At 31.7% G+C, this 122,498-nt stretch overlaps 1 protein-coding gene across 1 annotated transcript; it reads left to right on the top strand.

Annotated features, from left to right (window-relative positions):
• The first annotated feature begins 12,385 nt into the window (after positions 1-12,385).
• LOC134694200 (collagen alpha-1(I) chain-like) lies at positions 12,386-111,055 on the top strand. Its single transcript, XM_063555196.1, has 32 exons — positions 12,386-12,519; positions 12,914-13,558; positions 35,311-35,418; positions 35,815-35,952; positions 62,988-63,538; positions 70,506-70,568; positions 71,701-71,766; positions 73,692-73,893; positions 76,140-76,291; positions 76,770-76,997; positions 77,327-77,492; positions 78,428-78,693; positions 87,439-87,501; positions 88,793-88,996; positions 90,339-90,515; positions 91,731-91,847; positions 92,627-92,800; positions 93,653-93,796; positions 94,665-94,814; positions 95,483-95,599; positions 96,201-96,353; positions 96,882-96,942; positions 97,839-97,873; positions 98,542-98,676; positions 99,246-99,377; positions 101,477-101,491; positions 103,437-103,478; positions 103,992-104,009; positions 106,455-106,520; positions 107,365-107,562; positions 108,103-108,218; positions 109,309-111,055. Exons 2-32 carry the CDS (start codon positions 12,979-12,981, stop codon positions 109,514-109,516), a joined length of 4,845 nt encoding a protein of 1,614 aa, XP_063411266.1. The 5' UTR covers positions 12,386-12,519; positions 12,914-12,978; the 3' UTR covers positions 109,517-111,055.
• The last annotated feature ends 11,443 nt before the right edge of the window (positions 111,056-122,498 follow it).

Consider the following 122,498-nt stretch of genomic DNA (forward strand, 5'->3'; position numbering starts at 1 on the left):
GTTCAAAATCATGCATTCTAGTAATGTCAGTTAGCAAATTCTTCTTTTGAATCCACTTAATATATGTGCAGTCTTTATACCATAAATATATATATTTGGGGTCCTAGTTCAAGGGTCAATTTGAAGATGTTTATGTATCAATTGGATTACTCAGTAAACTAATTAAGACTTCAAATCTAGTGGTAAATCGTGCTGGATTATAAATCTCTTATCATTAAGGTCTTTCCTCTCCGCGAGGAAAGACCTTATTGTTTTTCGCATGTTTTTTTTTTTTTTTTTTCATCCAGCATTTGTTTGACATGGCCTCCCCTTGTTTCTATTGGAGTTATCAAAACCAAATATGGACCATCGGTAGACCTCATTATGAAGTATTACCAGATGAGGCTGTGTAGGATTTCATCATCCCCTTTAGAAGTTATCTCCCTTTTATTGATTTTTTTCAACATGGCCCCCCCACGTTGTTTTTAAAGATATCATGATCTTATTTGGACAATAGGTACATCTCATCATGATGTATTACCATATGAGGCTGCATAGAATTTCATCATCCCCTTTGAGAGTTATTTCCCCTTGAAACAATTTCTTTCCTTTGCTCATTTCTCAAAAAATGTTAGAGATAGAATCGATTTGAAAACGGCAACATGTACAGGAACAGATGGCAATGTTAATGAACATATACAATCATTTTGTACTTAACCCTTATAAGGAGTTATTCCCCTTGAAAAATTGTATACAATTTTAGAAAAAATCTATTTCAAGAACTGGAAGTCGTAGAGACTTGGGACCTTCACCAATAATCTTTAATTCATGTGACCTTCAATATGCACCCAAGGTAAAAGGTCACAGAGTGCAAAAAAAAAATACGCTGCAATTTCAAGCTTACATATTAGGAAAACGATAAGACTTTGCTGCCTACATACAGCGTATAAAATGTTCCTCTCGACGAACTCTACATTTTATATAATAAGCCCAAAAATGTCCGACCGTCTGTTCAAAAGTTACAACGGGATGATTATTAAAAGTATAGTATTGTGTGTATATCTTTTTAAAGGTAACAGATATCAACCTACTATAAACTGCAAAGATGATCAGTAATTCAAGACCTTCAATTTGAGGTCAAAGTCAGGTCATGACGAAATTTCACCTTGACCTTCACAGTATACAATGACCTTGACCTTGTGATATTTGAAAGGTTAAGTGGTCCTGAGTTGATTGGTGATATTCCCATGTCTCTACGACTTCCGGTTCTTAAGTTTGGTATTGCATCATATATTTGATGATTAATTGTGACCTTGGTGAACTTTGAAATTGTCCCAATTCTTTTTCTATAATGTTGTCCTTCAACTGTAGATCATTTATAATTTAACAGATTTGAGATATCTGCTGTCGTTTTAGAGATAATGCAGTTTGAAGTTTTGCGAGCGGAGGCATGTATTTCTGAATCAACAAGAGCTTACTACTTAAAATGTTTTAGAAATTGAAGAGGTTAACATAGTTATATGTTTGACAAAATACCAAAAACATTTCATGGAAAAACAACACCAAAAAATCAATTTGAAATTTTCAAGTTTTGCATTGACTTTGTAAGTTTCATAACTTCTATTTATATAGTTGATATTGCATCATTATTTAGACTTTGTCAAATGGGGTCATCTGATATATCAAATTGAAGGTCTTAATAAACTCTACTTAAAAATGAAAATTTTAAACCCCTTTTTTTTATCCCAGGGGGACTGGTGGGGTCATTAAGTGCAAACATTCAAATTTATCAGATGGTAAGGTTGTCGCATATCAAATGAAAGAACATAAAGCGTACATTTTAAATTTCAAATTGACGTTTTCCAAAAATGGGTTGGATGGGGTTATTGAGTGCAAAAATAAATTTTCTTTTAAGATAGGGTTGTTGTATATCAAATGAAAGGTCATGATGTGTACATTTGAAATATCAAATTCCCAACCTCCAAAAATAAGTTGGATAGGGTTATTAAGTGCAAAAATCAAACTTTCTAGAACATGGCGTTGTCGCATATGAAATGAAAGCTCAACTGCTCTATGTTACATATATCATACTTCCAATCTCAAAAATGTAGGCGGATGAGGTCATTAAGTGTTAAAAGCGAAAATTTTGAGAAGGTATGCTTGTCGTATATCAAACGAAAGGTCGTACAAAGTACATTACGAAAATATCACTTTTACAGGAAAGACCTTTCAATTGTTTTACAAACAATTGAGATACTAGTTTATCATTTATCATTTTTCCCACAAATTGAAACAAAATAAAGTGAGGTTTCAATGCTAAATTTAAACTAAGTGTATTTTGATGGCCAATGATTTAGCAAACAATGGGGTTATTGTGTCCCGGTCACATTTGTACTATAATAACATACTAATAGTCCCTAATTATTTCAAATTATATATATTTGTATTGGTCATAATCAAAATCTTTCTGATAAAGGATTTATATTTGAATGTTTGTACTTTACGATAAAGTACACAATAAGTGCTTTGTAATTGGTTAACAATTCAAATTTACGAACAATTTAATATATTTAATTTCTGAGCATCAAACAAGAGTTTGTAATTTAATTCTAAATCTAAAATTGGTCTTAATGAAGGAAGATTATTAATTGTCAGTAACAGTCTGTTTAATTGTCATATTTATTGAGCATATGAATTAAAAAGATGTTAGTATAAGTCAATGAGACATTTACAATCCCAAAAGGGTAATGACACAAAAAACTGAAAAGACTTTGAGAATACAAATATGGTGTTCAACAATAGACATCTATATCATATGTCAAACTCTAAGTTAGTATAGTCATATTGAAGGCAGTTTAAAATAAGTTAGGACTAAATTTAGCTGAGACTATCAAAGATTTGTGATCGACAACAAAATACTATAGTAATGCATGTCACATTTTGCTTTTTTTACCAATTTTCACAAAAGCCAGTGAAAAAAATCATGATTCAAAGCTCGTTTTTAGTCTACAATTTTTGTGAGCACCATCTTTCTCTTTAGTAATTATTTGCGCATTTGTCCAGAGGTCAAGGATTTGCAACAATAAATGCATGTAGCTGTAAAGATGCACTGTATGTCTTTTTTATGACATGTTTTGAACATCATCAGTACAAGTCTCTAACGGTCTCTTTTTGGCTCTTAGCATTGTAACGCATGTTTTTAATCGTGTTTTTAATGATGTTTTTAATCGGAAATGTAACTGTCAACATCGGTGTAGTTGTATATATATGGTACTAATGGATAATTTAAATCAAAATAGACTTATAAGTTATATAAATATTATTTTTAAACCTGTTATGATCTAAATAAAGATTATTACCGCTAAAATAACACTTATGTTTAAATTTCTAATATGTACTTTATGAAGCAAATTTTGGCAATGTTTACAATATAAATATATTATAAATAGGGGAACAATGTCATAAATAGCTCGTAACCTGTCGGAAATATTATTACAATATAATTAGGTAACAATGAAACTGCTAATTGCATGTCGGTTTGTACATTTATGCATGTTTTTTTCTGACAGGTATTGCAAACATGTACACAGACCGCAGTACTTGAAACGAGAATACATAAGTCATGACATCGGTTTTCTTGTTTGAATCGTTTTGCATTTGGTCATGCTCATTTTTGAAGGCTGTTCAATGACCTATAGTTTGTTAACAATGGTCTCATGCAGATTGTTGTCTCATCAGCAATCACATCTCCCTTAACTCATAGATTATACCCTTTTATTCTTCTATTCTAAAATTTTATTCAGTTCCTTTGATGTATCAAGTTACTGTGCAGTGTGGATTAATTTATTTAAATGGGTACTTTTTTTCGTGGATTGAGGAAATCTTGCATTTTTTGCTGGTTTTGTCATCTAGGGCTTCATTCAACCCAATAGCAAACTTGTACTTGATTGACCATGTAAATTTGTAATTCACTAAAAATTTGTTCCAAAATCCACAAAAATAATTGAGTATTCCACAAAAAATAATGAATCCACAGTAAACGTTACATTCAATGACGATGTTTTTTCTCCAAAAAATTCTGATAAAGCAAATTCAAGCATTGAATAATTTCACAATTGCAACATATTCTGGTTTTCCCTTGTTTGCTTTAGATAACATTTATATAATATTTGTATATATGCATGTGCAAAATATATTATGACCCTTTGGTAAATGCTCTGGGACTTAGTACCTTATCTTAAGGATTTTGTTTGAGGGTGTTATGATGCTAATTTATTGGCAGAGTTAAACCTATCTGTGTTATTTGAAAACAGTAAAGTAAGCAATATTGGCAGAGGGCAAAGGCTGAGGTAGATATCGTTTATTTGTTGATAAAATAATCACATTGGAGGATAATACTGCACTTGTTTTATTACTGTTTAAATATGCAATATAAAAATAGTATAACTGCAACTGTGGAATTTGATTGGCTCATAGCCAGGTAAATAAGCATTTGAAAATATGCATTTCCTAATTTGTGTATTCAACTTATTTGCGTATGGCATGACCTGTAAGTCTTGAAATCTCAGGCATTAGATTGGTTTCTGGTATGAAGGGGACAATGTTCTGTTATCTCCTACAATTTTTTATTTACCATTAATGATCCCTAACAGCTACATGCATCAAATTTTTAGCCCTAATCTTTTAAAGGGTCTAATATCTGAGAACCATGATACATGAATGTTAAAGCTGTACAGTATTCCTAATATTAAATACTGTAATTTAGTAAACTGTAGATTTTTATCTCTAACTAGTTAGACTTAATGCATTTTCAATGTCATTATATTAACACCTCATTAGTAATAAATTTATGAATGGAAATGGGGAATGTGTCAAAGAGACAACAACCAGACCAAAGAGCAGAAAACAGCCCAAGGCCACCAATTGGTCCTCAACACAGCAACAAATTACTGCACCTGGAGATTGCTGGCCCCTTGAACAAATTTGTACTAGAACATTGAAAATGGGTGTCACACTAAACTCTGAAACATATAAATGAGCTTAAATAACAACAAAAAACATACTAGATTAAACAGAGGCAAGAGACAGGTGGCCTGACTGTATGGGTCAGGTGCAAAAATTTAGCTTTTTAAAGGGTTTTTATTAAATTAACAAAGTCTTACACTCATCCCTACACATCCTCATGCAATCAGAATTTGTTTAATTTTTCATAACCTTTCTGTAACATAAATCAACAAATCAGACATTATGTGCATGAGATCTGCTGATTCAAGAATTCTGTTTTACATCTAAGGAAAAAAACTAAAAGGTAAAGGATCAAGGGTCACATAGCTGCCTTTAATGTAGATTTTGGATATAAATAATCTGGTGTTTTCATCTTGTTTAAAGATATATGTTAATTGGATTTGACAAATGATACCTATATTGTACTGGTCAGTTTATAGTTGTCATTTGATGGTCAGTTTGTGACCACAGGGGTTGGAGAGCAATTAGGTGTGAAGTGTCATAGACTTGTATCAAAAATAAAATGACAGGTTAAATTAGCATAAAAAGGTCAGTGATTTGGAAATAGATACTGACAATATAAATTTTGGATGAAAAATATATGGGCCCATAGCCAAAGCCTTTCTTTGGGACGTAAAATCATATTACAGCTTTCATAGTCATTTTATTTTCTCAAAACTTTGATTTATAAATACTTACTGGTTATAAGGGTGGTGGGAATAATGCTCCCCTAGATTGAATGGGTCCCCTTTTTTTTGCTCCTAGGGTTCTGTACAGGAATGTATATCAAATTGTATGTAAAATTATTTGATAATTTCCTGATTTCGTTAACTCTTGATTGAATGATTGTTTTGCTTTCCCATTAACTTAATTAGACTCTGTCAAATCTCTTTAATAGTAATCAAAAGTACCAGGATTATAATTTTAAACGCCAGACGCGCGTTTCGTCTACATAAGACTCATCAGTGACGCTCAGATCAAAATAGTTAAAAAAGCCAAACAAATACAAAGTTATAGAGCATTGAGGACCCAAAATTCCAAAAAGTTGTGCCAAATACGGCTAAGGTAATCTACTCCTGGGGTAAGAAAATCCTTAGTTTTTCGAAAAATTTAAAGTTTTGGAAACAGAAAATTTATAAAATGACCATATAATTGATATTCATGTCAACACCGAAGTGCTGACTACTGGGCTGGTATAATGAAAGATTTTAACTAAAAATATATATTTTGAAAACAGTTATCTAGCCTGAAAAACAACCTAGAAAATACCCAATTGAAAATTAAAAATAAGGTTATTGATTTTTAAAAAATAATAATAACCATAAATTAACATTTATTTGGGCAGATCAGGAATCTGTCTTGAGTTATTCATATATGAGGGAGTGAAAATATTACCAAGTATTTGTGAAAGATTAGAAAAGATTTATGAGACAAAGTTATGATTTTAATGAAAGTGGGCAGAAAAAGTAAACCCTCACACATCACAGCATGTAAGTTTGAATACCATAGCAAAATAATGAAGTCTTATACCTCAATGTGTCAATTATTTCTAAATATACCTCATGATGCAATCAAATGAAGTTGTTCTTGCATTTATCATGCATTAAAGGTTAAATTTCTGAAATACCCCCTCCTAAATTTTGAATTTTATTATTATGGTACCATAACATGATGTGTAGATTAGATACTACAGTAAATACACCCCATACAGCTAACACCCTCTTTGGTGTTTAAAATACAAAATTTTTGTAAGATGAGAAAACAATAAAATTGTGGGTAGATATAATAAATTTCCAATTATTTAAAAAAATAAAATCTGAGTATTGAAATAGAAAACTAGAAAGATGCTGAACACATGTATACATTTTTGAAGATGAAAAACACAATAAAAATGTGGGTAATTACAATAAATTTCCCATTATTTAAAAAAAAAAAAGAAGAATCGACTACTGAAATAGAAATAGAAAGATGCAGAACACAGGTGTACGTTTTAAAGATGAGAAAACAATCAAAATGTAGGTAGATGAAGGGCAAACTTCATGTTATTTAAAAAAAGAAAAAAACAAATACTAAAATAGAAATTACAAAGTGGCAGAACATATGTATAAGCTTTTGATTTGGGCTAATTATAATGACTAAGATTCTGAATCAAAAAAGTACATGTAGTTATAAGTATGGGTGGAACATTTTATTCCTCAAAGTATTTTCCACTTATTAATTATTTTCAATTCTTTACAAGTGGAGAGCAGTATTAGGTTTCTTGACCTTGCTTGTTACATTGTCTACTACCCTTACAAATTGATATGAAAAATGAAAACAACACTACAATAATTTCTTAGGTCAATAGCGAGGTTTAAAGAAGGATATACCATAATGATAAATTTCAAATGACTTAATTACAGAGTAAACTGATAAATTGTATAAATTTTAGATTTCTACTGGTTATTTTTTTTTGTTGGGTTGCTGGCTCATATCCTTGCTGGTCTGATCAACAGTAGAGGATTATAGGATCTAAGCACAATGCATTGTGAGAGACAAAGTAGTTGCAAAATGATATACCGGTACATGTATGAGTTGTATGAAATGTACATGTAATCAAACATAATCATGGATATCTTTGATCAACTATAGTAATTATCACAGCATCTTCAGTCCACTAGATAGCTAATCAGTACAGTTCAAACCTGCATGGACGCACACATTATTTCTTGTTTGGCTTTTATTAAAATTCATGTTATCCCAGCAGCTAAATGAGAGTTATCTCCCATTATGAATATTTAAATTAATTTAGAATTGTCTCCCCTTATTTGGCTTATTCACTTCCAGTAGTAGATCTAGATTTGAGGCCAGTATACTATTTGAAAGAAGTGAAAGGTCAATAGCTGTCAACAGGTGTAGGTTAAGATGTAGATGTACAAATATTGCCTTTTGAAAAAAATGTAAAACCGTGGACAAAATTAATTTAAGAAATGAATGGTCTTGAAAAGACATTACTTAATTAAAAATACGTTGTTTTTTTTTGCCTGTTTTTTCTTCGATTTTGTTCTATTTCAAAAATGGGTAATTCTGTCAGTCTGCACTGGGTTGACATTTTTGTTATTCAAAAATCCAAGTTAATGGAAATAGCAGAGCTTTATACCCAAGTGATACCAATATCATCAAACAAATACAAAATGTGAATTTTAATTGAATGTCTGGGCGTTGATTGTTTTTTTGTTGGCAACTTTTCCAACAAATAACATACATTTAGTTGTCTTTAATAAAATCTTAATTTTCTCAAAGGCAAAAGATAACAATCCTAAAAATAAATGAAGAGTAACTTAGTTTTATTGGTGATATCTATAAGAAAAAAGGGGGGTTACATCATTGTTTAGCTACTCTGCCAATAAATTACTGGTCATCATTCTGCCCTCAAAGAAAATCCTTAGATAAGGCACAAGTCCCTTATCATTTACCTAAAGGTCATTATATATTTTGCAAATGCATTGTACAAACATTTTTACCTGAAGTGCTGGTAACAGACAAATCTTGAACCCAACCCCCGGAACCCACCTTCTGGATCCGTGCCTGAAATAGGAAAGGATTTAAATGACTGTAAGGGATCATCTGTATGCTTTCAGTTGTTTTGAAGTTTTATCAACCTTTGGCTAGATGATATTTATCATGCTAGATTATAGTGTGCTCACACCATTTTCTGAAGTGTTACGTGTTGCTATGATAATATGAAGAGCAGCAATTGTGTTAAGCGTGGAGTTCACTTACAGTCTTCATATTTTCTAAAGGAGACTGTAACTGGATTCTTTTTAATAGATTTGACCCTTCTTAAGTATTTGAGATCACTAGCACAAGTTTCAAATTTTTTAATTCCTTAAACAGTAACTGTATGTATGCTCCTTCTTAGCTATAGGAGCACCACCATTTCAAATGAAAGTTCTGAACCTAGATAAATGAAGTTGAAACACATAAAATGATAGGAATATGAAACATTAGTGTTAGGTATTTTAGTTTATCTTAAAATTTGTCAGAGATATTTAATCTTGAACAAATCTTAGTTATTCAATGTGTTGTCATGCATAGAAAAATAACTGTTGCCCATTTTGTTGCGTAATTCTAGTAATGCGTAATTTCCTCACCGAGCTAATAGGTATAACTCCCTTTGTTTGCTCAATAGAACCAGGAGCACTGTGCTGGGTATTGACATAAAAATCATTGGCAATTTTAGAAGTGCAGAAGCTCAGCCATTAAAACATCAGAATAAGCTTTAAAAAAATTCTACACCTGGAATTTCTTGTATCTGTTATGCCTGCAATGAAATGACTTTTTATTTGTTTTAATTGATAGCATAATTGAAACTTTTCAGTCTAGCAGTTACAGAAGTCTGATAAAGCTGTCAGCACTAAAGATAACCATTGATTCCCTATAGATACCTAGGGGATGGGGGCAAAGATAGCTCTTGTCAAGAAACATGATGTTTTACAGATAAACGAAAATCATTGAAATTCAAAACAATCATAAACAGAAATAAATCTTTTATTGATGTTGACTTTTGGATATCTTTATAGAGGTTTAGAAGAGGGCGGCTGTTTCGGGAAGTTGTAGGGTTTATGGAGGACAGACATGGATCCAGTCATTTTGAAAAGGGTTTTCCCCACAGGATAAATTTTCTTTTTGCCAAAACAATAGTTTTCTGCCACCTTTTTTTCCCTTACCAATAAACACAGGGACATTATATATTCCATGAACATTGAAAACAGGCTTGAATGGATAACATTTAAAAGAAGAAAAAAAACACCTTTTACTTGATTTAAGTTTTTCAAGCCTTCTTGGTCTCATATACTATGGTACTTGTGTCAGTCTTAATTTAAAGTAGATAGATTTGTTAACAGATTTCCTTCAAGGTTTAAAACACGACCAAAGAAAAAAAAATGATTACACAAGGTTTAGAATTTGGATGTGTTATATCATTTAAAATAAGTTTTGAATAAAATACAAATATCAATGTAGTTAGTGTTTGACATTTTAAAAGTAACATGAATAATACATGTATCTGCATCCCATGTCAAGGATTTACGTGAGGTGCTCCATGGGGGGAGAATACATTTTCAGATGTCTGGAGATTTATAAATGTATAGATCTGCTATAATGTTGGAATCTATCTGTTTCCTGCATCCCATGCAGGACCTCACAATGGAATACTATTGATTCCTTTATTTTTTTATGGTTTCAGAAAATTTGCATTGTCTGATCAGATATTTGTTTTCGTGGTTTTGCAAATCTCCTCATTAGAAGACTAAAAAAAGTAGTAATTTGTTTAACAATTTGTACCACCAAATCCATTGAAATGAATATCCAACAAATGATAACAAATCCACATTTCCACAGGATTGGAAAAAGTTACTGTCAATTCACTATTATTCGTTGGTTTCCATTTTGTTTTCAATAATTTCAGCCGTAAAGGTACATGTGAACTGCATTACGTATTGTTCAAGTAATAAAATAAAATTTGAATCCACAAATAGGGATGTGTCTTTTAATTGGACCATTTTGGCCCAAACTTATTGGACCATTGAAGAAAATTTTGTCACTTGTTACAAATATGTTAGGTCTTGATCAAGCATCAAGAACTCCAGATTTCTTTAGCTAGATCTTTTTGAAATTATAAATTCAACATATTGTCACAGGAGGGCTTCTTCAGTTTGAATTTCTTTAGTAAAATATCCCCACTGTAAAAAGGTACTATTACATAATAGACACTGATGTTATCTAATTTGCATAAATTATGTTAAGTCTGGGTGTGTATGTACATTGGCATCATGCCAGATCTGTTTTATTGTGGGACCAGTGCAAACTACTTGAAGATTTAATTCTGCACCAGTAAAAAAAATGAAAGTAACAAAGATAAGATTTTATTAAATAGTCTATTTGACACTGTTATTGAATATTATTTTTTCAACTGTCTGGTTAAAATATGGATCAGTGACAGATTTAATATCATAAAAATTATGCAACTTATAAAGCCTTTCACAAAACCAAATATAGCGTACTTTATTTGAAAAGAGTTGCGGTCAAAAATAGTTGTTCTGTAATAAGAAGATACACAGTGAACCAAGAATTACTTAGTTGTTATGTAACCTAAATGTCCTCTGTTCATCTGAGAATTACTTTCCTTGAGTTGTTGCTTTCTTTTATTTCTTCCTTTACTATCAACAAATTACTTCATCTGAATTGTTGCTTTCTTTTATTTCTTTCTCTACTATCAACAAATTACTTCATCTGAATTGTTGCCTTCTTTTTTTTTCTTTCTCTGTTCATCCACAAATTACTTCATCTGAGATGTTGCCTTCCTTAAGTCAGATGATTCTACCTCTGTTCATCAAAGAGTTACTTCCTTTGAATTGTTTCCTTCCTTCCACTGTTCATCAAAGAGTTACTTCCCTTGAATTTTTTCCTTCCTTCTTCCACTGTTCATCCAAGAGTTACTTCCCTTGAATTGTTTCCTTCCTACTTCCACTGTTCATCCAAGAGTTACTTCCCTTGAATTGTTTCCTGTTCAACTAAGAGTTACTTCCCTTGAATTGTTTCCTTCCTTCTTCCACTGTTCATCAAAGAGATTCTTCCCTTGAATTGTTTCCTTCCCTCTTCCACTGTTCATCCAAGAGTTACTTCCCTTGAATTGTTTCCTGTTCAACTAAGAGTTACTTCCCTTGAATTATTTCCTTCCTTCTTCCACTGTTCATCAAAGAGTTACTTCCCTTGAATTGTTTCCTTCCTTTTTCCACTGTTCATCAAAGAGTTACTTCCCTTGAATTGTTTCCTTCCTTCTTCCACTGTTCATCAAAGAGTTACTTCTATTGTGGTTGCTACCTTCATTGTCTGATGATGATTCTTTTTTTCATTCATTCAGAACATGAGTTGTTTCCCATTTTCAAGAGTTATCTCCCTTGTAAATGACATTCAATTGTCTTCTACATGCTTAAAATGATCATCATTTGAAGCCTTTAATTTGTAATAGAGACCAATCATGCTCAAATCTATTGGCTTGATTATTTTCATATTATTATTTCAAGAACCATAATTATTTGATTGTAGTTTTGATAAAGTTTTGATAATACGAAATTCCTTATCATGTAATTATAAGCTGCAATGGTAAGCAGTTTGTTTTCCTTAAGAAAACATATTAATTGTTAAGGGGTAAAGGTTAAGAAGGTCTTTTGATCTACCTACCACACTTGAAAATTAGATTTAACTGTCATAATTTGTTACAAATATAAATGTAAATGAAGTGCGGGCAAAATGTTTTCTGTATGCTTTTAATTGTCCTTGAAGAGGTGGCACTTGGATATTACACTAGGACACTAGTAGGAGTAAGCTGTACTTCGTAGATTAGCAACACACATGTAAGGATTTTTAACATGGCTATTGGAGTTGTAGGATAATTTTGAATTTTGTCATGTATTGCAGTTGGACCCTAAATTATGTGTGAACCTCATTATACTGCTTTTAAAAATACCATTGAAATACATTTTCTGATTCTGTGTATGTATTTTTCATTTACTGTGGATTCTATATTTTTCTTTGAGTGCCAATATTCATTGATTTTGTGGATACGGGTTTACAACCCATTTGTGTGTCCAATAAAATTTAAATTTCCAATAGACTTGTATGCTGACTTAAGCTAAATCATGAAATCAAGTATTCATGAAAGTACAAATTTTCCTCAATCAAGTAAAATTGGTACCTAAAAAAAAACTGGATTCCACAGTATTTTCATCCAGGTAAGTTGAAATCAATTCTCTGTCTCACAGTATTTTTGGTTTTAAATCAATTTCCACTCAAATATAAAATCTTTTTTTACGTTTTACACATGGCAAAAAGTATCAGATTAGAAAATGTTGTGTTTCAATGGTATTTTTAAATGTTTTGTAAACAGTTTTCATCAACAAGAGGGAGTGATACTAAGCTAATGTTATTTGATTGCCTAAACGAACTAGAGGAATGATGCCATCTCAACTCAAAGTGTTCCATTTTTGGACAGTTCTTGTTGTCACAACTTTTACAATGAACATCCGTGCTCAGCAGCACGGTAAATGTGAACCAATAGTTATACCTTTGTGTAAAGACATCCCATATAACAAGACGATAATGCCTAATGTATTCCACCACCAGTCACAAGTCGTAGCTGGTTCAGAGATTGAGCAGTTATCTCCCTTTCTGGATGCAAAATGTAGTCCCCATTTGAGACTTTTTTTGTGTTCGATGTATGTTCCAGTCTGCACGGTTTTGGAAGAACCTATTCAGCCATGTCGTTCATTGTGTGAAAAAGCACAAAATGGATGTAAAAATTTAATGGAGAAAATGGGATTTATTATGCCAGCGGCCTTTAACTGTGACAATTTTCAAACGAGTGGACTGTGTGTTCATGACGACAAAAATACGGAACTACTTGCAGAAAGATCACAGGCAATTTTCAGACGAACAACTCTTGACCCCTATCCTGGTTTCTTTCACACCAGAACAACCAGAGCCTGGCAGCAATCACTCACAAGTACCACAGCAAAAAACTTTATACCAGAAGGTAGTTTTAGTTAAGCTTATTTAAACTGTCATTTAGTTGAGTGTCAATACAATAGTTCTAGAGGTTGTTATTTAGATAACACACTATCTCACAAATTCTTTCTGAAAAAATTGCGCTTAACATTATTCAAATATTTTGTGTCAAAACATTCAAATACAAAGCAATTTATACCTAAGAATTTATTTCAAATCATAAAACAATTATGAAGTAGCCACACTGTTTTAGTGTTGTGTTGATCTAATTCAGGAGATAACAAGCTGCCTCTGACCACCCAACAGTGATTCAGGACAGTAGCAATCATAAAATACAAAGATCAACTCAGTATCCAGTAGTTATCACAGTGGTTCAAGTCATAAAATAATTACACTATGACTCGACCTTAACTGCACTCTAGGAATCATTATCATAAAACACATAAACCATTCAGTTACTATTACTTATTACATGTTTCACAAAGCATACCTGAGATACTAATGTCAGTGTTCTAGGCAATTAGCATAGGGATATTCTCAAAATGTATAGATAGTATGAAAGGTTTCTCAAAGTGTAAATGAACTTTTTGTCATATCATTGATAAGGTTTCATGTTCTTGAATTATTCATAGCATGAAGGTTTTTCTAACCCTAGGCATCATGGCTTGAGCTGTATTTGGCACAGTTTATCAAAATTTTAGGCATGCACTTCTCTTCAACTTCATGTTTGATTTGGCTTTCAACTTTTTGTATTGAGTGCCACTGATTAGTCTTATGCAGACAATTGGATGTCTTGATATATATAGCAAATTTTAAGTCTGTTTCATTGATGAGTTATTTATTCTTGTGCGTTGTAAGTTCTCAATTCAGAAGCTTTTGATTCAGGTTCTTTCCTGTTCCAATAAAGTTTTGCAAGATATAATGTTTGAATTTTTGCATTTCATTTTTCACATCTATAATGTCAAATATATCATTCACTGCTTTGACTAAATGTCTATCGATTTAAGGACATTCATGTACATTTTCTCTATCCCAATTCTTACTTCCCCTGAGTGTTCATTGATGTCATTTACGCTGATTGACCTCTAGTACTGTGGATTCATTATTATTCGTTGAATACAAATTTCTCAGGGATTTTGTGGGAATAGGTGAACCAAGAAATTAAATGTTCAAAGAATGACAAATGTTCTAAGGGTTTGTTATAATAAAGACACTTAGTAAAACAATAAAATTAAATGTCCATGAACAAGCAAGTTTGCCTTCATCCAAGAAAACTGGTGCCCACGAAAATAAATGAATCTACAGTAAACCTGCATTTAATATGCAATACAAATATAACGGACATCAATTTCTAAGCTCGTTTTTTTTGTAACATGTGAAAGAAAATAAAGCAAGAAATAGCTGTGTTGGCAGACTTGAACAGTTAACACCAGAAATAGCATTTTGTTGATTTAAACAGAACATGGCATTATAATTATGCAACCTGCAACTTTTTAACAGGAAGTTGAGACATTAATTGGGATATAAACAGCTATTGTTTATAATGCCAGGGTGTTTGTGGGTTAATTTATGTACATCTCTTCCCATTCTGATTCATCCAACGTTTTATTTGAAATTTTGTCTCTTTTTAAGTTACGGAAGCTCAATTTAGGCATGGATTTAAGAATTTGTTGTTACTTTGATAATTAATAACAAAGATTATGATACGCATGTTTATATTTTCGGCATTTAATATAGTACAAAAAATGTAGTATTTTTGAGATTTCTTTCATTTTGAAATTATCTATTTTCCCCCACCTTAGAAGCAATATACCAGCTTCACCTGCATATAGGATATAAGTTTCCAAACTTTTTCGTACTCAAGATCATGCAATTTACTTTATATGTAAAGGCACAACTTTTTATTTCCCACTTACCATAAATTTTGGTAGTTCCAGAGGTATTAGAAATTGTGTTATGAATATTCATTTTGTTAGGCAATGACCACAATAGTTTTTATATCTGCATAATTTAACAAAAACATATTGTGTAGTCCTGACCCCAATGATTTGTTACTATAATTAGAGAAATATTTGTGGCTAATTATTGGTAATTATTAAACCATCATATTTAATTTCTGAATTAAAAGTATTTAGTTTATTAATTAAGTTATTTACTTGTCCATTTATGAAGAGCATAATTTATCCAACTGACACAATTTTGAAAAGCGTGAAATAATAATAAAACTTTTTAAGGTTGAATCTTAAATAGAACAGAAAAATACTACATGAAAGTATTGAAAAGGGTGTCTTGTCCTTTTATGAATATGTAAATAAATACAAAACGTTAATATAAAATAATATAAAATAAAACGAAATGTTTTTATTATGACAACTTGACAGTATAGCAGCAATTCGGTCATCTTGAACTGTCGCGACATTTATAAACAGATTAATTCAGTACTTTTGTTTGAGTACCTTTTGATCAAGTAATACCCTCTTGAACTATGTCACCTTAACACTAGTTCATATGTAATGCTAAAGTGTCGCTGAAGAGCTAATCACAAAACTACGGGAAAAGCGAACTTCCTGCACATGACAGAAATTGAAAACTTCACTTTGGAACTCAGCATTGCTTTGATGTCATCTGTTTAATTGAGTTCTTTATAGTTGTTAATAATTCTGCCACCATATGTTTTTTGTCCATTTGTGACATTAAAACCTGTTTTCAATTACAAAATTTTACCAATTCCATATGTTTTACAATGTATTCTGAGTGACCTTATCATACTAATCAAAACTAAAAAAAGGGGGAGTAAAAAATTCAGAAAACCTATTAAAAATAAAAGTTTAGGACCATGTGGTCAGGTGGGACAGCAGAGGGGGAACAAGTCCTGAGTACCCCCAGATCCACTCTTTGTATTCATTTGAAGAGGTACCCGTTTAAGATTGTAATTCCCCTAGTTTAAATAAAAATTGGGAGGGGGAGGGGTGCTGCAATCATCGTGTCTGTTTGTTCATCCAATTATCTGTTAATCTGCTTGAGACACAGACACAACATATCTTAAAAGTAAGTCATCTTGAATAGATTGTAAAAAACTATGAGTATGGGCGAATATGAAAATGAGATGAAGGACATTAGTCATCCAGTTGTTAACTAGAGAAAGGAATGCTAACTGTATCTTCGTCTCAAGAAGTACAAATTATTATATTAGTCATAAAGGACAAGAATATTTTTGCAAAAGTAGACATATTAAAGACTGAAAAAAGTTAAGTTGTTCATTCTGTCTCTCTCAGTTAAGATCGTCAATTTTGCACATATATAACTTGCGTCACACAGCAAACACTTAATTCTGAGGCTGAAAGTTATTAAAACATTACTTTGCAAGCAAAATGACTTAAACATGATCTTCAATTGATATTATAATTTTAGGGCCATAATGACACAATATAAGAGAAAAAAATTATAAATACATTCAGATGCTTCAATTTTAAAAGTAAAAGAAGTAAATGTTAGTGTGTAGTATCCTTTGGCACTGAGAATACTATTTATAACACATATAGTAGTCTTAGCTTGGCTTTTTCATGTTATATGTTCATAGTATAGTCTTAGTTTGGCTTTTTCATGTTATATGACAAATTTAAGACGAAGTAAAAAAAAAAAAGAGATCAAAAGCCTCAATATTGATGCCAAGATTATGCTTGTCCCATGAAGATAAACCTGGGAAAAAATATATATGTTAGTGTTTACCTGTCACTTAACTGTCTTATCAATGATCGTCAAAAATATTTATGATCGCGTAGGGGTGGGCATTATGTTCACGGAGAGTTACGGTAGACAATCGTATCAACTATTTTCATCTGTAAATTATAATACCCTTATGTTTCATGTATCAGAAGGTAAAAATATGACTTTTCATAAAAATTAATTTCCGTAAGACAATTAGCGTGAATTTTGAGATTTGACGTTAAGATAGTTTTAGATTTGTGAGTGTTAATAGACTTTAAAGATCAGTATGAAATCATAAGGACATAAGGTGATTTATGACACTCGAAAATAAATCTCCGTCTGGCGATCAAGTTCAATGCTTTCTTAAGACCAGAGATATATTTATGTTTGTGTAACAAAATATATTGTCTGAATCTATGTACTTTGGGATTATATTGCATACTTCATTTTTTTTTTCGGTGTTCTTTTTGTAACTTCTCAAGTTTTTCTTATCTATATTTTAATATTTAGAATGAAGGTCTTAAATTATGTAAGTCAAGTTATATATATTAATTTCCATAAGTGTTTGTCACTGTGACATTTTGTATGGTACATTCAGATCATAATGGCTTTAAAATCGTGATTGTAAATTTTCAGTCCATTTATTATGTAATTGTACAAAAAATAAGGTTTTAAATCACAGAGGTTCACCTTGACAAATTCTAAGGGCAAAAAGGGTGCTACTATAAGTTTTAATTGGAATGACTCAAAATTGATATTCCAATATTGGATTCACTCAAAATTGATATTCCAATATTGGACTCACTCAAAATTGATATTCCAATATTGGACTCACTTAAAACTGATATTCCAAAATTCCAACAAGGGCAAAAAGGGAAGGTGGAAAAATCAATGGCTAATGATAGAAGCCAGTTTTTGAAATGGAAGTTGTAGGAGGAAACGATTTATCTATGGCAGAAAATTGACAAATGATTCAAACGCATCTTCCTATGAGCAGTGAATATTTTGGGTAGTGCCATACAGTCAGCAATGGTTGCCATATGTCTATGCATAATGCATTATAAATGAAAAATGTAAAGGGATTGGATTAATTAGGATAGTTGTTTGCTCTGAAGTGTATTTGATACTTTCACTTGTTAAATTTTTAAAGATTTTGATAAAATGGAAACCATGCTTAAATATTTTTAGAAATACATTGTTCATGAATCATTGTGTATATAACCAGTAAATTGGTTTCAATTGGTAAATCAATTATGCAAATATTCAGGTTTTCCCACCAATAGATTATTTTACAATCCAGTTCATGGATCCATTCCATGTTTCGGTACATTCCATTAAAGTTTATGATTATATCATATATGTTTAAGCATCAATTTTATGGTGATAGAAATTATCAGTATTAGAATCGTAATAATTAAAATTACAGATTTCAAATTGCAATGATTCAGTAAAAAGTGAAATGTTTGAAAGATGATGTAATTGTCGGAGCACGTCTATTATATAACAAGCAGGTGTAGAAACTATTATAATTTAATGCTGAAAAGTCTGCTTTTTAAAAAAAAACCATTGGCATGCAAGGTTACTTAGCTGCACCCATCACTAAATGTACCTTTGACTTTTTCCCCTGGGCTCCTTGGCAGAGTGGTCTTTTAAGTAGTAAAACATCTAAAGTTAATCAATCACCCAGTTCCTCAGGGGGCTGATGGCCGAATAAATTTAAAAATCAGTCAATCAATCACTTATTCCTCTTCAAAGTTCATGGGTACAACATTGTTTGATTTTAGGGTCAGGGGCGGATCCAGCCATTTTTTAAAGGGGAGGGGTATGTTAACAATATGTCCCTTATCAAATGCAATGATCGTCATAAAAAGGAGTTAATAAAGGACAAGAATACACTTACAGTTTGAGGCAAGAAGAAAAGAAAAACCCGCAAATTGCATAATCGCTCTGTGGTTATTTGTTTTATTTAACCACATTCTGTTAATTGCTTATCATATGCAATTGTAATCGGAGGTGCAGCGAAATTATGATTTAATTAGAATAAAGATAAATTGAGAATTCCATTTGTAGAAAAAAACTGACAATGATGTGAAATTTGATGAAATAACTGCTAAAGCATGTTTATTATACAGGTGTGGATGCCATTATAATTTTATGCTGAATAAGCTATAATTATTGTATATAATTAACATTTTGAACTGATGGAATTCGAGATAGATAAAAATGGAAAGTTATAGATAGAGATATTACAAGCCTTAAGGGAAATAACTCTTTGACCCTGTGTTTATGGAAATTGCTTTGGTGTCATTTTCATAAATATATCATTAGTTTTGAAAAAGCTTATTTTATTTTAATTCTGCTTGCCATCACACCAATGAGGGGCTTTTTTTGGTCCCAGTTGTCTTAGTTATGAGTTCATCTACTGTTTCATTATGAGGATGTATGAACACTGAGTGAGGTGCGCTCAACTCCAACCTTAATTGACTAGAATTGTCAGTTTTCCAGCCAAAGGTCTTTCCTCCCTCGGGGCATCCAATTTTTTCCTTGTCTGCCATGAAGAAGCCAAGAGTTCTGAAAATGGTGTTAAACACCAAAAGCAAACTCACTGTTTTAAGGAAATTGTATAAACTGGTTAAAATATTTATCTTCCTTAAACCAAGTCTACCTGTGTACTCAGGTTTTGATCTTTAAGTCTTCTTACGAAATTAAAAAGATAGTTACCGGTAAACATGGTAAAGGAAAGAAAGAAAAGGCATGAAAGAATAGATGGTTATAATCATGAATGAATGTAGAAATGTTTTGAGGTAAAAAATTATGATCAAATTTAAAGGATCAGATTAAAAGAATGATGAATGGGGGGTTGAAAAACATGAACGAATTGAAAAAATCAGATTTTAATGCAAATGATATAAGATTAAAACACATGAATGTTAGCAGGTGTTATAACGCCTCGGGTAAGGAGATACAGTTAAGAGATGTGGAATTTGATATCTGTGATCCATGTCAGGTACGATTGTCTACCTTCAAAAAATCTGGTTTAATAGATCTTGATAAAAGTGTTAAAACAGTTTGATATATTCAAAGTGACATTCTTTTTACCTGCTTTATTGGAATTTTTTAACTGTAAAATTTCAAGTATAACGGAAGGGTGGATCAGAATCATGCAAAAACAGGAATTTCTACATAAAAAGAAATTTGGTAAATGTTTGGTAATGTGGGGTCAGGATATGTTCATTTTATCTATCCTCTGAAAAAAGATTTCCTGTTACATGAAGCTCTCATTGAAAACTCTTTGTAAATATTATAGCAATTTAAACAGGAGAAAAATCATAGCTTATATTATTTAGATATGAAAAATTCCCATGAAACACTTGAACACAAACACAGCCTCACAGGTGAACAGGATACAGATGGAGGTGTTGACCTGTTGTCAATATTCTAGGATGAAGGTTGGGGTACCAGATCTATATAGACAAATTGTGCTTGAGACCTGGTTTCTGTTTCGTTGATCAGATGTTATACAGAGTGTATAACACCTTGCCTAATTATCAAAGGCATAATTACCTGGTTTTTGTTAATATGTGTAATGATTACGTTTAACCAAACTGACAGCTTGTGCGTTTTTTACATGAAAAAATCTCAGAAATTTGGGTTTTTGTTGTATTTGATTAATTATGCATACAGTAAGTCCTCCTACAAGAAATGTCTATTTCTATCAAGTAATAAAATGTCTGTTTCGTCATGTTTCATATCAGTGAATTCTCAATAAGTGTGAAAAAGGCTCAACGCTTATTAACAGGATGTGAGTTTTAAAAGTTACTCGCAACAGCAAATAACTATCTTCTCAAGACTGTAGCGGAAAGACTAACATATAAAACACAATATTAAAAACGCCTTTAAGTAACTTAGTCTATATATCTTAGAAATGATGGTTTAAGTACCATGCATTGGCAAGATTTCACTCTATGAGAATCTTGGTCAAGTTTTAAGTGTAGTGGATTTAAAGCAGCATCATTTATAAATTTTACTGTAGATTTTGAATGCCCTGAATGGAGGCTGCTTAAGAACTTGGTCAAGTTAAATGTGAAGATTCAAAGTTTAATTTATAGGATTTTACTGTAGAAATGACCTTAATGAAGGTTGCTTATGAAACTAATGGACAAGTTTAAATGTGTGGATAAAGCTCAATTTATCAGATTTTACTGTAGAAATGACTTTAATGAAGGCTGCTACAAACTTCGTCAAGTTAAATGTGTTACATGGATTCAAAGCATCGTTTATTAGATTTTACTGTAAAAATGACCTTCATGGAATGACCTTACTAAAAGTTGCCAAGAACTTGGTCAGTTCACCCTAACGTTTACTATAAATTATTGTTAGTATGACATCAGAGGGGCAATGTTTTATAGAGAATGTAAACACATTATATCAATTGTTGATAAGAAACAGATTCTGTTCTGCATATAATGTCATATTTTTACTCATCCTTAGTTTATTGAATGTTTGTTCATGTTTTTTTGCCATTTGTTCTGTATCTTTATTGTTCAAGGTTTTGAAATGCAGTCATCACTTAAGGGGGCTCCTGGGTATAAATGATTTTTTTTTCCTAATATAGGATTTCCCTATATTTTTTCATAAATGAGCTTTATCATATACTTAAAAGAAAAATGAAATAAAAAAATGGGGTCACCGTTCATTTAAGCTAAAATCTGCCTCTGGAAGAAGCATACATTTTTGTTAATTTCCTTTTTTTCTGTTGAACTAATAGGAGAAAAAGAGGAAATATCGAAATAAAAAAAGAACATAATATAAGAAATCGCTTAAATTTTACAATTATTTAGTTTATGTACAGTTTATTTGAAAACAATAATAAAAAATATAGGTCACCGATGAGTTAAAAAGATATTTCAAATTTAAGGCCAAAAAATGGCATTTTTGCACCAAAGGGAGATAATTTGGAGCGTTTTCAATTTTTAAAGTCATCTGGGGCCAAACCAAATCAATTTTTGGGGTTGTTTTTTGTACCATATCATAAAGTAACAACTAATAGTGTATAAAAAATAACTTTGTAATGAAAAGATAAAGGTTTAATTTTTTGCTAAAATTTTTGTACCCATGAGCCACCTTAATGCCAAAATTGTTTTTTTTAGATTCTCTTTGCAGGTGGTTAAGTGGCCTTGTATTTTGGTTTCATCCCCTTTCTTTAATGGTTCCAAAATACACTTTTTTTGGTTCTTTTTCTGTCTTGTTTGTTCTATATATATTGTAATTGCATGTAACACAGTTGTATTATTGCTGAGGGAAACAGAAACCATGTCCATTATTACCTGTCTTTATAAATCTGGTACCTGAGAGAAACAGAAACCAGGTCTTTAGACTTTTATCTCCTGTCTTTATAAATCTGGTACCCAATCCTTACATTCTAGAATACAGACAACAGGTGACATATATTACAAGTATAATTATCATCTTACAAGTTGACATTACTTTTCTTACAATACATGTACCTGAACTTTGAGGTGGAACATACATGTACCTGAACTTTGAGGTGGAACATTGAATTAGGTCTATACATTCTTGACAGCTGTTTCTAAACAAACCTCTGAACTTCTGGAAAACAAATGGTGTAATCTAAGGACCATAGAGACAATTTTCCTAGACATTAAAGAGAGGTGGTAAAGGGTTATTTTCTTGCAACATGTTTTGCCATTTTTTATTTCATGTGCAGCCATAAAAAATGTTCGTTATTCACTGTGTTTCGTGAAATCGGTAAAAAGAGGGAAATTTTTAATTGTTCGTTCATAGTGAAATGGCAATTTTATTTTGCATTCTTCCGTGCAGATACCCCTTTTTACACCCTCTTAAGAAATGGTTCAAATCAGGGGGAGGATTAGAAAGGCATGTAGACTTTAGATAAATGGACTATCACACGATGACATGCAGTTCTGTTGCCTGGCGCATTTTAATTAGGATGCCTCGTTAATAATTACGGATAATTAATTGTTTTATTATACTGATGAAGATGAGTCAACATGGAGAGGACTCCCACTGTGGATAAAATAGTCATTAAGTTCATAGTAATTATAATAAGTGAAATCACTTTGAATTATTTTTGTTAAATATGTTTACTAGAAGAAAATCGCTTCTAACTGGATTGAAGCTGTCTCATGCACAGTTTGGCTGCGGAGCCTCAAAATATCAAACTTTCAAAAATTATATTTGTTAAATAAAATTGTGTACTGGAAAAATGTTTCTTCTTAAACTGGAGTGAACCTCACAGTAATGTACTAGTCTTACAGTCTGACTGAAGTGCTGCAAAACATATCATACTTTAAAAAAATATTTTGTTTAATTTGTTTGCTGGAACATCGCCTCTTACTGGTAAATGAACCTCATGGGCAGATCAAGCCATTTTATAAAGAGGGGTTACCAACCCAGTTAAAAGGAGGGGGGGGGTACAACCATGTCCTTATTCAAATGCATTGATTGGCCCAAAAAAGGGGGTCCAAAGAACCCCCCCTTTTGGAAATTTTTGGCTAAGGGCCTGTGGTATAGTGGCATCAAAATATCAAAATAAGAGGTAGTGGGAGATAAATAGAGTATAGTTGGCCCTGAAGACGTTGCCTTTGAATATTAAATTTTGTTCTAATGTTGTGTTGTTATTGCTGTCCAGGTTAGAGGGAGGATTGAGTGCTCACAAACATTGTTAGACATTTAGCCTCATTATTTATTTGCCTGTCCAAAATCAGGAACTTTTGATTCAGTAGCTTTTGTTAGTTGCTGTTTTCCATATTTGTTTGTTTTGCATATCTCTTGCAGTGATCTTTTTGATTGGTTAACATCATTTCTTACATTTTGATGATATTGTTGAAGGTCGTAAGGTGACCTTGAGTACATTCTTTTGGTCCCTGGTGGATAGTTGTCTCATTGGCAATCACATACCACATCTCTTTTATCATTTTCATATACATATATTAGAAGAAAAAGATGTTTTGATAGTCTGATGAAAAAAAGAATATGAATTAAACAGAGACTGAAAGTTCTGCCATTAAAACCAAATTCAAAGAAATTGATGAGAAACATTTTGATATTACATAAGACAATTACCACTGATGAGAATTGAGTTATATAAGAATAAGTTCAAGATGTAGTAACAATTTTGATTACTAAGGATGTGAGTTATCAATCAGAGACCAAATAATGTACATGTAAGAAACCTACACTGGAACAGATGCAGGAATTTTAAAGGAGGGGGGCTTAAATGGCAGAAAACCAAATATATAGTAAAATTCAAAAAATCTGACATTTTATACTGTATACTGTTTTACCTCTGTCTGTCCATCAGTCCGTCGTACCGTCCGTCAGTCAGTCCGTCCGTCCGTCAGTCGTACCGTCCCACAAAACTTTAGTCACATTTTTCTCAGGAACTACACATCAACCCTTTCTGTAATTTGGTATCAACATTTATATAAGTCAGCCATACCGTGTGATGTGTTTTCAGATTCATCATTCATCGACTTCCTGTTTACCGAACACTTGTATGATTTTACACATGATATATATAGCCAAGTTGAAAATTTTCGTCACATTTTTCTCAGGAACTACAATACAAGGATTTCTGAAATTTGGTTTCAGGGTTTATCTAAGTCAGCTATACCGTGTGATGCATTTTCAGATTGATCACTTGACAACTTCCTGTTTACCGAACACTTGTATGATTTTACACTTGATAGCCAAGTTGAAAATTTTCGTCACATTTTTCTCAAGAACTACAATACAAGGATTTCTGAAATTTGGTTTCAGGGTTTATCTTAGTCAACTATACTGTGTGGTGGGTTTTCACATTGATCATTTGACAACTTCCTGTTTACCGAACACTTGTATGATTTTACACATGATAGCCAAGTTGAAAATTTTCGTCACATTTTTCTCAGGAACTTCAATACAAGGATTTCTGAAATTTGATTTCAGGATTTATATAAGTCAGCTATACCGTGTGATGCGTTTTCAGATTCATCACTGGACAACTTCCTGTTTACCGAACACTTGCATATTTTTACACTATTGATATTATCCACTCGCGGCGTGGGTATCATCAGTGAGCAGTAGCTCACTGTGAGTTTCACTTGTTTTTATTGGCAACCAGTGGGGAGTGTATGCTGTCTATCCCCCTCCCCTTTGATCTGCTTCATATAAGTCATCCTTAAGTAACCAAAGAATTAAAAGCTGGTTTTAAAAGTCATTTCACTTTTTTTTTAAATAGGCTTTATTTGTCATTTTTGGAACTTTTATAGCTTATTTTGTCATACCACATCTTTTTAATTTTATATTCAAAGTTTTACCTTTCTACGGTCATAAAAAAGCTTGTTTAACAGTTCTCAAAACACTTTGTTTACTCTAGAGGGCAAGGGTTGTGAGGTAATTTGTAATCATTGTGTTTACTTTGTTGAAAAGAATGTTTTTCCAAAGTAAGATGATCAGCATGTTAATCAGAACTGTCAGTATTCAATTGTGCCAAGTAATTATTCTACTTGTCAAGTTATGTTTTCTCTCTCATTTACAATGCATTCTGGGTTTTTTTTACTTCAAACTACCTAATGACCATACATCTAAATAACAACAAAGTGGTAGAGAAGGTACAAGAATAATAACACAGGTGCCAAATTGAACGATTGTTGATATATGGTTTCTTTAAATAAAATTCAAACAGTCTGTTTTTTGGTTTTTAAGCTGTTAAAGTAACATCAATGCTTGAAATAAATGTTAGAGGTAACAAATTTAGATTTTACCAGATTTTGTTTATTTCAAATACAAATTGATGTAAAATTTCATAATTAAAACTCAATTATTTGGAATTTTGAAGGTCATTGTTTTTGGCATAATATCTTTTATATTTATAAAAGGCAGATGACAGTTAACAGCTATTTATTTATATTCTATGTGTCCAACTCAAAAATGTACAGTTATATAATAAAAAAAAAGATGTGCTCATTTAAGCTTGTTTTAAATCTGAATTGATTTTGAGAAAGGTCCTCCACCTGTAAAACGTTTTAAAATGTATAAATATTTTTTCAACCATGAAATCATAAGGTTCCGTTGTAGTGTTCTATAAACTACCTAGTTTGTTAAGATCACCTTCGCATGTAAGTGGAATATAAGCTATAAAGTTTAACCGAATTTGTTTTAAAACTATAATCCCATGGATTTACGATTGAAGTTTAATTAAATTAAAGATACAGTCAGCCCCTCCTTCTAATCTGTGTATTTCAGTGCAGATTTAGATATAAGCAGCAAGGTGTTGATTTTGGAATTTAACTACATGTATGGGGTCAGTTGGAGAGCCTTAGTAACATGTTAATCATTGATGTAGGTACATGTAGACATGTTCTTGATTATTAGTGTGGCAGTCACTCAGATCGCGTACTATTTTATTCCAGCCACACTGATGAGTTATTTGTAGAAGAAACATGTTTCTGGTGTTCAAAATTTTAATATTGGTATCTATACAATACTATGAGATCGAGTTGTAAAGATGCTCAGCTGGCAGGCTATAGATTTGATATCAATATTGATAGAATAATAAACCATTTTCTTATAAAACAGGACATAAAATAAACTCATTTTAGAAATGCCATTATGTTGTAAAATGCCTACAAGTATCACTTTGATATTAATGACAGAAACTGAATTTTTATAAAAAAATGTCATAAGAATAAAATAGGTACATGTAGTTGCTATAAGTCAAGAATATTTTAAAATTTGAAAGGACCACTTTTGAATGGTCTGAAATTAACATTATGTTAATTTATAGGTTTCCTTTAGACCCTCAGATTACAGGTGATTTGTATAATTCTAATCTTTTAATCTCATGCCTTGAATAAATATTAAACAATTTATCAATCAGTTGATAAGTTTAATATTCCATTCATAGAATAAATATTGTGTTGTGATATTTTGCTTAACAGTACAAAGTAAAGATATAATATGTTGATGGTAGATTGAATAGGGGTGGGAATGGGGAGTGTACTGATTAAATTTGATTATTGTAAGTCAAACTTCAAAAGGCATTTTCTCTTCAAATGTGTACTTTATTTGGCCTTTTTAACTTTTTTGGATTCAAGCATCACTGATGAGTTTTTTGTAGTAGTTACTAAATACAAATGTTAATCCTGGTATCTATGATGAGTTTATTTAATGCAAAATTCAATAAGTCAAGAACCGTAAATGCTTTATGCTTTATGCACTGGTAGTTGATGTCATTTTCTCATGATTTTGTGATTTCTTGTCTCAGCATCAGCTAATTATGTGATTTATTATTTCAGTATCAGTTGATCATGTGATTACTTGTCTCTGTTTTAGTTGATCATGTGATTAATTTTCTCTAAGTATCTGTTTATCATGTGATTGGTTATCTCAGTATCAGTTGATCATGTGATTAGTTATCTCAGTATCAGTTTATCATGTGATTGGTTATCTCAGTATCAGTTGATCATGTGATTAGTTATCTCAGTATCAGCTTATCATGTGATTGGTTATCTCAGTATCAGTTGATCATGTGATTAGTTATCTCAGTATCAGTTTATCATGTGATTGGTTATCTCAGTATCAGTTGATCATGTGATTAGATATAGGAAGATGTGGTGTGAGTGCCAATGAGACAACTCTCCATCCAAATAACAATTTAAAAAGTAAACCATTATAGGTTCAAGTACGGCCTTCAACACGGAGCCTTGGCTCATCTTTACTTGTTTGATAATCAGTTGATCACGTGATAAATTATCTCAGTTTTAGTTGATCATGTGATTGATTACTTGTCTCACCATATGATTACATATTAGCAATAAAAGTGGCAAATTTATATAAGATTACTGACCATAGTATCTGATTAGTTTCTGATTGCTTATATCAGTATCATACGCTCATGTGATTACTACAAGTAGCAGCAGAAATATGTCTTCAGTTTATGTGATTACCTGATTTTTGGTGAAAGTTGATTTTGTGATGAACAATTTGTTTCTGAGATAATTATTATGTTAACAGATCTATTAAGTATCTATCATGATATGTAACTCTAAAAAATACTTATCTCAAAATTAGGTGATGAATTGATATCTTCTAGCTGCTAGCTATGTCAGGTTTCTGCTGATATGTCAAGCAGTTTCTAATCTCATCATAAGGTGATAATTTGATATCTTTTAGCTGCTGGATATGTCATGTTTCTGATGATATCTCATGCAATATCTTAATCTCATTGTTAAGTGATGATTTGATATCTTCTAGCTGCTGGCTTAGTGTCAGGTTTCTGCTGATATGTCAAGCAGTTTCTAATCTCATCATAAGGTGATGATTTGATATCATTTGGCTGCTGGCTGTCATTGTTTCTGATGATATCTCATGCAATATCTAATCTCAATAGTAGGTGACGATTTGATATTCTGATGATATATGATGCAATTTCTAATCTCATCATAAGGTGATGATTTGATATTATTTGGCTGCTGGCTATGTCATTGTTTCTGATGATATCTCATGCAATATCTAATCTCAATAGAAGGTGACTATTTGATATCCTGATGATATATCATGCAATTTCTAATCTCATCATAAGGTGATGATTTGATATCATTTGGCTGCTGGATATGTCATGTTTCTGATGATATCTCATGCAATATATGATATCAATATTAGGTGATGATTTCACTGCTGTTAAGTTGCTGAGATATTTATTAGTCTGTAGTCATTAAATTACTGATATTGAAATGGTACATGATCATTTTGATTTGAATAGTTGATGGTTATGGGATTACTGTTGACTGTTGACTGATGTAACTTTTTTTTATATATCAATTATTTCAAAGAAAACTTTCAAAAATGGAATCACACTCTGTTGATGCTTTTAAATATTTGGCATTTAACTCTAAATTGTAAAAAAATATTGAATTCACAATTGGAGCATGCTGTAAATAAAATTATAACAAATGTACCAAACAGAAATAACTTGATAACAGACTGATCGTATATAATGTCTTATTTAAAATAAATTTTTTAGATTAATGTGTCTAAGATGCTATTGAATTAGATATAATTATTGCAAAAATATGAAACTTGCAACTGGAGTATGTTGTCAATTAATACAAATGCACCAAGCATTGATCATAAATTATGTCATGCTATTTTAAAAAAAAATTAAATAATGTTCCAAAAACGTTATTAAATTAGATATATTGCATCAATTATAAACTCTTATTTAAATTTTATTGTACATAAATTTCATAATTTTTTTGCAATTGCATCTTATATAAGTGTTACATTTCTGCACACCATTAAATCAGATTGCAAATTCAAACAGAGCTGGGTAACATTCTGGAATTTAAAGTTACGGACTTGTAGTGGCAGGCGTGTTGGCAGGTCTCTGTGACTTAATATATCAGAATTTTATCACACTTCTTATCATCCTATTTGTACATTGTTAAAACTTTCTTCAGAAACTTGAACCCTAACATTAACTCATTTTGTGCATAACTTTTGTAACAAATGACATATTTTCTAAATTTAAAGTAAATCTTCACATATGTTAATGAGTTCTCAGTTGCTATAATACTGTGTTGACAGTTGTTATAAATGAGACAGGAGAATATGATACTGCTTCTTGGGTTGCAGCATATACTAAAATGTGGTCCTGTCTTTTAAAGTTTGGATGCAAAGTTAACTGTGCATCAATTTTGAATCAATTTTTTTTGGGGGAATACCTGAAAAGCAGCCTATTAGTCCTGGAATTGTTTGGCTCAACATAATCCTAAAAGAAAAGAAGACCTATCATTTTATCTGGTCATACATTATTATGCCTCCAAGCTCAGACCAGTTCTTACAACAAAGCATGCTTGGAGGAGCAGTGGCAAATGTTTATTTAGTCTATGTTGTGACTTGGCAGGATAATCAGTTCCTAAAACATCCTAGACTTTGTGGCCATCATGACTCATTTACGATAGTTTTTGTTCTCATAAATTGTCATGTTAAAGTTTAAAATAATGGAAAGTGTAGACTTTGTTTTAGAAGATTCCCTTGAAAAATGTGCTACTTTATCTGTCATTTCTCTGGAGTTTAAAAAAGGTGACTGTTGGGAGAATTTGATACATCTTGTTTAGTGTAGATGATTGTTCAAGGGCTAGAGTTCAGACAAATTATGAAATATAATCTTGAACATGATACTTTTGTCATGATAAAAAGTAATTGATTGATTGTGTCAACACCAATTCAACCAGTGACCAAGAGTTTGAGTGTATACTAATTATAATTTAATGAAAAGACGGAAAGTAAATAACTGCTGGTTGCTGTTTTTTTATTTCAAAATCTCAGTATGAACTCGAACACAAAGCAAAATATCATGCTCAGATTTACAAGAAAAAACAGACAGACTTCAGGCCTCCGAGTCACCCAGTGGTCTAAATATTGGAACTCATTATCACTATCCTGTAAGCACTATGGTTGTGAGTTTATGGTAGGTGAGTTCCACTCCAATCTTAATTGACTGAGATTGTCAGTTTTCCTACCAAAGGGGGATGGTTCTCTGTCCCGTCACCAGGCACTCTGGCATCCTCCACCATTTAAAAACTGACTACCACAAAACAGTTCAATAGTGCTGATAGTGGCGTTAAACTCCTATCAATTTGTCAATCAAGGCAGTCAAAAGTTAATATGAGAAAATTTCAATGGTATATTTAAGCATGGTGTGGTGACCCAGGGAATTTTTTATACAGCACTTGAAATTTTGCTGAATTTATTGCAGACCATTTTTCCCAACAGCAACCTCAAAACCAAGCTGTTTATTTTAGAAAATGGAAAAAAATTGGTAGACTTGCACTATTATAATAATAAAATATCAGAATGAGAAGAAATACATAGAAAAATGTTACATATTTTTGTATGTAAAAAATGTGTTTTTTTATCAGCAAAAGTTGAAGTATATGAATATTAAATGCTCAGTTTCATTAAGATATCGGCATGAATTTTATTAGTTAAATTTTGAAAGTACAAAAAATTGAATATTTGCCAATCCCTGTGCTGCACATGTTTTAACAAATTAGACGAGTTCAAATAACTGTTTATGTAAAGATAAATATGAAGTCATAAAAATACCATATTGTGAGATGCTGTGAATATGGAAAATTTAGATACCTAGCTTAATGAATGAAAATAATCTTTTTGGCCAGGGTATTTTAAAAGTTTAATTTTCATTTTTTTTTAAATGTAAAGAGCACCTATGACTGTATGTGGTCAATTCATTGAGTCTATAATGACATAATTAAAACAATGCACTAGTTAATATAATTAAATGAATCTTGCAGTTTAATGTCCTCAAGGTGGCTTTATGCCTTTTTAAATGACTGGAGTATTTAGAGTAAGGGAGGATACAGACTAGTGCAATGAAGTCTACTTTTAAGGAGTGCTTCTCCCTTTCCGCTTAATATGAAATCCTGTTGTCGCCCTAAGTTGATAGATTATCGGCATCGAAGACAAAATGATGGTCGCAGAAAAGGTTCAATTTCTAATTCAAAACGTTATTGTTTAAGATAATTCAGACTGACACTTTAGGAAACAGTTGAATTTTTATAGTTTTTTCGACTGAATGTAGCTCTTTTTATTAAACTTAGATAACTTACTTAACTTTTAATCCTTATTAAATTGCAAAAAAGTTTAAATATATTTTTTTTTTATATAACTTACATTTATTTTTAATGCAAGAAATTTAGAAAATGTGAATTACAGTAAACTGAATATGATTTATGGTAAATTAATGTTCTGGAAAATGTTTCAATTTAATATAATTGGTGCTAATTTCATGGTATATTGAGAAACGAATTTAGGATAATAAAAACATATAAATTCTGCTTCCAATAAAACTATACATATTCATCCATTTTTATGGCTTAGATTATAAGTTATATGCAAGACATATTTTAAATATAAAAATTTAAAATGATTGTCAATCACATGGACATTTTAACCCACAAAAGATCAAAGGACACAAAATAGTCCTCTTTACAAACAAATTGTAGGAATAAATTTTTCATGACTTGCAAGTATTTTTTCTGGTAAGATTTTTGTAAAAATAATTGCTGGGTGTAAACAATTTCAAGTTACCATTTAAATTTTTGCCTTCAACAATGAGAATCGTTTAACCTATAGAAAGCTGAATAAATAGGTCCAGAAAATTTCATGCAATTTAAAAGAGGGTTTCAACAGGCTTGCTTACATTAAAACAATAAATGAACACAAATTTGGCTTAGATACATAACATCCTACAACAATCACTGGACTGTATGCTCCTGAGCTTTAAGGACTGGCAAAAAGCATGTGGATGTGTTTATAAAAGAAGAGGGACGAAAGATACCAAAGGGACAGTCAAAACATGTTTCTGTGGGTTCAACCTGCTCTCACAATTTGGGACAGTGGTGCAACAGCACTTATTAAGAGAAAAGTGTAAAATTCAGTTTGAAATAAAGAAAATTTGGAAATATTCACCTTGTTTTGGGATGGTCAAGTAGCACTTTGAAAGTGCAATGGGTCTCAAAACTAGCTTAGTTTTTCAGAGACTTTTACATTTTATTGTGTAAACAAACAAAGGCTATGAGAGATATCTTACTAAAATTCTTTGAAGAAGCAGTGGCACAATAAAATTATAACTTCTGAACCACAAAGATGTGATCTTAATTGAATTTACCTTAGATTAAAGACCAAGGCAATAATCATGTCAGTACAGCTGCCCTCAGGGGTCATAGGTCAATGCAATAAAAGGTAAAATATCACACTGTTTCTCATATTTAGGGAAATTATACATTGTGGCTTAAATTACAGCCTTTGTTGAAGGTAATTTTGACCAGTTGAAAAGAACATAAAGAAGCCATCATTAAAATGGACACAATTGTGACGAAAAGTATTCAGTGTCTTTTGAAATTGACATCTACGATTAAGACTGAAACTATGTCTTTTTCTTTAGAATTTTAATAGGCTATTATTAGAAATTTGAATATGACTTGACTTAATCGACCCCAGGTCGTTTAAGGCTACTAGTTTTATAATGAGGTTTAAATGGACTGGTCTTATTTACCAAACGGGGGTTAATGTCTTAAAAATTGACTATTTTCATTGAGATGTGTAACTTCAGATCAATGATGAGAATTTTGTGTTATATAAATATTTATATAAACTTACTATCACAATGAGATATGTCAAGTAAAATGAAATTTGAATTTATTTAAAATGTTGGAATTTATTTAATTCATTTAGGATTTAAATCATCTGTCTCATTCAGTTCTGTTGCCCTTGAAGTATTCTGTTAAGATGTAATGTTTTTGGAAGTTTAAAAAAGAAAGATAAAAAACCATTTGAAAAAAAAATGAATTTTTCGTAACGTTGTCTTTACTAAATTTGGAGCAAAATTGATAATTTAAACCATTTAAAAACTGTTGCTGAATAATTGAGTCTGGATGGGGGTTTAAATGGTAGTGAGCTGAGGTACAAAACTATAAATGGGCCCAAAAAATGATTAAAGATGAGAGAAAAATGGGCATAAAAAAGGGAATTGAGACTCAATAATACTAAAATAATGTATTAAAAGGACAGCCCCTTAAATATTAGTAGAATATTGTCTAAAAAAAGAAATTGCAAAACAGAACTGTTGCGACCCTTAATCTGTGCAACAGTCATGTCTCAAATAATTATATTAATTTTCACCATATGTGGGAATGTCAATTTAAAGACTGACACACATGTTCGACATGTACCTGATCTTTACCCTTGCTTGGTTATAATCAGTTGAACTTTTAACCATTTCTCTTCTTGTTCAATCAAACAGAAATCGTTGATTTTAAGTTCTGTGGCAGGACACGAAATCCTCTTCCGGACGATTTGCTATAAACAGTTGGCATGTTTCAACACTTTAAACTAAAGTTGTTAAATATAATTATATAAAACTGTGTCTCTCATTATAGTATTACATGATTTTTGTCACTGCCTGTCATAAATAGGTATTTTTTTTGTCATAATGATATAATAAAGAGATAATCGGTAGTTGTATGATGAATGGAGATTCATGAGTTGCAAACTTGCCAAGATCGTAGAGCGTGGTTTTTTGTTAGGAATTATAGACTTGTTAATATTATGCAGCTTTAATGCTTCCCCGAAAATACATCTTTGCCAGAGTTTTTTCTCCTTTTTTCAGTTCGAGATCTGGTTGTCTGCCCTAATTTTGCACTTTTACAATTATTATGCTGCTTAATTCTTCCATGAAAATGCACATCTTGTTGCCAGAGTTTTATATGATTTTCTCTCCTTTTTTTCTGTTCTCAGATTGTCTACCCTATTTTTGCACTTTTCCAAAATTGAATTAGACCTGTATAAATGTCACACTTAATTTATTCCATTTTGTGATGAAATGATTAGGAAAGAAATTTCTCAGTACAGTATACGTATGTTTTGGACTTGATTTGTCAGATTATGGTAGTTTAAGAAAAAAAAATCTTCATTCTTGTCCTGCATATCTAAGGGCAGTGATTTTTTCAGAGCTCCCAAAAGAATTTAAAAGATGACAATAAATTGAACTGTAAAACAAAACAAATGTTAACATAACATTAAATAGTTACATTAATTAACAGCTAACTGCTACAATGAGGTTGCCAATCACATATCATGGCAATTATTGACACCAAAGGTTACTAATACACACTTTGTTGTTTGCATTAGTTGACTGGAAATTTTAAAAGGTATAGCTATTATCAATTGACAATTAAAATCTAATATAAGACTAACATTATTGTGATAATTAACTATTAATTTCCCTTCATGTTACTTGCTGTTATTGTACTGACAAGTCAGGCAATAACAACAGACAGGATGGTCAATGTCTTAATGTTTACACTATTTATGTTAATTGTCTGTTAATCAAACTGTTAACAAATATGGCTGCCTGAATCGGCCATTTGCATGAGTGTCAATGAGTGATATCATTTACAGTATGGAAAGATTATCTATGTTATGATATTTTATGTTAATTACCTGTTAACTACACTACAGGTTGCCAACCAGATGAGTGGCAATGTTTAAACAGACGGCAATGCATTCCAAAAGCAGCAAGATGTAATGACAATTTTGATTGTGGTGATCTCTCAGATGAACTGAATTGTAAGTTGTTGCCATAGCAACACCACAAATATGTGACCTGTGACGTCTATGAATGAAATGTTTATAAAAATATAAACTTTGAGAAATGTTTTGATTTATAATTTACTTGTTTGTTGCCAATAATTTCCTCAATATCTTGTATGGTTGAGGAATCTTAAAGGAAAATGCATGCAAGAGTTAAAAAGTTATGACCTTAATGTTAATGTTTTTCCTTTCAACAATGTGCAAGGTCATTGAAGTTAAATCAGCTTTTTACAGAATGAATCCTTTTCAAAGCTTATATATATGTCTGCGTTCAGTTTAAACTACATGATATTTATATAATGAAGAGTTATCTCCCATGAACAATTCTCTTTAGAGTTATCTTCCATCTACAATATTTTTATGCCATTTTAGGTATTGTTCAAACATTATGTCCAGAAGGATTATTTCGCTGTGGTGATGGTCAATGTATTAGTCAGTCCTTTAAATGCAATAAGAATAAGGATTGCCCAGACGGTTCTGATGAATCTATTGCCCTCTGTGGGCCAGTTGGTAAGAATCAGCACGAGTTATCTCCCTTATTTGAATGAGTTATTTCTCTTTATTTGGAATGACTTATATCCTATCATGGTTCATCAGCATTTTGGCTTTTGTCATGACTGATTGGCTTGAGATCATATGTATCTTCTTTATATCTTTGTTTATATGTTCAAAAATACTTAACAATTCAAACTCTTTAACTCTGCAATTAATGGTATTTTAACATCTCGCACTACCCAAAGCACCTCTTGAATACAGCACTTTACTTACATTGGTGGTCATTCTATTGTTTTATGGCATGTGTTTTTTGGGGTTCAGCAATTTTTTTGTTATAACCACATTGGTTTTTGTTTCATTGGACAGTTTATATGAATTATTTATTATATCTTTACTTATGTTTTTTGCCTTTTGGTGTATACACAAATACATTTGGTTTTTGTTCTAACTGTACTATTTGCCTATAATCACATATTTGATTTTATTGAGGATTAACTTTTAATGGCATGGGTGCAGAGAGTTTTGTTGATTCCATTACTGCTTTTGATGATTTTCACTATCATTTTAACTGGTTTTGATTTTTAGCATGTTCCTCCAAATTTTCATTTCATTAATCATTTTACTACATTTAAATGGAATATACCAAAATATGGGATGGTTGAACCAATGATAATTGAATAATTTAACATAACTTAATTTGTAACCTTTTATCTAATATTAAAAAACTAATGAATAATTATGTTACAAGAGTTTTTGGTCTTTTTTGACTGTTAACAATTTAGTTAAAAAAACTCTTGAAAAAAAAAATAATGTTTTAACAGCACTTGATCCAATGTTCATATTCCATGTTTTCTAATACCTTTTTACTTTAAATCTATTGACTCTTGTTTCTATCCATGTTTAATTTTCATTCGTCATATATTTTCATATTAAAATCAATATAACTTTAAGTAGTTCATATATATTAAGTATTGTACACTGTCTAATCAATGTAATCAAATATATCTTAGAATTGCATATCATGTAATTGAGAGGCTCCTCATGGGGGGGGGGGGGTCCTAGTAATCACATAATCACCATTTTTTTGCCAATATAATCACATAATCATTAAATATTTGCTTATCTTTAGTAATCAAATAATCATAAACTAAATTACAGTCCTAGGTAATCAAATAATCATGAAATATTTGGCTTAATAATCAAATAATCATTAAAAAAACGGCCAAGTAATCACATAATCAAAAACCACATGAGGGCCCTCAATTGAGAATAGAAATATGTAATGGTTGTCTAGTCATATTTACCATAGACAGTTTAATATAGATATTAGTATATGTCATAATCATATATAGTCACTATTTCAGTGATCAGAAAGAAAATACATTATGTGCATTTCATCATCATTTTTAAGATTCATAGTTCTCTATTCTAAGATTCTATATATTCATTCATGCTACTTCTACTGTCGATGATTTATTTTTTCCCCATTTCATGCATTCTTCTGTCAGACTTTCAGTTTACAGCCTGTCTTATATGACAAGTTCCTTTATCCTGCTTATACTGCTTTCTATTTCCATGATATATATTATATTTCATTTTCCCTGTTTCATTCCATTCCAAAATGTCATCCCTTATTTTCATTGATGCCATAAGACTCTAAAAATTCATCTTTTGTTTATTTTCTGTTTACATCATGTACTTTAATATGTCATCCTCAAGAGTTTGTCCTATTTTGGGCTTCATTTATTTAAATCATCATTCACTTTCTGTGAATTTGATGATTTAAACAATGTGTTTCCACAGCACTCAGTACACAAACTTGCAACACAACCAACACAATTTTATAATTGTTTACAATTGCATAAAATGTGTACTTTCAAATTTGGAAAAAGAAGGAGTTATTATACATGTATTATTTAATTGCTTTTGAGGTATTATAAGGTAGAAGAAACTTTCTTGGTATTCATTGACTTAGAAATCTTTAATGCTATTTTCAAAGTTGGTGTACCAAAAATAAATTCACAATAAATTTTGGTATACAGCAAAAGGGGAAACATAAGAGTTAAAGGAAAGGGATTTTCTTTTCTTGAAGGGAAACAATGCTTGTTGAAGATATTACAAGCATTGATACCAACAGGGGTGTCCCTTCAAACTAAATCCTTGACCAAAGTCTGTTTTGAATGTGTCTCAGAAGGGGGGTTAATTTTTCTTGTTTTTCTTTTTCCTTTCTTGAAAAAACAAATGAAGCTCGAATAAAAGAGGATACTATTAAAAGGGCATAAGATAGTATAATGAGCTTGAAAAAGATTTGTGAATGATTTGTCATGAGATTTAAAACCACGAATATTGAATAATGAAATTTTTGATTTTGAAAATAATGATTAAATAATGATTAAAAAAGTAGTGTACTAAATGTCTTGAGAGGAACTTCTTCCTCTCAGAGCTGGTGAAGATGTTTTTATAGAGAAGTTTAGTGAATATCAAGACAAGGTAAGTGTTTTTTATTTAACTAGTTGGTACTAACCAATGGCCCATAAGGCATAAAATGTGTTGACAAATTGAAGAATACAGTTAAATTTGGCATAGCAGAAAACATAGAATCGGAATTTGGACTGGAGTCATAGTTTCATAAAGAAGTAATATATGATTCCTTGCATTTGACTATTAGAAGTTGTGTGTTGCTTTATGTAAAGTTTATTAAACAAAATGGAGTCAACATTAAAAATTGCTTATACTGCATTGGCATAGCAGAAAGCATGGAATGGAAATTTGGACTGGAGTAACAGTAGTATCTTTGCTTTTAACTACCAGATGCAATGTTGCTTAATTATGTAAACTAAAAAATTGAAGTCTTCTGTTAAAATTCCATTGGCATTGCATAAAACATTGAATGGATAATTGAACTGGAGCTATAGTTGTCATGTCGTATATACATGTAGTTGCTGTTATCACAATAATGATAATAGCACTTAAGGTTTTTTTAAGCAAAGGCACTGATTCATATATAATAAAAGTTCTTTTTGTCATATTATTTAAAAAGTATTTATTCAACATTATGCATTTCAGCGCCGAACATTATCATCATCAGTGCATGTTTAAAGGAACATTTACTTTTTATAATTATCACAAACAAATCTGTTTAAGACTATTATGATTTATGAGGGGAAAAAAGCAGAAGATTCCTAGTGCAATTTGAGTCATGTATGTTTCAAATTTACTTTATACATATTGGATATCATTTTGTCATAATGTTTTATTGCAACTCAGACTACGTCTTCTTTTTATAATTTATTAATGAGTATCAAAGAAGATGGATGGATAGATTTTTAACATCCAGAAGCAAATATAACATGATATCAGGATGAATAATAAAGAAGCATTATTAGCTCTTGTCAGTTTTGAATTCTTCATGATAACAGATAATATGCAATATTTTAAAGTTTTTTAGATAATTTAAAAAAATTCATAAAATGTCAAATATTACATGTTTCTAATGCATTCTGCAATTTGAGGTAATAACCAGAGTCCTTGTGGATTTTGAAAGAGATAGACTAGAATTTATTGCATTGTAAATTTTAGCTTCTGCCATTATTTGAAAGGGATACAACACCATTATCTATATTTTACCCCACCCCTGTTCAAATAACTGATATAATATTATTTGATACCATCAGTATTATCCAAACATAAATGTAATAGACAATACTACATTGAAACATTAATGTATGAGACGTAACGACATAACTCAAAGACATTTTGACAGATCTCACTAAATCCCCGCCAAGGTACAATGTATCTTAATTAAACAAATTTGTAAGAATGTAACAGTTCTTTGGCGATTGGGAGGAAAATAATGTATTATTACCAAGAAGATTTAGGAGTTTTAGATTATTTTAGTATCATTTTATTGATATTACAGTGTGTTTTCTGTTAGGATAGAATTCACCTCCATTTTGAATAATGGTTTAAAAATTTCTGGTATATTGACTCAGAGAAGTGAGATTGAGTGCAGTATTTTTGATCAAATTACTTAAAGCTTAATGTTAGCTTGCTCCATTTTGAGAAATGCGTTTAAATATTCCAATAATATTTACATTCAGAAGTTCAGATTCAGTGCATTATTTTTTACCAGATTAGCTTGTTTTTGTTTGGAGATAAAGTAACTTTGATAGCATTAACATACAAATTACAACAAGGCGCTTAGGGTTCATTAATATCTTGTATGCATATCGCATGTTCATCAACATATATTTGCCACTGGACATTAAATCACCAATCTGAATCCTGTTTTTTACCACTAATTTATATCCGGATTTTGAATAAGAGTGGGCCCAAAACTAGGCAATGTTTATGCAGTTTAGCCACAAGCAAAAGGTTAATGCATTGACTTGGTTATATGTTGTTCCTTGAAGGGCCGGGTCCCCCTGGGTGACCCTAAATGGTCTTCTGATTAAGGGATTATAAATATATTGTGTCAACATCATAATGACCTTCAAGTGGAAACAGTAAAAATGTAAATTGTAAAATGTAAAATGGCAATTTCAGTTCATGAAACACATAGTCCTTATTCCTATATGTAACACAACCCAGAACAAATATTTGCTTGTCATTCTTTATCTTAACAAGCAGCAAAAGAAATTTTACCTCCTGTCACAGTCATTTCAAGATGTCTCTTTTTCTGGGGGTGACAATGTTCACAGCTGTTTTCACACATTCACATTTGAAACACAAGAAACAGTAGCATTTGATTTCGCAGACTGCGTTCACATAATGTGCAATCTCGGTCAACATTGATGCATTTGAAGTCTAATTTAAGATGATTAACATATTTTGGATTTTTGACGCATTCACCTATTTCTACTTCTGTTGCACTGGAATCCAGCTGTTATATAAAATATGTGTTAATAAAAACAAGATGAATGAAATTAAAGCAATTAGGTCATATTAGAATAAATATTTAAAGAGCTGATAATAAGGTCATTCATAAAGATATTTGTGATAGTGTAAAAACTTATGAGCATTTTTATGGGGTTAACAGAATGACCGAACATTATGGACCCAATACTGCTTAAAAATAGGCCAAAATAATGCCACTGGAAAATGACTTTGTTTGAAACGTGCAGAATCTTAAGTTTTCTTGCAACAATTGCCCCCTTTTGACCTTTAAAGAGTTGTTGCAAGAGTTCTTTGACCTTCAGAGAGAAATGACACCTATCCTGCAGAAGTCTTCAGATTTAAGGCTTGTGGCTGAGTTATAATGTACAGCTTTAAACAGCCTTCCGTCATCATAATAAAAGACATGAACCAACCAAAATGTTTCATTGGCCTTGAAATCAGACATTTTAAATTCTTATAACTTCTTAAATAAATACAAGACTTTTTATCTTATACTGGTTCCGTTATTCACACAATCCTTGTTAATAAAGTAGACCAAGATACAGTTAATGTCCAAAAGATATAAAGATAAAAATACTTGGTTTTTCAAAATTAATAAATCTGATTTACAGTGTTTGAACTAAAGAAACATAGGTCTTACATTAGTGTTTAAATAAAGCTCTTTTATTTATACAGAGAAAGCGCTTAAGAATGAATTGAAAAATCATTTTTTCCAGGTTTAGAAATACTATATAATTCTACTGCTTTTTTGGCATTTTCTTCTTATTAGTTGATTTTAATTCTTTTCATATGTATAAGAAAACTTGTGTCTTAATCAGAATGGAATTTGTAATGGAATATTTAAAGCATTATACTGCCCAAATTGATGGGAATTTGTTATTACTGACAAAAATAGTTTTGAACTAATATTTTACCCCCATTTAAACAAGGGTCGCTGCACCTTAAATTTTTCTAATAAATTTTATAAATTTAAAAGTTTAAATATAAACTGCCAATTTTGTGTCAAAATATTAGGCACCCCATTCCTTAATCTAAGATGAGCTCTTCTCCTCCCTTACATCAAATCCCGAAAATCCAAGCCTCAGAAAATAAAAATACAAGAAATAGATATAGGAAGATGTGGTGTGAGTGCCAATGAGACAACTCTCCATCCAAATAACAATTTAAAAATAAAACCATTATAGGTTAAAGTACGGCCTTCAACACAGAGCCTTGGCTCACACCGAACAACAAGCTATAAAGGGCCCCAAAATTACTAGTGTAAAACCATTCAAACGGGAAAACCAACGGTCTAATCTATATAAACAAAACGAGAAACGAGAAACACGTATATATTACATAAACAAACGACAACTACTAATTTAATTTAAACATATTTATTTATAGTGGATTGGGAAACAAGTTTTGCAACTTATATTAATCCCTTTCCACTTTGCGGGTGCGAGTGCTGCCTTGTAGCGGCATTAGCCTACTCTTTTTCGAAATCTACAAGGGTGTCTTTAACGTGCAAGAGATGTGGCTCTCTCTTAACACGGGCCAGCCATTTATCGTCCCCGTCCGACGGACTATCATCGTTTCCTCAAGACCATACTTGCAAATGGTGTCAAGGGAGAGCCGAAAATTGGGTTCCTGAAATTTTCATCCCAAACGGGAATCGAACCAGGAACCTTTGTGTTAGTAGTCCGATGCACTAACCACTACACCAAGACAACTACTGTACATCAGATTCCTGACTTAGGACAGGTGCAAACATTTGCAGCGGGATTAAACGTTTTAATGGGCCCAAACCTTCTCCCTTTTTCTGAAACAATAGCATAACATCACAACATAGAAAAACATACGATAAAATATCAATTGGCAGACTTAACTCAATCAAAATGTATGCATATGGTTCACTCTAACAAAATGTGACTTGGATGGAGAGTTAGTTGTCTCATTGGCACTCATACCACATCTTATTATATCTATATTTAACTGCTAAAACTAAAACTGGACAAAAAAAGAAATGTTAAACAGCTTTTTGAAATGATAGATTGGTATATTTTTTCACCTTGAAGGAATCATTTGGTTTTATTTCTGACCTTAAACGACCCACACCCCTGCAATATATTTTTTACCAGTTCACCTTCAGACAAGATTTTGGCACTTGTAACCTTTAACTTTTTCCAATTTATATTTCCAACAATTCAACCGTTAGTTATTCTATAAAGTATTTAATTTTTATGTATTTTTTGCTCATTATTGCATAACTTTAAATTTTAAATATTTATTACAAAGACAAGATAACCATATGAAAAGAAGTCTTTTCAAAGTTTTAATCGGCTATGATGGAATTTCGATTTATGTCTTCACGCTTCGATTCCTGGGAATAAAAAAAGCTCTATGCTCCTCTTTTTGCATAATTTCCATTTAAAAGACAAGATAAACTATTCTGTTTATATTAACTGGACCCATGTCAATATAGAAAGAATTTAAACTTTTATTTGATAGGCCAGACTTGTTTGTTTTTTTATTGACATTCAATGCTTTAAAATATATGAGTCAAGAAAATATTGATACAACACATGACATTTATTGTTTGTGAGATATATTTAACTTTTGAGATTTCACAGGAAAGTTGAGATGTAGGAGAACGTATTATGAAACACAGAAGGATTTTGAAAATGAACATTCTGGTCCACTAATAACTGAAAACAAATAATCTTGCTGAAAATGAATGCAGGAAATTCTGTACAAAATGAAAACAAATTGAAGCCACAAAAATAATTTACCATTTGTAGCAACAGATGAAATTGAATAGTGACAATCTGAAAAAAATCAGCCCCTCTCCCTAAACATAATTTTGATGATCAAATTGTCGTCCTTTAAAGTCACTTGTTGAAAAGTCTTGATCTCTAGATTTCTTATTTCATGTTGGGTTACTGTACGTATCATTGATATTTTGATCACATCCTATAATACTTTAACAATCAGGCTATTTTGCAAAGATATATAAAATAATAGGTAGTTTTGCTTTTGATACTGACTATATCATGTGGAATATCTAGAAGAGCTTGTTATGGTGAGTTAAAATATTCCACATGATATAGTCCATAGCCCCCCCCCCCCCCCCCCCCACCAACACACACCACCACCACGACCACCACAATGAGACCCCCATAAAGTTCATTTTCCCATTTTTAGCTTACTGTATAATGGTCAATATCTGCTTTAGGCCAGAATTTGCCTGTACAATGACTCATACATGTAAAAGGTTTCAGGTGTAAAGTGTTAGAGTCATGACATTCAAATAATCATCTTGTCCTGGCCTTAAGACCACAATTTTTAAACAAAACTCTTTATTAATGCAGAATAAGGCTCTTTAAAGTGTTGTATGTACTAAGTTTACCTTATAAGAAAATACCTGCATATATTATCCTGTCTGGGGTAGCTATGATTTATGGGGAAAATTGAGGCTCCCGGGGGAGTTGAAAAAAATCTGCATAAAAGTGCAGTATGTATTTAGAAATGATTTATGTGTAATTTAAGGACAAAAAATGGTGTTGAGTGTTAAATTTTGTCTGGTAATTTTTAATGAAATTCAAATTAGTCCCAAAACTGGGAAAGTGCACATTAATATTATAAATATAGTTAGTTGTGACAGCTGCAATTGAAATTTGAAAAGAGCGAAATCGGTGAGAATTGTACATTATGAATCGGCTTTTCATGTGGTTAAAGATGTTCTAAGTTGCATAGGAATTTCTCAATTCAATTTAAATGTGGAAGTTTAGCTCATTAATTGGTTGTCTGAAGGGATTGGCTTTCGTATGTAAAAATTCTTTAAATTACAAGACATGTTTGTCTGTTGAGCGCTGTTCAAATAAATTAAGATCAAGTTCAAAAACTTTCACTGAAGTGTGGACTCATAGTCATGTGGTTGTGGTTTGTGGCTTGTTATTCTTTTCAGTTCTCTTTGGGGGATCTGATACTGAATTCGGCTTATTGTTTGGTCAGATTCCGGTATCTCTAATATCATTGTAATTATCAGGCTTATAATTTGTATTTCAATATAATAATGTCCGGCCTGACTTGACATTTCTTTTTTACAAGCTTAATAATTTTTCACGTAAAAAATTACCAATCCCCCCTCATGCTTGGACCCCAAAGAGACCCACTCTTGTGGAATTTTTGAGGGTTGTCAAGAGAATATTGAAATTCAAATTATTTTATTTTTCCTTCATTTTGATTGGATGAAAAATTCTAATCATGGAACATGAATCATTTGTTTTATACTTGGATATACATATTTTAGAGAATGTTTAAATTTGAATTGACTCAATTTTCCTTCAATTTGATTGGATGAAAATTTATAATCAGAGTACATGAAACATTTGTTTTCTACTTGGAACTACTTATATTTCAGATTTTCTTTTTTAATTTTAAGTTTCATATTTCACAAATGAGTTTATTCCCTGTTAAAAGAAAATGTATCATTCGCAAATAGCTATTAACATCCTACACAGTAATTCAACTCTTCTAATGAATAAAGTATTCAATTATATTTGTGTCATTTTTTTTCAAAATCTGTCAAACTATGGCCCTTTACTGTCTTCCAAAGAAATTAGAATGTAAAAAATCCATAGGAAATATCATACAGTGCAAACTGCTTTAACTGAGCCATTTGGGACAGAAGATTATTGTATGAAGTTTAGACTTAGGTTAGGACAATGTCATATGGTGGGTCAATCATATTCATACGTTTGTCACAAAAAGTCATTCAAAATAATGTATAAAGACCTAGAGAAAAGAGACATTAATCTATCATTTTTAGCTTTGCTTATTTTGGGGCTAAAAAATGATAAATTTAATACCTTACAACATGCCTATTTTGGAACCTTTTATAGCTGACTTTGCAGTATGGGCTTAGCTCATTGTGCAAGACTATAAAGAGTCATTTGGTCTCTTCTGGAGAGTTGTGTCATTGGCAATCATACCACATCTTCCATTTTATATCTACAATATTTTCATTTTTTTTTTTACATAAATAAGGCCGTTAATTTTCTCATTTGAATTGTTTTACATTGTCTTATCGGGGCTCTTTCCTTCACATGCACTGCACTGTACAGTATTTGCAATGTTATTCTTTTAAATACTTTAAGTAATACAAAACATTAATGTTTTTTTAACCAAACATCTTCCACCCAGAAATGTTTGTCTGGGCCGTTTAAATTCTTTCATCTATAGTCCCTATTTTAACTCATGATAAGGCCAAATACAAAAATGTGTGTTACACAGTTTCCTATTTTCCTACCTACCTTAATTTTAAGCTTAGAAAAAGCCTACCTTAACAGAGGGGCAAAGATACCAGTGGGATAGTCATAGATAAAAAATCACTAACATCGTCATGGCTAAAGAAGAAGAAGATGATACAGACAAATAATAGTACACAAGACACCACATAGAAAACTAAAGACTTATTAGCAACACAACCCCCCCAAAAGGGTCATTTTTTTTTTTTATTAGTACTGTTGAATTGAATTTTTTTTCTCCCATAGACTCAATATTATAAGTCCTCCCTACCCTATTTTTTTTTAAGATGTAAAATGAAACACACATATTATTTTATAGGCCTTAATACAATTTTGAATACATTCAAGATGTCCTTGAATTTGTGAAGATGTGTTCTCTTAGATAATAGATATGTTATAAACATTTAACACTCCTATAGAACATAATACAGACGGGTAGTCTTGTGCTTGTCCCTCCCAGTTTTTGCTCACTCGTATTTTGATAAAATTCAATTACGATATTTAGAGAAGAAATTGACAATGACCTGTATTTATCTATTTTAGGCTCTCGTCACTTGAGTGTTTTCATACATTGACATTCACGGAAACAGAAGTTTCTTAAGTTGAGATGGTCCCATGTTAAATGTTTACTGTAATCGTAACCAGGAATTTCCATTACCGCTATGAGTTTATTGCATAATCGTATTCTTAAGATTTTACACTTGTTAGACATATACTTGAGTGGCTATAAGCAAAAGTATTTGTTTTTCCCCAATCTATTTTAGGTGTTGTTCCTTTGAGATTAAGAATTAAGCAATAAAAACACTTGTTCTTTAGTGTAGGTTTTTGGCAAGTGTGTGTAGTAATCTGATTCTACTGAAAGCTGCAACTGACATATTGATCCATATAACACTATCAAAGCTACACCATAACCGAAAATTGCTACCGTTATATAATGACCGACAAATTGCTACCATTATATAATGACCGACAAGGCAGGTTTTCCCATTGATAGAGTTGACCTTTTTACATTGTATAAGATTTGATTATATTTTGTTGGCTGCATCCTTCGTCTGTATACTACAACTATATATGTACACGGAGACATAAACTGCATGCAGTTTCTCTGTTTTAGCCTAGACATGCAATCCCTTGTACCAATAACCAAATAAGGTTGTACAATTTTCGATGATACATGTGCACGGAGAAATAAACTTCAATTGTTCTCTATTTTAGCCTAGACAATCCCTTGTACCAATAACCAAATAAGGTTGTACAATTTTCAATGATACATATGCACGAAGACATAAACTGCAATTGTTCTCTGTTAGCCTAGACAATCCCTTGTACCAATAACCAAATAAGGTTGTACAATTTTCAATGATACATATGCACGAAGACATAAACTGCAATTGTTCTCTGTTAGCCTAGACAATCCCTTGTACCAATAACCAAATAATGTTGTACAATTTTCGATGGTACATGTGCATCGTTTAAAAGTACGCTGCAAGCTCATTAACAGTTGTAATTAAACATGCACTATTAAAATATGTCATAGTTATATAGCTACATCTTGATTTATTGTACATGTTTCTATGTAGGGGGCACTCTAGGTTTTCCAACATTCTGTTCTCTCAGCTACATGCATTTACAATTAAAATGCAATAATTAAGTGATCGGTTGTTTATTATTCAAAGTAAACATTTAAAAGCAATTTATTTTGAGGTTAAAGTCGGGTGATCTGAAGTTATTCAAATTTTCGGTAAAGCCAGAGGTCTTTTTGCTGAATTATATTTTTTTAACAAGTTTAATTTTCAAAAATCTAATTTGCCTGTCATACATGTAGATATCATAATTAGGTTCGACTCTTAACTTAATTGATTAGGATTGCCTGAGTGTTCCCTCTGAATGTTAACTGGCTTGGTTGTTTCTATCCACAAAAAAATGGCTGCCATTGAAACAGCCAATTAGTGCTGAAATTGAAATTAAGCACTGAAAACTCAACTAAATTATTCTTCAGTATTTTAGGAACTTGAAATTTTAATGAAGAAACAAATGTTTTTCATTGATGGTCATGTCAATTTTAGCACTCAGGCCACTTCAAGCATATATTTTATCTGTACCAATTGTAGCAAAAATAATCCTAAATGGTCTGATTTCTGTGGTATGTACTCTCAGAAAACATGATATCTGAAATAAAATAAAAGTTTTAATATAGTCTGCTACTGATGTAACTAAGTCTGACAACTACCATATAAGAGGGTTTGTTTTTGCAGAGAATTTAATCAGGCTTACTGAAAAAATTATATTTAAATATCTTCACAATAGCTTAAATTTGATATAGCTGAAATTAATTAAAAAAAACCAGCAAAAAAATGTCTCTTAACTAAGACATTGAAAAATCATAAATGGTGTAAGTATCACAGCGTATAATTTAATTTACAAAAGTGTACTTATATTTAGTAAAAAAATATTAAATATTAAATTCATATAAAGACCCTTTTGTCTGATTTTTTAAAGGATTTTTTTGACCAAATTATTAACAGAGCACTAGCCTTTTTGTGCAGATTCAGCTAACACAGCAAACAGTTCAATCAATGCTCCAGATTTTAAACTAGTGAGTTACTGCCCTTTGCATTAAATAATGATATGCTTTTCAGATTTTGTTATTTTTCGCTGATATGCAAAAATTCTTTATTACTTAGATAATTTTGGGTGGAGGAAAAGGGGTGCATATTATACACAACTGCGTACTATACACAGCTAGATACGGTATTACAACATTTTGTTATAATTCTGAAATGATAAGTTGCACTGTCTGGAACAGCAGGAAGTATATTTATACAATTATCAATTTTGCCATAATTCTATATTTAACTGGTTAGAACTTAATTTCTCCCTCATTAAGGTAAGAAAGTGGATTTAGCCTGCACTCCCTTTCTATAGATTTACATTGATTCCATAAGAATTATTAGACCTCCAAGGTTGGTGAACAGACATGCTCTGTATGAATTCATTCGATTGAAGTCAAGCTTTCAGTCTAAAACAAGCAGTGTATCTTAAGGTATCAAGTCTATACCTGATGAAAGAGATTCCAATAAACTTATAATGTGAGAACTCAGTCTGAGGCCAGTCATGCTTGAAAGTATCATACATAACTCTCCATGACCCTTGTTCCACACTATGCAAGTAAAGCCAACACACCAATTCTTAGCTGGAATTGCCCTCTTTTTCCATAAAAAAACACAAATTACTCTTCGTTGAAACTGTTAGCTGTAAGGCAGGTCACAACCCTTTTTTGTCAAAATGTCACTCCTGTTTTACCCCCCTTTTTATCAGTTGAGTTATGTGCTTTCTATGTTTGAATTTCACTGCATTAAAAAGCAAAGCTTATAAATGTATAGTGAAACGACATTCTACCTCATGATGAATGTTGTTTTAATTAATTAAATCCATGTATGAATAATTAAATGAGGCGGAGTCCTTTTGTGCTGACATAGCAAAATGTATAATCACTACGAACTTCAGGTTTCTTATTACAAAACTTTGAATGAAAAAAGGTAGTCAGCATAATTTCCCTTCCCCCATTATATAATATTATGCGGATCTGTAGAAAAGGGAGATTTATCTGTTTGAAGCATCAAAAGGTTTTCATGAACAACATCCCCCTCCCTTCCCTATAAAGGTTTTCTTGAATAATCCTCCCCTCCCATTGAACTGGAAAGAAGTCAATTTTCTGTTTGAAGTGTAAATAAGTTTTCATGAATAACACCCTCCCTCCCATTGAACTGGAAAGAGGGAGATTCTGTTTGAATTCAAAAGATTTCCATGAACAACAACCCCCTCCCTTCCCAGTGGAACTTGAAAGAGGAAGATTTTGGCTTGAAGCATTAAAAGATTTTCATGAACAACTGAACCCCTCTCCCTTCCCAGTGAAATTTGAAAGGGGGCAATTTTCTGTTTGAAGCATCAAAAGGCATAGGAGGATCAAGGGGGGGGGGGCCCTGGGGGCCCAGCCCCCCTTTCATTGGAAAAAAATTTGGTTGATTATATAGGGAATCACTGAAGCATGACTGGAGTGGGCCCCCGCTTAGGTCAGTCAGTGGGCCCCCCCTTAGGAAAAGTTCTGGTTCCGCCACCAAAATGTTTTCATGAACAACGACCCCTCCCTTCTTAGTGGAACTTGAAAGTGGGAGAATTCTGTTTGAAGTGTCTAAAGGTTTTGAGTTATTGTCTCGATCATCAGAAACTTGCCATAAGTAGACAAATCTTAGCCAATGCAGTTTCAGACCCTCAAAAGAAAAAAACCTTACATTGTTTGTAAAACTAATTTACAAGACAAATTTCCTTTGAAGAAGTGAAAAAAGCTGATTACATAATACTCCTGTATATAGGTACAAAATCATTTATCTTTTAAGTGCAAGAAGTAATATGTATAACACCATTTAATCAGGTTATATGCTGAAATTTATGGGGAATTCCAAGCTTTTACAGGTCAAGAATAACTTCTGATTTTGGTGTTAAGTTAATGGGGAATTCTTAAGGCTAAAAGAAGGTCAAGAACATTTTCTGACTTACAATACAAATGGTGTTTTCTATAAATATAATCTAGGAGTTATTTCCCCTGGTTTGCTGCAGGTTTATACAGTTCAATTTTTACAGTGTGGATGTGTTTTACAAAAAGTACGAACTCTCTTTCTCAGAGATATTTGTGATTTGTTTCATTGTATTTTTCCAAAATGTTTGTAACCCCATTTTTCTTTCTCCATGATGATACATTTGCAGAAAGAATGGAAAAAGTTTGGATGTAAAATTGAAGATAATGAAATTAGTTTTTGAATTGATTATTACAGTCTTTAACCATTACTTACTGAAATGAATCAGCTATGTCATCACACAAAATTTTTAATTTATTTATTTGCATGCAAACAAAACTTTTTCTCAGTTTGATTGTCCTTTAATAATCCTATAATTTCAATTCAATGTTCATAAGGGATGACCTTTTCCACGGTACCCATAAGGGTATCATACGGTCGACATAAATAGTGTATTGTTTCTCTAGCGCTTTGACAACAGTATCTGAACATTTTTGTCACCCGACCTCGTAAGATTTCGATAGTCTGCATTGTTTGTAACAAACCAAATATCGTCTGAGGATTTATTAAAATCGTGAGATCACCTGAGGGTTTTTCTAAGTTCATGAATGGCCATTTAACACCTACTACATTTGCATATCCGTATTATTTATTCTCGGAACATTCTGATCTTAAAAGATCAATTGATATTAGGGTCAAACATCATATTATTTGTAAAGTATGTTTGAATAAATATTAAAAAAAATTAGGAAGTGCTTCAGACTCTTAAATTGTTAAATGCTGTGAATTTAAAATATTGAATTTTAAAGGTTTTATGTTTTAAATCCTATTTAAATGATTTTTGATTTGTCAACTGATTTTTTTTGCCAAAAGAACATGCTTTTTAATAGATGCAATAAAATGAACAGACAAAGCTAGTGTAAAAAATTACCATAAGTGTAAGAATGAAAAAGAAAATCTGTATTTATCCTTTATTTGTTTTCTCTGACCATTTCAAATAATGACTTGACAAATTGTATAGAGAGATGCTGCTGTGTTTTATTTAGAATTATATTATTACTGAAGAGATTATTTTACAAGTCTTTGAAAAAAAGAATAGAGAGATTTTAATTCACAGTCATGTTTGTTAAATTTTTGTTCAACAAAAGCCTCATATGAATTAGTAACACTAAAAAAAGACTTCATATTGAATTAATTGGCATATTTAAGCCATAAGACACTGTTAAACAGTAGAAAAAGCTTCAGCAGATAAAATTAAAGAGTGAAGACAGGGGGGATAATTCATAATTGGGCAGATGTTTTATTAAAGACCCCATGTATGGTCATTATTAGTAATGTCTTTATGATAACCATCTGGCTATTTTGAATCAAGATTTTGTATTAAAAATTTATTAGAAAAAAACGTGTCAAATGTGGACAGATGTCCCCTAAAACAATTTTCAAAAAAATATAATGAATTTATATTTTTTAGGAGATTATCTCCCTTAGCAACTACTGATAACTTTAACTTTTAATAGAGTTAAACTATTTGTATTTTTTATTTGAATTTAATAAACAAACATAAACAGATAAAAGAATTGAAAAGGAAAAAAATACATTAGCACATTCCACTTAATGTTATGACACTCAAATAATTTAACAAATATTTTAAAGGGAAATAACTCATGTATCAAACTAACTAACTCTTAAATCATAAACATTTTTATGTTTTGATTAATTAGGTTAATTAAGAGATGTAAACTTAAAATGCCAGACATTTTTGTTGTAATCTAAAGATGCAAATTTTTACTTGAGCTTAATTATTACATGTTGAATTCGAAATTAAAAAAAATAATGAGTTTTGAATGACGATATTTATAGGAGTTGCGTAACTCCTAGACATGACAAAATTTCTCAATGAGATAAAAATTTTAAGTAGTACGCTGCATACTGGTGTGAAAATCTTGAACATTCGTGAGGAGAGAATTAATATGATTTTGTCAAACGTTACTGCATACTTCGGTAGTCATTCAATGTGTACTTTGTGACCTCTCGGTGGTCCAGACTTAGATAGTGATGTATGACTTACGGTTTTTGTTTACGTTGCACAGTTATGCAAATATATCTGTCACAATTACAAATAAAAAAAAAGACTAATTGTTTGAATAGGAAAAATGATGTTTACCTAGACAGTCCTATATTTGAGCATGTAGGCCAATAAAAATTGTCTTTAAGTCTGGCAAGATTACGTTTGTAGATTGTTTACATTAAAGGTACAAAATGTTGGGTAATGAAAAAATGTTGTACATACTTTAAGCCGGACAATTTAAACATAAAATGAGTCTTTAACAGTGTTTAAGGAATGTTTGTTTTAACCCGGTGTACCATATATTGTTTAATCTGCTACTGTTAAGAAACTTATCAGACATATAATTTTTCTTGTAATAGAAGTAAGGTGGTCTGGATAGGGGTTTTGGTGGGGTGACATTCCTTTCTTTATTACGTTTTAAGCCATTTTTCTCTTAAGCTTTTTTTTATGTTGTTATTTTATTCTCTGTTCTTCAATATGTTTTCAAGCTCCATAACTCTTAATTAGTTTATACTAAAATTATTTTTATCTTATTTTTGTCTTCTTTATTTATTTTCATGCAGTATCCTATTTTTCGGGACCATTTTTCTCTATTCTGTTGAGCCCCACCCAGACCATCAGGTACAGGGGATCCGTCAATAGTGCATCCGAAAAAAACAGGAAGAAGAGACTTAAAATGTGGTGAAAAAATTAAGGAGGAAAGGAAATAAGAGTATTGAAATTTTATTTGTATAATTAATAACCACTTTTTCTGTCTAAGAATAATGGATCAAATGTATTAGATATTTCATGAATGAAGTAGGCAGATCACGGTTACGGAACCAAACTCTTAAGGGTCATTGGTACGTTTAATCAAACTACTTATAATACTATTCTTGTGTTTCAAAGGAAAACATAAAATTGAGAAAGGAAATGGGGAATGTGTCAAAGCAACAACAACCTGACCATAGAGCAGACAATAGCAGAAGGCGATGTAGCAAGAAACTCCCGCAGCGGGAGGCGTCTATTAATCTATTAACTCTGAAATCAATTGTAGAGTTTCAAGTGAAATGGCCATATTGACAGAGAAGGGAGATAATAAATCAGTTAGGGAAAGAGTTGTCTCCCTTAATTAACCTAGGTCTATACCATGAGTTAGACAGGAATGGGAAGGGAGATAATTAATGAGTTAAGAAAAGAGTTGTACCCCTTTATTACCATGGTCTACATCCTAAGTAAGGCAGATAGTGACAGAGAAGAGAGATAAAAAATTAGTCAGAGAAAGAGTTGTCTCCCTTAATCATGGTCTCTGCTTAATTAAGAAATTTGGATGCAAATGAAGTCGTCATCATTCAGATGATTTCAATATACTGAGTTGTAAAATACCATCACATTGATCAGCTTATGTTTGTATTTTGAGATATGTTGCCCTCTTTCTGAAATTATTATGCATTATTTGCTCTCATGAAATGAAATTATTTTAAAAAAAGTACTGCAAAACCACTTTAATTTGCAGTAAAGTTATATGCAGAAATTGTGTATTTATATATAATGTTAAATTACACAAATCACTTTATGCTGCAGCAGGCTTCTCTAAGTGGTGTGATTAAGGCAAAATGCATTACAATATTGATATACTGAGACATACTTAAAGCATTAGCTAAGATGCATTTCCTTTTTAAATCTTTTGATACTCAGGTAATTATCTAATTTCCATAAAATCCATGTAAACGATTAGTAATTAATTAACTTCAGAATGTTTTATTCACCTGTGGTTGTGACATATTTGAGTGCAGTTGTACCTAGTGTGTGCACAGAAATGCAGGTACAACATGAAACTGGCCTTGATTATAAACACTAAATAAAATTGTTTCCCTGACTATAATTTATTCTAATGTTTATTGAAATCCTTATTTATTTGGTTTCTTTTTTTTGGCCAAAGTTGTCAACGTTTACTTAATTTTCTATTGTCTGTGAGGTTAAATTCATTGACTCTTAAAGTTAGAGTGCAAGGCTGTACCTCACCAGAGGCTTGCTAAAAACTCTTTAATCAACCAAGGAGTTGCATAGTAAAATTTCACTTAGAACAACTTTTAATTATTGAGATAACAAATAAAAAAGAATTGTTCAATCTTAATTAGAGGATCAAAGCTCAATGAGACAAGTTTATCTTGGAATGTTGATATGTAATTAAATGATTAACTTTCAATGGTAAATTTAAACTAAGTGTAATTGGTGTTTTATGCAATTGTAATTGACCAGAGTTGACTTCTTGTTTTGAATACAATATATGTATATTGAAAAAAGTGTGGGAATTTGTTGAATGATGATTAACTTCTTCAGGTCACCACAACATTTTAGGGGTCAAAGCTTAGCAATGCATCATGGGACAGTTTTAATCCATAAAGATAATTTGTTAGGAGTCAGCTAATCCGTCACATAGTGAGCTAATTCATCAAACAATACAAGAAACAAAAGGGGGATTTTTTTTTTATCTGTGATACTGGTTGGGTGTAATTGATGGACAAATTGGTAATATTTTGGAGAAAAAGTGATGAAAAAATACAGATAAAAAATCTTAAGGTATTGTGTGAATGTTAATGGGTATTATAGACAGGGTTAAAAATTTGTAAAAAGCGTATTTTTTTCCTAGATTTTGTTACCCAAATATTTATTTCTTTGAAAAAGTGTTAAATTAAATAAAAAAATTGTGATTTTTTTTTTAATGAAAAACAAGTTTTCCTTGAATAATTAAGCATAAGAAGGAACAACTTAAAATCTACTCCTACTGATTCTGAGAACTTTGTAAGCATTACCAGTCCTTATTTGCTTTGCCAAAAGTTAAAACAAAAACACTGTCTTTCCTCAATGATAGAAAAACTTTATACCATGAAAATAAATAAATTCACAGTACTTTTGGTTATGATATAAATTAAGTCTTGAAAATGTCCTTTCATGTTAGTTAGATATAAAAGAAAGATCAGAATGAAAGGCAAGAAATATAGGGAAGTATGATATTGTAAATTGACTTTGCACTAGATATATCACAATATTTTAAACTACGCAAAAAAATATAAAAAAAAATTAACACTATAAGGTACTTTGTCTTAGGTTGTAAATCATCAATTCATAGATTGGAAGTAAATGTACTTGAAACTATTAAACACAGAAGTCTTCATTTTGAAGAGGGGGTACTTATGTCTTCTTTGATGCACCAATTACCCAAATTTATATGACTAGGGGGTCCATAAGGTTGATCTTCAAACACAAAAATCAGAACAATGTTTTCTGAGTTTTTAAGAGAGTAAAATATTCTCAGCTTGGTTTGATTTAGTTTTAAGACTTGTTTTTGTTGTTAAATACAGATTTTCACATTCTTTCAAATTTTGTACTTTTTTTTTTTTGGAATTTGAGATGTTTTAACCACTTTACAAGCTAAAGATCAGCTTTTATTTTTTTTTCATGCTGATTATGTTTTTTTGTCAGGGAATGTTGGAATTTTTGAAAATTAAAATAGGTTATAATATTTTCAAATATGAATTTGAACCCCAAATTATGATTTTTTAAGGGGACACTGGACTCTTAAGAACTGAATTGATAATTAAAGATATGTGTTGGTTTGAGTTTAATTTATTAAAAAAATGTTTAAAATATTTTCTCTGATATTTGAGAAATTTCTTAACTTAACTTTTAAAGAAATTTGGCTCTTGACTAAACATTTTTGTCAATATAATGTTCCCTAATATGTAAACAGATACTTAGCAAGGAAATTGAATAGAAAAATGAGTAAAAGAAGTGTAATGTCCCCTTTATGTGTACCTAGAAGTTCACTTAAGGTCACTTAACAAAATTATGTTGCATTAAATTTCAAAGACATTTCGAATTGCATTAATAATGCTCCTGAAATATTACATATAATAATTAAACCCAGTATCATAGTAGTACTCTCTTTGAAATTATGATATGTCTGGGAAACTCGGGTTCGTTAACTCAACATAGATAAGTTGTCATATAAAATTTGCAAAAAATTTTAATAGCCGAAACATAGATGCATGCGCTCTTGATTATAAATATATTAAAAATCGATTACACTTAAAATTTATTATTTTGCTAGGCATGTTATTGACGGTATTGGTTAGCGATGTTTTGATTTTCAAAGAAGGATTGCATAATTTTGATAAGATTTTTTCTAAAAATTCCTGTATCTTGCCGAGAATTGTCTAAGGGCAGTGCACTTTGCTTTTCATGTCTGAACAATTAGATGGTAATCAGTTAAAGGAAGGCGGTAATTGAGATTCCAGATGAGGAATAAAATTATACTGAATAAATATGAATGATTGTCAGATGGCGGGCACTTGTTAACACAGTATTTTGTGGTGTTGCAGGATTCCACAGTCTGCACCACATTTTGTTCTGACTTCCAGACTGAAGACCAATATTCCAACAGTTCTCTTATATGTCGAAACAAAGTTTTCTGAATACTTATAGATATTCAGAAATAGATATAAAAAGATGTAGTATATGAGTGCCGGTAATGAGACAACTCTCTCATTAAGTCACAATTTGTAAAAGCAATTAAACCATTATAGGTCAATTAGAACGGTCTTCAACACAGCCTTTACTCACACTGAACTGCAAGCTATAATAAGGTTCCCAAAAATTACTAGTCTGGGGCATTAGACTAGTGGCTTACGGTGTAGACTGATCCCAAACCCTTGGAAATAGGGTGTTGGTGGCTTGCAGAACCTGAGCATAATTAATGGTACTTGTCAGCTTCAGATTAGGCAGGGGTACAAATGTGCATCAGATGCTCACCTTCTCTAAAAATAAGACAAAATATATAAATGACAGCAGCCAATTTAGTGTCAAAATTAGGTCCTCTTATTCCTTATTGTCAAGAGGGCTCCCCACTAACATCAAATCTGGGAACCACACTTTCTTGGTATATGAAAATGTCATTGCCCTAAGAGTCAGATTGTCCCTGAATTAACCTTTTGCAGTTTGGGGGAAAACCAAATGGTACAAAAATGCTGCACACCCACATCTTTCCAATTTCTAAAACTGTTGGATTTAATGCACCACATGTTTTAAATTTTCAGTAAATGTTTATGTATTTTTCGTTGTTTGGCATTTTGAATGTTTTTAAGCTGCATCAGTTAATTAAGTTGGGTTTCTGTGGGTTTTTCCATGTGTTGAGTATATCTACATTTATTCTAAGACAGTTTTTTTTATGCCGGTGTGTTAAATGCTCTAAACATCCTAATTTCATCATATCAACATTGTTTATGTATTTTTCGTTGATTGACATTTTGAAGGTTTCTGCGTTGCATCAATTAAGTGGGTTTTCGTTGGGTTTTTCCAAGTGTTCAGTATACTTTTATGTAAAAACTTGCAATGTTTTTGTAATTAGATTTAGTGTCTTTGTAAATTGTTATATAATTTTACAATGGTATATGCAGTAAGGGTTTGGCTGATACCCAAAAATCTCATCCAGACAGGTGGAAATATAAAAATTAAATGATATGGGTGGAAACTTTTGTTTAGGAATGAAGCGGCTTTCTTATGAGTTTCATGATTCCTATACATACGTATAGAAATAAAGTTTTTGATATAAGATCTTTGATGATCTTCATTCAATAGACACAACTTTTCTAGACTCAGAGAGGATAATATTAACAATGACGTGCTATAGTGTGTTCTTTATTGCATAATATGTCACTAATTTGAAAGGACTGAACAGACATTTCATTCCTTCTAGTTCTATTATTTAGCCCACATGTTGTAGAGTGTTCCATCTCTACATGCTTTGCACTAAATATGCCTATTTCCACTATCTCTGAGCACAATATGAGAGGCCAAAATATCTACCCCTACCCCCTTTCCAAAAAAATATAAAAAAGAGAAAGTCTGAGAGAGAATATAAAAATATCATTCTTGAATTCCCTACTGAAATGAAATGCACTTCAAAGCATGCTCAAATAGAAGTTATAATTCATTATAAGTTACGAAATTTTTTTTTTTTGAAAATACATTAAGGAAATTCTTTTCCATAGTTGATGCCCAGACAAAATAATTTGTATGACACAAGACATTTTTGTGGGTTAGACTCCACGTGAACGAGGTGCATGTTGACATACCAAATGTCATTTAAATCAGCATACTAAATATATTTCAAGGAGATATGGATTTAAATTAGCATCATAAATGAATTTTAAGGAGAGGTGGTTTTTGTTGAAATATAGACGTTTAATTGTTAGTTGCAGCACATGAATCTTTTCTAAATTCAAAGCTTTTTTGCATTTGAATGATGTTGTTGATATTTCTGAATAATTACAGCCTTCAATAGTACAGATATAATATGTCTTGTAAAAAATGACATAAGGTTTTTGTATCTTTTTAACTTTGTCTAGATGCATAATATTAAGCAGTAAAAGGGTCATAAACACAGAGAAAGTTGCCAAATAAAGATTGAGCCTTGAAATTAAGATATTATGATGCTGCCTTCAAGTCCTGAGATCAGTCTTGTCCTACTATTTTAAATAGTCAATTTATTGCACCTAGTCCTTAAATACATTTGTGAAAATGCAGATCACTATACTGTAATACAATATGTGTTTTGCTCATTGTTGAAGGCTGTGGGGTGACCTTTTCATTGCTAATATATCTACCTCATTTGGACTGCTGAATTCATTTGCAATCATACCAAATCTTCATACTTTTGCACTACCTAAATTTGCTTATGGCTGAATTAAAGCAGGTGCAGCTTTTTTAAAGAGTTCCACCTTTTTGATTAACCAAAAAAAATAATCATATGTTTCAGTGGAAATAATGGTCCCAATTTTGCTTTAAACATATTATTTTGAAGTGCCAAATGATTAAGTTTATGAATCACACATTTGAGAATAGATTGTTTCAAATTTAAAAGGACCAATTTAAATTTGATTGAATTTCAGGGTTAAAGTGACAAATTTGACAGCTTTAAATACTATGTCCTACTTGAGTGTAAAGTCATACTCTCAGCAGAAAGGTGATTTACTTTCATAATTGTTTCTAAATTTTAACACCTTGCGTGTTTGATGAATTTACACAGTGGTCTGAACATACAAATCGGAGTTATCATGCAATCGTGGGATTAATTTTGATGTTTTTTTAAAGAGTCAAAATTTAAAATGTAGGTCGTTCATTTAATAATTAGGTCAGTTGTGATCAATATCTAAACATTGGAATTTCATTTTCTATTTTGAAAACTGAGACATAATAGCCTAATTTACAACCAAATCACTGACTTTGCATTTGTTTTGTAACACAGTAATATTTAGATTTTTAAAGAAAGTAAAAGTAAAACATTTTTAAAGAGCATATGTTATTGTGATATTGTAACATAGCATTGCAGTCCATTTTTTGACTTACAAGTTTAAATTTCCCTTTGGTATCTTTTGACTTACTGTTATACAAATTTTCTTAAACAAATAATCTTCGAGAAGTCACTGAGAGACAGAATAAAGTTCCATTGACACTCACAATAAAACATCTGAGTGCTACAACTTTTAGTTCAGTGCTTAGGCAGCAACCATTTGATTTTCTGGGGGGGGGCTATGAATTTTTTTTCTGTGCAAACTTATTTTTTCGCCTTCGGCAAAGAACAATCTATTTTTTTAGCGACAAATCGTAAACAAATTTTTCTTTCACTTTTAGCATTACATATAGTGGCAGCTGAGGGTGAAACAAACATTTTTTTTTTCTCAGGGTCCAAAACAAATTATTTTTTTCACCAAAAACTGGAAACAAACTTTTTTTTCCAAAAAAAACTATAGCCCCCCCCCCCAGAAAATCAAATGGTTGCTGCCTTAAATATAAAATGACATCCAAATGGACTATAATTGGAAACAAGTTTCCACTTTACAAAAATTTAATTGCAAAGCCAGACAGAGATTTTTATAAGATGGTGTCTTCCATGCAGTGAAAGTTTTTATACCACCTTCTGTTTTATAGAGACATAAATGTTTATGTCTTAGTACTTTAAGTATGGTTTATGTGCATACTATAGATGTACTATCAGTAAGCATGATGGATTTAATGGCTGCATATAACTGTCAATCTCATTCTTGTGGGGGCTAGTTATTTCTGCATCAGTCTACTGTTTTGTCATGGCTGTTTGGCTTAACCCTGTACAACCTTCTACTTATCTGTATCTTCCTCCTGATTAAATGAGGAGCACACACACAGTGCCAGGATAATATGGAATTAAAAAGAGTTATATTGATTCTCTATAAATTAGTTAAAGAATGATAACTAATAGATGTATATAAAAGTAACAAAAATATCATAGATTTAAAAGAAATATTTGAAGGGTTCAGATACTTGGCATGTTTTAGTAACTGTCTAACTGTTGGTGACTGATTCTGAAAGGCAACCTGCTTAAAAATGCCAGTCCTGTATTCAGAATTGCTTATAAGGATCTTTTGAAGCTCCCTTCCCACCACTTACTGTTTCACAATATTTTTATATGTCAATGAATTATATCTCCCGCCAAGTTTTTGAAGGGACATATTTTACATAAAAAATCCTTGGGGTTCCAAAAGAGTTCCTCACAATTAGATACAGTAAAACACGGCCTTTTCCCATCCAATGGATTCGCTTGAAAACACGCTCCATATTTAATCATGTGACCGAGAAAGATTCAATCATAGTGAAAACATGGAAAGTTTTTGAGTGCAAATATGAACAGTATCATTTTAACGAAAATTACTCATATTTCAAGAATGCAAGAATCGGTTGCACATCTTGCAAATGTAACATGCAGTTGTTTTAGTGCATACATGTTTTGCATTTAAGAAATGTTTTGATAAAGATCAATGTGCATTATGCAAATCTTAAGGATGGAAGTGCAGCAGAACATTAACTTTTGCACAAAATGCATCTGACCATGCATGTACAGATGCACTAACAATGTGATGGTGCACTTGATAAGGTAGATTGTAAAACATGGAAATATAAATTGGAATGGAATTAAAAGTTTTGAAATTATTAAGGTTTACAAAAATGTGTTCTTATTTATTGAAATGTTTATACATAAAATCATTAGAAGAAAATTAAGACTTTGAATTACTTATGGTGTTAGTATATGGACTATTGATAAGTCAGTTCCCTAAATGACTTACTAAATCATAAGAGTTTTTAAATGAAAAAAGGATGAATAAGGACTTTTACTGAGAGACTTAAAATAAATTTCTATGTCTTCCTGTATGAACACAGCTCTTGATTTACATATTCATCTAGTAAAAATCACAAGTAAAAATAAATCTGCAGCATGCAGTACTTTATAAATAAATATGTGCATGTTATTTTTTTTTTTGAAAAGAAATGATACACACTGTGTGATAATTTTACCTGTAGTCACTCAGTTGATTTGCATATATCACTTAAAATTGTAGTATCGAAATGATTTCAATTGGAAATATATTTTTTATAAACACTGCATGAGCATGCAAATTTCAGTTTGACTTGGAAAATGGTCCACATTTTAAGAATGCCCATATCAACCTGTGCAGTGTCTCAAGACCACCAACTGCAGCTGTCTACAGCAATTGCATGCTTATTTTGTTTTAATTGCTGCCAAAGTTTTATTGAAATCTGTTAAGTTTTTTGGTAAATTTATACAGATTATATGATGAAGGATTGTTTAGGGTTAAGTGTAAAAGGTATACATTTTATATCTGATTACTAATAAAGACCTGTTGTCTTAAAACAAATGTTTATTGCCATTAATAATGTGAGGGTGGAAATGGGATAAACATGAAGGTTTGAATGGGATAAACCTAGTTCGCTTTAAAAAAAATAATGCTGACATTAATAAAGCAAAAAAGATAAAATTCATATTTCGCTGTCATTAATGTATATATAATGGTCCAATGTTTAAAAAATGATTTCAATCAGATAAATGTTGAGGAACTGACATTGTTCAATAGTACATGTAATATGTTTTGACCCATTTTAGTGTAAGCTGTCTATCTCAAATCTGTATCAAACTAAATTCTATCATAAATCTTTTTGATACTTTGTATTTTGTGTGTGCCTATACACAATCCCACCGTAACTAAAGGGACATAACTTTATTTTGTCTATTATTTGTACAGATATAGTATTTGTGATCATTAATCACCAATCAATCAATCAATCAATCATCTGTGCCAGTACAATTAATTTATTTTCATTTTGATAAACCCAAATTTTTATATTTTTCAGAAACAGAGGTTGACCTCTTAGCAGCCCTTGGACTGCCAGACTCCAGCAAAGGAGTTACGTATGACATTGGACTGGAAGGTTTTCCAGCTTTTAAGTTAGACAAATCATCCTATATACGAAAAGCTGCTGAAACCTATTTTACTGACAAAATCGGCAAAATAAATGACTTTGCCATTGGAATTACTGTTAAAGTATTTTCGAGCGATGGAATTTTATTTGCTGTTAAAAATATTTATGAAACTGTGATAGCTTTTGGTGTTCGGATTACTGCTACCGGCAACGGAAAACATAATGTAGTTTTATATTATAAAGAGGATCATCAGTATGGTCAGATTTCAGTAGCTATTGCAAATTTTACCGTGGACAATATTGATAGAAATTCATTTACAAAATTAGCCATCAAAGTTCAAGGTGATACCGTAACGTTATTTGATAATTGTGAAGAAGTTGGACGCCAACAAGTTTTAAATCGTCAACCTTTACAGTTTATGACAGGATCACCTTTATATATAGGTCAAGGTGGACCCAATTTTGAGGATACATCATTTGAGGTAAGTTTCATTATTCAAAGATATTAAAGAAACTTAAAGATGGTACCTTTTAAGTTGCTCAGATACTTTAATGTTGGCCAAGCACAACATGACACATGTGGTCTTATATATAATCATTATTCACAACCATCAACAAAATATTTTTCTGAACTATAACTTATAAATCTTGACCTTTATCGTTATTAATTACAATCTTACGGTGACTTATAGCTATTAATTTCTGTGTCATTGGAGTAAATGTCTCATTTGCAATCATACCACAGATTTTTTTTTCATATTTGTTCTTTAATCAAGATAAGATAAACAGAACCACATCTTTCCTTTAAAGTTTGAAATTACAAGCAGCTTTAATATGTTAATTTACTTATCCAATATTATACATGTTCTGAAAACTCCATTTAGAATAACTTATTATTTTATTTAAGGAAAATTATCAAAGATAGATAACTCTGCATTAATATGGAATGCTGACTAGCACAATCACCTCCCTTTAAAAATGAAATTAAAAGTACTTTTACTACATACGTAAAACTTTTGAAAACAAAACAATTTTGAAATGTGCAATAAAAGAGTTAAAAATGTCAGAAAAAAAAGTTTTAATATTTGAAACGAGAAATAATTGCATTTTGCTAATTTGAAAGAAAAAAAATTTGGTGGCTTTAAAAAAATGGACATAATGAGAGTTCCAACATTATTCACGGAAGCTTAAATAATAAAAAACATGGTCTGAAAAAGTTACTGGAAGAATTTTTATGACAACATGCTAAGTACATAATAGTTATACATGTAGTGATTTGGCAAATCACATGCAGGGCTTTAATTAGATTTCCGCTTGATTTTACAGGGCTGTCAATGTGTTATTACCCATAGTTTTATATATACATGCTAATTACAGTTTGTTAGTCTTTAATGTTTGATGTTCTTGTAATTGAACATTGACACATTTTTTTTTATCAACATTCACAGACTTTCCATGACCTGATTTACCATCTTAGAATCGCCCACATAAATCTCAAATATAAACACAACAAAAAAATACATGTATATTGCTCATATCCAATTAAGAGGTCACATGATAGGTCAGGTGCTTAAACAAGAAAGGGACATGTTAGTTTATGTCATGGTGTCCCTAAAATGGAAAAGGGACATCATAAAATATGTCACTCTCCCCAATCTGTCTAGACTTCCCAATGTTTGGCACTAGATCAACATACTTTAGGTTAAGAATTAAATGAATAAATAATAAGCTTACTGTGCATTCTTAAATGTAATGTTTTCACATGTTAATTTGTTAGGTATCTGCTCATCAGGCCAAAGTGAAACAAAAATTGTTGTATTATGGGAATTTCTTGCATTTCACATGACCTTAATGCACCAGTGGTTTATACAATTGTCTGCTCATCATCAGGCCAATGTTAACATTTTTTGTGTTTAAACCTGTGAACATTTTATAAATTTCACATAACCCCAGTGATCCATTTTTGTGTTGTAAATGAAATATTTTGCATTTTACGTACTAACCCCTAATAATCCTGAGTCATTGATATACATGCAGTCTGCTATAACTTTTTTGTCTTTTTTATGCCCCTGCTACAGTGGAGGGGATATTTTACCTTTGTCCATCTGTAAGTCCATCTGTCATTATGTCCCAAAATAAGTTTCTGTTCTCTAATTTTAGTCTGCCTCAATTAAATGTAATGAAACTTTTTACACAATGCTTTATAATTACAACAAAACACAATCAGATTTGAATTTTGTTGGCTTTTCTTTCACCGATCGTAATGCCCCTGTACAATTGAAAAATTTCCTGAATTTTTAGTCTCTTTTGTCTAACTTAAGTTTGCCTCAACCAAATGCTATTAAACATAATATGCACAATGCTAATTACCACAAAACACAGATACAGCACAGATAAAGTAAGTGTCACTTTTACCATTCTTAGTTATGTCCCTTTATAACTATATGAAATGGAAGAAAGGGCATTATTTGTGTTCCATGTAAAACATTCTTCATTTATTAGTTTTTTAAGATTCATTATGAGTGAGTGAGTGAAGTACTGCAGGAATTAAAAAAAAAAGTAATTTAAACATATTTTTGGTGGTGAGAATCCTTCTCCATTTGAAACCTGAACCTTATACAAACAGTCCCTCCCCAAAAAAAAAATAAAAAAATTAGCCATACAAATCACACAAAAAAAAATCAAAATCTGATTCTATCAATTCCGTCATCATGGTAGTGAATTATTTTACTCAAAATTTTTTAATTTAAACCACACTTTCAATTTTCCAGAAGTACTCTCCTTAATTGTGATTTTTCTTCAGTTCCTTTGAAACCTTTTTGTCTTATTTGCAGCATTTATTTTGTAAATTCTAGATGTTTAACATAAAATCTTAACATGTTGGCCTAACTAAAAGATAATGTTTTGGATACATGGTAACTCTGGTTATTGTGACCTTAGTTTTTGAACTGTATGATCACATTCTTAGGAATTTGATGAATTTTAAATCTTAGGATATAACTGAATAATGATTTAATTTTTGACAACAGAATTATTTTAAACTTTACGAAATCCAATGATGAAAAAATGCAATTTTAGAAGTGCACTCCACTAGTATTTTCTACTATTTAGAGTAGATAAAGAGATTTTTTAAGTGCTGCGGTTTTTGACAGAAAAACCAGAATGAGTCCTTAAAGATATCGTGGGATAGAAAGATGTGTTGATGCTATTTTTGTAAAGTCAGTCAAATTCCGTGACAGAAAAACCTGGTTTTCGTGTATTAGGTATATCTCTGTTGATGAAATTGCAAATAAAGTTTACAATACCTTTTTGCACTTCCTGTTTATTATAATTTGAATGTTATATATACTGGAAGTAATTTGGCAGTTAAACTTTGTAACCTTGTTGTTAATCTTTCTTTAAAACTTTGATTAATTTAAAAATATGCAGTATTTTTCTACATGAAATAAATCGAAGACAGAAAAAGCAAAATTGTTTATCTCATAAAATAAAAAGATTTGGTATTATTGCCAATAAGACAGGTAACCCTTCCCTAGATTTTCCATCAAACATGATGGAATTTTGTAATGGAACAAATGCCACCAAGTCTCATCATGTTGATGGAGTATTGGAACAACATTCCATCAACTTTCCAAATAATCCACAAGAATTAACCTAATAATCTCCCTCAGTTATGTTAACATATGGTAATGAAAGTAGGTTCACTTGGGTGGACCCATCTATTTTAAAAATCTAAAATGGGTGTTCCCAATCCAGGAGAAAAAAAGGGATGCAGGGTCCCAACCATATGTCCCCATTTAAATAAAATTGAGAATGGAAATGGGGAATGTGTCAAAGAGACAACAACCCGACCAAAATAAAAAAACACAACAGCAGAAGGTCACCAACAGGTCTTCAATGTAGCGAGAAATTCCCGCACCCGGAGGCGTCCTTCAGCTGGCCCCTAAACAAATGTATACTAGTTCAGTGATAATGAACGCCATACTAATTTCCAAATTGTACACAAGAAACTAAAATTTAAATAATACAAGACTTACAAAGGCCAGAGGCTCCTGACTTGGGACAGGCGCAAAAATGCGGCGGGGTTAAACATGTTTGTGAGATCTCAACCCTCCCCCTATACCTCTAACCAGTGTAGAAAAGTAAAAGCATAACAATACGCACATTAAAATTCAGTTCAAGAGAAGTCCGAGTCTGATGTCAGAAGATGTAACCAAAGAAAATAAACAAAATGACAATAATACATAAATAACAACAGACTACTAGCAGTTAACTGACATGCCAGCTCCAGACTTCAATTAAACTGACTGAAAGATTATGATTTCATCATATGAACATCAGGCACAATCCTTCCCGTAAGGGGTTTAGTATCATACCATCATAACATATATGAGAAGAACATAACCCGTGTCATGCCAACAACTGTTTTTAGAATAAATGTGTTTAGTTCCGACGCAAAGACCTTATCAGTGACTCAATATTAACGCCAAAATATGCAATCTTTAATGACTTGACAACAGTATCGTAATTATATCCCTTCTTAATAAGTCTATTCAAAGGTTTTGTAAGTTTATGAGGTGAATACTGACACCTTTGTGCTTTATAAAGAATATTTCCATAAAAAACTGGATGTGAAATACCTGAACGTATAAAAAGTCTGCATGTTGAGCTATATTTACGAATGATGTCTTTATACCGATGATAAAATTTAGTAAATGTTTTGACTAGTTTGTGATATCGAAAACCCTGGTGTAATAATTTTTCAGTAATACATAAATTTCTCTCGTTAAAATCTAAAACATTGTTACATACATGAGCGAATCGTACAAGTTGAGATATATAAACACCGTATAAATGCATTGATCGCCAACATAGAGGAGGGGGTGTTCCAACCCTCAGCACCTTTCCCCTGGGTACAACACTGATTGGATTCTTAATGCTGAAAGAAATTAAGTTATAGAAATTAAGGTGCTTTCTTGAAGTATTTGCACACTTCTAGCTCTGACATTATGTTTCATGTGGAAATTAACAAAATCTGCATATCTTAAGAATGTGGAGTACATGTTTGGTGGTCCCATGATTTTGCTGAGGCATTTTAGTCTATAACCTAATGATCAGATTATTATGATATTTTATATCTTTTTAAACAAAATAACTGCTATAAGGTCAAAAATTATAGAACCCTTCAATATTTGATAAAATTGATTAAATCTCACCATATGTCAGAAATTGCTGACAAAATTTGACCCAATTATGACTTTATTTATTGTTGTTAATAATTAATAAAAAGATAATTGAATTTAATTATGCATGAACTAGTTATGCTATACATCAAAAATACAATAGTTCCCCTAAAAAGCACTCTGACTAACATGTACATGTACAGTACACGTAAATTGATTCTGTTAAAAAACTAGTATCTATGATTGGTGTCTCATTGGGGGGTTCAGATCCCAGATCCCGCTTACTTTTGTCAGATTCCTGTATCCCGCTTACACTATGTTAGTAAGCAATTCTCATATTTTTATCATTTCCCAGGTCCCGCAAGACCTCATTTCCCGTTTTCATGACACAATAATTTGACTTTCATTATGTGTCACGCTTACAAAAAATCAGTAATCCCGCGTTACGTTTAGACCCCAATGAGACCCACTATAATGAGTTTACAACAGATGGGTTGCTGCCACTGCTGTTGGAGGTTGGTAGCAATGTCCCTTGCTATTATCAGCACCATTTAGGGAGCACCTCTTTGTTGACAGTGTATTATCATTGATAAGGGGTCCACAGCCCCAACCCCCATTTCCATACATGTAGGATGCCTGTAGCAAGGTAAAATGTCTGTCCCAATCCAATTTATCCTCTATGATTGTCCAGTAGCAGTCCATATATCCTCAACCATTATCCTAGATGACCTCTATTACGGACAGACCTACCTATTTTGTTATTTGTTAAGTTGTTCTGGTAGTTTGAACATGCATGCACTATTTGCCACTGGACATCAAGGGACCAAAAATCACTGATCAATGATATGGTCATAATTATACTCAATATTTTAAAAGAGCTTTTTTCCCTGGATTTTTTTTTTTTAATATGTAATTTCTGCTTTTTTGTACCACTTCCTAATAAAAAAAATATTGAAGATTTAAGAATACTGCAAATATGATACCATTAAACAAAAAATAATACACAAATACGGTATGAGAACATCAAATATATTATTAACATGTATTTGCATACGATAATGAGATATGACTATATGTAATGATATATGTTAGCAATTAAATCATCACAATTATGATCTTTTAGTATTGATGATTATCTATGCTTATTATCATGATCATCTTTTTGATAGACAGTTTGATTTGATTCGTAGGTTAAAGGTCTGTGACATCAAAAATATTAAATTTTGGAATCAACAGGTGTCTCAAACCTCCAATTGAAATTGATCCTAAGGATTTTTAAAATAAAACTTTACAATTCAGAATTGTATGATCCTGTCTTAAGTCTAAGGACCAGTGGCGGATCCCAAATTTTTCATAAGTGGGGGCCTACTCAGACTGCCTAAGAGGGGGCCCGCTCCAGTCATGCTTCAGGGATTCCCTATATAAGCAACCAATTTTTTTTCCCAAAAAGGAGGGCCTGGTCCCCCCTAAATCTGCCTCTGAGGACCCTGTAGTTCAGTGGTTGTCATAAGTTGGTGTCTGTCATATTTGTTTATTGTTTATTGTTTTGTACATAAATCAGACCATTATTTTAATTGATTGAATTAAATGTGTAAAACATCTTCTTGAAGAAGCTAGACCAATCATATTAATTGTTAAAAGCAACACAGAATGAAAAATATAGAATTCAATGAATAAGTAAACCAATTTTTGTGAGCGATTGATCTACTATTTGTTAGAAAATGGGGGAAAAAGTAAAATCACAAAAATACTGAACTCAGAGGAAAATCAATTTGGAAAGTTCATAATCACATGGCAAAATCAAATAACAAAACGCATCAAAAACGAATGGACAAGAACTGTCATATTCCTGACTTGGTACAGGCATTTTCAAATGTAGAAAATGGTGGATTAAACCTGGTTCTATAGCGCTAACCCTCTCACTTTAATAACAGTCTCATCAAATTCCGCTACATTTACATGATGCGTTAAATAAACAGTCACAATTAATAAAATAGTCAAAATATGGGTGCATCAGTCATCATCATAGAACAATTTTAAAAGGAACAATTTAACAGGACACAAAAACATCTATCTACGAACACATGGATTGATTTGAGTGTCTGACGTTAGAAAAATTATATACGTCACATAAGGGGAATATTTTCTGTATATGATAACTCATTGGTTTTGTCTGCTCTTATGTCGGGTTGTTGGCTCTCTGACATAATATACCCCATTCTTAATTCTATGATAAATAATAAGTTTTCTTTTTTGTAATTTACAGGGAGTTATACAAGAACTGAAATATTACACAAATCCCGCAGTAGCTGAGGAATTAGACTGTTTGGTAAGTATGCTGATATGTTGTCCTATATGTCCAGAAAGTTAAAAATGCATCAATGTCAGATGGATAGTTAACAAAGATATTAAGATGTACTGTAAACCAACTTATTTTCGCAAATATGTAAACCTTGGATCTTTCCTTATTAAACTTTATCAAGTAAATCAGAAAATCTCGAAAATTAAATAGCCATGAAGTGGTCAAGAAAGGGTAAAACGCGAAATAAAGTATCCATGAATATAAGTTGGTTTACAGTATATAGGCATTGCTGTTGATATGTAAGAACTTTGAACAGTCTTGAGTATGTATAACTTTTCACAGTTTTTTGGGTACTATTTACATTTAAAGATAAATAAGGAAATGTGAATTGACTTGATTTAAGTTGATTTGGTGCATGACTTTTAAGCACCACATTTAGGCTATATCATCGTGGCCAGGTTTTGTTGATGTAGGATTAAGCCAGAGTACCAAGTGAAAACCACAGACCTTCGATAGGAAAACTGACCATTCCTAAGTCAATAAAGATTGGTGTTGAGTGCACCTGCATGAGAGGGGTTCATACTCACAACCTCAGTGTTGAGTGCACCTGCATGAGAGGGGTTCATACTCACAACCTCAGTGTTGAGTGCACCTGCATGAGAGGGGTTCATACTCACAACCTCAGTGTTGAGTGCACCTGCACGAGAGGGGTTCATACTCACAACCTCAGTGTTGAGTGCACCTGTACGAGAGGGGTTCATACTCACAACCTCAGTGTTGAGTGCACCTGCATGAGAGGGGTTCATACTCACAACCTCAGTGTTGAGTGCACCTGTATGAGAGGGGTTCATACTCACAACCTCAGTGTTGAGTGCACCTGTATGAGAGGGGTTCATACTCACAACCTCAGTGTTGAGTGCGCCTGCATGAGAGGGGTTCATACTCACAACCTCAGTGTTGACTGGCTAGTTGGAAATGTGAGAAATGCTATGAAATTTTATTGTGTGCCAATTGCAAATTGCCAATTATTAAAACTGTGCTGAAATTTATTGAAGAAAATAAACCCAATTCAGGTTTAACAATCTTCAAAGCTATTGTAGTTGTCTGATCTTGATCTTCATACATTTTGTGTTGCTAATCTTGAACTTTATATTTTCAGAGTTTGGACAGTGGATCAGGATCAGGAGATGAAAGAACAGATGATTCTGATCGTGTAATTACTCGAGTAAGATTGGGAGAATATGGACAGCAAAATTATTAGACTTGGGAGAATTTAAACTTCGTAAATCTGAACAATAGAGATGTAGGGTATAAGTCAATGAGACAGTAATAAGAGGCTATTTGGGGCTATAAAAAATACATACATTAAATAAGGACATACATTATGCAGACACCATGACCAAAAGAAAAAAAGCCAAAAAGTCAAACAGCAACCCCCAAGTAAAAACAATGAAGACAAATTGTAGTGATTGAGAATCATAAATTGTTAAAAAAAAATGAACTCGGGCTGTTCAGTTGGAAAAAGTTTGGAATTGATTCACATTTAGCATGCCAGGGTCTTTAATAGTTTGCTATAAGGTTATGAGTTTTGCTCATCATTGGCTGCTAACAGCTTAACTGTGACCATTAGTCGTTTTAATTATCTGCAGTGGCGGATCCAGCCATTTAAAAAAAAGGGGGGTCCCAATCCAACATTAAAGGGGGGTTCCAACTATATGCTTCCATTCAAATGCATTGACCGAGAAAAAAAGGTTTTTTTTTTTTTAATTTTGGTCATTGACAGATAGCTGTCTCAATCACTGACAATCTAACCACATCTCCTTATTTTAATACATGTACTACATATGTTACTTTTGACAATTATGAGAATGTTGACATATTCACCGTTACAAAGCCTGTGTCTAATTTGTATCTCCCTTAGAGCAGTATAGGTTAGATAGTGTATGACAAGGGCGTCTCAGATAAAGAATATATTGTTGACTATTATCACTTTATATCTTGACTAATGTGTTAAGTCATTTTTTGCTGATGGGGAGATGTACTTGATTCTTACAAGTTTATTTTTTAAGATCACCTGGTCTAAAAAATATCCTTTTTTAGCTCACCTGGTCAAAGAACTATGAGAGATTTCGATAGTGCCAACATTTTGTATCTATGCTGTGTCATAAAATTTGTAAAAATCATTTAGGATCATTTGAATTAACATCAGTTAGGAATGGCTCAACTTATTCCTGAAATAGTCTAGACTTCAATTGAAAGATTTTCCCAAATGCTTTAAACTATATATTTAGAAAAAAAAATGATCATTTAAAGATTCCCAATAGTGTGCTAGATCTCTGGAGAGGAGGAGGACTAAATGATTGAAATTTTTTGGCCCATTAAGATGATGATATACTGTAGATTTATTACTATTCGTTGGATACTAATTTTCGTGGGTATAGGTGAACCACGAAATTAAACGTTCAACAAATAACAAATTTTCTAAAGGCTGGTATAAAGACTTTGGCAAAACCACAAAATTAAATGTCCTAGAACATTTCCTTCATCCACGAAAATTGATGGCCACGAAAATAAATGGATCTACAGTAAAGTTATTTATAAGGAGACAACAAAAAGAACTTAACCAGTTATCTACAACACACAACAGCCAACTGTGGATTCATTACTTTTCCTGGAATCCACAATTTAAGTGCTATTTTTTTTTGTAGACTTTGAAGGCTTTTGGATGGAGCGTTGTCTCATTGGCACTCACACCACATCTTCCTATATCCATTAATCACTAAATCCAATACTCATCAACATATCAATTCTCTTCAAACCATGAAGTAAGCTACCCACAAAATAAAACCAGATTTATCTGTTATTCGTACATTTTCCCTTTGATCTTACTGCCTAATATTTTCGAGTATCAACGTACTGGCTGTATCACTAAAAAATATTAGGCAATACATTGCGTGACGTCATTATTACCGATAAACAGAATAATAGGTAGTTGAGTTTTTGATAAAGGGCTTGTCTAGATATTCCACATGATATAGTCAGTATCAAAAACTCAACTACCTATTATTCTATATGTATTTGTAAGATTTGTTATTTATTAGTGATTATATCATTGTCAGTTTGGTAATTCATTTCATATTTTTTTTTCAGCCACCACCAACAGCTAAACCAGCAGAGAAAGGAGAAAAGGGAGATGTTGGGGAACCAGGCAAAGATGGAAAGGATGGTAAAGATGGAGAAAAAGGAGAAAAGGGAGATGTGGGACCAGTTGGTCCAATTGGTCCCCCTGGTCCTCCACCATCACTTACACCACCACCACCAGAGATGCTGGAAGACATGATGGGTGCTAAAGGTAAGGCATAAGACCACTACATTGATAATACAGCAAGATAATTGCAATGGTCCATGACCTAGCTAATGAATAAGATTTCTCACCAGAGCTGTCTTAACATGAGCAAGAGGACAGGTGCCACATGTGGCGTACTGGTTACCCTTCCATAGCACCAAAGATCATAAGGCTATATTTTTGGGGTTGAAGGGAGGGAGAGGGGGGGGAATGAGAGTCTAGTTTATAAGGAAAATCAGTATTATTCAGTAAGGGAGGGTTATCCTGTGTTACAATATGTCTACATTTCATTCAGTAATGTTGGTTTCCCTCCCCTAGACATTTACATGCCCCTGTCATCAGACAAGCAGATGTTGATGTTTTTTGACAGTCTATCACTATATCTATGTACCATCTTTATGCTAATGTAGGTTATCTGTTAGCATTAGATTGTATTATGGTGGATGTTCAGACTGTACATTCTAGAACATTGCTGCTTGTTTTTGAAAACCTAAGACATACTATTTGGTATATTTAAAAATAAGATATGGTAGGGATGCCAATAAAACAACTCTCCATGAGACCAAATGACACAGAAATTAACAACTATAGGACACTGTACGGCTTTCAACAAAAAGCAAAAACCCATACATATAGTCAGCTTTTAAAAACCCAGAATTACAAAAGTAAATAAGTTCAAACAAGAAAACTGAAAAACTTATTAATGAACAAAATAAGGAACAAAAACAAATGTCAAGTAAAACATCAAACAAGACAATAATTGAGAGTCCTTAGTACCAGATACATCAGATATGAAATTAGAAGGAGAGGGGATATGGATAGGACACCTATTGAGGGCAGAAGGAGAGGGGACATGGATAGGACACCTATTGAGGGCAGAAGGAGAGGGGACATGGATAGGACACCTATTTAGGAGAGAAAGAGCCTTAGTACCAGTTACATCAGTTATGAAATTAGAAGGAGAGGGGACATGGATAGGACACCTATTTTGGGGAGAAGGAGAGGGGACATGGATAGGACACATATTTAGGGGAGAAAGAGCCTTAGTACCAGTTACATCAGTTATGAAATTAGAAGGAGAGGGGACATGGATAGGACACCTATTTTGGGGAGAAGGAGAGGGGACATGGATAGGACACATATTTAGGGAAGAAAGAGCCTTAGTTCCAGATAAAAGGAGATAACAACAGGAGAGGGGACATGGATAGGACACCTATTTTGGGGAGAAGGAGAGGGGACATGGATAGGACACCTATTTAGAGGAGAAGTAGAGGGGACATGGATAGGACACATATTTAGGGGAGAAAGAGATAACAACAGGAGAGTGAACATGGATAGGACACATGGCTTGAGCATGGCCAAAAACTACATTGAGAAGACCAACAAAGAGAAAGGAAAAAGCCTTTAAGGATGGACTAGTCAGAACTATGCCTGAACAGCTGCAGAAAATTAAAAAGGGTGGAATGTCAGTGTTGTGGCCTTGTGTTACTTTTGGTGGAGAGACAATTTAGGCAAAAGCAAAAATGCACAAATGACTTCAAATACATTTGATAAAGTTGTCTCATATTCCCATACTAGTATGAACTATGCCAGAACAGCTGCACGAGATTGAAAAGGGTGGAATGAAAGGGTGGAATGTTTGTTTGGAGTCCTTATGAGTCTTCTGGAACATAGAAAAATAGGGCAAAGTCTAGAACGCTAAAAGTAACTTCCAATTTATTTTTTAAAAATTGTCTCCCATCCTCTGGGTAAAAAAAAGTACAAATGCATTTTAAGCACTTAAATAGTTAAAATATCTTTTTAACTATAAATCAATAGAACTATTTTTTTAATCTGTTTTTAATCATTTTGATCTTTCCAGACTATTCATCATATATAAAAAAGAAGATGTGGTATGATTGCAAATGAAACAACTACCCATAAAAAGACCAAAATGACACAAACATTAACAACTATAGGTCACTGTACGGCCTTCAACAATGAGCAAAGCCCATACCGCATAGTCAGATATAATAGGCCCCGATAACGGATAAGACAATGTAATACAATTCAAAAGAGAAAAACTAACGGCCTTATTTATGTAAAAAAAATGAATGAAAAACAAATATGTAACACATAAACAAACGACAACCACTGAAATACAGGCTCATGTTGAATGCGGGCAGTACTTTTTAAGTAAAAAAAACATATTGGGATTTTTTTTAATCTATTTATTTGTTTATTGATTATTTTTGTGTATGTTTACTTTTTAGGTGAGAGAGGAGAAACTGGTCCAAGGGGAGAACAAGGAGAGACTGGAGTTGATGGATTCCCAGGTCAGAAAGGAGAACAAGGAGCTACAGGAAATAATGGTCCAGAAGGTCCAGCTGGAATCCAAGGTCCAAAGGGAGATCCAGGGGATAGGGTATGTGTAACAAAAAGTGACCTACATCAAAATCCGAATTATTTGTTTTTTTTCCAATTTATACATGTGCTAATTTTAAGACACAAAAAACATTAATCATTTTGAGTAAAACACAAACTTCCTGTTTATCTATAAATTTATTATTATTCGAGGGATACCAAATTATGTGAATTTCTTTGGTACAGGTTTTAAATGTTCAACAAATTTGAAAAAAAAAATTATTACGATAATCTATTCAGACTATGAAAAAACAATGAGATCACATATTCACGAAACGGAAGTTTCCTGCAATACACGATACCAGGTACCAACAAAAATAAATGAACCCACAGTTTCCATGATTTGAAAATAACAAGTCATTCTGTTAGAAAAACAAACTTTGCATTTGTTCACCTTGCCAGTGTCTAATATGCTATACCTCAAAAATTTAACAAATATTATATTCATTATATGCTGACCAATCTGTTTATTTTATCAGGGATTGCCAGGAATTGGGCAAGTTGGACCTCAAGGTGACCCTGGTTTGCCTGCTGCAGTTGACAACGAAGAGATTGTCAACCTCATTTTATCTCGCATTCACCAGGATCAAGGACAGAAAGGAGAAAAGGGGGAGACAGGAGAACGAGGAGAAAATGGTAGTGATGGAAGCGATGGAAGAGAAGGTATCCCTGGAAGAGATGGTTTGCCAGGACTTGCGGGATTTAAGGTACAAATTCAATTAAGTCTTTTCAGTCATTTTTTTCCTGTGTGTTTTATTTTTCTTTGTTTTTTCCCATTTTATGGTCAGTTTTTCTTCATCTGAAATTTCATTACCGGTACTTTATATTGTCTGTTTTTCTTCAACGGATTTTTCATTTTTTGCTACTTTCTCTTTATTTCTAGGCTGTAATAAAATTCTCTAAAAAGGGAGCAATTCTACAATTCTCTGTTGAAATTTGTTTTAAAATTAAAGTTTTTTTTTTCTTCAGAGAATCGAATGAGGCCAAGTATCAATCATGAGGACATACTAATTAATTTACACTTTATGTTTTTTAGGGTGAAAAAGGTGACACTGTTGTTGGACCAGAGGGACCAAGAGGTTTAGTTGGACCACAAGGTGAAAATGGACTACCAGGAAGTAATGGAGTAGCAGGACCTGTTGGACCAGCCGGACCTCCTGGACCTCCAGGAATCCCAGGTTTAGGTGGACTTAATATTGAAGGTATAATTTATTTATGAAGAAACTTTGATGTGTGACCCGTATTTAGCTGTGTTGAAAACCCATTGGTGGCCTTATGGTGTTTCTGCTAATTTTTAGCTATATGCCCAGATTTCGCAGTTTGCTTAACATGAAAAAATGATAGTTGAAATAATACATGTGTCCTCTGGACATATATTCATAGAAATAAGAAGATTTGGTAAGTCAGGTCCAATGAGACAACTATCCATCCATGTCACAATGTGTTAAAAGTGAACAACTATAGGTCATAGTACAGCCTTCAACACAGAGCCATGGCTAACACCAAACAGTAAGCTATAAAGGCATCCAAAATGACTAGTGTAAAACAGTTCTTTGAAAAAATGGTATAATCTATACGTTTGTAACAATCTTCAAATTGGTAAGGATTTCATTGGCAAAGTGGCTATTTTCTGCATTACTAGCCTATTAACATTGAAGTTGTGATTTCCAATCCCACATGCGGCAGATGGGTTCCATTTTAATCTGAATTGACTAGTATTGTCAGTTTTCTGGCTGAAGGTCTATTGTTCTCTTTGTGAGCTCTGATTTCCACCACCATTAGAACTGGACATTTAAATACAGCCAATAATGCTGAATGTGGCATTAAATCTGTACCGATACAGTGTGTTAAATGTCTTCCTTTTTACACCATAACCCATGGTGGTGCTCCTACTAAAGGAGGAAGATACTGAACATACATACATACCCTTAAAAAATCAATCAATCTATCATTCAATCAAATCTGTAATCATTGCAAATTAAAATTACCGGTATAAAGTTTTGACTCAAGCTTAAGGAAAAAAGTTGCTGTAATTAGCTCACGAATTTGATACTCACACTCATGTTTTTTAATGAATTTAAACTTTCATATAAATTCATTCTTATTCGTATATAATTATTTATTTTGATTAATTAAGGTTCTGGAGATGGAGATGGAGAACCTGGACTGCCAGGCCCACCAGGTCCAGTGGGTCCCATGGGCCCACAAGGAATACAGGGTGTAGTAGGTCCTATGGGTCCTGCTGGACATAAGGGAGATGCTGGAATTATTGGTACCCCAGGTATTCCTGGACTCCCTGGAACACCTGGAAATCCTGGAGTTTTTGCTGGAAACTTGTCGGAAATGATTGGAAAACCTGGAAAAGATGGTGCTCCTGGTCTTCAAGGAGAACCTGGTTTACCTGTAAGTAAAAAGAAACCAGTCTACTGTATAAAATAAAGTGGTTTCATTTATTTTTATGGGTACAAAGTTCTCTAGATTGAAGGAAAATTTGTGTATTCACAAGATCTCCAAATGATTTAAAGGCAGTGGCGTAGCTTCCATTGAGGCAATGAGGCAACTGCCTCACTAGTTTTTTTTGGCAAAAAAAAAAAAATATGAAATATTTTCATGTACTTGACACTTAGTTTTATTTCAAATAAGAAAATACTAGATCATCGTCTTTTTCTGTGAAGCTTTTTTACGAAAACATTGTCGCCCGTCATTGGTATTATAAATTTGTAAAAAGTTGTTGACGATCCAAAATTGGAAATCATGGACAAATATCTTATTAAAAAAAGAAAGACAGTCACTGCAGAATCCACGGATAATATGGATCCAGGTAAATTAATATGTAATAGTTCTTTAGTATCATGACAGCATTATATCCGATTTATTGTGTATAGATCTTTAAATTGTGTATGACACAGGCGCGGATTCAGATGGAAGAAAAAGATGGGGGAGGGTCGGACCCGGCATACGCCCCCTAAACATGCACTTTTCTCTTTTTTTAGCATATACTTGTCATTGTTTCGCCCCCCTAGTATTTAAACCTGGACCCACCCCTGTGACATACTAATGTGTGTTCCTAATAAAAAAAAAGAGAAAGTCCGCGGTCGGAGACATATCGGAGACATATCGGTAGAAATATTTAGGCAGTGGCTATTTGACCGGCACCGGCTAAATAGCAAATTTGCTATTTGACCGGCACCGGCAAAATAGCAAATTCGCTATTTAGCCGGTGTCATATGGTATTTTGAACCCCCTAAAAATTGAACCCGGGGTCAAAATACCATGCGGTAAAATGACCCCGGGGTCATTATACCGCATGGTATTTTGACCCCGGGGTCATTTTTCACATATGGTATTTTGAACCCCCCTGCGGTATATTGAACCCCCCTGTTTTTGAGAAATAGTATTGCAGATAATCTAATTTACAATTTCTTGGCTATTATATTTTTTTAATTAGAGGGTTTGAGTAGGGGGTTCAATATACCGCAGGGAGGTCAAAATACCATGGCTATATAAAATTTTGCAAAATATCTTTTCCAGTATGCTTAATACATACAAACTACTTATTGGAGTATTATAACTATGTTAAGGAGTAAGAATTGCAAGAAGTTTTGAAATTTAAGGTCTATGGTAGGGGGTTCAATATACCGCAGGGGGGTCAAAATACCATGGAAATTATTTTTTTCAAAACATTTTTTTCCAGCATTTTGAATACAAACAAACTACTTATTGGAGTATTATAACTATGTTTAGGAGTTAGAATTGCAAGAATTTTTGAAATTGAAGGTCTATGGTAGGGGGTTCAATATACCGCAGGGGGGTCAAAATACCATGGAAACTAAATTTTTTTCTTAAATCTTTTCCAGCATTTTAAATTCATACAAACTACTTATCGGAGTATTATAACTATGTTAAGGAGTAAGAATTGCAAGAATTTTTGAAATTTAAGGTCTATGGTAGGGGGTTCAATATACCGCAGGGGGGTCAAAATACCATGGCTAAGTAAAATTTTCAAAATATCTTTTCCAGTATGTTAAATACATACAAACTACTTGTAGGAATATTATACCTATTTTAAGGAGTTTGAATACCAAGAATTTTTGAAATTTAAGGTCTATAGTAGGGGTTCAATATACCGCAGGGGAGTCCAAATACCATGGAAATTATTTTTTTTCAAAACATTTTTTCAAGCATTTGGAATACATACAAACTACTTATTGGAGTATTATAACTATGTTAAGGAGTTAGAATTGAAAGAATTTTTGAAATTGAAGGTCTATGGTAGGGGGTTCAATATACCGCAGGGGGGTCAAAATACCATGGCTAAGTAAAATTTTCAAAATATCTTTTCCAGTATGTTAAATACATGTAAACTACTTGTAGGAATATTATAACTATGTTAAGGAGTTTGAATAGCTAGAATTTTTTTAATTTAAGGTCTATAGTAGGGGTTCAATATACCGCAGGGGGGTCAAAATACCATGGAAATTGGGTTTTTTTCAAAACATTTTTTCCTGCATTCTAAATACATACAAACTACTTATTGGAGTATTATAACTATGTTAAGGCGTTAGAATTGCAAGAATTTTTTTAATTTAAGGTCTATGGTAGGGGGGTTCAATATACCGCAGGGGGGTCAAAATACCATGGAAATTACTTTTTTTCAAAACATTCAATTTCAAAAATTCCAGCTATTCTTAATCCTTAACATGGTAATAATACTCCAATTTGTAGTTTGTATGTATTCAACATGCCGGAAAAAATATTTTGAAAATTTTAATTAGCCATGGTATTTTGACCCCCCTGCGGTATATTGAACCCCCCTTCCATAGACATTCAATTTCAAAAATTCAAGCTATTCTAACTCCTTAACATAGTAATAATACTTCAATAAGTTTTTTGTATGTATATAACATGCTATATGATATTTTGAAAATTTTACTTAGCCATGGTATTTTGACCCCCTGCGGTATATTGAACCCCCTTCTATAGTAGATATAGGAAGATGTGGTGTGAGTGCCAATGGGACAACTCTCCATCCAAATAACAATTTAAAAATTAAACCATTATAGGTTAAAGAACGGCCTTCAACACGGAGCCTTGGCTCTCACCGAACAACAAGCTATAAAGGGCCCCAAAATTACTAGCGTAAAACCATTCAAACGGGAAAACCAACAGTCTAATCTATATAAACAAAACGAGAAATATATACCTTGATTTTCAAAAATTCAAGCTATTCTAACTCCTTAACATAGAAATAATAATTCAATAAGTTGTTTGTATATATTATATAACATGCTGGAAAAGATATTTTGAAAACTTTACTTAGCCATGGTATTTTGACCCCCTGCGGTATATTGAACCCCCTGCCATAGACATTCAATTTAAAAAATTCCAGCTATTCTTAATCCTTAACATAGTAATAATACTCCAATAAGTAGTTTGTATGCATTTAACATGCTGGAAAAGATATTTTGAAGAAAAAATATTTTCATGGTATTTTGACCCCCCCCCCCCCCCCCCCCCCCCTGCGGTATATTGAACCCCGTACCATAGACTGTCAATTTCAAAAATTCTAGCTATTCTAACTCCATAGCATATTTGTTACTCCAATTTGTAGTTTGAATGCATTTTTAAAACATGCTTGAAAGATATTTTGAAGAAAAAAAATTTCATTGTATTTTGACCCCCTCCCCCTTCCATATGGTATATTGAACCCCCTCCTATAGACCTTGAATTTTAAAAATCCAAGTTTTTCTTACTCCACAACATAGTTTTAATACTCCAATAAGTAGTTTGTTTGTATTTAACATGCTGGAAAAGATATTTTGAAAATTTTACTTAGCCATGTTATTGACCATGGTATATTGAACCCCCTACTATACATCTAAAGACATGTTAAAATATCTTGCTACTGTAACTCCTTGACAGATTTATTATACTCCAATTAGTAGTTTGTATTTATTTTATTAGTTTGAAAAGATGTTTTGAAAATTTAATTTTTAAAATCAAGTGAGCCATGGTAATTTGACCCCCTCCCCCTTTTTCACCATGTAGAATTTAATCTAAAAGTCTACCATTCTATATAAATATTTTAAATTTCAAAAAGGTATAGTGTCCAAGCTACATGGTCTAGTTTTAATGCTTGTAAGAAGTTTTTTGAATGAAATTTTGTTGGTTAAGACTTCAGAGCACTTATACCAAGCAAATATTTTTCTTTTAACCAATCATTGAAAATTGACCTCCCCTTCTTGTATAAATGATTTTTAATATTTGATTAGCTTTTATGTAATGTTAAATGTTTTATTAATCATCTAGAATGAAAAAAACAGGGGGGTTCAATTTACCATGGGGGTTCAATTTTCCATACAGGGGGGGTTCAATTTACCATGGGGGGGTTCAATTTTCCATAGCCGTATTTTGACCCCGGGGTCATTTTACCATGGGGTTCAAAATACCATATGACACCGGCACTGATTAAAACTGTTCATTGATGTGATTAATAGAGAATAAAAAACTTCTTAATTATAATTTAAAACAATTTCATCCCAATATCAAGCATTAAAAATATAGAACAATAAAAAATAAAATATTGAAAAAATGTCCAAATCTGTGTAAAATATCCTGCCATGCGATAAAAATAGTGATTTGTAAAACTACGTACATCATGAAAAATACAATATTAAAGTCAGGAACTGTAATTCAGTGGTTGTCGTTTGTTTATGTGTTGCATTAGTTTTTTGTTCATTTTTTTTACATAATTAAGTTAATTAGTTTTCTCGTTTGAATTGTTTTACATTAATTGTCTTATCTAGGCCTATTATAGCTGACTATGCTGTATGGGCTTTGCTCATTGTTGAAGGCCGTACGGTGACCTATATTTGTTAATGTTTGTGTCATTTTGGTCTTTTGTGGGTAGTTGTCTCATTGGCAATCATACCACATTTTCTTTTTTATATTTGCTACGAATTTCAAAATGACACATGATTAAACATTTGCAATTGTTACAAAACCATTTTTTTGCCTTTGAAACGTTTTTTAGTCTCGCACAAGATAAATGTTACCGCCACTCCAAACATGAACTACTCATTACACTGGCTTCCTTTGAATCTGCATCATATGTGCAAATGTTGCATATGTAGATAGGGTTCTTTTTCTTCTCTTTATATACGCCCTTAATAGCTTCCCATGCATCTTTTTGACAATACTTTTTGATTAAATCAATGTTCACAATTGAGTCCAAACAAGAGGCAGTTAAAAGTTCAGGTCTTGCTTTAACTTGTTCTCGTTATTGAAATGTTGTTATTAACAGCATGTTTGGATAGTATCCAGAAGTAAGCTTTGTAAAAAAAAATAATCCATTTTTTCCGTTTTTTTATTTTAAATGGACTTAGATTTTATAGGACTTTATTGCTGCCAGGAAGCAACACATTTACTCTGTGATTAAATTTTCTTATCTTATTTCGAATTAGTACGAAACTTGGACAGAAGCTTGTTTATGATCAAAAGTTAGTATCTAGAAGGAAATTTTGTTAATTAATATTTTGTACCTGTGTATCTATATTTTACTTATACATGAACATTTTCTTCCAGTTAACATTACATACAGTCTGCAGTTAAAGTTTTTAAAACATTTATTAGATTCATAAACTATCCTGGATTTTTACCAAACTTGGACAGAAGGTTCTTACAATCAAAAGATAGTATCAAGAGGAACATTTTTATTGTTTTTTCCTCGTTTTTGTTGAGCCTGCCATTTACAGCAAAAGTAGGAGAGGCAATGAGAGTTATATTTTGATTTTTAGAATATTTTTAATTTGAAAGTTAAAAGTTTTTTTATTGTACTGTATTTTTAATGCTAAGTGGTATTGTGATAAAATGTTTTTAAATTATTATTAAGCTTTTTTTATTCTCCACTAATCATATCAATGAACAGTTTTATTCCGTGCCGGCTAAATAGCAAATTTGCTATTTTGCCGGTGCCGGTCAAATAGCAAATTTGCTATTTAGCCGGTGCCGGTCAAATAGCCACTGCCAAATATTTACATCCCCTTTTTGTTTTTAAAGTCGGTAACTACATGTACAAATAACATAAGCTCTGTAGGGCTATTTTAAACCGACTTACAAACATGAGACAAATATACAAACAGTACAATATTAAAAATTAATAACATGTATGTCTGTCTGTCCGTCCTTTATAACACTTTGATAGGCAATATTTCATTTTCTTACGGAAAGACGTTCGTATCAGACGTTCATGATGAGCAACAAAAAAACTGTCAACGATTAACTTGCATGAACTTATTTTACAATCTGACTTTTTTTTTGCAGTTATATCCAAAACCCATGAAGAAGCTTCATATAGCTACTCTCAAGATTCTGAAACAAACCCAAATACAAAAACACAAACACAAACACAGTCTCTTGATCCAGAAGTAACTTATTAAAATAATGCAAAAAACAGTACACTGTCATATTATTTACACGTGAAAAGAGAATCCCATACAATGCATAAGAGGTATACTTTCGAGACGAATACACTATTTATTTAATATTTAGTACTTGTCATCCCAAAATACAGTGTTGTATCAAGACTAACTTTCCTCATATAGATATGTTGCGATATCGGCGATATGGCATTAGGTTGTAATCACAAATCATACATTTAAATCAAGGAAAACGCGTTTCAGGCCCTCAAACACCCCTAAAAAAATTTTCGCCTCGCTCCGCTCGGCGAATTGCCTCACTATATATAAGACCCAAGCTACGCCCCTGAAAGGGATTTCATCCTTGAGAGGTGTTGACCTGAATTTATAAATTCTTGTTAATGTTATCTCAAAATAGGCATTCAAATGATGTTTAGACACATACATTCAAACAATATAGGAGTAGATCAAAAACACTTATGACAATATAAAAGGAAATTAGGTTCTTTTGTGCTTAAAATCCCCTTTCAGCAACAAAGAATAAATTTTGTCTGCATGTAAAGGTCCTCATATACAGATTTGCTATTTTGTTCACCAAGGGAGCAAAACAGGCACATTTGTGTCTTTTATCTATTTGATGGTCTAGAAAGTCTCATTGGGGTCTAAGCGTGACATGTGAAAGTCAAATTATTGTGTCGTCAAAACGGGAAATGATGTCTAGCGGGACACGGGAACTTGAAAAAAAAATGAGAATTACTTACATACATAGGATAAGCAGGATACGGGATTCTGACAAAACAGTAAGTGGGAGCCGGGATCAGAACCCCCCAATGAGACCCCCGGTCTAAGGTATCCACTTACTACCACCCCTAAGGAATCACTTTAGTTACAAACTCTATTAGCTAGCATCAAACCACCAGTAGATGCTCAAAAATCTTCAAATACAACACTGTCTCCTAAATCCACAAACTGGTCCGCCCTTCCATCTATTGCTTTGCACCGAAGGAACAGGTTGGTCCCAATTTCACATTGGCATTAATTGGACGAGTTTTACAAATTCAACGATTCACTAATAAAATTTACCAATTATACTGATAGGAAATTGACCTCAAATGTTAATACTGTGATGCCGCCAAATAAATAAGTATCTGTTAATTAACCCCATGGTGGTAGCACAGATAAATGCCCAACCAGCATGGTAACATGTTCTTGACAAACTGAGCCGGTATCTTTTATTCCCTTAAGAACTCAGTACTCGGTGTCAGTAGGGTTATAAATGTGTTAATTTCTTGTTTTATTTCCTATCAGTATAACACATAATAAACATAGCACATGATGCACTAATTTCTTCGAATTAGGCCATACCTGTTGTCAGTGTAGCGATAAATGAACACAACAGGGGTCCAGTTTACTAGATCCACAGTATGTTAAAACCATCTTCACCTGTATATTAGAATAATGCAATGTAAATTAAATTTTATAGAAATCATTTTGCATTTATTCTTAGCTGTTTAGTCTACAATATAAAATTTTGATTCTTATATTATATTTAAGAATTGAATGCTTCTTTTGGTAAATTTATTGGGGTGTAAAAGCGTTGACCGAAGTACATTTTGTATGAAGCACGGAAGCGCTTCATTCTAAAAATGTATGCACGGTCAACGCTTTTACAACCCTATAAAGTTACAAAAAGAAGCATTCAATACTTATAATTACATTTTTTAGCTAGGATTATAAAAACACGATTTTCATGAAGTTACATTTTTAAATTCACCTGTGCACTTTATTGTGGGACCTCGTGTCATCATGAATGAAATGTTATTGCCTCATGCAACTGCTTACGGAATAACATGTGATGTGCAATTAGCCAATCAGAATAACGTATTATAATGAAACATACATCTAATGTAATTATTAATATATATGAAGTTTATTTTATGTATAAAACAATTGTATGCTTACTATGGATAGAACTGAACAGGTAACCAGACCAATATTTAATGTTATTACCTCCCCTTTTCAGTTATATTTTGCTTATGGTGCTAATGGCTTTTCAGAACCTGGGATATGTTGTACTGTACCTATATCTTAATACTGGAAACTGAAACTTTTTATTATTTTGAATCTTATTTCACTTAAGTTTGGCTATGTTTGTTGTACCTTTTCAAAATCATAGGTAAAAAGTTGCCATATTCCTTCCAATCGACATTTAAATGGAATTTTTATTACTTTGAATCTTTTGTTTCTTGTCTTTGTGTCTTTTGCTTTCTTTTTATTCAATTTTGTTTACACTTTTCTATCAAAATACTTAAATTTTTACTTTTTTTTTTTAATTATATCTTTGCAATTAATTACTGCCTTTAACAAGAGTACTTGTCAAATGCTGAATGTTTTCATTTAATCAAAATGTACAAGACAAGATGACATGAGAAATTTCATGTTAAAAGATAAATCTGGATGACCACTGACTTTTATATAAATGCCTCAGCTATATAACTGGTCTCAATGTTAAAAAAAAATGAGGTCAAATATATTATTAGTCAGGGTAAATGTACCCCCCCATTTTTATGGGTATTTTATGTTTTACATGCTGAATGTCTCAAAACAAAGTTTAAAAAAACATATATAACCTTTATATAACAAAGTACGTCAATCAGCTTTATTTCACAGGTTCAAGGCCAGGATTAGTTAAAAATAATAGGTACTAAAATAAATGTTTAATGTTTTACAGGGTGAAAAAGGACCAAGAGGTTTTGATGGACCAGTTGGACCTTCAGGAGGCAAAGGGGATAAGGTAAGTCTATAAAGTATATGTTTGTGAGATTATGATTTCATTAAAATTTGGTATAGTGAAATCTATATTGCTATTTGTTTGGCATGATCAATAAAACTTGATTTTGAAGCTTATAAAAAAAGAAACAAATTTATTATTTGAAGTTGGAATTATTTTTAATTATAGAATTTGCATAATTTCTTGTGTATAAATTTTAAAATAAATTCCATATTTATTTGGTATTATGATGTTTTGAGCAGTTCATAACATTTTCCATACAATGCATTTTGGTTAGAAAGTGTTGTGTGCGGCACAGTACATTCTAGTGAAAATAAACATGGATAGATATAGGAAGATGTGGTGTGAGTGCCAATGAGACAACTCTCCTTCCAAATAACAATTTAAAAATTAAACCATTATAGGTTAAAGTACGGCCTTCAACACGGAGCCTTGGCTCACACCGAACAACAAGCTATAAAGGGCCCTAAAATTACTAGTGTAAAACCATTCAAACGGGAAAACCAACGGTCTAATCTATATAAACAAAACGAGAAACACGTATATATTACATAAACAAACGACAACTACTGTACATCAGATTCCTGACTTAGGACAGGTGCAAACATGGAGTTTATTAAAAATTTCAATAACAAGAATTTAAGAAAATTCCATAATTAAAAATCATTCCAAGTTCCAATAATAGCCTATTAAATCCTGTTTGTATGATTATGATTGTAGATTTCATTGAAAATAGAAGCGTGTGTAGTGAACTGTATTTACATTTTGTTTAGCATGATCAATATTAAAAACCTGATTCTGAAACTGACAAAATAAAAAAGAAGATGTGGTATGATTGCCAATGAGACAACTATCCACAAAAGAACAAAATGACACAAACATTAACAATGCCATGTCTTAAAATAGTACACAAAACAGGCAAAAAACTATAAGAAAACTAAAGACAAAGACTAAGCGAAAGGAACCACACAAAAACTGTGGGTTATTTCAGGTGCTCAAGAAGGGTAAGCAGATCCATCTCCACATGTTTCACTTTCACCCATTGTGCTACTCATGTTAGTGCAAACCTGGTTATAAGTCTAATTTGGTAGGTCACATTCATAGGACTTATATACATATTGTTTAGGGGCCAGTTGAAGGGTGCCTCTTGATGATGGAATTTCTCGCTGCATTGAAGACCCATTGGTGGCTTTCAGCTGTTGCTTGCTCTATGGTCAGGTTGTTTTCTCTTTGACACATTCCCCATTTCTATTCTCAATTTTATAGAACTAATATATAGTTATTTTTTAAACAGGGAGATTCTGGAGAGCCCGGACCTAGAGGACAAGCTGGTATCAACGGAGAACCTGGAGCCTCCGGACCTATTGGTCCACAGGGAATACAGGGTCTCTCTGGAAATGATGGGTCTCTAGGACCTCAGGGTCTACCTGGACCACCAGGTCCTCCTGGATCAGGTTATGATGGACCAAGAAGAGGAGATACTGGTCTTGTTGATATTGTAAGAACTCATATATTTATAATTTTTATGGTATTTTTGTGTCAACCCACATGGGATTTTTTTTGTTCTTTTAGAATTTGCCTTACTTTAAACATTCTTATTTAAAAGTGTTGTGAAATCAATTTTTTCTTTGTAATGCATATTCATTGAATAGTACTGTATTATTTAACTGAAAGAGTTAATTGCCTGCTTTTGATAATGTGAAAGAGAAGAAAATTATATTATTATATTATATATAAATGCCCCTCCTGTTCCAAATTTTTTTTGGTCTTTTTTTTTCTTGATTTTGTTAATTAACAAGTAAATTGGGACCAGAAAAAATCCACAATGTGAACAAAAAACATTTAACCATATACGGTAGGTTTGGTCTTCTATAAAGACTTGTATGAAATTAATATGAAATATCTTAACATGTTAAGATCCTTTCCTGAAAATCATTCTCACACCAGTGTACTGGTAGTTTTTGTTTTAAATTTAGAATGGCGGAAAGTTAATTTTTGGACAACTGTCATATGTTATAAGATAGAATTTTCTTTTTGAGTTAGCATTGTCTATTGATGGGTAACTTTGATTTGTTTTGTAGGAAGGCTCTGGAGATTGTGATTTTGAGCCTGGTCTGCCCGGTATACAGGGTCCTCAAGGTCCATCTGGTTTATATGATATTTATCGGTGAATTTAATTTGTTTTGTAGGAAGGCTCTGGAGATTGTGATTGTTAATCAGGTCTGCCTGGTATACAGGGTCCACAAGGACCTTCAGGTTTATTTGATATTTATCGGTGAATTTGATTTGTTTTGTAGGAAGGCTCTGGAGATTGTGGTTGTGAGCCTGGTCTGCCCAGTATACAGGGTCCTCAAGGTCCATCTGGTTTATATGATATTTATCGGTGAATTTAATTTGTTTTGTAGGAAGGCTCTGGAGATTGTGATTGTGAATCAGGTCTGCCTGGTATACAGGGTCCACAAGGACCTTCAGGTTTATTTGATATTTATCGGTGAATTTGATTTGTTTTGTATGAAGGCTCTGGAGATTGTGGTTGTGAGCCTGGTCTGCCCAGTATACAGGGTCCACAAGGTCCATCAGGTTTATATGATATTTCTCAGTGAATTTGATTTGTTTTGTAGGAAGGCTCTGGAGGAGATTGTGATTGTGAGCCTGGTCTGCCCAGTATACAGGGTCCTCAAGGTCCATCAGGTTTATATGATATTTCTCAGTGAATTTGATTTGTTTTGTAGGAAGGCTCTGGAGATTGTGATTGTGAGTCTGGTCTGCCCAGTATACAGGGTCAACAAGGACCATCAGATTTATATGATATTTATCAGTGAATTTGATTTGTTTTGTAGGAAGGCTCTGGAGGAGATTGTGGTTGTGAGCCTGGTCTGCCCGGTACACAGGGTCCACAAGGACCATCAGGAAAACAAGGAGTTCAGGGTTTTGCAGGTATACCTGGAATACCTGGTGAGATTGGAAGACAGGGGCCCATCGGAGAATCTGGAATCAGAGGACCTGCAGGACCAAAGGTAAACAAAAAATCTCCCAATATACCAGACTTGGCTAGACACATGTCAAACATATCTTCTCCCTTTTTAAAGAAAAAAATGATGCATACAATCTTTATGAAATACATAATTAACAAATGAAAGTAGGAATGGTTAAAAATATAAAAGTGAGTTATGGAATTCAAAAAATGGTTAAAAAACATTCTATGGTATATCTGCTTGAATTTAAGAATTATTTTTGGAAACAAAATTTTTAAAGGGGCACTAGCTGTCAAATTCATGGTCACCAATTTGACTCAAATTCTCATATTTGATTAATAACAATGTAAAACATTTATCCAATCTATCAAACGTTTAAAATACACAGTTTACAGAGCATGGGGTAGATGATATGTAGGTTCGTTTCGTGTGTATTTAAATCCAGACGCCATCTAATTAACTATCGATTTGACCTCAGATGACCATATAAGAGATGTAAACACAAATAAAGATATGAATAGGTTAAACCAGCACGTGCAATTGGATTTTTATAGGTCTGTTTGATTTGAATTTATAGATTAAAAATATAAGTTTCTCATTGTTTTTAACCGTATAAGAATGATTTATGTGGATCGAATTAGTAATCAAATGATTTACCGTAGTTTCACTTTCATTGTTGACATTTTTTTTCTTTAAATAACCAGTTCACGTACAATGCATGCGTTGTCAGTCTCTAGCTTGGGGTTAAATTAAGTTCACATGAATACCGGTTAGAATGATGATGACGTTTTCACTTGCAAGTGAATCAGTCAAAAATTATGTATAATCGCTTATTTCAACAAAATTAAAGCAAATTGATCGCTAAAAGCAAATTATTATTTCATTATTCCAATTTAATTAATGATTAATCTAAAAAAAAATATACTTTAATTTTTTATATATATCGTAGCTAGTGCTCCTTTAAGAAAACAAAAAAGTGTTCTTAGACATTTGAGATTAATTCCATTTAAACACAGTTTTCCTGAGAAATCTTTGATTGAAAATTTTTTTTGTTGCCATCTGAAATCTTGTACATTAATAAGATTTTATCAACATTTTATTCCATGGAATTTGAAACTAAAAATGTTTGTCTAAAAACAAAAAATCTTGAACTTGCAAACATAATCAATTTTCTTTTGAGTTAAAGTAAATGTATAGAGTAATTAATTCTAGAAAATTTTATTTCTGGAACTTCAAATTGTAAATAATTACTTGTAGGGTGATTCTGGTAAAGACGGAATACATGGCACTCCTGGAGAAGAAGGAGTCCCCGGAAAACCCGGACTACCAGGCAGACAGGGAGACCCTGGTCTAAATGGACAGAACGGACCAAAGGTAAGAAACTTTACATGAACTTTGGTGGATATTATTCTCAATCATACCACATCTTCTTACTTTTAAATTAAGAATTTTCAGAGCCGATTTTCAGAGCTGATTTTCCAAAAAAAAAAAAAAAAATCCTTTTGAACCCACATTGCAAGTAATTTAATCTCGTCACTTGATGTGTTTGCATTTTTTACAATAATATTCTCCTCTAAAGTTATTTGGGCATTGGAAACCAAATTCTAGTTAAAAATATTTGCCAAACAACATGGCTATAGAGGTTTAATATAGAACATAGGGATCAATTCAAGTTTTCTCAATTTTCTTTGGATGATGAAGAAAAAAATTGCTGTGAATCAGTTTAAATTTAGTGATATCTAGGGCTAAACCTATTTACTAGGTGTAACTTTTATATTGTTCTTGTTTTGGATTCTTGTCTTTTTTAAAACAAGATTTACCGGAGATATATTTTTACGATTATAACTTTTTTGAAAATTTTGTGAAAAATAAGCCTCCTTGCTAAAATTATCCACTAGATGTTATATGCATGTTTACATTTGTTTGCACATTTAAATATTTTACAAACCTATTTACCAGGGGGTAACTTTTATATTGTTCTTGTTTTGATTCTTGTCTTTTTTAAAACTAGATTTACCGGAGATATATTTTTACGATTACATCTTTTTTGAAAACTTTGGAAAAATAAACCTCCTTGCTAAAATTATCCACTAGATGTTATTATGCATGTTTACATTTGTTTGCACATTTAAAATTTTCCCTTCTGCTTCTAGGGAGACACTGGTGAACCTGGCAAAAGTATTCAAGGACCCACAGGAGCAACTGGTTCCCCTGGTGTACAGGGACCAGCAGGACCCCCAGGGCCACCCGGTAAAACTATTATTGAGACTGATGGTGGTTCAGGAGAAATTGATGGTGGTCTTGGTGTTAGAGGACCAGCCGTAAAGGTAAATTATATTATTTCATACAAGTGAGAGGTTTAGTGCTATAAAACTAGGTTCAATTCACCATTTTCTACATTTGAAAATGCCTGTACCAAGTCAAGAATATGACTGTTGTTGTCCATTCGTTTGATGTGTTTGTGCTTTTGATTTTGTTATTTGATAAGGGACTTTCTGATGGAATTTTCCTTTGAGTTCAGTATTTTTGTGATTTTACTTTTTATATATAATATAGAATGTCTGTGGTATATTTCATAATTAAGGGAACTACCATTATTTTAACTTCAAGGTGGGGGTTACGTTTTTTTTCCCTGAAAAATATTCTGATCCCCAATTCAATGAAAGAATAATATATTATCAATCAGATAACCAAAATAATATTTTGAATCTAGATTTTCCCCATAACTAATTATGTTGGATTTTGAAAAAATTATTTGATTGATATAGCGTCAACATACTAAAAATAAATCACAATTTGACTGGGACAAAAAAATCATAACCTCCTCTAGAAGTTAAGTTGTTGCTCCCTTATTTGTTAAACTAAAGACTTTAGAATTGGTATTTGCTGCTTTTTTGATAAGCATGCAGCATTAAGTTATAAGAGCAAAAAATGATTGGCTTGGCTGTGGGTCAGAATAATAATGTGTCATGGACAGCACTTAAATGCACATGACTTTATTCATACACCGTAATAACTATCACAACATTTTCTAGACGAAAAAAAATAATTTCACTAACTTCTTCGTTTTATTGCAAATACCCCCAAAACAGACTCGCTTGAAATTCTTGGAAAAAAAGTCAGTATAAAAACATCCATTATTCTATATATATACATATATATCATTCTGTACTTTCCAGGGAGACAAAGGAGACGATGGAGCTACTGGACCTGCCGGACCACGAGGTATTGATGGTGTCCCAGGTATTCCAGGGGAGCCTGGCAGCCCTGGTCTCCCAGGATTACAAGGACTACGAGGAGAAGAGGGTCTGGTTGGACTCAGAGTAAGATAATAAAATGATTTAAATAGCTTAATGATGGTAGCATAACTCATATTTATAATCTGGTCAATGCATTTAGACGGGTTACAAGCTCTTTCAGTGTTTATTGAGTCAAAGTTGATTTTATTCCAATAAAGCAAATATTTTTTATTATGGCAAAAGCAGTAGTGGCATTGTCACGGAATAGAAGTTCCTTCATAATATAAGTTCCAAATGGTAAAACTAGTAGATGTTCCTAACGGAATAAATAGTATAGAATATTTGTTCCAACAGGTACAGGTATTATGACATTGTTTATAATAAAGTTTCCACTGGAACTTCTGTTAGGTGGAACAAATATACGTTGACAGCATTAAGGCCTGGTTTTGGCCCATGAAAATAAAATGTTTGATATCTATTTCAAATTGGCACATAATGTTTAGAAATACATAGAGTCAAGAAATGTAAATGAAAAACAAAGATTTTTATCTGATGGCGTCAGAATTACGTCATTATATGTACTGTTTTCACAAAAACGTTGAAAATACAGAATTTATGCAGTTTCCAATTTTTATTTCCATTGTGGAAACATCATGCGCAGCCAAGAAACAACAAAATATTTAACAGAAGCTTTATTATACCTAAAATAACAGTTTAAAATGGAAATAGGAATGAAATTATAAGGATTGACTGTATATTTTTTGTTCGAAATAACCTAAAAAATGTGCAGCGTAACATTTTTTATGCTATTACTTCATAGGCAGAAAAATATATTACAGTCAATTTTGAACTGGACACAAAAAAGTCAATAAAGCTGAAAGTGGCACTAGATACCAAATATCAATTAATCATACAATGAGATAATAAAAGGTTCATTATACGATTATTTTAGGGATCTGACGGTAAAGATGGCAAGGATGGTGAAGCTGGCCCTGAAGGACCGTCTGGACCACCTGGTGTCAATGGAGAAAGAGGAGAACGTGGATTACCTGGCCCAATTGGTACCCTGCCTCCTGGTGTAACTGGTGGTGTAGGTGTAAAGGTAAGGGTACCAGTTTGTAACATATTATTTTCAGTCTAATTAGGAATTTCTTCACATTTTTAATTGAAACCATTGGATATATTGAAATCATAAAAGCAAACAGCAACGCTAGTTAAGCAAGCTATTAGACTTCATTTTTTCTAGAATGTTTCCAGGGTTTTTAAAAGAAAAAGATTTCTTTATTTATTATGTGGTGTAATCGAAACCCTTTTCCTTGTTAACATCTTTTCTAATAAATTACAATGATATTTTATTTTGGATTAAATGAATGGTTCTGTTTCATTTTAAGGTACAAACATTGCAGTGTTTGATTATGATTTTGTTTGATTTAAGGTGGTACCAAAAACATTGACTAAAATAATTTGACTTGTTTAATTTTCATAAAATTTTGACAAAATATTAACTTTTGCCCTTTGACAAAAATATAAAAATTTCAAAGACATGAACCACACACTTCTTACAAAAATTTCATGGAAATATATATAACAGGTTGATAAACACTAATTTTGATCATTGAGAGGCTTAATATTTCCTTAACAATACGTGATTAAAATGATTAGCTGATTTTTAAGAGTTATCTCCCTGTATTGCTATGTACTACCTTAATCTTTATAACAATAAGGCATACTTTGCAATCATAAAAAATATATGTTTTATACGTACCATAGGGAGAGAAGGGAGACACTGGAGAACCAGGACCAATGGGACCAGAAGGCCCTCAAGGACCAGTTGGACCAAGAGGATTTAGAGGTCCCAAAGGAGACATCGGAATGACTGGACTGCCTGTAAGTTTAGATTACAGTGACTATGTTTATAGTGGAATCATTCTTTTTTGTGGATACCAATTTTTTTATTGAGGGAACTAGCATTTTTCATGGATATTTAATTTTGTAGTCAAAGTCTGCTTACAAAACTATTTGTAGTAATTGTTTTAACAGTTAGATTCTTTGTTCACCTGCACACATGATATCAACAAACATTTGTATCCAACAAATACTTATGAATCCACAGTAACTTATAAAGAAACACATAACTTTAAACATCAATAGCTCTCATAGAAATAACATTTATTAAGTAATTTTTCATTAAGATGTACATTATGTACTAAAGATTATGAAGAGTTTTAAATTTTTATCACCTCATGTCACCTATCTTTCTCATCATTATAAAGTTATAATGACTAAGAAAGTGATATTACAATAGAAAAAATATGAAATCTAGTAAACGAATGTAAAATATGAATGAAAGAAAATTATGAAACTCATAATCCAATGAAAAAAAATGTGAAACCGTTTAAACAAAAGGAAAATATGTTACTGTCTAAATGAAATTTAGATATGAATCTGATTAAACAAAAGTAATTATTGAATGTTACCATGGTTACAGGGATATAGAGGACTAAGAGGAAGAAAGGGTGACCGTGGACGTCCAGGATTTAATGGTCTCCGTGGATACAAGGGAGATTCTGGTAGTGTAGGTCCAGCTGGACCACCAGGACTTGGATTTAGTGGAAGTGGAGAAATTTTGAAAGGAGCTAAGGTAATTGGCCGTTTCAGAATCTAAAGAATCATGGGTAATCTCATTGTTCGTACACCAAAATGAACATAACGTTGTGTCATTGGTTGAATTTTCATTGTTTAGAATGTTTTAAACCAATCACGTTTCGGTGTACATTTTTGAAAATATTACCCAGAATGCATTAGATTCTGAAACGGCGAATTGGTCTTTGTCTTTGTTTACATGGTACATATGGAAGAGAACATTTTGCTTTTTTCTCAATTCACTCTGTTCAACCAAAAATAAATTATTAATGTACTCTTGGCTCTATATTTATGTTACCAATTAAGTCTGAAAATTGAGTTGTTAAGGTCAACATTTTATTTTGTGTATTTCTATGACCTGTAAAATATTCAAGGTTACTTTCTTCAAGGTCAAATAATTAATGAAAATGTTGGTCAATAATTTGTTCATATCTTTAAATCCATTTCTATCTTTAATAATATGACTTTTAAGAAATCTGGTCAAAGTTATAAAAAACCAATATAAAATGATATTTTTATATTTCAGGGAGATCTTGGAGAAAGGGGATTACCTGGAATACCCGGCTCACCTGGTATTGGCGCTCAAGGTAGGTAGTTTATTTGGGCGTAAAACAATATGTGTATTTCCCATAGTATGGTCTGTAAATCTTGCCCTTCCCCAGTTTATAAGGCTCATACAAATTATGGAAAGATTTCTTTGACATTGACCTAAAATTGTATATAGAATAATTTTGTTAATGCCAGCCCCATTGTTGAGAGGGCATTAAGCTGTCACGGAATGGAAGTTCCTTCATAACAGAATCCTAACGGAATGAATGGTATAGAATATTTGTTCCAACAGGAATAGATAGTATGACAATATTTATAACAAAGTTTCCATTGGAACAAATATACGTTGACAAAACAACCTTTGTATGTATTTCCGTCTAGAAAATAAGTTTCTACGTATTCTATGATCTTATTTTGGCTCAACCAAATGTATTGAAACTTAAATACCATGTTTAAATAACCACATCACACATACCTTTCTAGAGTTATGCCCTTTACAAATAAAATACTGATTTTTTTGTTTCAGTTCCTTAACTGAAGTTTGTCTCAACCAAATATATCTTAAAAGAGTTGTACACAATTCTCATTACCACACAAATCAGATCAAGTGTTAATTTTGATAGCATCACTTTTATATTTCAAGAGTTATGCCCCTTTACAAATTGAAAACTGTGAATATTTGTGTTCTTACTTGAGTTTGCTTCAACCAAATGTTATGAAACTTAAATACAATGCTTATTAAACACTAAACAGATGGGTAAATTCATTTTTATAGTTCTTGAGTTATGTCCCTTTATAACATGATATGCACCTGGTGACATCATCTCTGTCCAATGGAAACACTCTCCATTTCTATATTTATAAACAACAGTGATTGTAAAGCATAGTGTAATTGACTGTAAATAGTAGTGTTACTATGGAAACTGTTTTTCAGGTCCAAGAGGAGACCAAGGAGAACCTGGCAGAAATGTAAGTATCAGACTAAAAAATCTTGCTTAATGCAATATATAGCATTATAAATTTTACTTGTATACTTTAATATAACAATCGGACTATTTTTAAATCAATGGATTTTAAACTTTTTTGTCTTACAAGTATAAGTTATCAAAAATTCATCAAGATCCTGTTGTAAACATGCAAGAAAAAAAAAAGCATACACCAAAAAACATTGTAATTGGATTATACAATGCAAATTTAACCAATGACGTAACATTATTTTCATTTTCGAGTATAAACAATGAGATTACCAATTGTCCTTTAGATTCCAAAGAGGCAAATTTATACTCCTGAAAACCGTTAGATGTTATAGTTGTGAAGTAAAAATTTGGTCAACAACCCAAATTAACAATCGTGAAGCAACAAAACCATGTATATGTACACTTAAAACATATAAGAAAATGTGGTATGAATGCCAATGAGACAACTCTCCATCTAAGTCACAATTTGTAAAAGTAAACCATTATATGTTAAAGCACGGTCTTCAACACGGAGCCATGACTCAAACTAAACACCAAGCTAATAAAGAGCCTAAAATGACGAGTGTGAAACCAATTAAAAGGGAAAACCTAAAGTATAATCTACATAGGAAATGATATGTATATCTACACTTATAATATAAGCATGTTTTAATTTTATAGGGTTTACCTGGATTCCAAGGCCCACCAGGTCCGGCTGGAAAAGTTGGAACTGGAGAAGCCATCAGAGGACCACCAGGACCTCCTGGTCCACCCGGACCCTCAGGTGTAAATGGAGGAGGAGGAGGTGGAGGGGGTGTAAGTTTTTGTGGGGGATTATTTTTCCCAGAAATTTTCTAAATATTTTAAAGAGATATAAGTGAAAGGAGATGCAGTTATACTGTGGATTCATAATTATAATTTGTGGAGATACAAATTTTTGATGGATTTCATTGGTTAAGAGAGAAAAACAAAAATTTGAATATTTAATGAAGCATTAATGTCTGTACACCTTATTAGCAGACATTTGTCATAAAAAAATATATAAAAAAAAAAAAAAAAAAGAAGACAACTTGTCCTCAAACCACAAAAGGTGCAGTACACTTTTATATAAAGAAGATTTTGTATGGTTGCATATGAGACAACTCTTCACAACAGACCAAATTACACAGAAGTTAACAACTATATATCACTGTTTATCCTTCAACAATGAGCAACACCCATGTGGCATACTCTGTTAAAAAAGCCTCGAAATGACAAATGTAATACAATTCTGTTGTTTCAGAATGCACAAAGTTTTCCTGCAATTTTCATATGTTGCAATCAATGTGTTTCAATTTTGTTACATTTTAATGACATGGATTAAAATTGATCTTTAATATAAATAGGGTGCAGTGACCTACAGGAATTATAATGAGTTGATGTCAGTGGCAAGAAACCTTCCAGTCGGAACCATGTGTTATCTGATAGATGAAGAGACGGTTTATCTACGTGTCAACAAAGGTTTCCGTGTTATAGAGGTAAGGCTAAATATTTCCCGAAAGACTGGGTGGGTCAAAATTTAGCACATGTACGGTTTATGCTGTAATATTGTTGTTTAAATGTTGATTTGTGTGAGCAAAAATCTGTGTGTAAAAATTAAAATATGAAAAAATGTTTGTGTGGAATTTTAGATAAAATGCAAAAGTGTGTGTGCAATTTTAGATAATATGAAAGAATCTGTGTGTGCAATTTTAGATAATATGCAAAAACCTCTGTGTGTGTGTGTTTTTGTACATGTAAGTGTCATGTGTCGAGATGAGTGCAAAGTTTTTATGTATTCAGTCTTTTTGCCAGCATATTACAAATGATAACAAAATATACATGTAGGCATTTTGTTTGTATATTCATTAAATTATTCTGCAGTGAAATGCATTATGTTATATCTAACATAGGCATGTCATGATTCACACACAATCTGATCCAGTACAAATTACACATAAATTATTTCAATGTGTGATAAGCTCTTAAAAGTGTTTTTTTTCTTTGCTTGTAAAAAAATAATGTGAATTCGTGAAATTGTCAAACTTAGGTCTTCTCTTATTTCAATACATAAAAAATTAATAAAAAACCTAATGATTTAAATTGCTGTCAAGTAGGTTAGAAAGTGCTTAACATTTGAACAAATATCCAAGAATATGAATTTGTTTGCTGTATCTTAGATTTAGTTCAGTTGCGTTCTAGAAACATTTATTGCGCACCCTATTGAACCTTTCCATAGATTCACCTGCAAGTTACCTGTCCATTTAAACTTTTGGCAGTTCTATTGTCCCATCTAACAAATACAACAGGTATTGTTCTCTGTATAGTTTATTCACTCAGACCTTTAAATTTCTTCTAACTGAAATCTATCACTCATTGATTAGTCTACCTGAGTAAAAAGTTTATCTGCTTAATTGATGGAAATAACATGTTGATCTATTAAAACTGTATATGAGTTTGAATGTTATATATTCAAACTGTTGAATGTAAACACTGATTCAAACATTTTTCCTATTTCCAAAAAAAAATTGATAAAAAAAACATAAAAATGCAATGAAATGGTGATTTTTATATATGAAGAAGGCCTTCTTAAAAGTATTCTAATACTAAACATAAACTAAAAGATGAAAATTTTCATACGAACAATCCTGTTTTTTTTTAAAACAAACTTTTTATGGTTAAATTGTTATCTATTTTGAACAGATTGAAAAAAATATAATAAATGTTTAATAAACACGAAATCACAGGCATTTTTTTTTATGTGAAACGTAATTTCTATCAGTTTAGCAGATAAACTTTTTACTCAGGTAGATTAATCAATGAGTGATAGATTTCTCTTAGAAGAAATTTAAAGGTCCTGGTGAATAAACTATACAGAGAACAGTACCTGTTGTATTTGTTAAATGGGACAATAGAACTGCCAAAAGTTTAAATGGACAGGTAACTTGCAGGTGAATCTATGGAAAGGTTCAATAGGGTGCGCAATAAATTAACTTGTCCGTCAGAGTAAAAATCAATATATTGCTGGATCAGATTTTTCTCTATCTTATATTTAAAATAAATGCAGCGTTAGCTTTTAATAAATGGTGCACAGTATGCCTATGCTAACGTTAATAAATTGTAGGAAAATAGCAACTGTGAAAATTTGAATAGAAGCCTGCAGAAAATTTAATCTTGTGTTTTTAGACAGTTTGTGTAAAACATGTTTATTCTAGGCAATTTACTAGAAAACAGTTTAGTTTAGGCAACTTTTATAGAAGTCATATTAAACTTTAGATTATGTTGACAATTTGAGTACCGTAGTTGATAAGCACTGCCTTGCATATTAATAAACTTTCACAAACACATATAGATGCAATAATCAACAATGATGGTTAGTTTTGTAGGGGGGGAGGGGCAGGGGCAGGGGACTACGAAGTGAAAAGCAATTTAGCAAAATGTTATAATAGAGAACATTTATGGGTTAACAAGAGGAAAAAAATATATTGTAGATGTTTAGATGTGGGACCAGTCTATGATCAATCCAGTTTTCAAATTCAATATATAAAAAAACATTTTTATTTATAAACTTCATTTCTTCGTGACTTTGAAATTGTAGACAAAATTAATAAAGGTGAGTGACCACACAGAAGGTGTTAGACTACAAGAGTTTTGCATTTGCTTGTGTATAAAACAAAATGGCCGCCGTTTTAGCTTCAATTTTTTTTCATTGTTTGGCTTACTTTTTCATTTCCAATCCTTCATTATTATCATTGCTTTAAATGAGTCATGTCTGAGATGAAAACTACAACTCTGAATTGCCACATGAGGGAGGTATTTTTTTTTTATAATTTCAACCCTTCCTCTACTATTCTAAGTGATTTTTTTTTTTTTTTTTTTTTTTTTTTTTTCATTATCTTTCAATCTTTCAGACATGATTCAATTGATATCCCTAAGCTTAAAATCTAAGGAATTTACAAAATAAATGTTGATTTTTGCTACCATTTTGATATTGTAATCATTTTCCATCAATAAAGGCAGTATTTTTCGGTGTATTCACATATATATGTTGTATACATGGGAATGTAAGTAATATGTGTAGAACTATATTCCATCTCCTCAAATATGTACATTATACCAGATTTTTAATCATGTTAAATTTTTTTTCTTCTTAAAGAGTAATAAAGTTATACTAATTTACAGTAACTGGTTAAATTGTATCATTAATACAAGTTTTGTTGTTTTCACCAAAGTCTCTAGGTTTTCATTAAATGATATTGATTTAACTAGTTAATTTTTTTTATTCTGAACTTTCCATAAAAATACAATTACACAATTTAAATCCTATGCCGGTGTTCTTGTTTTAGTAGAATCATTTGTTTCAATTATTGTGATCTGTATCTTGTTTTTTTCATTATTTAGAAAACTAAGAAGACTATATTAGTCAATAAGCCCTGTTTGTTAATGAGCTTTGATTTGCATAACTTGTATGAACTTTTCATTTGAGCATATTTTATCATCAAATCACATAGGCATTATAAAAAAACTATTTGAAAGAAGTAGCCAAAACTAAATTAGCAGTAAAATAATAACTTACATTTTTTTTTAATATGAATTAATTGTTGTAAACATTTATCAGTGAGAGAGAAAGCATTTTTTTTCTGGTCCGGTTTTACATAATTTCTATTCGTTATATTCAAAAATTATTTTTGCCGAAACAAAGTAGTCTTATAAAGCAATATAAACATTCTGAAACTGTAGGACTTCATGCATTGGTAATATTATTTCAGCAGCTATTACATTTTCAAAGATTTCATATAGAAAATAAAGATTAATAGGCGTTTTGCCAAGAAAATCTTTTTATTATTGGAATAATTCCACTCCTAGATTTTGAACTTATTAAAATAGTTTTTTCTGATTTTTTTCTGCCATTGTGATATTATGATAGTATTGGCTTTGCTTGAATGATATGTTACCTAACCCTGCACTTTTTGAAGGCTGTTTAATACACGAATGGACATACTAACACTTTTTCCTATCTTTATTGACTATTAAATCATTTCTTATTTTCTTATTTTTTCTTCCATCCTCTAGGTAACTCTTCAAATGTGTAAATTTTCCAGATCTTGTAGTCGATTCTCAGTATTTCTTAACTTGGAATTTTTTACATGTAGACAAATCTTTTCTTTAGTTAAAGCTCTACTAAATGAGGTGAAATAATAAAGAAAATGCATAAAATAGTTTTATTGCAAATATTTCATGTGAAAACTTTTCTTAGTTGTTCTCACAATTAAAAAAAAAGAATTTAAAACCCTAGCAATTTATTTTGCATGTCCATATTTTTTTTTAATTTTTACATAAAAAGATTTACTCTCTTTTCTTGAATCAAATCTTTAGAAAGCAAATAAATCTATATTACATAAAAACACACAAAAAAATGTATTCAAATACATGTAGTATGATTTTTATAGATGTGCACACCAATTCAAATAACAAACCAGCTACTGATATTAAAAGTCCAAGTTACTTTTCTAAAATTATGAAATTAATATTCATAAATTGCAATTTTTATTTTCCAGCTTGGTGAAACAGTGCCATTGCCTCCCATAACAACTCCTGTTGTAAGTATTATATAAGATGTTTTTTGATTGGTTGAATTTAGTTAAATATTCACCAATCATAATCAGTATTAGTTTTGATTCCCATATATTTCAAGTTTGAGTTGATGAGTGATGTTAGTTACATTTTAGTCAAATGAATTTTTTGCTTGATAGTGTGACTCAAGTAGAAATGTTCAATAATTATTATTTTATCTTTAAATTTATATAAACCAAATATTGGGCAAAATTTGTTGTTTGGCATTCTTTAAATTGCCTTTATACACTTCAGACATTTTTATTTTGCAATTAAACATTTTGACACATCTTTGCATAAAAAATAATATTTCAATGTTTTAGAGTTAAATAAATTGACTTCGTTCAAGAAGCCACAAAGAGTCAATTTCTCCAATAAATCAGGAAAAAAACTGTCTGCTAATCATTTAACCAAAAGTCAAGGAATAAAGGAACAAATTAGTGATGCTATATATAGACTTAAAAGCATAGAAAAGTTTATGTGTTTTATTTGATTTTTAGGCTGGTGTGAGACCCTTGGTAACTTTTACTTGCTTTTATAAAAGATCACATTTTAAATTCTGCTGAATTCACTAATGCAACATCTTTGATAGAAAAGCTGCCAAATAAAAAAATAAAAAAGGGAAGACAATTTAGTGTTACTTTGCTGTTGGCAACATTCTTAATCATAATTTTTTGTGAAAAAGGTAATATCTGCTTATTCATGAAGATAATATATTAATAAATTATTTTTTGTAGTTACTTGAAGAAATTCTATTTTTATTTTTTTCCAATGAAATTTTACATAATTTTTAAAAATTAAAAAAGAAATAAAGTTTTTTTAATAATTTTTAACATTAAATCAGACTAAAATATTTAAAGAAAAAAATAGATTAATTGGAATCTCAGAGGAGTAAAAAGGGACCATAAAGAAGCTATTCTTATATCTTAGAACTGATACAGTTTTGAACTGAGAAAAGTTTTGCAACTGAGAAAAATTTTGCAATGTTTGATTTTTATATATCTTAATTGTTATCTAGGTTTTACATGGCAGCTTTTCTGTATTGCTTAGTTTTATGGTTTGGAGCTTAAAATGCCCAGCTTTATCATTAAAATTCACTCACAGAGTATGATTTTTAAAATCTTAATTCTCACTTGTTCGGGAATAATTTTAATAGCTAGTTTGAATATGTAACTGAAAAATTGTTTTTTAATCATTCTACCATTCATTGCGTCATAAATTTAGCTTTGCAGCTTTTACACTGTATTCCTCCATATTTTATTCTCTTGAATTTGTACTTCAAAGTGCTTGAAATATTTGCTACTGGAGGTTAGGCAAACAAATCTTGAAAACATTGTTTCGTCTCTATTGTTCATTAAGTGGGGAACTTTGTTTCACAAAACTTGCACCATTTCATGTTTTTGAGTTTAAGATCTTTGGTTCCATCTTAAGTTGGTAACATCAAGACTTAATGCTGAGTTCACACTTAATTCGAATTCTATTCGCTTTAACTAATTCGAATTAGTTTGATTCGCATTGGAAACGATTTACATCCTAATGTCAATTCTAATTCAAATTGAAATGCGCGTCAAATTCACTTTACTCGCCCAAACGACTTTAACTTTTAACTCGTATTAACAAAAACGTATTTCTAATGCGAATTGACTAATTCAAATCGATTTGAATTAAAAAAGAAGAGTGTGTGAACGCGATTAGCGAATTCGATTCGCATTCGATTCAAATTCAATTTGAATTAAATGTCCGTGTGAACGAGGCATAAGAATAAGTATTTGTTATTTTCCACCAAGCATAGACTGGATGACTATTATTCATAATACATGTACTTCATCAGGTATGATCCCCTTAAAAATCTTGCTCTTGACAATATGCATTTGACTCTGATCTAAACTTGACTAGGTTTGCAAGTTTTTGTGTTGTATGATTCATGGTCTGAGGGACGCCTTGGGTGTGGGATTTTCACACTCCATTGAAGACCCAATGGTGGCCTTCTGCTGTTGTGTGCACTATGGTCTGGTTGTTGTTGCTTTGACATATTCCCCATTTCAATTCTCAATTTTATTCTCTTTAGTGACTAGTTTCTTCCAATAATTCAATATGTCTGCCCTGATAAACACAGAGTTATTCACACACTTTACAAAAGTTAAAGGCACTGTATTTTATTGTTGTTCTTCATCTCCAAATCAAGTGAGTCCTCAATTTCATTTTCAGCAGGATTCTTATTTTTATCACTTAAAAAAAACCAGTGTTTGTTTAGAATTTGGATAAAAGATTACCTCTTAGATGTTAATTATCTATCTGCTTATGAAAAAATAATTGAATTGTATTTAGAAAAGATCAATACAAAGGATTTGAAGTTGTTTTAAGGCTGATGGGAGTCTTGAATGACTTATAGAACCACACCCTTATGAACTGTTAGGAAAGTTAATATACTTCTGAAAGATCTGTGTCTTCATGACTCATTCTGATCACAAAATATCAATGATGACCTGTTAAAACATTCTTTCTTTTCTCTTGTTTAAAGACCTTACCATCTTTTCTTTGCATCATTTCCTAAAAAGGGCAAGAAAAGTAGAGTTCTAGAATACTTTCTTGATTCTTGTAGTTATTCTTTTCTTTTCCAAAGGCCTATATTCTTCAAGAACAATCCAGCCCAATGGCCTCAACATTTTTAAATTTAATATATATTGTGAACTTATTGATCAGTAATATTTATTGTATGAGATGTTTTAATTATTCAACAAGTCAAAGTTTCATCAGTTGATATGCATTCTTTGAGATGTATTTCTTAAAGCATAATATTCAATATTTCAGACAATTGGGACTGGTTAAAGCTTATTTAAATTGAATAATTTGCAACTGTTCTGATAATGAACTTTCAATGGTGTATTTAGATACATTGTAATTATACTTTCAATGCTGTTTTTAAATGCATTGTAATGATATCTTAAATTTGTGTATTACAGCCAACAGAAGAAGCATCTAATATCATAGTTCTGCCAGAAGGTGAAATGCAGAGTGACCAGCCAAGAGTAAGTACATATTTTTTATAACCCCTTTTTAAAAAAAGTGGGGATATACTGTTTTACCTCTGTCTGTCCGTCCTTCAGTCAGTCCGTCTGTCTCATGTATATTCTCCTTCACATCTTTCTCTGGAACTACAATACAAGGATTTCTGAAATTTAGTTGAGTCAGCTTTACTATGTGAGGGTTTTCAGATTCATCAGTCAACAACTTCCAATACCAAATACTTGTATCATTTTACACATGATAGCCAAGTTGAAATTTTTTTCACATTTTTCTCAGAAACTACAATACGAAGATATCTGAAATTTGCAGTAGCTCACAGTTTCACATGTTTGTCTTGTTGTGTTGAATTCATTGATCAACATGAACATTTCTGGAGGTTGAACTAGTTGTTTAGGAAAGAGAGTCAACTGTCCTTTCCCTTTTGATATCAATCATGATATTGATGGTCAAAATTACACCCTAAATTTATTTTTCTGTATATACCATTATAAAAGTATAAATAAGTAAAAAATATTAGAATTGACAAGAACAAATTTCAGTTAAAAAAAACAGGTTTAAAGAACATAAAGAGGGAATACATGCTTGTATTGTATATAGTAATAAGCAAAAAGTGATACATGTATATATGCGTAATTGGTGAAGGAAAAAAATAAATAATAATAAAAGAAAATAGACTCTTAAAAAAAACATTAAAAAAATGGGGCTGAAAAACACAAAGAACAAAAAAAGAGGAAAAAAACAGCTGAAAAACATGAAGAAGGAATACATGTTATCTATATTGTACTAAGCAAAAACACAATTTACACTATGAAAAAAAATAGTATTAAATATATCTTATTTTTTCAGTTATATATTTTCGCCCTGAACGCTCCTTTATCTGGAAGGATGGGAGGTATACGGGGTGCAGATGCCAAATGTTACAAACAGGCCAAGAATGCAGGAAAGAAAGGAACCTATCGTGCTTTCTTATCAACAAAAACACAAGACTTGACGTCTATTGTATACTACGATATTGACAAGTCTGTACCGATCGTCAATATGAAGGTAGGTTAATGATGATGGGTTTTTTAAACAACCTTGAGTGGCTTTTAAGTCCTTGCATGGTCAGAAAAAGACTAAAAGAAGTTAATGATTAAGCATTGAATCAACTTGAACACAATAATACGCCATCTTTATTTTGTGTCTATTTTTGAATGATTTCAATTTAAAAGATTATTGAAATAGATATTTAGATTTCAATATTTGATTTAGCACTTGAAGGACAAATGATTAATTTGGTGTGGTCATATCTATGTTATTGGAACAATATCTGAATGAGTTACCTTTTTCAAAATATATTTTTTTTGCAATAAAAAGTTTTAAAATGAAGAAAAATACTTATGGATAGTGATACTCTGTCAAATCTGATATTTATCTTCCCACTTTAAGAAGTTTTAAAAAACTACTGCAAAAGGGTTGTGACTCATCTTGGCTAGCCAAGATTCATCATCTATTATTGTAACCCTTGGCTTGTAAATATGGTCATGGCTCAGGTTTTATCTTTCATCATGTTTTAATCACTGTTTTATATTACTATACTTTCAGGATCAAATATTATTTAACTCCTGGAAACAACTTTTGAATGGACATGGTGGATATTTCAACACACAGAGACATATTTACTCCTTTGATGGAGAAGATATTATGACAAGTCCTAGATGGTAAGATATTGTAAAAGTACAGGGCATTTTTTTGGTGCTGATATGAATTGTCATTGATATGGTTATATTTATAAATTTACTGTTTACAAAATTCTGGAATTTTTTGAAATACTAAGGCTTTTCTACCTCAGGCATAGATTACATTAGCTGTATTTAGCAAAACTTTTAGGAAATTTGGTTCTCAATGCTCTTCAACTGCGTACTTTATTTGGCATTTTTAACTTTTTTGATTCGAGCTTCACTGATGAGTCTTTTGTAGACGAAACGCGCGTCTGGCGTATATACTAAATTTAGTCCTGGTATCTATGATGAGTTTATTCATAATCGTTTTATTCAGGCACAAATTTCATCCTTATACATATTTAGACACTTTGTGATAACTTAAACATGTTTTAACCTGGACAGTCTGGATACAAACAAATGGCATATGTTTTACAAATTACAAGATAAAAAATAATTCTTTCATGTCATCATGCTCTTATTGTCATTTAAATTTTGGTAGGCCCTTATTTTTATAGATAGCCTTACATCACATGTATGATAGAATTTATATGTTGACAAACAGAATGCCTGCTCATGTTAAAACGAATGTAGAATATGTTATGAAAGAACAATTTTTATACTCAGAGCTTATTTCCATTTAAGGGGACCAATTAGATATGTATGAAAGGCATCTGTTTTGATTTGGATGATGTATAACTATTCTAAAGATTCAAGTCTCACTATAAACAAATAACACCTATATTTAGACTTACTTTGAAAAAGATTTAATAAAAAGTTCCTAGGAAGGAACACTAAAATAACTGTTACTTTCAGTCTCTGATGTCATTCAAAATACAACTGACATAGCAAGTTTTCATTTTGAAGTAAAGCACATACACTCCATGATTTATTTAAAAAAATTTTGGATTCGAGCGTCACTGATGAGTCTTAAGTAGAAGAAACGCACGTCTGGCGAATATACTAAATTTGGTCCTGGTATCTATGATGAGTTTATTATTAAATATAAAACATCCTTTGTTGATGATGTAAGTGCAATAAGTTGTCATTTAACAAGTTTTTCAATTAACAAATTTCCCTTATTTTACAGGCCACAGAAAATAGTATGGCATGGATCCACTTCTAATGGCGACAAAGTAGATGACATGACCTGTAACCACTGGCACACAAGTAGTCCAAGGTCAATGGGATATGCCAGTTCATTGTTGGATGGCAAACTGGTCGATATGAAGGAATACAGCTGTTCAAATAGATTTATTGTTTTATGTGTAGAAAATACTAGCCGACCAATGAAGTAAATGTTGCCATAGAGACAAGAATAGTTTGAAAGTTGTGACCTTTGGAGAGGTTATTAAATAGGACATCTGTGATATTGGTGCCAGTTAAGAGTTTTTGTTTTGTATTTTTTAATTAAATCCAATGTAAAGAAAAAGGTGATCCCTCTGAATAATTATAAGGGACCATTTTAGACAGATTGTTTTTTATAACCTGAACTATTGAATTGGCAATTATTCCTGTTATGGAACTTTTTATTGAAGAACTTTTTATTTATTTATTTTTTTATCTAAATATTTCAAATTTTTACAATTTTTCTAAAGTATATAAAGCTTTCCAATATAAATAGATGGTAAAATCTAAGATTTATTTTTAAAATATGATAATACACTATAAATGTGTAAAAAGATTAATTATATTCATTATCTGGAGTTGTTAAAGATTATGTACTGTTTGGATATTTTTAGAGAAAATGTTACATTTATTATAAAATTTGATTCATTTTTTTGCATCTCTTTGTGAAATTTAATAAATTTAATTGATTGAATCATGTTTTATTTTTTACCACCAATTTAAAAGATATATTAACAGTGTTGCTTTAATTAATATATAGTGCTAATTCAATGTATAAAGTTCAACCTTCACATCAAATGTGAATTTTCATCATGCGTATGAGTTTGTTAGGGCTCATTGAAAAAAAGTGGTTTAAAGAAAGATACAGTGCATCCAGATTTTTCAACACAAAGAGAGTTTTTGTTTGAAGCCATTCAAAATTAAAAAAGAAAAAGTGAGATATTTATTTGATATGAAGATATTTCCTTCATCCGAACGTAAAATTCATTTGATTTAATTTTGACACACAAGATATAAAGAATTTGATTATTTCCATGGGTGCAAGCAATTTTTTGGGGGATGTAAGGAGCCCTTCAACAAACTCATAGCCAATCATTATTTAGCTTTTTGAATTACCACATAACAGTATTCTTTTGTTTTATTATAGTCATAAATGATTTGAAAAATCAACTGTAGATTTTTGTTTTAAACAGGTCTGGACTCATCCAAACGAAGCATTGAAAATGTATTCTCTAATCAGTAAATGTGCAGATTTATCATTCTGTGTATAAGCCTCCTGTAAGTAGGAGTACATCCATATAGAGTCAGCCAATTAAAAGTAAAATATCTCTGTACTTCTAAATCTTCCAAATCTTAAGACTTTCCCACTGTTATATTTTAATTAATCCTGTTTCTGCTATATTTGAAATACTACCAGACCTGTTTAATAATGTGTATGTGTCTGCAAGAAATGCTTGGTGTTTATTCATGTATGCAAATGTGCCTTAATGTTTATTCATATATGCAAATTACTTGAGTAAAAAAAAAATGATATTTTTATTACTATTATTATGTAGATTTATATATATTAGTATACACAAGTATAAAATGTACAATATTTTCATGAATACTTTTACAAATATGCAAATGATCAAATTTTTCCTCATTGATGTAATAAATTGCCTTTAAACAAGGGATTGGGTTATGGTTTAGATGCTTGACACTTAAGATGGAAGCATCTGATTAAAAAATGTTTGAAAATTTGAAACTTTTCTCATTTGTTTAAATTTTTTTTAAAGACAAATGCTCTTTTTGAAGTTTTGAAGAAAAAAGAAATTGTATTATAAAATAATTATTGATACATATTTAAACACTTAAGGGTACAGAACATTCAAAGTGAAACTGGTTGGTCATTTGTGGAAAACGCAATGTATTTTACAATCCATTGGGAAAAAGGGGGGTGTAAATATTAAAATAAAACCCTCCAATTCCGATCTTATGTAAGTTTCACTTTGAATTGTACTGTAGTACAATAAATTTTATGCATGAATGAGATTATGCCTGATGCTTGTTTTGTTTGTTTGTAAATATTTGAGGATAGAACTTCCTGGTCCATAGTTTACAGGAACAAATGAAATTCCTTAATGTTTTAAATGTTACTCTTTCAAGATTTTCATTTTAACCAAAGTTTTGGTTAGATTTTTTTTTCAAATCAAAAGAAAAAAATGATTGAATATATTTGAAAGGTGTTAGAGTAGGTATTATTTTTATAATTACAACAGATTTTAACTCAAAATTTTGCTATATAAAAGAAATTGTTTTAGAAAACAATAAATGTTTTGGTCTGTTTTGCTAACAGTAGTAACATTTTTTAAAAGCCTGAATTAAGGATTATTCGCATTGCTTAAAGAAACTGAAAAAAATTAATGATGAATTTTTTTTGAATTGTTAACAGACATATTATTGTTAAGTATTTATTAGACTACACTTAATTTCTTTTCCAAACATTTGGTTTGGTTTCCATGTGGTCTGTTTAACCCATTTTCTCTTTGTTGTTTTCTAGTCTTTATGTAAATTTGTCTAAATTAATATAAGGTTTTCTATTTATTGGGGTATTGGGTTGCGAGTGAGTTATTAAACTTCTTTAAAAAAGCAAGAGTGTTTTGAGCCAGATTTTGCTTCTTTTAAATGCACCTTTACTTTTCAGACCTTTGGTCTTTTCTTTTTTTTTTATTCAAAAAGCACATTTTACACACAGTTATAATTTAATTAGTTTGAAATTCACAAATTAAAATAACAATGTGGTGTGCATTAACATATTTATATGCTTTTTAAGTAGGAACTTGAGATGTTTAACACAAGTTTATTACATGACTTAAAGGGTAAAAATCTGAACAAAATGCAAATTTTCAGTATTTTTCAATAAGATCAAATTATGAAAAAATATAATGCAGTATATATGAATTGATATATATTTAGTAGGATATTTTTTTTGATATTTTTTATCATAAATTCCATTCAAATTTTCATTTTATCTAGCTGTATAATAATGCTATTTTATTCATAAAATGTAATCATCATTTTTGATAAGAATATTCATTTTTCTTGTTGTATTGCATATTAGGATGTGCTACTCTCGTTTCATTTTGAATCTCATAAGAATTGACGGTGAAAATCATTTTTATAGTTGACATTTTTCTGGTAGTTTGTATGACTGCCTACATACTTGATAAGTCTTTGTTGTGTGTCAGGCTTTTATGATGTTGCCAAAAAAAAAAAATTCTGAAAATTTTCAATCAACTGATAAGAGTTTTATAAAATTTACCCTGTACAGCTGAATGATCAATGGCATCAACACTCAAGAGAAAAATGTGGAAAAACAGCTGCCTGTAAAAGTGATGAAATTTAAAATTACTCAATGACATCTATCTTAAAATTCAACTCATGGTTTTATATTGTTAATTTTTGAATGGGCATACATTTTAACTTTGATATAATTGAAATAAGTACACACAAAAAAACAAAAAATCTACGAAATGTCAACATGATTTTAAGAACTGTTATTATTCAGTTGTATGGTGCAAAATTTCAAATGAATTAATTTTGCCAAAGATAATTATAAACATTTGAATTTAACATAACTTTACCTCTCTAATTGCTGTTCATAGTTTTCAATTTATACTAATACATAAATGGTTTTCACTGTTGTATTAATTAATTTTCTACAAATTATTGAAATCCATTTTTATCTGATTTGCTCTCGCTTCTTTTACTTAAAATCTTTTAGACAAGATCTGAAAATTTTAGAATTTGCTTATATACATATTTTTTAAACTACTTATATTATTAAATTTGTTTTTCTTCTTTTCAGTACAATTTTTTTTTTAGATCTTTCTGTACAAAGCTTTTTTATTTTTAACTTTATCTACATATTATATTGTTATGCCAAATCTTTTAAGTCTTTGTACCAAATATTTTTAAGTCTTTACAATAATACTTTTAAAAATAAAATCAATATGTTAAGTTTATATACCAAAATCTTTCATGAAGAATTTAGTATTTTGTAGTATTTTTGTATTTTTATAGAATGCAGCATAAATCAAAACATGTCTTTATATGTCTGTTTTCAAATTGAGAAATGAAGCAGGTTTTGAATGGGAAAAGTTTAAGTGTGATAGTAAATAAAGTTCAGTATTCTAAGCTGATTAAGTGACTTTCTGAATGTCTACAATTTCAAGTTCTGCAAAGTACAATACTCCATGTGACAAAATACCAATGAAGAACATTAAAAACTTGTCCAATTTGTAAGTTAAAAATTAAATTTAGCGGATAGGTAATCAGATAATGAACTTTCAAATGAATTTTTAAGAACTTAATAACACTGGTTTAGGTCGGATGTCACATGTTATTTCTACTGCATTTATTCATGTGTGCAGTGTGGTCTTAATTTTGAGAGATCTATTGATATTCTTGTATGATTAGTACTTGCAAAAGAATTTAGCGGTTTCCAACATTCTTCACATTCCTGGTTATAATTAAGATAATAAGTAGGAAATTTTTAACATTGACTTAATGATACCATAAAAGATCAAGAAAATAATATTATTTAGCACCTGAAATATTACCCAGAATTTTATAGATTCTGAAATGGTGAAATCTTATATTTATAACCATGGCAGTGTTATGCTGTATGAATACTTTTATTCCACAGATTCTTTATTTAAATACTTTTGTTAATGTTATCATGTTCACATTCAATGTATTTGTGCTGTAACATTTTAAAATTACTGAACATGTATCGTAATCAATACCACTTTAATTACCTTAATTTTTGAAGTATGATTTTTTTCCGCTATTCTGTAACCATCCATTGTAACTGAGCTAAATAAATTTTATTAGTAAAAGCTGTATGATTAATGAGTCTTCCAAAAAGATTACTTTTATTTTACTGTAAAAGGTATTGGATTGTAATCCTTATGTTTGATTACATTTATCATACTGTAATCATTACGTAATCTGCTGAATAAAAATGTAATAATCATCGCTGTATATGTGGATGTTGATAACATTCTAAGAGCTTCTTATTGTTTACAATAAACCAAAGTGTTAAACAAGCTTTAGTTTATTCTTTACGCCTATTGCCCAACTGGTCCTCACAGCAGAAAAGCACTAAGTGTTACCATTGTCTATAGGTACGTCAAAAATTAGTTTCAGTTCCCTTACTTTAGTTTGCCCCAACTAAATGTTATGAAACATTATACAGAATACCTACTACCACATTACGCAGTCCAAGTTCGAATTTGTGTGGCTTCAATTTTACTGTTCTTCAGTTTGGCCCTTTATAATGTTATATGGAAGCCGAAGCATCAGCTGAGTCAGTATCTCATGGACACATTTTCTATTTTTATTTGAACATTCATGTGAACATCTGAAAAAAAGAATTAAGATAGGTTTCTAATTGGAGTCTTACTTACTGTTTATAAAGTTTTAATTGTTGGGTAAACTGATGTTTTTCTATACAATGTATAAATTGTCTTAGCCATATTTGGAAACATCTTTTTGTTATTTAGGTTTTAGATGTTCTGAAACTCCCGTCTCTTTCCAACTGTGTTGATTTGAGTGTCACTGATGAGTCTTTTGTTAATGAAACTGACACATGGTGTACAAAGTTATAAGTCGGGTATCTTGGATGAGTACTAGTTTTACTTTAGAAGAGGAACATGTCTTTTGGTTCTTTTATAAAAACTGATGAATGAATTTGTATGCTTAAAACTTTTGTGATATTGCCATGGAATGGGCAGATCAAGATTTTATAGGCTAAGGTTAAGTTTTCCTTTTGATATGTAAAATAACAATCAGAAGAAGGAAATATTGGTTAAAGATTGTCAGACTTTCGATCCCATGAATTGTTTGTCACTCTTAATTTTTGTTTCCATGTTAGTGTTTGTTTTCTATTTACAATTTTTCAATTCCTGTTTGAAGAATACTTATATTCTCTTCAATTTAATGGAATTGTGAGCTCGCTTTACTAAATATGCATTTCCACAGTCATCCCTTAATAACTTCATATTTATTGAATAATACTGGTATGCTCAGTGAGATAGCTCAAAGCAAGATTTACTAGCTTTTTAGGTCACCTGGTCCAAAGGGCCAAGTGAGCTTTTCCCATCACTTTGCGTCCGGTGTCCTCCGTCGTCGTTAACCTTTCCAAAAATCTTCTCCTCTGAAACTACTGGGCCAAATTTAACCAAACTTGGCCACAATCATCATTGGGGTATCTAGTTTAAAAAATGTGTCCGATTACCTGTTCAAACTACCAAGATGGCCGCCACGGCTAAAAATAGAACATAGGGGTAAAATGCATTTTTGGCTTATAACTCAAAAACCAAAGCATTTAGAGCAGATTTGACATGGGAAAATTGTTCATCAGGTCAAGATCTCTGCCCTGAAATTTTCAGATGAATCAGACAACCGGTTGTTGGGTTGCTGCCCCTGAATTGGTAATTTTAAGGAAATTTTGCTGTTTTTGGTTATTATCTTGAATATTATTAAAGATAGAGATAAACTGTAAACAGCAATAATGTTCAGCAAAGTAAGATTTACAAATAAGTCAAAATGCCCGAAATTTTTGCATCGGACTACTAACACAAAGGTTCCTGGTTCGATTCCCGTTCGGGATGAAAATTTCAGGAACTCAATTTTCGGCTCCCTTGACACCATTTGCGAGTATGGTCTTGAGGAAACGATGATAGTCCGTCAGAAGGGGACGATAAATGGCTGACCCGTGTTTAGAGAGAGCCATATCTCTTGCACGTTAAAGACACCCTTGTAGATTTCGAAAAAGAGTAGGGTAATGCCGCTACCAGGCAGCACTCGCACCCGCAAAGTGGAAAGGGATTAATATAAGTTGTAAAACTTGTTTCCCAATCCACTATAAATAAATATGTTTAAACTAACTATATTTGGTGAATGGAAATATGTCATGATCTACCGTCAGTCGCGCAGGTTTTATTTGACCTTGACCTCATTTTTTACGGTTCATTGCTCAGTGTTAAGCTTTTGTGTTTTGGTCTGTTTTTCTTAAACTATAAGCAATAGGTCAATTTTATTTGTTGTATGGAAGAATTCTTCGCTGTACATGCCTACCTGGCATCGTTCATCTGGCCTTGACCTCATTTTCATGGTTCAAAGGTCAATGTTTAGTTTTCTTGGTTTATGTTAAGTTTATGTGACAGTTGTAATAAAGCTTTATTTTTAGGACTATCAACATAATATCAATTATCAGTAAAGAAGGCGAGACATTTCAGTGTGTGCACTCTTGTAAGGAAATTTTGCTGTTTTTTGTTATTATCTTGAATATTATTATAGATAGAGATAAACTGTAAACAGCAATAATGTTCAGCAAAGTAAGATTGACAAATAAGTCAACATGACCGAAATGGTCAGTTGACCCCTTTAGGCGTAATTGCCCTTTATAGTCAATTTTTAACCATTTTTCGTAAATCTTAGTAATCTTTTACAAAAATCTTCTCCTCTTAAAACAACAGACCCAAATTAAAACAAACTTGGCAACAATCATCATTTGGACATCTAGTTTTAAAAATGTGTGGCGTGACCCGGTCAACCAACCAAGATGGCCGCCACGGCTAAAAATAGAACATAGGGTACAATTCAGTTTTTGGCTTATAACTCAAAAACCAAAACATTTAAATCAATCTGACATGAAGTAAAATTGTTTATCAGGTCAAGATCTGTCTGCCCTGAAATTATCAGATGAATCAGACAACCTGTTGTTGGGTTGCTGCCCCTCAATTAGTTATTTTAAGGTAATTTTGCTGTTTTTTGGTTATTATCTTGAATATTATTATAGATAGAGATAAACTGTAAAAAACAATAAATGTCGACAAAGAAAGACCTACAAATAAGTCAACATGACCGAAATTGTCAGTTGACCCCTTTAGGAGTTATTGCCCTTTATAGTCAATTATTAACCATTTTTTCGTGAATCTTAGTTTAAACATATTTATTTATAGTGGATTGGGAAACAAGTTTTGCAACTTATGTTAATCCCTTTCCACTTTGCGGGTGCGAGTGCTGCCTTGTAGCGGCATTAGCCTACTCTTTTTCGAAATCTACAAGGGTGTCTTTAACGTGCAAAGAGATATTGCTCTCTCTTAACACGGACTATCATCGTTTCCTCAAGACCATACTCGCAAATGGTGTCAAGGGAGAGCCGAAAATTGAGTTCCTGAAATTTTCATCCCAAACGGGAATCGAACCAGGAACCTTTGTGTTTGTAGTCCGATGCACTAACCACTACACCACGGCTCTCTTAGTAATCTTATACAAAAATCTTCTCCTCTGAAACTACAAGGCCAAGTTAAACATTGATAGAGATAATTGTAAGCAGCAAGAATGTGCAGTAAATTAAGACGTACAAACACATCACCATCACCAAAACACAATTTTGTCATGAATCCATCTGTGTCCTTTGTTTAATATTCACCTAGACCAAGGTGAGCGACACAGGCTCTTTAGAGCCTCTAGTTTAATCTATTTTACCCTGCTCATTTACACTTTTACATCTTACAAGTTTCTTGTTATAATATCTTTGGGTCTTTGTTTCCAACAAGTTTTCAAAATGGTAAATTTCTTAATTGACCTTAAACGATTTTGGCTTTTCAATCTGTATATTAGGTTTTTGGGTAAAGACTGAATGAAATGCAAGTAACACCAAACGGTTCTGACTCGACATTCACTACCATTGATAGCTCAAACAAAATATTAATGAGCAGTGGTCATTCTTCAGATCCTATTTAGTCAATGCCATGCAATTTATTAATGATATGTTTACCCTTCCCGAGATAACCCCTAGTATTTGATGGGGTTCGTGTTGGTTAGTCTTTAGTTTTTTATGTTGTGTCTTCAGTACCATTATTTGTCTTTTTATTTTTAACCATGGCATTGTCCGTTTATTTTCAATCTATGAGTTTGACTCTACCTCTGGTATCTTTCGTCCCTCTTTTATTTTATACTTAGACTGTTAGACATCCAAGTCACAATAGGATATGTATTTGAACTACCATACTTGTCAAGGAACATTGCATAAGGAATTCTAAAAGGAATGCTACAAATGTAAAATCATGAACGAAGAAAAACAACTTCAACTCAAATTTATGATTTTCTTATCTCATAACAATTCAATGATTTATTCTAAATTCACAAAATTGCAACATTAAAGCTGTCGTTACCACTCAGTGCTTACATGCACTTTGATTATTCTCGAAACTGGTTATAATTTTGGCTACGAAAAATTGACAATTATTCCATAAAAATCAGTAGAGTTTGTTTGTGTGACTATCGATTTGAGGAAGGTATTGAGAAAAGAAGAATGCTTTGTGAAATATTTTTCCTCATTTTCTTACCCATTTCAAATCATAGTTACAAAATGTAACATACAGCTTCATCTTGTCATTCCGTACGGAGTGACACCTTTTAAGTTCCTTGGATGTCCTTCAATCATTATCTGTGACTGAGCGGACGCTAACTAAGTAAGCAAATATTAGTATACATCATGTTCAAAACAACCTGCTGTTTGTAAAAATATTTTTGGTCAAGGTATTTAAAATAAACAAATATAGATCTTGTCTTGGTAACTGTCGGGCATCTGTCGGATGAAGATAAGTGAAAGTTAGTTGCATTGCTGTCCTTTCGTCGAGTGTCCTCCAATTCTAGTATATTGGTAACACTGCTAGTGTAATTATCTAAGTGTTGCATATCTAGGATCATACTCTTAGACCATTTCTAGATTGTGCGTAGGTTGTTTATTATAGGGAATCCATGTATCTTCAAAGTATTCAAAATTTAAAGGGTTATCAAAGCTGATCAATATGAGTCTGATGGGATGCTTCCAGTATGCCTTACAAATAATAATTTGTGCAGCTGCTTTATAAATCTAAATATTATGTTTTCTTGAACGATTTTTTCGTTTAAGGTGGTACCCAACACCTTCACTAAAATCAGTTTGACTTGTTTAATTATCTTAAAATTTTGACAAAGTATTTACTTTGACCCTTTGACAAAAATACAAAAATTTATTTTGAGTTTTGAGAAGCTTAATATTCACTTGACAACCCAAAGTCATTAAAACGTTCTGCTGATTTTACAGAGTTATCACCCTGTAGTGTTAGGTACCACGTGCCTTAACTGTTATTTACTGAAATAATGATATGATGCATTGGCTTCCCTTAATGTTATTCATATTAGTTCAACAACTAGATGATCTAATGTTGTATTCTTATTGATTTCCAACACATGAAAATATTCTGATTCGCGTGCTATATTTATTATATTATTTTGGTCTTATTTGTTCAGACCATAAAAGTTTATCATGCTATGCAGCTATTTCCTTTTAGATCAACATACACATTTTTGTTAGATCATATGTAGTATCGACTTAAGAAGCCGAGAGGAGCCACTTGACACACCTCGGTAGAGGGTAACAAGTTTAATCTCCCGAGGATTGCTGTTTGAGGACGAACATTTCCAACGAGTTATTTTCTTAAACTAACCGATAACATCTGGCCCTTTTTCAGATGGATAAAGTGTAATATCATTGACTATTTGAGCCATGCACTGTAAAACGTGTTTGAAAATTTAAAATTGGCTTCCTACGCCTTGTTGTCAATTATCAATCATTTGAATGTGCTCTGATGTCAAATGATATTATATTGGGTAAATGGTATTTAAATACACAAAATAAGCATTTGACCATATGAAAACTGAAATCATCGCGTTTGTTAATGATACTTTTGAGTTGTTCGTTTAATAAAACTTCAAGATTTAAAATTAAAACAGAACTTTATCAAGTGTATGTGTCTACAAATAAAGAAACAATTATTATCTTATATTTGGCATTGCACCTCTAATTTTTAATTTTAGGAAAATAAAATTAAAAAGAAAACATTCTGTAACCTATTTCATGATTAAAGAAAAGTTTTTTCTTTTGTATTTGTACATTTGTGTAATATGGGATACCAGATATTTAGATATACTACGACTGGTGCGACCATGACTACCAATGAGGCCTCGCATTTTCAGTCGGAAAATAACCAACCGTGACTGAACATGTGGATTAACCAACCAACTTTCATTCATTAATTATTAGTCCGTTAACATTTCTATGAAATATGTGGTTGCTAATTATTATACGATTTTACCAAGCATACTGGATATTCGACACATCTGGTTAGTGCAGTTGCCCTGTCCTTCAATATTTGCTCGGCATGGAAATGACAGTTATTTTATTTAGGGCGAATCCTGCGCATCAAAGTAATTTTTATGTTAAACCTCGACTAAAAGCCTTTAATCCAGTGATTGTCATAATGTTTTTTCGTTTGTGTTAATTTGTTATGGCTTAAAACAAGGTTTTCTACTTTAATTTGTTCCACATTTTGGTCCCCTATTCCTTTTGAAGATAAGTAACGACATTAGAGTGACCTGTAGATGTTTATATCTTAGTGCTTTCGTTTACGATTATAATCTGCAATCTTTTTATTTTCTTTCAGATCTTTTTGAGAGAAAAAAATCCCCAAAATATGACTTACCTTTAGAAGTTATTTGCGTGTCATGAAAGACTTAAACGAAATAACAAGAAGTTGCATGTGCAAACCTAAACAACTTATTGTCTTACATTTCAACGGTAAAAAAAGAAGGAACAAGCAGTAATATAATGCATGACACAATATCTCCGACGTCTATAACAAATTTTTCAATAGTGTTATGTCTATCAGAAAGAATCGCGGTGATGCTTTTAACCTTCGGAACAACAGACGGGTTTTCACACACGTGCAAGTACAAGACAGCCTTTTAGTATCGGTTTTAGTGGAGTTCTTTGCTAGGTGTCGATGACTGTAAACCTAATAATGTATTAGTATTCTGCCCAGGGTCAGTGTCCGCTCGACATTATATAACGTGACAATGAAAATACTGACTCCTTTAACCTAATTGCACCGCCACTTTTATGTATAAACAAAGCAAGGTAGCTTAGCAAAGTTGATATGTAATGTCCGTAATTAAAGATAATACATATATACTGTTTATAAAACAAAAATAAGATAAAGAAAAATATATGTTTCAAAAGGGAAGAGTTTTTCAAAATGGAAGCGTTTTTAAATGCATGGCTGCTGATAATAGTGTTGACAATAGTACTCCTGTTCATGTAAGTTGCGTTTATAATCTGTTATTATGGTGAAAAAACATGCATGCTTTTAAACTTTCTATACTATGTCTTTTCTAGAACAAATTCATGTTCTTCTTTCAGCCTTATGTAAAACATTGTCTTCCCTGTTGTTAATTCTCGTCCGTTAAAATATTAGAATAAATTGGAAAATTTTATACATCCATATGATTAAATTACATCTTAAGTTGTCAGTTTCAATTCAAAGACTTATAATGCAAATCCGAGAGTATGCACCTAAAATTTTCAATGTATTAAATATTTCATTGATTAGCATGATTAAAATACAAGGACCAATTTGTGAGTATGGAAAGCAAAATCACATCTTCATTTGGCCTTTTTAACTTTCTTGGATTCGAGCGTCACTGATGAGTCATTTATAGAAGAAACTCGCGTCTGGCGCACATAGAAAACTTCAATCCTGGTTTCTATGATGAGTTTATTGATGCACTCAGATATGAATATGAAACTCCATGAATGTCGGCAACAAATGCAGCTATCTTAATTTCTTGTTACCAATAACAGTGAAAAGACTCTCTTGTTGGTGTGAATAATAATAAATACTACTAGTCGGACCATAAGTCGAATAACAACTCTATCACCAAATAACATTCCACTATACACAATACAGAAAATTAATGATTGTTATTTATTAAACCACCAAAACAAAGAACATTGGTCGATCTCATGAGCTCGTGACGAGTCCGTTCCGATTTCGACTATCTGTATGACTCGATAAAAACCATACGTTGTTTAAGAGAATATGGTATTCAAACTTTTTTCAAGTCTAATTGAATGTATGTAATGATGGTTGAGTCATATCTTCCATAGTCATATACAGCCACATCCAAATGAAATGCTTCATTTTGTTTATTTTACGTTAATAGTCGATAATAATCACAGCCCTATAATCATGATAATCGACTTGAGTTATA

Source organism: Mytilus trossulus, chromosome 13, assembly GCF_036588685.1.
Source record: "Mytilus trossulus isolate FHL-02 chromosome 13, PNRI_Mtr1.1.1.hap1, whole genome shotgun sequence".
Classification (NCBI taxonomy): Eukaryota; Metazoa; Mollusca; class Bivalvia; order Mytilida; family Mytilidae; genus Mytilus; species Mytilus trossulus.

What these genes read in the sequence shown, in the direction of transcription:
- LOC134694200 (XM_063555196.1), top strand. Translation starts at nt 12,979, where the DNA reads ATGATGCCATCTCAACTCAAAGTGTTCCATTTTTGGACAGTTCTTGTT. An exon ending in CTGATCGTGTAATTACTCGA is followed by an intron (nt 71,767 to 73,691) that starts GTAAGATTGGGA and finishes TTTTTTTTTCAG; the next exon opens with CCACCACCAACAGCTAAACC. An exon ending in AGGGTCTGGTTGGACTCAGA is followed by an intron (nt 93,797 to 94,664) that starts GTAAGATAATAA and finishes CGATTATTTTAG; the next exon opens with GGATCTGACGGTAAAGATGG.